Raw genomic sequence first — 110,713 nt, forward strand, 5'->3', positions numbered from 1 at the left:
AGATAAATTGATAGATGATAGCTCCAAAGCGCTGGAAAAGTCCTCGTTTAAAGCCTCACAGAGACGATATTTTTCCTGTAATTTATGTTTTAATAAAATATGTATATATTAGATTTTTTTAAATTATTGATTAATAATGATAATGATTTTATTTCATTATGATAATTTTCATTCAAAATCACAACCGAAAAATAATCTAAAGAAATAAATGAATCAGGCGGATTTGAACTTTCATAAATATCAGTTATCATTTCAGATGTCATTTTGATTAACTGTAAAAAGTATATGAAAGATAACAACCGGAGAAGAGAAATGTCTGCGTGGATTACTGACCGAGGAGAGAAGAAAATGACACACACACACACACACACACACACACACACACACACTCACACGCTCATGCACAATTAGACACGCGTGTACGCGCGCACAAATGCATAGCGCATTTGCATGTTGTATCCCACGGTGAAAATTACAATGGAGAGCAATTAATATGCGCATAAATTAAAAGTGAGAGGGGTTTCTGAATTCCAGGAACAGGCGGTCATCCAAAGAGGAGGAGAGAGGAGAGAAAAGAGCCTCTGTTCACACGGGACAGCGGCAGGATGAGGAAGAGGAGGAGGAGGAAAAGAGGAGAGGGAAGATGGAGGGACAGAGGAAGAAGGAAAAACGATGATGGAGAGGAGAAAGACCAGGAGAGGGAAACGGTGGGGGTGGAGGGAACGAGAGAGGGCAACTGAGAGAGATGGAGAACAAGAGGGAGAAAGTGGAGGGAGGCCAAAGGAGGAGAGGAGGATGCAAGAGACAAATGAAGAAGAAATGGTGGGAAAATGATGAAGAGTAAGAAAGCAGAAGGATAAAAGATGACAATGCAGTAGTTCTCAATAATGATTGTATGAAACAAATACAAAGCTCAATGCTGACATATGTTCTTTTATGTTTTTTTTTTTAAAAGAATGTCAATTCCAATGTTTAAAAAAATATTTGGGTGACTGTTCTCTTTCATTTAGATTGAAAAATGCCATAATATCATTTATTCCGTATGTTGGGACCATGCAGTTCTACATGGATAAATGATGCTGTAACACACCTGCAAGCACTCTCATCTTCTGCATCAGCACCAGTAATTACACACAGAAGAAAACTGGTCTGCCCATAACCAGCAGAGATACAATGTGACCAGAATGTGTATAGTCTGAATTTCCCCATATTTAATCTTCTTTAATCTAGTTGGTCAAATATGATTATTATTTGAGAGAATATTTAGATTTATTGCTGAATAATCATTTTTACAGTTATAGATGTTTTCTGTAATTTCTTGAATCTCCCATTAACACAGCCTTCAAGCACAGCATTATTATTTTTATGATATTAGATGAAACAGATTACATATAACACCAAAGACATTGATGCATGTGTGAAATACCTGCAACATTACATTGATAACTGCATTAAGCTTGCTATCTCAGTGTTACTATGATATGTACATATGACAGATATGATGTTGCATGAACTCTCAAATGAACTCTCAAATGATCATATATCAATTTATGGTTGTGCTTGACATTTTTGAATAGCATCAAACCAAACTCAAAGCATTAGAAAGTTGGGCTGGTTGGAAAATGGGCCTTGTTGGCTCAGTGTCAGCAGTTGATGGAAACTGAGTTGTATTTAATAAAAGTGGTTTTCCTTAAATGAAGTTAAAATATCTGGAGTGAAAATTATCTGCGGAGATACAAAAAAATAAAGAAACATTTATTCAAATTCCTTTGAGGTTTGGAGTCAGTGAGCAGCTGTTTCTCCTGTTATTTGTGTATTATTGAAACACAATTTGACTTTCAAACTTGTAAATGAAAGAATACCCTCCACTTAACTCTTCCTGATTGCAATCACTTGCTCCAGTCAGACCATCTGAGCTCTGCTGTTCCCTACGGGTCCAACTGTTTGGTGTCTTCATGAGCCACTTTATCATTATCAATGTATCAGAGGACCCATCTGAGTAATGTGATCAGTAGCAAACACATCTTGAATAAACACTTAAAGATACAAAGAGGAAACTTGAGGAACCTTTTATGATAAAAAAGTAAGTTCTTTTGAAAACAGATTCTGAATAAAGAAAATGTAACTTAATGTAACTTAAGAGTATCTTAAATTATCCTTTTAATTAACTGTTGAGGGTCTGCTTTTTTTTTCAACTGTTTGCACTAAAAAAAAAAGTTCTTTCTTTTTTTTGTTGGCACCATCCAGCCATCAATGAACAGCAAAACAGCAACCAGGACTCAGAAAGTCAGAGGCAACTTTGACTCCATCACTTTACATACAAAGTTTGATTAAAGGAAACAAAACTAAGAAAGGTGAAACAATCTTATGTCAAGCTTTTTTTTTTAAAATTTTGTTTCAGTAACAAAATTCCCATATCATTCTGGATGAGATGTTCTCCACTGATCTGACCCTGTAGAGACCGCAGCAGGGATATACTGCCTTCTACAGGACAGGCAATGCAGCTGTCACTTCAGCCCATTTTTAGATTCATGCCCCCCTCTAGTGGCTATTTGTTCTTACTACATTATATCTGATTAGAGGCCCGCTTGGCAGTAGTAAACCACTATATGCTATACAACCAGCAATGCTGGAAGCACCAGTTTTTGTAATTTCACTGTCATTACAATACAGTTATGTCAAATGGGCATTCATTCTTAATTAAGCCTGGAGTGAGACATGAGCTGACTAAGAAACAAAAAATGTTCATATTTCTGTGCTCCTCTGGCACTTATCAAGTTAAAAAGAGGTTCACTAGTTGTGTTAACTTTGTAACAATGGTTATCAGTGACAAAGAGGCTTTCACCAAGTGATTTATGAACTGACTTGCAGTATTTGCATAGATATGTAAATTGTCTTAAAAAATAAGTATTGTAGAATACATAATATAACAAAAAATGATAAAAGGGTGAAAATTCTGATCCAGTTCAGAAAAATAGTCATACTAGAGACTAATTCAGTTCTAACATATATATTATATCTTAACTTTAGCAAAGATCACATAAACTACAGTGTAGGTGAAAGATGTTCGGCTCAGAACCTTTGATAAAAAAGAGGAAAAAAAGTTAGATCGGTTTGCTTTTAACAGCTTTATAATATTTTCCTTCCTCAGACCATCAAATCAAATGAAGAAAAACTTCCACAAAGACATATTTCCCACCATGAAGACCTGAAAAAAAGATAAACTACAGTAGGCCAAAAGGACAGAAGCTCAGCTTAAGCTCAGCATCAGCACATAGCACAGAAAAGAAACACATTTGTGTACATGAGAAATAAGCTCAGTGTCCTCTAGTACAAAGCTCCAGATCCAAAACACCAACAGCCAGAACACAAAGACTCTCATATACAGTCCCTTAGATAGTACCATTATGCAATATACTGTGATTCTGATCTGCACCTCAGACTCTGCATTGATGAGCCATTGATATTTTTCACTCTAAAAAGCCAACATGTTGTGAAGATGTCGCCCATCTAGCGAATGTTGTTGATGTAATGCAACTGACCACAATTTACAGTTTTTGCCTGTAGTTTGAAATGTATGATTCAACTATTTAGTGAATAATTACATTATTGTTGACCAAATAAAGAGCTTTTCTGTATTTTCTTGTATCTAAACCAATGTCAGACTTATTCAGTGGTCCTCTCCGGCAATGCATGTTTTTGTTTTTCATCTAGCTGCGAAACCTTCAGTTATGCTGTGCAAAGAGTAAATCATTCAATTAGTGGATTCTGTCTTCAGTCACAAAACTATTTGAGTTGTTGCATTAGATTTTACTGCACTATGTTTATAATTGTGAGCTAATAGAAATGAGGATAAGTATTATATTTACAGTCACTTTTTCTCTTGTATAGGAGCCAGAGGGACAGCATTCCATCTTTGTGTTAAAATCCTGATAGATGTCAAAACTGCTGATATTGAGCCACAATACAGGAAAGAGGGTCACATATGTTATAAATGGCCATGGACAATTGTCGGTATGACTATCCAATGAAGTGTGTGTGTGACTGATTGTTTAAAAGTCCCTGATTCTTTATTACTGCATTACTACATGTTCTTGGAGAACAAATTTATTCCAGGGTATAAGTTCCCAGCAGCCCAAGCTTACATGTCCTGAAATGGTAGCTATCAAACAGCTGTAGTTGATCTGACTTAAAACAGAAAGCGTTATAATTATAAATCATCAGTAAACTGTGTAGTATGATTCCACTTATTGAAACTGATTATGGCACTTGGATAAGAAAGCCAGAGCACATGTGGAGCAGCAGCCACAGCACTGTCACTACTTGAATTAATAAGTGAATTGAAGTGAAATTTGCACTGAATTATTTTTCTTGCCCATAAAATGTTCAAGTGTGTCCATTATATTTCATCACAAAGTAGCCTTTTCTGTAACTTCCCCCAGAATGAAGAAGCTGTCTCTACTAGAAACAAAGCAAAAAGGGTCTTCGGCAACTCGATGTTCCGCAGCTGTTCCTGTCCACCAAGGTGGACCCGTAGAGGCTGTTTTCAGTTTTAACCCATTTCTCTATTTCTTAGCTGTCTTGCGCCTAAATTGGCACATTCTCAATGAAAGCACTGACATTAGTTTGGGCTGACTGAATGTTTGGCTCAAACCTGCACACCCTGTCTTCCTGGACCTCTCAGTTAATCTGCTATGTGACTCTTCCCTCCTGATTTCCACACTTTAGCCCTAATTGAGGGGTGTGGGCAGAAGAGGTGTGGGGGCGTTTGGTGGCTCCGTTGCCATGGACACTGACTGTTGCTAGGTAGCTGGTGGGATGCTGAGGAAGCAGAGCAAGGGGTCACTTTGGGGTGCGTGAAGGATATGCACCCACACACCCCTCACGCACAGACACACAAGGAAGGGGGGAGACAAATCAGACAGAACACAAAGCAGTAAATGAGAAGGAATGGGATAGACTGAATGAAAACCGCTTTAGCAGGAAATGAGTGTTTCATGTGAACTTCAACAGCCAATGCAAAGGCAATTCAGTACATAAAATCAGACTTTCCTATTGTAATTGGCAGGGATGCTTGATACACGCATGTAAGAGACACAACCCAAATTCCAAAAAAGTTGGCATACTATGTAAAATGTAAATACTGACAGAATGCAATGAAATTTCATAAACCAACATTTTATTTGCAGTAGAATATAGAAAACATATCAAATGTTAAAAGTGAAACATTTGATGATGAAAAATACCAGGACATCTTGAATTTAATGACAGTTACATGCCTCAAAAACTGTGGCAGGGCCATTATGACTGTGTAATGTCTGGGAACTGAGGAGAACGGCTGCTGGACCTTTGGGAGACGAATGTCATCCCATTCTTGCTCAACGTTCCTGGGTCTTCTTTGTTGCATTTTAGATTTCATGATGCATCAAACATTTTCAGTAGGTGAAATGTTTACACAGCAGGCAGGCCAGTCCGGCACCTGGACTCTTTTATGCAAGACCTTCTCTGAGTAAGATGCAATCTAAATGGGAGCACATGTTGCTGTAAAACCTTTCTGCACTGATGGTTCCTCTCAAGATGGTCCATAAGCACTCAGGCACTCCTGAGCACTGATAAAAAAGCTGGATGTTCCCTCTCTTCTTTTTTCCAGAAGACATGGCGTCCATGATTTCTAAAAGGAATTTCACATTTTTAGTCTTCTGGCCACACAACACAGTTTCTCTCCCTCAGTCCATTTTCAAAGACCCATAGCCCAGTTAAGACATTTCTGGATAATGTTCACACACAGCTACATTTAACCTACAATTGTGGATGGCATATAAACTGCGTTCATGGTCAATGAGTTCCATGACAGAATCGTGTCTGTTTTAATGCAGTGCCGCCTGAAGGCCAGATGATCGCATTGATTTTTGGCCACGTCTCTTGATTCTTGGAATCTTTTAATGATATAGTGCATAGATGAGGGAATACTAAAAGTCTTCACAGCATTACATTAATGAACATTTTGTGAACAATGCAGAGTTTTTTGCACACTGCTAAACCCATCTTGACTTCTGAGAGACTCTGCCTCTTTGAGGTTTTCTTTTTATATCCATTCAGGTGACTGACTTGCTGACAGCTGTTTTTTTCTTTGATCATTCCACCATTTTGTTATCCCCTGTCAGTTTTTATTTACATTTTACACCTTGTCACAACTTTTTTGGAAATGGGGTTATACTTACATCTATCACTCATCTAAAACTAAACTGGCATCTCTGTTGTCACTGATATGAAACACTCCAGCTATTCCATAACAACACTCAGGGAAAAGAGTGAGATTCATATCCACTGAGAATGCAAGAAAGAATTTTCTCTTATATGTTTCTGGTCTCCTTCAACTTGAAATGAAGTTATGTCCTCTGATGAGCCCTCTTCACAAGAAGCTTCTCCAAAAATCATACAAAACAATCAAACGTTATAGAAAAATCACCAAAGAAATGTATCTTTGGTGATTTTTGTTGTAGTAAGTCCATTTCTTCTAACTGTGAAGACTAGTTCTACAGCTTGCATCAGGTTATCTTCAGATGAACTCATGTTAATGTCCACTAAATTAATGCATGTCATGTTCACTCTGCTTTCTGTTCTGATTTAGCCTCAACCAGGAATATCTCTTATCACTGATATTTTTACTTTGTAGCAGCAAATTTTTTCACTGCTTCATTTACCAGCTTTTTCTAACTTAATCTACCTGCAATTTGGCAGTGGACAGGTAGTGTCTGAGTCTGCCTGTTTAACCTTACAGTAAATGTGCTGTAAAAACAAAAGTATGACCAATTTGCTTCAAACAACAGAAGTTAAGATAGAATCATCTGAGAAATGAGCCTTGTGATCACATGTCAGACCAACCATCAAGTGCAGATGTTGAGTAAAGCAGAACATTTGATTCTTTGCAGGACTGTCAAACTAGACATAAACTTTGACTACCACAGTCAGCACATCTCAAACTAATACCCATTCAGTATTTTGTGTTTGCATCTTTGTTTGGATACAGACATTTATGGTATTTTTTTTTTTTTACTTTTAAAGAAGAAACTGTGACCAAAATAAGAATATATGGCCTATGATCAAATGCCTCAAAGAAAAATAAGAAATCTGGCTGAAAGGTTCACAGGCATTTCATGCCGAGTGGTTAAAAAAATACCCACAAAGAAGAGTAAAACCTCCAAAGCTCATCATCTGGCAATTGAGACAATAGGTACAGAGTAAGGAGAAAAATAAACAAGGAGGGGAGAGGATTAGGCCAGGCAGATAAGAAAGAGACCTGGAGAGGAAGGGGGACATGTGAGAGGTGAAACTCGTGAAAGATAAAGAATGACAGAGAGAGGAACGAAGATAAGAGCTAGAGAAGAAACAGAAGGGATGTGAAGGTGGAGAGACAGACTGAGAACAGGTTGCAGAAGTAGGACAAGTCTACATTTTTGTTATTTCTAATCTAAATTGAATTTAGTAGTCTGGTTTGGCAAAATCTCTAAATATGCAGCTTCTTTGGTTTGCTGTAACAGAAGAAGAGTTGCAATTGGGCATAAACAACAACACTTGCTGGGGGGCAGAAGAAAATTAGATGTCGGCTATTCAGAGATTACAGTCTCACAGCTGACATAATTCTGGATTTATATTTTAAGTCAACTTGAGATCCCCTCCTTTAAATCTCCTCAGTTCTTTTCTTACCTCTGGTGAAGGAAAATCATACCTTCTTCAATATGAATCAAGGTAAATGACAATGCCTTAATCCTACAGTATTGAGTCAGAATGTATATGAATCAAAGAAGTGTTTTTCAGTTTTGTTTTCAGCATTTTGGGGCTTGTTTTATGAATGTAAACTTGTCCCCATGTTGCAATCACTGTGCATCATAGGTCGTGTTACTAAGTGAAAATAAAAAAACACAAGAAGAGCATTGTATAAGATGCAACACACACTCAGGAAGGGAAAATAAAGTGAAAATAAGCTGTCCACTAAGTAAAATAAAATGCTCATCTTAGATGAATCAAATGCTGGATGACTTTTTGCACTCTTGCTCTTAAGAGGTCATTTTGTTGCAAAGACTTAAAGTGTAATGTTTTTGGCCAGGCGGTAGATACAGCTAGCAAGCCCCCATAGTGTTCAGATGAAAACACTTATCTACCAGCTGGACGCACACAAAGCGAGTCTGAAATGGTAAGATCACAGCCATCTTGTGACCCTTCAACACAGAATCCTGGCTTACAGCTTAAGTCTCATTTTGGGTAAGGACATGTACTTAAGATCTGTGCTTCGACAGACTGGTAGCAAATGGCACATGTGATTTGCTGCTGATTTAGACCACTTGGAGTGCTGTATTGCATCACTTTTAAAATGCATCATGATTAAAATGCAAGATTCACAGCATTAGGTGACATGTTTCAGTGTATGTGTTCATTAAAGTGGACAAAATGTTATTAAGTTTATTGTCACGTCCCTACAGCCTTTAATATTTCTTGAAACATCAAATGTGTATCAATCCTCTGCTGACAAGTGTCCCCTACAAAATCATCGTTAACATCTGTTTAAGTGATGCCTGCTTAAGAGTGGTGTGCCCAGATGTTATAGGACATTACCGAGGCTTTTTAAAATAAAACATCGTTCTCTCATGAACCTGTGAAACACACACAATGTGTAAAAATACACTGTTGGTTCTGGTCTTCTGAGAATCGAGAGACGTCCCTTATCCATCCATCCATCCATACTAGCCCTCATCCATCCATTCATCCATAACTCGCACCCTCCTGAGATGGAACCGCCACTGAGTCTCCTCCTCCAAAGGCACCAATCATATAAGACCCCAGGGAAGCCTAAAAAGAGGACTTTTACCTTCATCCATACCCTCACTTCCACTTCTCCTATGTTCTATCTAATTCTTTGACTCGTCTTTAAACTAGTAGACTTACAATGTTGTGGTACTCACAAACAAAAGAAAAAAAGGCAAAGATGACACAAAGAATTTTATTGATGTGTGATGAGTAATAAATCAACAGGAAGGACAGCACCAGTTGTCAAGACAAAAAAAAAAAAACATAAGGTAATTTAACGAGGTATCATTTACTATTTTTCATCCATCCATCCATTTTCTATACCGTCAATCCGTTAATCGGGTAACGGGTGGGCTGGCCTATCCCAGCTGTCATCGGGCGAAAGGCGGGGTACACCCTGGACAGGTCGCCAGTCCATCACAGGGCCACATAGAGACAAACGAGACAAACAACCATGCATGTTCACACTCACTCCTACGGACAATTTGGAGTCACCAATTAAGACATGCATGTTTTTGGATGGTGGGAGGAAGCCGGAGTACCCGGAGAGAACCCATGCATACATGGGGAGAATACTATTTTTCAATTCCATTTAATTTTCAGGAAAACAGCTGAAAAAACAAACAAATACATCAACAACATTTAAAAAAGACAGTATACCAGTACGGTGGAAAACTCTTGAATAACATCATGACCTCTCCCCATGGTTCCAGCACAAACATTCTAGTATATGTGTCCCGGACAAAGATTCAGTGTAGAAAGAAAGGAAGCTAAGCTATATTTGTGTAGACAGGAAAATCAGTGTCCATCAGTTTTATGCGAGTCAATAACATTAATTGAAAGTCAAGCTGCTTCCATATTACCTGTAATAAAAGCATGGATTTCATCTCTGAAAACCAAAAGATTTGAAGCAATCTAAGTTGATTTCTTCGTATTTGTAGCCGAGGGACCTTACACTTATCAATCAGAAATCTTGTTAAGGATGAAGATGTTAGGGTCATATTTTAAGGGACTTCATTAATATGTGACCGGACATTTTGATTACAACTAAAAATGCAAAATCTCTATCTTTACTCTAAAGGAAAGACATACAGATCTAAATTGAAATATATTCATTGAGAACCGTGAATGTTGTATACAAATTTTATGAAGAAACATCCCATCACAATTCCAGTAGCATGGTTTAATCAGTGCTCATTATTGGCCAATTTCCCTCTTTTCTTAATATTTTGTCATCTTACTTTATATGTTATAATTGGAATCAGCATTCTAAGTAGAGGATTTATTATGCAGGCATAACAGTACCAAAAGTACTGAAGAGATCATTCATCACTCTGTCAAGGTTAGCAGCTTGGGGCTTCTGCACAAAAATGGAGCACATCTCTGTATTCTTCATGCAAGCAATTTATTCAAAATGTATCTTTCCTTGATTTTAAAACATCTAAGCTTTGCATTTTTCTCCAGCAATTGTGATCTCATGCCCTTCCGAAACATTAACAATCTTGTAGTTTGTGAGTTGAATATGAATAATCAGGCTGATGGACAGTACTAAGGCTGCTGAGTTCTTGTTTGTATGTGAGCTTTCTCTTTTGAACAAGACCATCAAAGCCTACTGGTTTTCACAGAGCTGCATGTTTGCAAATATGAGCTCAAGCAACAAAAATGCAATGGATTCAAATATTTTTGACAAAATTACATTGATATCAAAATAATGAACATACTGGTAATATTAGAAGACTGCAGTTTTCCAGATATTGTTCCACTACAAAAAATAACCCCATGATCTTGAGAATTTGATACTTTCCATGGGATGCATTTACTTTTTCATGATGACTTGATAATGAAAAGGAACACAAACATCGTATACCTTCTCAGTCAGTAGATTATATTTAGAAATAATTCTTGATCAAAGGAATGGAAACACTTAAACAGGATTGTCTGTACAGGAATACGTTGATGGTGCAGTAAAACCATTTTCACATCGCTATTCTGCACCTCATTCTGCTTGATATGCGCTGGAAGAACAAGCCAACTGTATGAAATAACTTTTAATCCATGTGTCCTGTAACACAGGAACAAACCTTGGCTGGATATACAAACAATATCAAGTATCAAATATATCACAAATAGCACAAGTGTCAGGTAATGCTAAATCAGATCTCCTTAAAAATGCTCCAAATATCCAATTTGTCTGAAAAGGCCAACTCAATCAGTTCTCTTGGTCTAGGTTTGACTTTACATTTGAATAAACAAAAACTATTAAACATGTCATATACAGTGCCATTGGGCAGTATCTGGCCTCATTTGCTTATTCAGCTTGGAGAGGTAATTATGACCTGAAGTGATATTATCATCAACTGCTGTTAACTAAACCACAAGAGACACCTCTCTTTCAACAGGGGGCGCCAAATTGTAGTTATTGACTGGGCCAAAGGAAACGTTTATATGGCTAACATTACTTTTTATATCTGTCTGAAACAGAAATGAGTGATTGTTTTACTTTTCTCTCAGTAATTTGAGTGTCAGCAGGACCAGTTACTTTTGTTATAGTACTGGCGCTGTCATCAACAGGAGCTGTGTTTCCTGTTGTTACTTCCTTCTTTCAAACTGCAGCCTGGCTTAGATTATTTGCTGTCATTTTTCCCGTGGCATTTGCCTGACCTCGGGTTGAGTGCCTGACCCCTTGACAACCCAGCTGTATGAGCAGAGAACAGCAGGACGTCCATCTGACTGCTGCAATTCTTCACAGAAAAACCCTATCATATAAGCTTCTTATGTAAAGCAGAAAACACTGTGTAATCTCTCTCTGTCACCCCCGCTCTCAGTCCCTGTGTTTGAGCTGTTGTTACTATCATCATTACTACGACTACTACTACTACTACTTAATTCATTACTTTGGCTTTTAGTTCTTTTCCTACTTCATCAGAAAATCAGTTAAGACTTGCACTGTTTAGAGACAGGAAATCAGATTTACTTCCTAAGTGCAGTTTTAACCCCTAACAGCAGGAAATATAATGCCTTGCCCTCCTCTCTCCCAGTCTACTTCTTACACCAGAGACACTCAACTTGTCACATGTACATTATTGCAAAACATGACAGTACAGTTCAACTCTTTTGGCACATTACTTCTATTTCAGACTTGTTAAAAACACACTCACACACGACATTTTTCTTGTATTTGAACATGAGCAAGCAGATGATATATTTGTGATATGTCTTTTTTTTGCCCCTTTTCATTAAACACATTCTGTTTTTTTATTGTCTTTCCACACCCTGTTATATATTTTATGGGGATTTATGAACCACCTGCAAACATCTATATTAGAAATGATATAGAAGTGGACATTTTTAGTACATACATCATATTCCTGATGCTGTTTTTGTTGTCTTTCAGTTTCCTCTTAGGTGTGACCCCAGGTCATCTTCTGTAAAAGGCCCAGAACAGTTGAGGCTGGCACTGCACATATCTCTTTTGTCAGACAGGAATATTGCCTTAAACCAAAATTTTAATTGTGCCCTTTTTTCCCCTGCATGTACACAACATTCAGAAGGAAATACTTGAAGATGGAGTAACTTTGTACATTTGTCTTAAAAAATATGATGCTTGAAAAAGAAAAAAAGATGACATATCATTTGTGTTGAGCTGCAACATGGTGTGTTGAATTTAGAGCAACAATTATCTGATCATTTTTAGATGTTTTTTTTTATTTTCATTGAAGTGAATGATCTAACAAGTTGGATGTCATTTTCATTCAAAAGGGGAAGCTAAGTCATTGCATTGCACTGCATTGGGAATGCAGATGTAAAATTAAAGTAATATAGTATATTTTAATCTCTGTTTGCACCGAACACACTCACACATCATGAAAACAGCATTGAGGAGCTGTGACTTTGGTACATCTGGTTGAACAAATGCAGCCCAAAAAGTCATATTTACATGATCTTTTTTAGTCTTTGTTTTACTGCTTAAACAAACAAACAAACAACAAACAAACAACAAAAATGAGAAATCACATGCTTGTTTATTTTGAAGGCTGCAGTTTGGGTTGCAGCTGAACTCAATAACCTTTAACCAGAAGATATTTTCTGTTATTTAGCTTTCCCATGGTGATAAAAAATGGTTGGACTAAATAACAGACACACCACGAAGTAATTTAACAGCACAAACTGCTGCAAATCGTGAGTTTTATTCTTGTCTTTAACTTTCACGCTGTTATCACTTTATGTTTATATAATTTAAGATTCACATACATTTCTTCTATTGTGTATTTCATTTGCTACAAAAATGTCAAATAAAACATATTTGTTTTCTAAACTCTTTGTACTGTGACTGTCTGAAGTAATTCCATCTCTTACACTACACTTACTACTTTAAATCTCACAGCCAAACCATTTGCACCTCACTGACGTAACATGACGTAGTCCACCGCACATTCCTCCGTAAATGGAAGGAGTAATACATTTAAACTAGATAGGTACGTCCACTGAGTGTAACAATCAGACAACTAAGGCTTGTGAGAGTAATTTTAGCACAAGTCTAGTTACTCGGTTGCTCTGTACACGCGCCTGTCACCTTAACGTCACCATTACCCCCCACTGTAAACATCGTGTTCCTCCGCTATGGACACATAAAGTAGGACAGCGGATACTTTCTCGTTTACGCTTACTTAACACCAAGTAAAAGACAGTTGTGACTCGGTGAATTAAATATTGATTTTGTTTCGTTTAATTAGAACACGCAGCATCTGAAGAAAAAAAGTTAAACCAAATTAAGCGCAACGCAGAGGTTAATACCTGAAAGGAAACCAAACTGAGACACTTTTGTCACTATATATGCTCAGCTGGGTAAACTTGCAACTTGAATATATATGCCGAAACCGCAATTTAGCATTCACATCTGTACTGATGTTAAACAAAGAAGTAGGTTATTAAAAAACTGCATTGCCACGACTGTTGAGTGTTTTTGTAGGGAAAATAACACGTGAAAACCGCGCTGAAAAGGAGTGTTAAGTAATACTAATCTCTAATGTACAGCTGGTTCTCATAAAAAAAGAAGCGAAAAGGGAAAAAAGCGGTGAGAGTGAAGTCCTTGCTCTCAAAACATGACAAGCGGAGGGATATAAATCCTTAACACATGATGTCGCCAACAGCCCTTCCTACTTCTCGGCTCACCTTCCACCAACTACACGCTGACAATTTGATTGGTCGAAGAAGCGTTGACAGCTGGCGCCCATTGGCTGCACCTCTGTCAGTCACAAAGCAATGCCACTCAGGATAGATTAGGCACCATTTGCCATAACTAAATAGTTACATTGTACATCAAGTAGGAAGAAATATTTTGATTGGTGGTCACTGCGCTCGGCGGAGAGTTACAGTCTGTCTTCGTTTAAACCTTCTCTACGTTTTGAATGCACCAAAGTGTTACGTTTGAATCTCCAGTCTGATCAAACAGATGTGGATACACTGCTCGGGTAAGTCACTCCTCAGCTTGTGTTCGCATTTCATGTTTGTTTCATTTTTTGCCTCTTCCTGTGTTTGGGCAGTTCTGACAACTGCGTGTCCAGGCGCTGTGGTTGTGTTGAGACATTTGTGTGTTTGTATTGGAGTTTCTAACCGGCACTGAGGAGCTTATGCAGAAAGCTCGTTGGAAAGCCCGAAGACAGCGTGAAACAGTAAGAATGCAGTGCTTCATGCAGTTTGCTGAGTTAACATCAGTGTCAGAGTCCCGGCTCTTTCCTCACTGTTTGCAAGCACCTCTCAGTCCTTCAGACCTTTTATAAATAACGTCTCGTGGCCGACGGGTTCCGGCGTTGTGCCCCGCAGTAATAGCACTCCATTAGGAGCTGTCAGAAACGATTTACGACAAGTGTCAGCCAGGTTTTGACGTGATTTCTCTTCATTTCAGCAAATGGATTTCATCTCAGAGAAAAGCACGTTCACTTTATTGGAAACTTTTATCGCGCCATCAATTTCGTTTAAATGACATGTTTACACTGTGGAGAAAGTGGGCAGAAAAAAACGAGAGATATAAACTGTTTTGGCCTCAGGAAAACAGTACAGTGATTGGTGAAATTGTTATTCTTTATCAAAACCATATTGGATGCTTTTGCTCATATCCTTTAAGCTACTGCGTCCGTTGAATTATTTTATGTCTCTTTCATGAGCCCATTTCCGACAATTGTGCTCTCATTGCTGTGCGTAATTGCTTCTCTCCAGGGAGAGAGTGCCATCAAACTTCTAATTTCCTCCTCAAACCCGGAAACCATTTTACTCGTGGAAGCAGCCTATAATGATGGCATCAATAAACCCAAATAAAGCTCCTGTCAACTCAGCATCGAGTTTTCTCTGGAAAGAGGAATGCCTGTTCTGTCCATTTATTTTCTGTCTCCAGCATCCCAGGCAAGACAGGTGACTGGGATTAGAGGGCAAGCAAGACAATGAGAATATGCCCCTAGAGAGAAGTCTGGCACACCAGGAGGCAGAAGGAGCGGTTATCTATTACATCATTATCAAGTGCAGCAGAGGGATGTGCTGCAACACCCACAGATTAGAGTTTCAGTTACACCTGCAGGCAAAGTCCAGGTTGCCAAAAAGGTGTCACAGGATCCCAAGGTAGACAGACTAGATCAGGTGCTGAGTTGTGCGGATGAGCGCCCCTGCAGTTTGACAATGCAGATTAGTTGTTCATTGTGAGCCTTTGTCAGTAGGATGTGTTCACCCCGGATGCTCAGGATAACCACAGACAAGTGTTTGCCATGATAAGACAGGTGGATATGGAAATGCAGAGGAGAACTAACAGATGGCTTACACATTAAATACATGATGTTAGATTTTAGTCCATAGAATATATCAACAAGGACAATGCAGCTATGAAATATCAGGTCAAGCAGCATCAAATGTTAACGAAAAATACCAAATATTGTTAATATTCACCTTAGAATTAGTGATTAAGATTGATGATTTTTATGTAAAGATGAGTCTGATTTATCTTATCAGGCTGCATCCTACGATGTAACAAATTTAAGCTCTAAAGGGAAAACTTCATGATAGAGTCAGAACTTAGTCCAGGAAAAGTGGATGTGCCAAATCAGATCTTCTGCCATCCTTCTGCTCATCTTTGGCCTAAAGTTCAAACTCATAAAAGGGTTACATGTTGGGCACTTTGCCCCTGTTTGAAACGGCTGGCATTTTAAAGTTGCTCAGTGCAGGTCTTCTGTACAGTTTAAACCCCACCAAACACACAGGGACCTGCAGGGGGCAGTGGGTTCGGCTGACGACCACAGTGCCCATTTGGTAATGTGTGTTGCATGTCATAACCACAGTTTCTCTGACTGAATTTATGTTCTATCTCATGAAGGCATGAACTCTTTTTATTTTACTTGTCCTTTATTCATCCAGGTGTCCTTTTGAGATCATGAGTCTCCTCATGATCTCATGACAAGGGAGATGCAGCCAAGATGGCAGCCATACAAACATGTTATGTGGCAAGTTAAAAGGATTATTGAAAATGTTATATTCAGCTCACAGAAATGAATAGATAGAAATGTCCAAAAGATACTCAGAAAGCAGGGAAAGGGAAGTTTAAGTCATCCTCTTCATGCCCTTCTTTTGTCTGAGGTGTGAGCACAATCTGGAGTTTGGCTGATAAACAGAAACGCTCTGCTGTTTCTGACATTGTCAAGATGTGAGCGCTAATGGGAGACCCCCCCCCTGCACACACACACACACACACACACACACACAGTGCTACTTTATCTCATCTTTTCTTTCCATGGAAGATTGTGAGATGTGACTGTGCTTACGCTCCTGTATGCTGACCCAATTCTGGCATTAATAAAGGCCTGCATGGCCATCATTATCTCCTTCAGATTCCACTTTTCTACTCTGGTGCATCCTGAAAGGACGGCAGCAAAGCTGATCTTGCACTTTGGTGGGAAACATGATACCTACCTTTACTTTACATTCATGCAGCAGAGTGTCTGAATCTCCAGAGCACTTTCCCCTTCACGCATACTCACACAGTGTCACAATCCATATATTGAGCAAAATATTGTAGCTGGACTTGTTCAGTGAAAGGGGCTTAAGCTCAAGATAACTTACGGGCTCAGCTCAAGTAATGGGCTTTTGTGTCCCTGAGAACCGTGACTGCAGGCAAAGCTTTCCTCTTCTCCCACTAAGAGTGAAGCTCCCTTCCAGGACTAAACGGTTTGCTTTTTCTTGCGCAAATAATCTTCAAATTAAATTTTCCAAATGTCCAACCAAATTCACAGAATCGAGGTTTAATGAAGAAACTGGGCTTTGGTTTGTCAGTGCTGAAGCTCAGCCATGTGACTGCAGTCAAAACAGTAACTTAAGGAAGTACAACGACTCTCTTCTGGTGCTGCTTCCTGATGAATTTCAAACACAGGCCCTCAGCCGTTACGCACTCCAGACATTAGACAACGTCAGGGTCTGTCAGGGGCAAGATGAAGTGACTGAGCGTATCTAAATGCACAGCTGGGTGGAATCCTGCGTGTATCGGCACACGATAATTAACTTTGAGGTCCTGGTGGCCTGTGTTTCTGGATGCATTAAGACCTGTAATTGCACAAATGTTTTAAGCAGCATCTGAGGATTATTTTCATCGGTGATTAACATGCTGATGTTTTTCTTTTTATCTTATTCTAACTTTCTCATTTTTAACCCTTTAGCTTTTTGTCAGTAAGGTGCCAGGGGATTGGGAATTATGAACTAAAGGTGGAATTGTCAAATGTCTTGTTTGTCCAGCAAGGAAAATCCATCCTTTTAATTGGACTTATCACTTGACTTTTTCACAGAGAAAAGCTGCATATCCTGTCACTGGAGATATTGTAATAAGCACATTGTTGACTCTTTCCTGAGAAATTACTTAAATGGATGCTTCATAAATGTCTAAACTGGTTAGTCAATAGTTGCTCATTCATTTTCATGTAATACTACCCACCCAACCTGTCTTGAAACACAGGTTTTAATTCATAATTTTTATCCCTGATTTTGGATTTTATCATTACAGCGATGGGGTCAGGTTCTGTTATCGCTGTTAATGTCTGAAGTGTCGGTGAACATCTGTCTCTTTTGTTGTTTTGGGTTGTAACTCATCATCTGCACTGAACATCGATGTTTTTTTTCAGCCAAATCAGCACAAAGACTCAGTTTAGCGAACATTATTATTGGCTGGTCAGGCGAAGCTGGAAAATCCGTTCTTTTACCCACTAACACTGGAGTCCTGAATTGTTTGAGAGATGCTCTGGAGAGTTGGAATGTTAGAACGCTAATGTCTGTAACATTTGCTCCAGACTTCTTGTGTAGACTTTCCTCACAGTCCCCGAGTAGAATCTCTGGAACATCAGCGAGGGAGGCAGGTTACGAATGTAAATATTTTGGAGTCCTCGCAGCCGCAGTGCAAGTAAGTGTGTTTGTGTGCTAGTGAGGGTTTATTATGACTGCTGACACTACGCTCCCCACTATTGTGGATATGCACAGACACATGCAGAACTCCCATCAACACAACGAGGAGCCTCATCTGCTATTCTAATTATGATGTAAAGAAAACTGTGGTTTCCACAGCGTAATTTCGGCATCACGTCCAGCAGAAAGCCTTCTGCCTTGATTTGCTTGTGTGAGCCGCAACTCTGGAAAAAGGCTTGCCTGACTGTCCTCACATTCTCCTGAACATCTCCGGTGTCCACGTGTGGTTTTTCCTTTTATTTTGCCTTTGCCTTTTTCATTTTTCTTCCACAGCAAACAGGCTAAGCGTTGCCAAAAACGCTGCTGCAACAAAGGTCTCAATAGCCATAACCTCAAACTGCAATTAGACTTCTGTGGTAAGATAACCAACAGTTATAGCCTTCTCTCAATCTCAGCTCAAGGTCTAAAAACTGTGTTTAATCATAGTATTTGAGCTTCTATCAGCAGATGGAACTTGTCTGTACAGTATTATGTGAAAATGTTGAAGTTCAAATTACCTTTTTTTTTTTTCTTCTTGAGGTGCAATATATAACAAAATGGCGTCTAAATCGTAAGCAAAATCTCAACTTGGAACCCTTTAACAGCTTTTAGAACTTGACAAAGCCAGAGTGATGCTGACTTTAATTCTAGTCCCATCTGTCTCTTTGTAAAGAGACAGATGAAGAATGTAGGTTATCCAGTCAGCCAGTTTGGAAATCCACAACACGGAGGCACATGTGTGAGAGTACACAGAGTTGACCCGGCTGCTGCAACACAAAAAAAGAGACGAGTGAAGTTGGAATGATGTACAGATAATATAAGTAAATATAATAAATAATTGGAGCCCTAGATTGACCAAATCCCACTAAATACTTGCATTAATATCACTCAGATACTCTAGCACGATTTAGAAGAAGCTAATGAGCTAGTGAGCCCTCTGTGAATTTGATTTTCAGAGCTTTCCATTAGTCAAGACTGTCCCTGCTTGTATTGTAGAACTCAGGACTTTAGTGTTTACCAAGCAAGCTTCAATTTTCATTAATCAATTAGTTTGTCGGTCAGGGTGAGTATTGATGTGCTGTAACCTTTATTGCAAACTGTGGAAGTAGAAAATGTTTCTGTGCCAAAGACACTTGACAAAAATGAAAAACGAAAGCTGGTGAGTTTCAGCTTTGAATAGAGGCAAGCTGTTCTACTGTAGGTACCATGTTATGACGGCCGAGTTACCTATCACCTCATCGATAGTTTAACTTTTCAGCTCACTCTTGGTATTACCCATTAGAGTGGCACCGGTGTTGGATGTGTGTTTTGTGTGTGTTCACCTGGAGCTGAACCATGCTCTCACCCTGCAATGGCAGAAAAATCTATCTTGTACACTAGGCTAGACAAGCGTGCCCCCTGCACTGCCGTCAAACTGAAAGCCGCACACCACGAGCCATGCTCCTTTTTAAATGGATGGAAAGGAAAAGTGGCTGAAAGGAGCAATTACTACCTGCTCTGCTCGTGTTGCTTTCATGGCCTCTTTTATGTGCTGATTCCAGGACAGATTTTGTTCACGGTTGTTCCCACGCTGAGTGAGGAGAACAGGAAGAACTCAGCTGCACAGCAGGCCTTTGCCTTCTGCTATTATGGCTATGATTCAATCATTGCAGGGCAACATTTTACCCCAGCACATTGGAAGAGGGAAAGAAATGTCCTCACTCCCTTTCTGTTAATGCAGTTTAAAGCCAAAGGTGTTTCTGGACAAATAAGACACCACCTGCCACTTAACGCGAGAAGTAGCAGCAGCAGGCTTCACCTCACAATCCATTCTCCCCCTGCTGTGATTTCAAAATGGCCTCCCTTCTGTGCTTGCTGCCAGAGAAGCTTTGTGCAGGGTGCAGGGACCAGACCAGGCAAGATTTTGCTTCTCCTGGTGCTGCCTGAGCCGGAGTGGAAAAGTTCAGAGTGCTACATTCTTGGATTTGATTCACTATCAGTTTAAACTGCCCAAACAAAACAAAGCTTTTTACATGTTTTCTTTTGGCCAAAAGTTACATGCAGTGTTGCACTGTTATCGGCAACATGGGTGTACTTTAAAATAGATTTGCAAACGGCTGGTAGTAGTTGCTGCTGCAGCTGTGGATACGTACATTTAAATGTCAACTTAATTGATGCTTCAACAAAAAATGCAGTTTTTATTGAAACTGTACAAACTTCACAAGTTACATTTATTTTGTTTTCTTTTTCTAGATAAACTGACACTTGCAAGGTTAAGGGAAAAAGTTAGAAAAACAGAAGATTCTGGTACGAGGCCTTTATTGAATTAAAAATACCAAACATTTGTAACTTCTGTCCTCTAGCTATTTCCTATAAGTTAAAATTACTCTGTTTTTTAAAAAAAAATTATATTTGAACTCATAGAAAATGTATTTCAAAGATGACATGGACTGCATTTTTGCTTTCTAACATTTTCGACACTACACTGTAAGTTGATGAGAAAGGTAGTAAAAGTTATAATGAAAATAATCTTCACATTGTTGGAAATAAATTTAGTGTTCAGCCATGGACAAAAACATTTTTAACTAAATGTCTTCTACTTGGACACACTTTTTATGAAGTGTTGTCTCTCCAGGCTAGAACTGTCAGCAATTTAAGAACTCACACAGTCAAACTGTATCTGGATCTTGTATTTTTTGGCACAACATGAACCCGCTCTACTGTGAGCTCTGCTGTAATTTACCAGCTTTTATTTTCATACCAGCTGGGAACACTTGCAGAGGAAAGGAAGAAGAAAAGAAAAGAAAAGCAGAGTCCGAGCATCTATCCTGCCTCTTTTCAGCTTTCAGTCCATTTTCTCATGCTAGATGTTCAAAGCATCACAGCCTGCTTTAATACATGTCTCTATCTGTTAGTGGGGAAACAGTGTTGGATACGTTTCATTATTCAGTGACATTTTGTTGACCTTTTCTTAATGGTTGGAAAAACGGTCAGTTAATTGATAATGAAAGCAGTTTCCAATCATACCCAGGCTTACATCTGTGGTGTTATGTTTTCCTCACATATTCTGTTTTGAGCATGGGCCAATGGGGCTTCTCTGGTTTGACCCTCAGGGCAAAAAGTGAAGGATTAGGGCCCAGAGAAGCTGCGGCTGCAAGAACCGCCTTACTTACACAGGAATAATCCCTGTCCTCCAGCAAGCTCTTAATTGAGCCATCATCAGCTGCTGATCTACGGGTTAAACATCAATTAAGGTAATGAGCAGATAGAGAGGAGGCAAGAAGCGGGTATGGGGGATGGTGGAAGGGGGGTCTTCATTTGAAAGGGCAGAGAGGTGATGCTGAGGAGGACTGAGTCATGTGTGTGTTTCTGTGAAGTGTTAGCTTGATGAGCTGAGTGATTTTTGAGCCATGAAGTGGAGTGTTGATTATGGTTGTGGATGATGGTGGCAGCTTCAGATGGCTTGATTGTGTTTTTTCTTTTGTTTTTGTTGTTTTAGCTGTGTTTGTGTTGGACCCGCTGCAGTCTGGGTGAGCCCCTCAGCTGTTGTTGGACAGTCAGGAAGCAAGTTGGGTGATTTGTGAAAATCAGATAAATCAGCTACTTTGCTGAGGTTAAACTTGTGCAAGTATGCCCTTGTATATACCCTTTCAGATGGGTATATAAATTAGTGTAACCTGTGATATTTACATCTAGATCTATCTGTGTGATGTTGATACCATCACAAGTTGTTATGTCAGTAAAACCGCAGAAAAAAGGTCACTGAGGTTTTTTTTTAGATATATCTTAAGATTTCTTCTCAAACTTCAGACAATATGGAAGCAGAGAATATTTTTAAAAATGCTAAATCACTGTGGCTGCAACTATATTGTTTCAGCACTGACATTGCAATTAGCTCTTGTGCAGTGGTGGCAAAATAAAAATTCCAAGTATTGGAAATGAATGTCACGTGACTCTCTTTGTGTTTGATTAAAAAGAAAGCTTCGAATGGTTGAGTTCCTACTTTTAAAACTAAAACTACATTTTCTGTAATAACTTAAGTTGGCACCAAAAAGTTATTTTTGACAAATGCAAAACCAAACCTTAGTTGCTTAAAAGCATGAAAATATCATGACATATTATGCATGGACTGATAGTATCATATGGATACAAAGTATGTATTACATGCATTTTTCTGTGATTCTGAGTCACTTTAGACATCACAATTATTTTTCTGAGAAATAAAATATTGCATTGTCAGACTTTTTTTTATCCCCCTTAATTTTATACAGCCCAGTAAATCATATCTAAGCTGGTTGCTCTGGCAGTTGTGATGATTCTTCTGGGAAAAGTTCTGAAGTATTTTTGCTTTTTAACTAGACAAATGGATTCACAGTCTTTTGAAGTCATTTCAATGCAATCAGTATGCATTTGTAATTGAATAGAAACTTAAAGAAGCCAAATTTTCACGTAAATATTGTGATCTACAAGAGTTTAGTTTATTTAAAAGATACTTCTTTTTTTTTTTTACATTGAACTGTGATGAGATTCATAAATCAGAAACATTGTTCGAAAACATGTAAATCAGGTTAATTGAATTGAGCCTAAGAGTGAGTGTGCATGGTTGTTCGTCTTGTATGTCTCAGCATTGACCCTGCAATAGACTGACGAACAGCTCAGGGTGTGCCTTGCCTCCCTCCCAATGGCAGCTGTGATGGGCTTCAGCCTCTCTGCAACCCTGAGTTGGATAAAGCAGTTATAGAAAATGGATGGGAGGCTTTACATGTTCAGTTGCTGGTGATATTTGTCTGGTTTATTTAACAAAAACAGAAAAAAAGATTATTAAAAAGTCAAAGCAAGATTTCACCAGTTACAGAAGCAGCATCCACCACAGAAGAGACATCCTTCCCACCCACAGTGTTGGACTGACAGACGGTGTCTTGAAGTGCCGAGTCATAGCAGTGAGTGCTGAGCAACAACGATGGAGACAAAGCCTTGAAAATTACCTCTTAAAATGTAATAGTTCATCATTTTTATTTTTGCCAAAAGCTTTGGAATTACTAAACCTCAGATGTGATTTGTTTTTTCTTTTATCTGTAAGGAGGGATGTGTTTTAAGAACGTTGTCTGTCTCCTGGGAGTATAACTAAGTTGGTTTAGCTAAATAAAAGTCCGTAAATGTCAGAAAGGGAGTGATCAGACAGCCTCTGGCATGTTTATGTTGCTATAGCATAAGCCACCATTTTATAACATCAAACCTTTATAAATCCTTACATTTGAAGTGATTATCAGAGGAACCTTTTTGGGGTTTTTATGCTGCATTGTACTATTTGTCTGTCTGCTTGTATTCATTTGACTGAATTCTGAGACGTTGTATCTGAGGGGTCCATAAAATGTGAAACATGTCAGCAAATATCATTTAATGTTTAACAAACACAGATGATTCACTCATAGATGATTCAGTGATGGGTAACTGTTTTATAAGCAGAGCTCTAAAGATGACTCTCAGATTTATTTGGAATCCCAAAATGGTGCCTCACTCTGATGTCTCTTTTATATTGCTTCTCATCAACTCGTTCAAACATCAGACATGTCTCCCCTTTGGAATGAAACTGTCAAGTTGTTGTTACAAATGCAAAACTGCACATCAATCAGACATGGATGTAACTGCCTCCAGAACCACATGTGAGGCATCAGTGTGAGTTTTATTTTTCAATTTTCAAAACTGAGCAAAAAGGTTGCTCTAAAAGCCAGAAATTTCTAGATGCTTGTCTTGGTGATGACTGAGCTTTGTATGACACTCTGTCACTTTGTGCTCTATTGGACTTGTAGCTTGGAAAATCAAGGCTGAGCTGTATTTGTCTTTGCTATAGGACATTGGAAAATGTCAGTGACCCTCAGAAGGTCACTTTTCAGACTTTTCATTGCCCTCAGAACTGTCACGGTGCCCTGAATGTTAGACTGATTAAAGGGAAGCCCAAAGGCTGCTCTGGTATGTAGATGGATTCATTGGTTGTCAGGAGACATTAACTGCTTAAGTAGTTTTAAAGTTTATATACTGGTTAAGAAATTCTTCTTTGCATTAATTGGTGTGGGGAAATTTAGCAATTTCTCTGTAATCCCTTTAGCTTCATGTGCATCAACGACATCATCTCATTGGTCCAGCGCTTTCTGTAACTTTGGTTTTCAGATGTCCTCGTTTGAAGCTTCAGCAGAGGAATCCTGTCACTAACAAGTACAAAAAAACCCAAAAAAAACAAGTACATTCGGGGTCTATATTTCAATAATGCAGAGACATTGTCACACATATATAAATGCTCACAACAGTGTAGGTCACATGTGCAGGCTCTAAGTCGCTCTAAAATAGAAGCACAAACCAAACTTTTGTTGGAATATTGTTTGAACACAAACAGCCACACAAGAATTTGATACTCTGCTGCTATTGGTGCATTGCGGTTGGCGCCAGCTGCGACATTCGACCTTAGAGCTTTGAACAGAGAATAATGGCATGTGACAGACAAGCATTCATAGTGACATTGCTTTTTGATCCTTGCATAGTCATTATTATATTTATTTCCTATCTTAGAACCTTTGGAAGTTACACAGCTATGAAAAAAAGAAACTGTTATCTTGTGGCTTTCTGGATGAGTGGCCTCAGTTTTCAACACGAGTGCCACACACAGCCTCCAACCTTTAGGAAAAAGTGGGAATGCCAAATTCACATTTTCTCTTTGTCATTCTAGCCTAAATTGGAATCAGCCGTTTACGGTTTACCACAGACTTGCTATTCGTTTCCCATAGAAACGGAGAACATGCAGAAAATCCCTTTACTTTTCCCTTAAGAATGGTTTCTGGGTATGCTGGGTACAAGGGTGGCCTGAACTTCAAAGAGACCGTTCTGTAATCTGAAATGTCCCAGCACAGTGGCTTGCCAGCATGCCCTTGAGTTAGATGATGGCCTACCTGCTCAATCACACTACTAAAAAGAATACTTGTCTGATTTCAGTCATGACTTAAATGTGGTTTAATTTTCACTTGTTGTTGAACAACACTGAGCCCACTAAATCTATCCATTCTCTGTGCCTGGCATTCTATGAATATCTGTTACATAAATACTAAGCAGATATAGAGAAAAAAAACAGAGCGGTAAATCCCTCAGTTGTATTTTTTTTTTCTATTTATTTTTTGCTAAAAATATCTTGTTGAGAGCTCTAAATATATCCATTTGGCATCAGAAGAAATTGCTGGAAAAACCAGCTTTGGGGCGGAAATGGAAATCTGTGCTGACCCTGTTTTGACTATGATGTGGAAACAGATGAGCGTGTGTGAAAGAACCGAGTATACATAACATTTATTTTGATCAGGGTTCATAAAATCTCCAGGAATCTCTTCCTCTTATTACATTTCACCTCCGGCTTTCTGTAGAGTTTTGTGATCCCTCTCTGCTCCCTTGTGCAGTTGGTGCACTTTGCTGCTGCATTTCATCTAGATTAAGCTGTATTTGTCTTCTTTTAATAAATCTTTGCAAACCAAAGAGGTCACCCGATGAAAGGCTAGCCAAATGGACATTGTATCGGGATCAAAAACCAGTGGTCCTCGATCAAGATGCAGTTATGTAAGTTAAATGCAAGTTAAACTCAACACAATTTGCAGGATTTAGCCTTTAATAACAGGAGTTTGAGCAACGAGTCACAGCACTCTCAGGGATGCTGCCCAATACAAAACCAAGTCTGGTTTGACCTTGGTAGGGCTATAGTATCAAAAATCCACTTACATTCAGTTTGAATCCATTTAGTTCAGCTTCTGACAACCTTCAGCAATCCTTTTTTTTATTTTATTATTATCTTTTATTATCTAAATGTACAGCTTTTTAAAATAAAAGTCAAAATATACTGGACTTTATGTGTATTTCTCAAATATAAAAAAACATTTCTGATCTGTCATTAATGCTTAAAACATTACATCCCCTTGATTGAAACACAAAATGTGCATTATGTCTAATGTGTGATACTATTTATCTGCAAGAGGAGACTTCCCTTTCTAAGGATCCATAAACTATGGAGGATTAGTATTTTGGATTAGCGTCTTGTTCAGGAGCCACAGAGACGTGAACACGCTTGTCAGCTTGACGCTTGAATACAGGACTTGTGGTTAAAGCTTTCATACTCTCTGCAGTGCCCTGTTGAATTTGAATAGAAATACAGAACCTGTCCTACTTTTGATATGTGTCATAGCAATGACCTTGTTGCCACGGCATCATGTATATGAATCATTTCATAACTCCAAACTTCATGTTTTGTAACGCAGCAGGATTCTGAGGTTACTGACATTGGCGGAAATCCAGTAGGAGCCACGGATACCAGGAGGATTACTGATAAATCAGAATCGGCAGCATTATATTCAGCTGAGATTAGGGCTCCTCTGCTCAATGACTCAAGCTGCAGTCTACACTCTGCACACTGAAGGTTTCACAGGAGGTCTATCTTGTATTGTTGCCAGAGAGCTCTGAGAACACTACCTCGCAAAGATTTAAAAAGAAACGAGCAGAAAAAAAGAAGAAGTTGGGACACGGATCAAGGAGTGCTGTACACCTACAAGACCGCAGGAGGCTTCAAGAGAAAAGAGATGTATAAGAGAAGTTTTTTGCTTCAAATGCCATGCATCTGTTTTTGAAAAGTGTACTAGCTCTGATGCATCGTTCGGTGTTCAGAACGCATTTTTCTGCCTCCAGGAGCAGAAATGTTTCATAATCAGAAGTCCTTTGCTGACTAAAAACCTGAATCTTAACTTGCACAGTAAGTTTCTTCTGACAGAAATTGTTTTGTTACAGCAAAAAACAAAAATTTCTGTCCTTTTGCTAAGCAGAAAAGCAAAAGAAAAAATAGTGTTGTCTTGGATTTCATGGTCAATAAAACTTTATTTACTACAACTTTTAACACTTACATTTTTATGCTTTAATGCTGAAAAAATGGACAGGCTGGCATGAGTAAAGGATGCCAACATGGGAACCTTTTTCTGTAGTAGCTTCACATTCCTTCAGATTTTGTTGTCCTTGAGGTATCTCCCTAATTACTGACTCATTGTTTTGGCTGTCATTCTTGTCTTGTTTTCTCTGTCTTTACGTTGGCTCAGCTATGCTGCTTGGTGCCAAGATTTATGACGATCATCTCAGATAAATGATCTAAGATTAAGTTGGTCACCTGCTGTTTGAGCATTCAAACAGGACTGTAACAAACAGAGGCTGCATATGTGTGTGGTCTAGTTTAGGTTTACAGGGAAACGGTGACTGCTGTCAATATTGTTTTTTTTGTTTGTTTGTTTTCTTTTGTTTTTTTGCCAGCGACCCTAATGGAGGAATAAATGTGACCATTTTGAGAGGGAGTAAATAAGAACTGGGAGACTTTCAGTTGTCAGCCAAAGTACCGTGCCACCATTCTAGCGGGGTTATGATGGCGTGAGAGCAGGGGCTGCTGGCAGGCACTCTGGCACAGCTGAAATAGCAAGCAGCAGAGCCAGGAGCTGAAATGTTATACCCAGGCTTCTCACACTCCTCCTGTTTTTCACTTTATCTCTCTTCCCTGTCTTTCTTTTGCCTTCTCACCTCTCTTACACCCGCTACCTTTCTTTAATCTGAAATCCTTGTATTTGCTCTTCATCATTATCATGTAGTCTTTGTCAGTCTCCTTACCCTCTCCAGTCCAGCCTTCCCTTGTTGAATTCCTCCCACACCTGTCATCCACTTCCAGTAAAGCATGTCGAGGGGTTCGGGCTTCATTTGAATATTTGAATGTATATGAACCTCCTCCTCACTGGGATGTGGCATTGTTTTACAGCTGGGCAGCTGTGGTGGTGTAATGGGACCATCTGCTCAGAACTCACAAGCTAATGTGTAGAAAGAGTATTTAGAGTTGAGGGGAGGGCATTATACAAAGGAGGCTGCTTATTCATCTTTGTTCCTCTTCTGTTGTACAATAGCAATAACTCAGAGTTGGGAACGGTTCCAAGGAGAGAAGAAGTACTAAGAGGAGGTGGAAAATTCCCCTTTCCACCCCTCCAAAGTTTCACAATTTCTGATGCTTGTGTTTTTCCTAGTGTTGTTGCAGGCTTGTGTGTGTGTGTGTGTGTGTGTGTGTGTGTGTGTGTGCGTGTGCACACGTGTGTATATACATTTCTTTGCTTGTCTTTGAAGAAATATTTCAGCAAATCACCTTTAAAATTGAAATGAAATGGCTTGGTTGCTGCTTGGTTATATATAATGTTTCCTGCAAAAACAGAAGTTGGAGAAGCTGTCCCCTCTGCTCTGACAGCTGAGCCTCAGTAGTCTGAGCAGGCGCTACCGCCATTCGGAAAAAGTGTTTCACTGGACGCAAAATAGATTAATGTCCATATGCGGAATGAGTCAACAAAGAGTTTTTGTTTTCCACAAGTCATCATCAGTAAAATACCATTTAAAAATATCATACAAACATTTAAACATCAAATTTGATTTTGAGGGAGTTTTCCTAAAGAAATGCAAATTCCTGCCAAAGAAATGGTAGTTCTACAGGAATATTTTGCTGGCATAGTTTTTGGCTTCTTGGGCTTCTTCTGGCGTGGAGTCTTTCTAGATTCGTGACATCACAGTTGTGAAAAGATCCATTTTGGAAGGCTCCAAGCCATGTGTTTGCGGCCCTGGTGGGTTATTTCTGACCTTTTCTAGGTGTGGAGATGGCCACCATCTGCAGCTATTGACCATACGATTTAGTTGGAACTCCTCTAGAGAATAATTAATATATTTTGGTCAAATGGTCCCATTATTGTTATTATTATTTTAAAAACTGATTATCGAATGGGAGCATTGAACATTTATCTTGCTTTAATCACTGTTGACAACAGAGGAATGGGTTCAAAGTGTCTTTGTTACAGACATTTTACCCAAGGAAACTGCATATTTATTTCGTTTTGCGCTCTTAAAAGGTCTTAGAAGTCACAAAAAATGTGCTCAGAGAGTGTTCAGACACCCTGATGGCTCTTTAAAGTGCAGCTGAAATCCATTTCTCTGCTCTGATGTACACACCAGCTCACAGCATCAATAAGGAGTGTTTTTCGCGGGCAAAAACACAGCCGTTCTTTCAGTCGATGGAGAGTGTACTTATTTTCTGGAGGGCAGTGTGAGTGCAGGCATTAGATAACGGTTTATTTGATGGTGTTCAATGGCTGACTCGTCCTCACCTCTCGCCCAGGCCTCTCCTGCTCTCCAGCCCACACGCGCTCCCATGTAAAACCAAACGCACACAGACATCCACCCACTGGCTCACATACACACACTCACAAACACACACTCCCGCTCTCTGCATCCTTCCTCTGGAGGATTCTGGCAGTTGTTTATGTTATTGAACTGGTTATCACATTACAGCTGGAACACTACCAGGCTAAGAGAGAAAGAGTCCTGCCGCTCTCTCAAGAAAGGAAAGAAAGGCATTGCAAAGGAAAAGCAAGAGCAGAGGGAGGACTAGCTAAGAATATGTTAAAATGTACATTATATTACATTTTTACTGAACAGTTTTTAACCACATTCATCGTCACTTTGACAACTGCAGCTGTATAACAAAAAAATGGTGTTGCCCAATTCTTTATCAAATACATCATCTGATCTGGTTTGCTATTTCCCAAAAGAAATATTTCAAAACTGCAGTTACTGTTGTATAAAGTCTTTATGTTATCATATTCCATGATTTCATTTCAATATTTTTTTTATCAATACAATTAGCCACCCTTTAAATCTGTCTGTGGGTTTTTCAAGTATTTAATCAATCAAACAAGAGCTTGTGACCTATTGTTGTCACTTTATTGGGTGCTCAAAGTGGCTGAATGTAATCAGCAGCTGGACTTCCATTGTCTTTTGGATGATTATTTAGATGGTGTGAATATGGAGATGTGAGCGCAAACAGTACAAATTTTCCCTAAAAAACTTTATTCTTGCATGAGGTGGTATTTTCATGTTTTGAAAAATGCTTGATGCACTGAAGAGGGAATGGAAGCCACTTGATAAATGGGGAGGACAACTATTTCTTGTACTGAATTACCAGCAGCAACGTAGTGTATATCTCCACCTTTTGGTCACAATTTGCAGCTTAGCTTTTTAAAAGATTGCTTCATATTTACTTCACTAGTGAATAAAAACCTGGATAGTGAGGATTTAATCTGAATTACTTCACCAATCTATTGGGGTTCTTTTGCCTCTGAACTTATCAGTTACTTTTTTCTATACCTGATCTACACCTCATCTTCTTCTGACAGCTGCACATTACAAACTCAAGTATTAATGCTGCATGGAATTAGCAACAGAATGGCATAGAATGGCATAATAACCGAGCCTGGTTTCATATCACAAATAGATAACAACTCTGTTAGTTGCTGAAATATATGCCAAAACATCTTTCAGAATATCAGTAGCATTATGGTAAGCAAATTTAATTTTCCTTGACCAAAAACTTAAATGAAAGAGAAGAATGCTGTAGATTGTCCACGTTGCTACAAGTGTGTCTCAGGCTGAAGCCGGCTCAGTGGACACTGTTTTCAGACTTTCAGAGATAATAAAATGGTTTCGTATACACTGCAAACCTGTGCAGTCTTTTTTTCTCTGCCAGCCACCCAGTCTCTTCTGTAAGAATATTTCCATGGATGAATCCAATGTAGTAAAATCAGCCACAGAATATCAATGAAAATGACATGATAAAGAACAGTTTTATTAAACTTCCACTGAAGAGAAGAATGAAGGTGCCACTCCCTGCTATCTGCCACTGACTGCATAGTTTGTTCAAAATAAGTTGTTAGATGCTTCTGAAAAAGAAATAAATCAGTGCTTAGAGGGTATTCACACATTTTAGGGGAAATTAAGTCCAAAAAAGTGAAAATACTGATGACCCTAATATCAGAATAGAAGACTATTTGGACCTATCCTTCTGGATATGATGGTGTAGTGGTTTGATATACCATTTGGAATCTGGACAGGAGTTAAATTGTAAAAATGTATTTGATGCTGCATTCATCGCAGTGTCCAACTTATCGCTCAATTGCCCTGCTTGGTGCAGCTTGACGCAGCTTTGGTAGAAAGTAGCTTTGGCACACAGTTTTAGTGGAGCGAAGGTTAATTTCTTGGTTTCTAAAATGCGCTCCAACACACAGGATCCTCCAAAGCCGCTTGGTGGTAGCATGGGTGTAATAAAGGAACAGAAAAAAGACAGATGTGGTTAAAAACTCTTCACAAGTTCTGGAAACTTCTTTTTTGTACTGTTTTGCTCACCCAGGAAAAAATAGATAATCCAGTGATGTGTTTTTTATTCTCCCTTTCACCCCATGGTTCTGCTCATCCAATCAAAGGAAGTGCTGTGCTTTCAAATCCCCTCTCTTCTTCCCAGCTCTACTCCTTTATACAAACAGATACTCCTCGTCCTAAATAACTTGCATTTCACCAGAACTCACTTTGCTGAAAACTTTGTCTGACAAAAGAATTAGAAGAATGTTCATGACTGTTGCTCATATCTCCAAATTCTTGAATAACACTTCTTTGATGAAGCCTTTCTGTCTCCATCAAAGAACAAATCTCATTGTGCAGCTGCAGTGTCTGAATGGCAAAAAAGGGAAAAAGGTCTCTCAACAATGCAGGGGGCCTTAAAACCATGTGATAATGAAAAGAAGTTGACTCGGAGATCGATTATTGTTGGCATAGGCGTGACCTAAGGATTATAAGATCCACATACGGTCAAACTGTGATTATGATTGTACACAGCGGTGATTGAAGTGAAAACCTGGGTATTGTAGGTTAAAATGATTGTGGATTAAAATGACAGCGTGGTTTTTTGCCTGCTGTAATGCCAGCAACGGCTCCACTGAAGCTAAGCAAAGAAGCTTAGTGCTTTTAGCAAGTAGCTCTGGTCTATGTTAGCATCTGTTGTTACAGTGGATCGCAGCATACGCACGCTTCAGCCACTCAAACACATGTGCGAGTATCATAAAGCCTTGCTTTAATGCACGGAAGGGGAGCCAGAGTATATGTGTGAGTTGTCGGGTGATGCAGTATGAAGGAAAGCTTTTAACAGAGGACAATTCCTCTAGAGTCACAACAGGTGTGTGTGCGTGTTTGTGTGTGTGGATTGCAGAGAGGAATTATTAGCTGGGCACTAAAAGGAGGAGGCGAGCTGGAGGGCTTATGAAGGGTCCCCTCTGCCCCACCTGTAGCCTGTCAGCTGTTGTAAGCCTGTTAAAACGTCAGCTGTTTCTGAGGAGAAGTGTGTGTGTGTGTGTGTGTGTTAGTCAAAGTCAGGGAGCTTCTAGAAGTTGGAGGGGAGGGCTGGTTCTGTGTGGCCCTCATTGCCCCATTGCACATCAAACGCCTTGTTGCCTTTGGGGATTTGTTTGTGCACAACACAGCTCCTCATGCCCGCATCCAGCAACATGATGGTCTGGTCTTGCTTCTGCCTCTTTTCTGCTCATCAGAGTCGAATCAACAACTCTGTTCTCTGAAGCTGAAACCAACACACTAAGAGCTTGAAAAGTAAACGGATAGAACATAGAAAATGTCTAGAATAGAATAGAATGCTGTTACATGCTTTACATGCTTTTAATTTTCTTTCCAAGTAGCAAGTTTAATGTATTTGTGATCAAGGTTGAGTGCCGTTTAAAATGTTTCACTGTCAATGCTGGAGTCTCTCTGTCTCAAAAATATAATACTACATTGTGCCTCTCACTCTGGACACGAACCCACTAACTCTCAATAACATCCGGCTTTCATCCACAGTGGGAAAGGGTACAATCTGCATTTATGTCCTGCTCAAATTACTCTGCACACTTTATGAGCTCCAACACAAGTGATGGAATAATTTTTGTCCCTATTTTGGTGCAATGCTCAACAAGGATTGTTCCTCATGTAGATACCTTTGTGTCTTTATCATGTCCTCCTCGACTGCCATCTTTATTCATTTGAACATTGTTCAGTCAGTATTTATTAGGCAAAGATGTGATGAAATAACTGCTTAAACTTTGGCATAGAGTGCACTGACCTCCAGGTCAATTATTACAGTTTACTAACCCTTTATTTTGGTGCCTTTGTAAGGTAGAATGTGATTAATTGGAATGATCAAAATACCTGTTTTAATCAGGAAATATATGAGTGTTAGAATCAGTACAACCAAACTTGCAATCAATAATTGGTACTAAGGTCATTTCTGGTCATTTTTTCCATTTGATTAGACACCATCATCAGGACGAGTAAACTGTGATTCAACTAAAAAAAAAACAACATATGATGTGAAATCAAATGTGTTTCATAATTTACTGTCAGTTGACTGTCAATTATTTGATTGGAATTGTCAGGTCAGTATTTTCTATCATGTTTAAAAAAACTTTTTTCCCTGTTAACTTTTTTTTGTGTATTTGAATAATATCACAGACTGGGTCACAGTTTTTGTTTCGTTTTACTTTGATTTCTTTGTGGTTATGACACTGTCAAACCACAGAGCTGTTTTTGACTAAAAAGGTTTTAGAAGAGTGGAGAGGTGAAAATACACTGTAGATAAGAAAAATGTTAAAATATATTAAAAAAAAAGAAAAGTCTATTGTTTCTAATCTCTTTAGTTATCTTATGAGCTCTCTTGTTTTATCTTAAGACCCCACTGTGAGGTTCCTAACAGTTTTAAAATAGCTGTTACAACGGGACAAGTAGTAATGATTTACAAACATTTAAAAATGTGTGTATTAAACTACAAGTAACCATAGCAACACAGTATCTATTTTCCATACTTACTGTTCATAGCCATTAAATTCTACTCATAATGTCCCGCTGTAAAGTCCCTTCAAGTAGCATAAATAAAATAAAACTTATACAAGCCTTTCCACATCAAAGCCGACGTCATCGTCAGGAATCAACGGTTAACAAGCCACAAAGTCCGTGTGAAGTGACGGGTGGTTGAATGGAGCATTTAAATGCTACGCTTTAAGCCGTGGTACTTGTGAGATGTACCGTGTGAAGTTAAGTGTTCCTCCAGTCTACTTCAAACAGGCGTTTTGCTGGGTACCCAAATTAGCTTAGTATTGAGTTTGAGAACATTCTGATCAGGGGTGGCCTCATTTTGGGGGCTGAACCCTGCTCTGTTAATCAGGGTTAGGGTTCCAGTGATGCCTCAGTTGGCCCTGTAGTAAAGCAGTAACTTCAAAGGCTCTTGTGCTTTATTTGTGACCTCACAGATGATGGCGTCAGTTCAGATCACATGCCTGTTACGGTTGGCACACGCACTGCTCCTTTTAAAGTGGTTGCAGCTTGAAAACAGCTTCTTCTTTGGCTGTGATAGGTAGCTTCGCCTCTTTTTTAAAAACACTTTAATTATCTTTTCATAACAATTATGAAACCACTACTGAGGATTCTTGGATCAGTTCATTTTGGAGAAATATTGTATGTGCTCTTGTGCAACTTTTTTTATCATTGTTAGAGCTGAATGTCGCATTTAGGAAGTTATATTGTCAGTCCTTATTCCTCCCGCTAAGTTCTGATTGTTTGTTTCCGCAGCTGCTGGGGCCAAAGAGCACATCTCCGTGTTCGGCCGGCATATTGGCAAAGGTTAGCGTATTTTCAGTCTTGCATAAAACAGTCCTCTGTATTTTGGCAAACAGCTAGGCGAAACTTTAGACACCTCCAACAGTTTATTTGCAGGTTATTTTAACAAGATGAATTTGTCTTGTTTTCTATTCTAGTGTCTGTGTCCAACAAGCTGGCATCGGTTTGGGCCCTAAGTAGAGTTTTCCCTAAGTGTTTCAAACAAACATGTTCACTCAGCTGATGCTTGTATCCACAACAACACAGTGATTGCAGAAATATAATAAGTGTAAAGTCCCAAATCACAGAGCAGTCACTTGTATTGATCACCAGGTTTGAGACTGGGAGCTTTAGATTTAATAAAGACGTCGTGTCACATAAAATGATTATTTAAAGGATGATTTTCCTCCTTAGAAATTCTGTCGATGGCTATAAGAAATGAACATTTGATGAACATTTAATTCCAGACATCTGCTCTTATTTTTCAGGGTGTAAGTGTAATGTGTACCGTCTCTCAACTCTCCAGCCAATCGTGCTGGCGTGGGAGTCACAGGTGTTGAGTGATTTATAGCTTTAATTTGCTTGATAAATTAAAATATGATGTAGGACTAAGCACAGAGGATTAATTAATAGAACTCAGCAAGCCCCTGTTTTACTTTACCTCTCTTGGCAATGAGACAGAAAGGCTTACTACTAAACTTTCACATTGAAAAGGTATACTATACACAGGAGGACATCCGTTCAGTCTAAAGTGATTGGGTTTGTTTATGAAGCCAGTGTTGCTTTATTTACTTCACCTTAATCACACTTAAATCATAAAGTTTTGGAATCAACGAATTTAGCGTTTTGGTACATGAGAGAAGGACGAGCAGCCAGGACAGCCTGGAAAAGCAGAAGCCTTGGAGCTCTTTGGTGGACAGGAGCTGGAGCCTTTGTGGTGCCAGCTGAGTGAAGCAGACAGTTGAAGGGAACAGGTTGCTGCGTCTGTTAGGGCTCGTCTTGCTGCTCTTGACCTTTAGCCTTTAGTTGTGACAGCTTTAGGGGCTGGGAGATACCAAATTTCATAAGACTAGACAAGACAGAGACGAGCACAATGCCCCTCGGTACTTTGGTTTAAAACATGGTGGAAGGATATTCATGACGATTATATTGATTTAAGTCATTTGGGTGAGATGATTTTAATGGTTTCAAGTTATTATTATGTCAAAGAAAAAAAAGATGCAAGTCATTTGATATTGTTAGAAAACCGTAAACACCATATATATATATCATATGATATGTATATATTCTTTGATTTTCAATATGAATAAGGAAAACAATAAAAAACATATCAAGGAAATCAGATGCAGAATTGTTATTCAGAAAATATATTTTTCAGAAAAATATTTTCATTTTCTTTATAGTTGACCATGATGGTAGTTCAGACATAATGAATTCACTGGGTGAAAATCAGCTTGCAAATTGTTTTTTATCAGGAAAGTCACTCTGGAACAATTCATTAGATTTGTAACATGAAGTGAAGTAAAACAGAGATACTCTTTTGATGCTGGGACAGACACTGTGGCGTAATGAAGCACCCTTGTTGTGTGTGGATGTATTTTCTATGTGACATGTTTGTCTCTTTAACATTTTCATGCTGTCAGGTTTGTTAAGAGACAGACAAAAAATCATGTGGAGAATTCCTATATAATGTAGGTCACACTCAAGAGAAAAGCTCACTGAGGTACCTCAGCAGAGAAAAGCTTTGTCATTTTTTCTTTTTAATTTACTCCATCCTAGGCAGGGAGGCAGATTTACATAATCACTATATTCACTGTCAATTCCTTGAAAGCATATCATGTTTATTCACTAAGTTATTAGTCATTTGGTACAAAGACAATGTACTAAATAAGCTTGTCTTCAACAAAACCTCTTGAGTTTGTCTTTGTCATGGCACATCTCTGAGGTGGCACACCTTTCACATGGATTTGTACACAAAAATAATCCTTTTGCCTGTTCTGTTCTTAAGGATTTGCAGTTACACGAATGGATGTTTATCACTGCAAGAGCTGTAGCTTATATGCTTTTGTGATTCCTTTCAACATAAATACACTTGCCTGTGGGCAAAGGAGCTGCTTCCTCTCACAGCTCTGTTAAGAAGAGAGAATAGATATCCTTTTGCTCAGTGTTTGTGCCTCCCCCACCTCTCCTCAGTGCCGGATCCCCACCACATGTAGCTAACGCAACACAGTCTTGGCCAACGCTTGCGTTTGTGTCAGGAAGAGCGGAGGTAGCCTCATAGATCCCCATTTTAGGCTTCTGGCCAAGACCGTGTGTTCAACATAGTGGGCCCCAGGCAGTCGAGCGCATGGATGACAAATGTGGATGGCAAGCAGGGGGGGGGGGGGGACCTGGAGAAGGGGTAGAGAGATAAGACCGTTTTAGCACTCTTGTTTTCAGTGGAAGTAATTTTGTCCTCAATTCTCTGACCATTGGATTTAATGGAGTTGTATATTTTTTACATCCAAGGGCAGATTTTCTGCTTCGGACAGATGAAAAGTTTTTTCCTGCTCTACCCTCACTGATTTGTCCTTATAAGTTTATACTTTAGAATGAAATTAGCCTTTGGAATTTTCTCACTATGTTTAACCAGCAAGGCTCTGGGCACATACGTGTCTGCACCCATACATTCATTCGCTGTGTTGTGTGGAAACTAAATGACACAACTGTTTAACAGACTCCTGGCCTCCCATTTCCCACACCCTCCAGGCCCCCTCAGAGATTTCAAGGTCATGAAAGGGCTCAGGCTGAGATTCATTTCTTGGGAAGCAGAGCTGCAGTTGCAAACGGTCACATAGAGCCAGTCTCTCCTTTTAAAGTCCTATCTGCGGTCATCTAATGGTATCTCAAAAAGTTCAGATCCATCAGGGTTACTTTTGATCTCCACAGCTTTGGACATTTCATCAGATCAGAAGTGTCAGCAGGCGACTTCATTGGAGCTGACAGGGAGGTGGAAATGGAGTAGTGTAGCTGTTGAAGTTTGACATCAGTGTGGTCATTTTAAAATTGAATGTTGAAAATCTTTGGCTGAATGGCACGAGACATTGCCAGTGTGTTGAACTCTCCGACAGCTGAGCATGTGAGTAAACGTGTGTGTGTGTGTGTGTGGGGGGGGGGTTAAGGGTCCAGTGGAACAAAAGGTATGTAAGCAGCTGCCATCCTGCTACCAGCAGCTTATGATCCAAATGGAAGATGTATACGCACACATGTACATGGGGGACAGATTGCTGTGGAGTGAGGATATGACACACTCAGCGAGGCAGATAGTGGCTCCCTCATTCTCGTCCCACACAGAAATGCATACACGTTTCTTCAAAGTTCCTGTTTCTGTCTAACCAACAGTCCAAAACCAAAACAAACAGAGAAACAAACAGAGAAACAAATAGTTTCAATGTGAAAAGCTACATCTTCCTTGGAAAAAATAGTTTAAATCAGTCATCAATTATCATCATTACTAAATTACCATTTGATTAGTCACCTGATCCCAATTTGAAAAATGTCTGCCTTATTGTTTTTTGTAGTTTCTTATATAAAACATACATAATATCATATATATATATATTATTTTGAATTGTGAAATAAGTTTCTTTAGGTTGTGGGAACTGATAGATTTAAAAAGTCTGAAATATTTGTTCATAATGGAAAGTATTATAATTTTCAGCACTAAAGAATACATGACTTGAAATAAATGGGTGGAATACTCCTTTAAAGAGTTGGCTCCTCAGTAGCCAACATGGACACTGATGAATTGGTAGCAGTTGCTGAAGGCATATTAGGGCAAAGGGTGACCTGGGAGGGGTTTACAGATGAGGAGGGAGGAGATGAATGTACTGTGTGACTCTGAGGAGTGGTAGGGAGGGGGGTGACAAGAAGCAGCAACAGCAAAGGGGGGGGGGCTGGATGGTGGCATGGGGTGTGCTGTTAGAGGGGCAATTTGGGGCGTCTAGAGTGAGGCGTTCCACCAGCAGTTGTCACCTCAGTAGTCGACGGTAGAGTGGCACATGTGCTGCTCTTAGTCGTACCCTCTTTCTTTTCAGGACCTGCTGTTATCTTTGACTTGGACTATCTCATATTGGAGTTTTTTTTCTTTTTCTTTTTTTAAATGAACTGTTTTCAGTCCAGAAACCAGACTACTTTTTGCTCTGATCTGTCACAGCTCCTCCAATCTCTGACGGTAAGAGTGAGCGATTGGGACATTGCAGCTCTCAGCATGTGTGTGTTTCCACTGATGTAATTGTTTTGAACTGACACGAACTCTTGAGTCATTTAAAATCATTTAAGCAATGCAGTTACTTGAAAGGAAAATGTCACAACTGGTGGAGGTTTTAACCAAGACAGGCAATGAGAACACTGACAACAATCGTTGAACTGGAATCAACTTCCTGCTTGAATTTAGCTAATGTTTTCAAGGAACAGTGATATATATATATATATATATAAAGCATTACTACATCTCTATTTGGTCCAGGAAGCCATCATTGGGGTGAACTGCTGGCGCTGCTGACGACTTTATGAGGTAGATAGCGAGGTGACTTACTGTGTGGCCTGTTGTACGTCGTCAGCCGCTGAGCTGACACCTTCCTCTACCCCAAATCCATGGAGAGAGGATCAAGAGCAAAGAGGTTGTGTTGATTTATGGTGACTTATGGTGACTTGTGTTCCTGTGCAGCTCATAACACGCCACCTGTTCCTTTTCTTTCCTGAATTGAAAGCTTATCTGACCATTAGTGTGTCGAGTGGCTGTAATGACGCTTATGCCCTTGACACCTGTTGAAACTACCATGGATTCTTAAATTGTGCACAAATACGTCATTTTGAAGATGCATAGTAGATGATATTCTTTGACCTTTGATGATAAATGACAGGAAGTTGTTTATTCAGGTACAGTCTCCAAGAAATATTCCATTCGCACTCAGCAGATAACGGGTTTACTTTCTTTTGAAATAGAAATTATTCATCTGCCTCTGTGTTGTTGATTATCTTGACTTCTGTGTCCTGCAGTAATGTTGGCTGCTACTTTGAAACCAGCTTTTTTAGTCAGGGTGATGGCAGATAACAACTTTTCTTTTCTGACATGCTTTTGTTTCTTGCTTTGTTTCCTGCTGCATTTTTAAACCTCTCTGAAGTAGAATGGACAGACTTGTAGATCTCCAAGTAGCTGCTTGATCCTTGTTTTGAATCTTGACAACAAAGCCTCTCCGACTGGGTTCTCTGTGGTCATACTGAAAGATGTCTCTCTGTTAGACCTCATGCTGCCTAATGATCACATATATACAGTCACAGTTTGGCACATGCACACACTCACACAACTGCAATATTTTGTGTGAAAGTTTATTAATGTTAAATGCCTTCAACATACTTGCAGTGCCCGTAATTAATTGTTAATCATGGATATAGTGCACAAAGCGTTTTTGGTGGACACATTTTTTTGATAATTTTTTAGGTTACACGCAGTTGAAGCTGGAACAACAGAATTTCTCCTCTCACTCACCTGCATTCATGATAGCACTTGAGATAAACGGCTCTATTTAAGTTTCTGTCCACTGTCCACATGCCTGTCTGGCTTTTGTTGGAAGGCTCTCTGATAGAACTTGTTTGGTTGGTGAAGGCAAATCTGACGCGTACGGGTGTCCACACCCTTTTCCTCAAGTGTCACATTGATGTCATTAGCTTTTTGTCTAGAGGGCATTTCTGTTTGTCACAGACCTTTTGTTGTCGATTTAAAATGATGGGAAAAACCGTGAGGGAGGAAACCTGTTAACCATCAGCAGCACCGCGTCGTTTGTCTTAGAGAAAAGGATCACTGAGGTTATTAATGATACCATCTGAGATAAACAACAGACAAGCATTAAGTTGTACTCAAAAGTATTTCAACTTCATCAGATACTGTCTTTGTCAGAGCAACCCGTCATTTTTAAATGACGCATGTGATTGTGTCATAATTTTTTTAGTTATTATTATTATAATTTTCATTATTTACTTGTCATTACTCATCTTTATTTGTTTATAACAAAGAAGTCATAAAACAGTAAAGACAGAGCCGGAGGGAGCATTCTTTGGTTGAAGATATTGAATGTACAGTCAATAAAACTGAAAAAAAAGGAAAAATGTCCACATCAAGGTGGTGTTATCCATCTGGAAAATTACACGTTTACTACATTTGACATACTTGATCTAAAAAGTCTAATCAATATTCAGATCATTACTGAAATAATCACTTGTTGCAACTCAACAAACGGCTCTTAAACTGGGATGATGTGTCAGAACACACGTCTACCTCCGAGCATTAACTGCCTCATGAATAGTTAAAAACATCAACCTGTTCTCATTTGGACCCATCTTTTTCTGCTTACGATGGTCCTGAAGAGTTAACTTAATCTCCTGAAAATGAAACTATAAAAACCTGATGCAACAGAATTTGTGTATTATTCGTTCATTCCATACACAGATTCATCATATGTAGGTCTACATGTTCCCACAATTAGAGGGTGCCTCAGATCTTGAACTGTTTACTGATTATTTTATGTCAGCACTTTGAATTATCAAACTGCTTTATCCAAAGTGACTTTCAAGTGAGACACACCTTGAGAGTCAATGTGGGGTTCGGTGTCTTGCCCAAGGACACTTCGACATGTAAATTGGAACAGTTGGTGATCGAACTGGTGACCTCCTGCTCGAAAAATGACCTCTCGTCCTCTTGAGATATAGCTGCCCCATTGTGAATGTGTTCATATTATAGTTAATTGACTATGTTTTTGACAATGTGCTGAACCAAAAAAAAAAGAAAAGAAAAAACTAAACAATTAGTACTCTGAATTGATGTGTAATCAAATGATGTGGTTTCAGTCCTCATGGGCTTGTCTTTTTTATATATTAAATGCACAAGTTTCCTGTGAAATCTTTTACCTCTCATTGTTCCACTTGCTCCTCCCATCAGCTCCCACCTTTCAGGGATGGGTGTGACTTTGAACGTGTTATGTGCGTTCACTTTTGGCTGTGATGTAACCTGACAGGTCAAACCACATAGTCAATGCTAGTAAAGCAGTGACAAGTCTCAGAGACAAACAACTAGCCGCATTAAAAGTACCATGTGGCCAGCCAACAAGTCTTCTTTGCTCCACATGTTTTCTAAACCTCTGGACAAAAGGCACGCTTGTGTTTGTGCATATCGCATCCATGGGTGTACTGTGGTTATTATCAAAGTATTATTTCTGTATTCATGCCTGAGGCAATGAGCGCAAACAGTAGATCAGTGACAGTAAGGGCACCCCGTGCTATGTGCGTAGGTGTGTGTTTTTCTTTGTGCGTGTGTGCCGTTGTTTGTCTTTATGTTTGGAAGTGTGTGTGTGTACGTGCTCAGGCAGACTGTAGTATTGATAGCGCCCCAGCAGCGCGGGCGTGATTCATGAGCCAAGAGGCACAGATCTCGTTACCACCCCTCCCATCCCATCTCATCCCTCCCCCCAAACCACCACCACCTCTGAAGTGCTGCCCTTGCAGTGCATCAGCGCTCCTTTCTCCCCCACCTCCCCGAAGTCTTACTCGTGATTGGTCAGAAACAAAGGGGGAAGGGAGGGAATCGTGTTTCTTTGCCAGGGTTGGCAACCTGGATGCACAGGCACCACCATAATCATAAGCTAGGCCTTAGATATAAGGCCAGCAGCTCTTTCCTCCACTATTTGTTACAGTGCCCTCCCTTCGGTCCACCTGCTGAGGCTCCTTCCACATATTCAGCCAAAGGGTTTTGTTGATATTGCAAAGATGCCTGCTTGGTGACCTGAAGCTTCAGAATGGTGGGTGCTGTGTCCAATGGTTGCCCGGGAACATGAGGCAACAGGCTGTAAATATCACACAGCTGGTGCTGGCAGAACACCCTCAAGGTTGGGCTGCAAACCGAGCCTCCCTGGGTCAGATGAGGGATTTTCAGCGACCCAGTTACACACCAACCTCCCCCCTACCCTTTAACCTCAACCTGAGCGGTGGTTCTTTCTGTGTCCCATTCAGGTGCAAAGTCCTTACACTTCTCCTCTCTCTCCTAGTCTCAAAATTTGATTCATGATATCATGTTGAAGCTGGGGAGCTGTGTATGAATTATTAAAAATACTAATATTAATGTGTGTATATATCCACAGAAAGGGCATTCAGGAAACTTGTTGAAACACGCTGTAAAAGTTGGAAGACCTTTTGAGGAACAGGGAAAAAGAAATGTCAAAAAGTAGATTCATGACGGTCACTCCTCTGGTTTTCTTCATCTTTTCTGTTTCTGGTCAAATGAAACTTGGAACATACAGAAGCATCCGACACCTGCTGATTTGATTTAGTGTGAAGTTGTGTGGAGCATCTGATGGCATCATTTGTCATCTTGTGTTTTGTCCATCATGTCAGGTCTGTTTGATTTAACAGTGAGTGATGAATAAATGTTGGTGAAATATTGATCTTTTCGACTTCAAACTGAGGGAGAGATCAGTCATTTTCACAACCTGCTGCAGAGGTCATGACTCCAGCAGCTCCATCCAGGCTCTCTGCCCTCTTCTTTAAACTTTAAGCTCTGAACTCCTGATCGTGAGGCGGCTTCTTTGATATTTTTCCAAGCAGGGCCAGCAAACTGATATGAAAATGTTTCATATATTTCATTGACAGCTATCATGATTGTTTATATCTGTATTGTGTCATACAATCTCTTTAACTAATTGGTGACTTTTGCCCACCTTACGTTAGAATGCCATGTACATTTTTAACAGACATTTTTGAATAATCCGTCATGCCTTGTAGAAGAAAATGTTGCCACTACGTGTTACTCACTGGTGACAGAGTAAGCAATTGTTAGAAACAAAATGGAACATAGCTATCATGTTTCAGTATGTCTTTAGATACAGTCTATCTCATCCAGAAATTATTCACATGGAGGATGCATCATTTGATCCCTCACAAGTTCAAAATTAAATTATATGAGATTGTAATAGTTTTTTGGTTTACAATTCTCATGACATGAATAAAGAAATATGAATGATTATTCGCAGTTTTTGAATATTTATGTAGTAAATTCGCCAAAAGCCACATCACCATTAATCAATGTTTCACGGCAAACCGTATCAGGGACATTAAACTTTGAACGTTATTACCAGCTATATTGTTTTTAAATCTTCTTTTTAGGACTGAATTTTACTGGAATGTAGTTTATGTAGTTTTGTGTCATGTGCCATGACACTGGCAGGGTTTGTTTTGATTAAGAAGTAGAGAACCAGATTCATCTAGGTCAGTTTAGGGCACCATGCAGTGGTGTTGGTTGTGGTCAGCTTTGGCAGATGTTGATGCTCACTGCTGAGGGGGTAAAAGTGATTCCTTCTCAGTAGTCCTCTGGCATGGCTCCAGCATCCCTGAACCACCAGTACCACCACCACCCTACCTCCCCTCGACTTCATCCCCCTTCTACTGACTCTTATCTCTGTGCTCCAGGTTTGCTCCACTCACACATGGCACGCCAGAGCATCAAGGGATGGACATGCAGGAAGATGCGGACAAATTGATCAGACGGGCTGAGATCTGACTTATAAACTGATGCTTCAGTGTTTTATTAGAGTCATCATATGGTCATACTAATAACGCTCCCTTTAAAATGGAGCAATTCAATGAGAGTTGTCTGTCCATTGCAAAATAAAACCACCAAGAGCAAATTTCTGCAAATTTTGAAACATCTTCTTCTAATTTCAATTAAAATTGTATCCTGTCTTGCATTTTGCTCTTCTTTGATTATCACTCATTTCAATCTCAAATATTGCATTTTACCTGCCAGATTTTAGTGTTTTACACACATGGCTTTTAACACCTGGTTTCCCCACTGTATTTTGAGCCATTTAAGTGACTTGTTTTTTGTGTGTCATGACTCAGTCACAGCCCTGCGCTCCATGCCTGCAGGTTCTGACACATTCAGCCTGTAGCAGAAACATTGGTGGCAATGTATCGGTAATATTGAGGGCAGCTTCAGCCTGGGGGACAGCCAAGCAGGTTGTCAGTGGGAAGGTCAGTAGTTCACAAACCACGACTGGCTGGGAAAAACTGTCTGACATGCCCTTTGGCAAATCACTTAACCCCTGATGTTCCTGTCGCTTGGAAGAAACTTCTTTATGTTCAACTGTAGATGACAGTGGTTACATGAGGAAGTCCAGATGCAACTATGCATAACTCTGGAGCATGTTATACAAAACTTCCTACTTTTTCCTCATGCATACATGTTAAATGTTGCCATTCCAGCTCATGGCTTTCTACCCACATAATAGAAAGTGAAGCTTTGAAATGTTTAAAAATCCCTTGGCACAGTATCAGATGTCAGGGATAAACATGTGATTCAACATTTGCTAACTGATCTTGTATGCATTAATCTCAATTGCAGGCTGTTCCTAGGCCATGGCCCAATATGGCCTCTCGGATCACAAGCTTAATGTACTTTTGGTAGATTCAACCATTATTTGCACTGTTAGGTGCTGTAAACAATATTGGATGTCTACAGAGAATGGAGCCAGCCCTTTTTTGAATTTTTTTTTTTTTAAAGAAACAGTTTCTGCTGTTTCGATACAAATGTGTATGAAAACATCATGCATGAGATGGAAAAGTGGCTTCACAGAGCTTTATGAACTTCCAATTTACACGGTTTATCTATCAAGATGTTTAATTTTTTTATTAAGTTTTGACAGCCCAAAATTTTCAAGGCCCTGTACTGTTTAAGTGTAGTGCATGTAGGAGTTGTATTTTTGTGTCTCTGCAAATTTCTCCAAGGCTCTGCTTTCCTTCTCTTGTTTTTTCAAAAAACTCTAACTTTCTAGAAATAAATAGCTAAATAAAATACTTTTCAACACCTCTTGTGAAAAAACATTTCTTAATGCACTTGGGTGTTCCCCAGGGTGTTAATTTGGTTCCATTGTAGATTCCTAATAATCAATGTTTAACTTTTCAATGTTCAGAGCCTCGCTATCGCTCTTGCCTGTTCAGTAAGGCAGCAGACACACTCCAGGCCCTCTGCTTCTCATGTGAGAACAGAAATTCTGCCTGACATCAGACATGGGAAGCAAACTGCAGCAGCATGAAGGGTAAAAGGTCGAGACTTGACCACCCCAGGCAGATAAAGCAGCCTTTTCATGTGTGATCAGCCCACAGCCTAAAGACAAATCCCTCAGTTTGCTGCTTTTGAACTTCACCACAACTGGAGCAAGTCCTTCACCCTCTCTGTGGCTAACAAAGGCTGTGAGATGAACACACACACCTTGTTATTATTATGTTAGAATATGTCGCACATTTATGCCCTGTCATTTGAAGTTGAAGGGAAAAAAAGAAAGACGGCACAGCATGTTAGAAATACCTGCTCTTTCTTTAGTGACACTAATGAGGTGATCCAGGGAGAGTTCATGACCCTTTATTGAATTATCCTAATAAATCTGTGCCCATCATAACAGAAACATAGAAATGAACAGAAGCAGAGAAGTTAAAGGTGGATATTTGGAAAAAAAATGTAGCTGAAGGGGCTGGAAGCTTATTTTTGACAAATGTTGGTAATACAGCACATTCAGCTCACTGTAGATGCTCCCTGTAAGAATCAGTCTTGGCCAGCCTCCAGTTCTCCATCAAGCCTTTTTACAAAGCAATTATGACACTCATAACACCCTCTTCCTTCAACCCCCCTCCATGCTTTCCCATCAGTGCATAATTTATAAGCAACTCATTGCCATAGCCAAGCCAATTGCATCTTCTCAAAACGAGCATGCCATGCAGCGCCCACAGCAGCACAAAAGGAATGTCAGCCACATGACAGACAGTTTCAAGCTCTTTGTTTTATAAGAATGGATGTAAATAGAGGGCGTTCTTCTTCTGCTGCTCCCCCAGGTAGAGGGAATTCAAACAAATCTGAGAAGCTGGTGTTTTGTCTGTACTCAAGGCTTTCCAGATGCTTTAGCTCTGTAATGCTGCCATTTGGCTACCACTGTATCTGTGTGTGTGAGTGTATGTGTGTGTATGTGAGTGTGGTGTGTACACCTAGTCTGTATGTATATATAGAGACAGCTATTTTTATAGCTGAACCATGAATAGCAGTAACGGGACCTAAAACAGTCCTAACCTCTGTTGTCATTCCCAGGTTTCTGGCATCTCATTCATTCATGAGTTTTCGTGAGTTTGAAGAAACTGTGTTCCTTTGAGAAGTTTTTTTTTTTTTTACATTTTTCATAACATACTCCTCCTTTGTTTTTGATCAGACTCAAAGAGGCATCTCAGACCACTATAATTTCATGGTTAGTTACATGGATAGCACACATTTTTAAGGAAATAGGTCACCACTCAGTTAAGTTAAAAAGCATAATAATATTGTCCAGCCTCGATTTGAATAGTGGAAATAATGGAAATTTGCCCACTCATCCTGCTTTACAGACATGTCCGATATCTATCCTGGGAGTCTGGAAAATCAACTCGGCATAGTTCAAAGGATAAAATTCCCATCCTTACAGTGTTGACTGTTATACTGGTGCACATTACGCTAAACACAGACTCAGTCTCATTGAGAGAAATTATCGTACATCAAGACAGTGTTTTGAAAATGGAAAATATGTAGAATCCATAAACTCAGTGGCTCATTTTTGTTTTGCCTCTTGTTTGGGAATCACATTCGGCGTGTCAGGCGGCCCAGGCTGGGCAGCCGGTTGCCGTGGGCGACCAGCAGATCAGTGATGTGGCGGTGATGCCTCTAATGAAGCTGACACAGCACAGCCTCCCTCCTCGCAGACGCCTAAGGCCTTTTGCTCTGCATGTAGCGATCACCCCCCACCCCCCCACCCCGATCTCCTGTTAGTTTTTAGCCAAATGTGCCTCTGATTTGATGGCACTTCAAATGCATTGCTGCGTCATTTATTCGCTCATATATGTTGGGCCAAGCCAAATACAGCATTTGCAGTAGCTAAACTGGGTCACAGTATACAAACAGAGCCTCTCTCTGCCCTTTTCAGTCTCCCTCCCTGTCTGATGAATGCCTCTGTGCTTGTTTTCCAGGAGCTGCCCAGCTGAGGTGAAGGGGAGGGCAGAAGATCTTAGTGGAGCCTGATTGTGGTTGACCCGCCCCTCTGAAACAGGACCATGATCTGAAGAGGGTGCTGCACTCAAAACCCCATTTTTCCTCTCCTCCTTCTCCCACTTTTTTTTATTTTTAATTTTTTTTTCAGTCATTGTGGTAAAAGCTTTTCTGCTCAGGTGCTTCAAACCGAGTCAGTGTGCAGGGCGAAGTGAAGGCAACTAAACATTTAAAGAGGAAGAAATACAGCAACCGCCATCCGTGACCTCAGACATTGCCACTCCCACACTGCTCCTCCCACTGCAACACCAGAACCATGGGGAGGAAAAAGATCCAGATTCAGAGGATCACAGACGAACGCAACAGACAGGTCAGTCCCAGTGAAATGGGCTAACATTATCCAAATATGTCAAAACTTCTAACTAAACTCATTAGCTAACAGCTGCATCATAATATCACTATATGAAGCAACTTAGTAGAGATAATGAAGCTTTCAGGGCAGGAATTGTGGAATTGAAGTCACAAATAACAGGTGTGGGTAACTGTAGAACCTCAGCTTCTGTAGTGGGGCGGGTTGCTGTTAATTATGGGATTTGTGGCTCAGTTTCATGCCACTTTTGTTTGTGTACCGATACGTCCTTTAGAAAGACAATTTAAACCCATATTGCCCCTGATGGTTTTGTATGCATGGGGAAAATCCAAGCTACTTTAGAGAAAAGCATCTGCCATATGGATGCCATGTATTCTTCAGTGTTAATGAACGCACTCTCCATAAATAAGACTAATCTTCAATTGTGTCATGTCTAAATTCAGTTGAAATACTCAGTAAAAGTATGTTTTTAATGTTTCTAGACTGCTGAAAGTTGCTACAGTAGAATATGATCTTTTGTAATTTGTAACTGTTTGATATTTGAAATATTGATTTAAAACCTGTTTTAATATTTTGAAATATTTCAATCAAAGATATTGTCCAACAGCAGAATGTACTGTTGTTGAGTGAAATTGTGCACTGCTTGAACAATCTCTTTACTTATTCGTTGCCTCTGGTTATGGCTGTGAATGTAGTTTTGTGTAAGCCATAGTTGACAAGATTTAAAATGTGAAGATGGAGAGCTGTCCAGTTTTAACCAGATAACAGTCACATGACTTTTTTATCCAATCCAATGCAACTTTATTTATAAAGCACATTTAAAACAACAGAGTTGACCCAAAGTGCTATACAATCAAATATGCATTTAGAAACTTGCATAAAACACAGATATAAAAGATAAATGCAAACATAAGTATCACGGGCAGAGTAAATGAAACAACAACTAGAAATAAGAGTTCAACAACTCACACTGTGGTAAAGGCGAAAGAAAACAAATGTGATTTTAAGATATTTAGAAATGAGAAGAGAAAGAAGCCTGCTTAAAATCTAAAGGCAACTTGTTCCAAAGTTTAAACCTCTATGAAGGAAAGAGAGAGAAACCTGAAAAACTGACATCATACTGACATAATTATATCCCAAACAGCGATGCTTCTGTCACTGTAATAGTGAAATACGGCCACAAATCCCCTTTATTACCATGTAGTTGCCAAAATGTACATCATAATAACACATAAGCTAATGTCTTTTCAAAGTTTGTGACATACTGCCTACACACTGACACCACTGGCAAAGATGTGTTGTTGCTAATATGAGGTTAAGTGTGGTTTGAATCGTGTGTTAAACAGTCAGTGTGCATGCTCTAATTTAGGAGATGAAATGAAAATCTTTTTGCAGATGCATCATGCATGCCATGCTGCTGGTATGAAGCCAACGTCAAGCTGGATTTATATGCAACACAGGAGATTAATAACAATAGATGTGTTTTGCATGGGTTTTGATTTGTATAATATAGAAGGATTTCTTCAACCTGATCCCCAACTCGTCATATGTAGATGCTTCGTTAGAAGCACAGGGTGTCACTTTGGGATATGAAATTGTTCTCTACATGGTAGCGTAAATGTCACCAGACATGTCGCTATGGTAACATGGATAATGTCAACCAATCTTTCTGCAGTAATATGCTTTTTACTGTGTAATTTGAAGGTGTGATATTATGTCAATTTGAATATTTTCACTCAATTTTCTTATTGAGATGTATGAGGCAGGCTTTAGTCAAAATACCCGTTGGTTTGAGCAGAGTGCATCTAGTCCTATTTTGAGCCCTTATTTTTAACACTATGTTTTTGGGGCAGACTTTTGAAAGTGACTGTCTCTGACAAAACCGTGGAATCGCATTAAATCCCGATGTTTAGCAGAAGAGGTGGAGTGATGTACTTTTGAGATTAAATTTGAATTGGCTTGTGAAATTATAAACTTTCAAACAAATTGGAACTAAAAAATGTCTTGTGTTTTTGGGAAGTTTTACTCTTGTTGGTGACTTCAGACAAAAAAACCCTGCCTTTTCTCGCCTGAACCAAGTACTTACTTTAACCAGCTGCTTTAAAGTGTGATATTTACTCATCATTACTGTCATCATTTACTGTCTGTGCAGTTGACGCGTTGCAAGCTCCACTTGTCTTCACCAGCCATCTCCATGTGGTTTATCTGTAGTTTTGACTCCAAGTTACTATACATCCTTTTAGAAAATGCACATTAATTGTGCTGTTACTAAATACCCACATGCAGCTGAAGGCAAGACTTAATTAAGATACACCAATAAATTGTTTTCAGCTTGAACGTCTACTGGCCAAACTGTTTGATTCAGTGTAGGTTACATTTCCACACATGAATGGCAACTACACAGAACACATTGTTTATGTGGAAGTTTGTCGCTGTAAGTAAAGATAATGGAAAAAGAAGCAATCTTTGATATCTTTCATTTTAGATTGTAAGATTGTAAGTTCTGGTCTTGGTGCATTTTAGAAAAGTTACTAATTAGCATTTCATCATAAATATCATCAGGGTTTTCCATGTTTATGGTGCCAGTGATAATGAAGACATAAAATTTGATTTGTTAAGTCAGACTTAGAAAGAGGTAATCGGCCAAAAAACTTAAAAAATTTCATCTCTGAAATTTACACACACAAATATCTGGAATTTTTTTGTGCTAAAACCAAGCTTTTGCAAAGAACATTCAGAACCATTAAATGGCTCAAAATTGACCAATTTCTTGGATGGTTTAACTGGCTTGAATACTCAATATTCCTGTCATGCATCCTACTCAGATCTGAGAAAGAAACGGCCATTTTTTTTCTTTTCTCCGGGACTGAATTCCACTGCATTTAAAAATCTTTTAACTCACGTGACAACAAACTCCCACAGGGATCCTTTGTGTTTTCACATGCACTGTGTAGTGTGAGTAAGTTGGAAGGTGCTCTCTTAGCAGTGCCAGAATAGAACATTTTAATGGGATTGTGTTGCATGAGGCCTATATGACTCCGCAAAGCTGTTGTGGGATTTCTCAGGCACCCCACTGCCTTCAGTGATAAGGAACAAAAAAGTATGATTTAACCCCCCCCCCAAAAGAAAAAAAAATTAAAAAAGCCTCAATCCCTCTGGTTACGTCAGTGGCATTGTCAGACTGGATGAAAGGGTAAATGATCCATCTAAAATGAGTCAACTGGTAAATGGGCTTCGCTCCATTGAGCAGATTGAGTAATGGATTTGACATGCCCACCTTCAAAAGCAAAGAGAGACACAGACAAGGAAAACAAGATGGAGAAAGAGAGAGAAACAAGATGCCTCGCTGAATAAGACTTAAGAGCGAGGTAGCTGTAGGGTCGGGAAAATCATCCTCAGTTTTCTACTCATCGATCTTAGCCGGTTGCATTTCTATAAATGAGAGGAAATGGCTCCTGCAGGGGGGCAGTGAAGTATCATGGCTTGTTATTCATCAATACACACAATTGGACATAAAGGAGGTGGGGGTGTTGTTGTGTTTTAGTAGGGGCAGGCTCTGGTTAATGGAGCCTGCATCTGTATCAGGTGGCAAGCAGTTAGTCAATAAGGTGATGGCCTCTCTGGTAATAATATACGTGGTCTCAATGTTGGAATCAAAGATTACTCATTGGCTGTGATCAGGAGATTAACCAGTAGAAAATTATTTCTTAATCACTTCAGCTAACAAGTAGGTGTGATGACATTTTCAGGCCTGTAGGGAGCCAAAACTGCACTCAGCACCTGCATTTGTCTTTTCTAACCCACAGTAAAACCATGTACTCAGTAAAACCAGATTCAGTTCTGCTATCATTCTTTTGTTTTGAAGTGGAACTAAGTATAAAGCTAGTAAAGAAAATAAGTGCTTTTTACATGCTTTCTCTGTTTTGCTTCAGCTAATGAACAGTGCAGCCTTTGAAAGGAAATCTAATGAATTTGGAGTACATGCAGCCCGTCACCCTCCTACATGTTGATTCAGAGATGCTGCCATAAGCTCCACAAAATAAACAGCGTTCAGAGTGTGGGCCCCAGCTGGAAACATGACAGCATCTCAAATACCACATTTCTTATTGAGACAAAGACGCACAAGAAAGAACAGAGAACAGGACTGGAAATGTTGGAATGCTCTGATGGCTTCTTTTTTTCATATTTATGAATAGCAGTTGTCACATCAAAGATAACACAAAAAGAGTTGACTTTTCATTAACACTGTGACCCATTTTAACAGGGAGATCTGAGAGATTTGCTACCAAAAATGAAAGACTCTTGAAACAGTTATCATATTTATACCAATACCAGCTATAGAGCGCCTAAAACATGCCAAGAAGTACATTACATATATGTTTTTTTGGAAAAAAACAAAAAGAAATTGATTTATTGGACCAGATTTACAAAGCCAGGCAAAAAAGCATGAGGCTGCATCCCAGAAAAAAAATCGTGATGGCCAGTTCTTCTGGTGATCCTCTAACTATGCATTGATATATTGACTCAGACACAGTCAGATCATTTCAATAATGACCAAAGCAGCCCACCTAGAGCAGTGCAAATTAACATGTGGTTGCAAACATGCAGGACTGATGATGAGCATGTGCAGGTGATTTATGAACAACAAAAGCTTGTTTTATTTATTTAAGGGTATACGTGCAAAGGGTGACCGTCCTTATTATATGCAGCTGATTTGAAAATATGCTGGGCTGTTTTGCTCTGATCAAAGAAATGCCTTCTTACTTTCACATAACTTTTGCAAGACTTCCATCTTTAGTTTAATTATCTTTGCATAGGTCATTTGGAATTGAGCACATTTGATAAATCTACAGTCGCAGAAAACCCAGTTAGAATTTTTTGGAGAAGCCCGTGGTGAATTTGAAAAGTAATTTACTTCTGTACTCTCGGCATTCCTGACTTCAGCACCAGCAACACAGTAGATTAAGAAGTGGACTGTGAAATTTCAGCCATAGAAGCCATCTTACTGAAGAAGTAGAGAATAAATCTTTGTTTTCTGGTTTGGAGCACCGTATAGAAAAATGCCACATACATACAATACTGATATTTTTGTTAATAAAAAAAAATTAACTGAAAGGATATCTAAGGGAAATACAGTATAAGGCCAGCCACAAAAATCTCCTCATCCAAGCCCCCCAGAAGCAAACGTATCACTGCGCCCCTGTAATAAATTGTACGGTAGTGTTGTAATGTCAAAGTAGGGACAGCACTATGGATTCTGGGGAACATTTCAGTACATCATTTCCAATAGCACAGTTTAAAATAGCACTGTTTAGCTGAGGATTTTGAGAATTTTAGAGCCATTAAATGTGTTCAAATGACCTGATTTCACCAAAACAGTCTGAATTTTAAGATAACCATTATCCTCTAATGCCAAGGCTATGCCATTACAGTAAGAATTAAAACATGGAATTGTGGCTTAAATGGTTGATCAGACTTTAATTGTAAACTGAGTTAAGTTTGATATTATTTTACCAGTTTCAAGTTGAGTCGGTGTTTCTCAATTTTTAGCGTATCATGTATCCGTATGGATCAATCATTCAGAGAGGTTTGGTGCCATTCTAATCCATAGCAGTGCAACTCCATGTCATGAAACATAGTCTATAGGAGAAAATGAATGAGATTTTTTTTTTTTCAAAACAAGGTATGCCTCTGCTTTGCAACTCTGTTGTGACTGCATTTCTTTGGAATTGACCCACAGTTTAACCGACTGAACTGATTAAATCCCCAGATTGTAAAATCTGTTCTCTTCAAAGTGAAGTGTGTCGTTCCTGCCTGCCAGTCATGCACAGAGAATCTTTTTATTCTTCTGATGGGACAGTGTCTCTTACTGAAATGCATTTTTTAAGTTGCACTTAGCTTAGCTTAATTCTGTCTTTATGTCTTGAGGCCGATAGCTTTAACTTTTTTTAAAGATGATTTTTAACACTTTTCCTCATTTTCTGTGTTGATTACACCATCAGAGTTTTCATGACCACCTAACCTTAGAATACTAGTATGTTAAGTTGACTTTTCTAAGCCTGGGTGTTTGAAATATATATTTTCATCCCACCTCCTGCTATGTTGACATTTCAGTTTTGTTATAGAAAAAGGGTCGACATGGCGGACACTTCTGAAAAGTTATTGATTTGACAAATCAAAGCAGCTCCATAAAACTCTGCATCTTCTTTTAATTGTTTAGACCTGATTATGTGAGCTATAAGCTAGCAAATGAAATGGAGGTTCTGGCTACAGGAAACAGCAAGAGGAGGTTGCGGTTGTCAGTGGTGGTTTCCTCATCCATCTGCCACATAACCACAAGCTCGCCAAGACACACACACTCAAATGCGCACTCACACACACTCAAATAAAACCTTTCTTTCTTTCTTTCTTTCTTTCTTTCTTTCTTTCTTTCTTTCTTTCTTTCTTTCTTTCTTTCTTTCTTTCTTTCTTTCTTTCTTTCTTTCTTTCTTTCTTTCTTTCTTTCTTTCTTTCTTTCCCTCCCTCCCTCCCTCCCTCCCTCCCTCCCTCCCTCCCTCCCTCCCTCCCTCCCTCCCTCCCTCCCTCCCTCCCTCCCTCCCTCCCTCCCTCCCTCCCTCCCTCCCTCCCTTCCTTCCTTCCTTCCTTCCTTCCTTCCTTCCTTCCTTCCTTCCTTCCTTCCTTCCTTCCTTCCTTCCTTCCTTCCTTCCTTCCTTCCTTCCCTCCCTCCCTCCCTCACTGAGTATGTCTTATTCTTCAGTTGCCATTGGTTACCTTGCATTTCTGCTCTTAATGCCAATTACCTCTAGCTTGTTTATTCTTTGTGGTAAACGTCTGAATGGAAGCTCAGGTCCAAAGTCAGCACCCTGCTGCCTACTTTTTCTTAAAAGAGAAGGAAAAAGGGAATTAAGGGTTTGTTGGGATGTTTGGACTAATTTTGTTTGTTTTCTGCACTGGTGGATGACCTTATGATTTGTCAGGGGAGCAGTTGTTGTTTGCAGTGGCTTGTCTCTTCATCACCAACCACTCTTGTCATCCTGCGCTGCCGTAATTTCCTCTCTTTCCAGCATCGCCACATAATTTATCTGCTCATTCTGTGTGTGTGTGTGTGAGAGAGAGAGAGAGAGAGAGAAAGAGAGAGGAAAAGGAAGAGGGGGGTATGTAGATGGGCAGAGAGATAAAGATGATGCGGTGGGGGGGCGAGAGAGGTAAGATGATGGTAGCAATGTGTGATGAGGTGGGAAATAGGGGGCAGGGGGAAGGAGGGGAGTCGGTTGCCCATGGATACGACCCCGATATAATTTGATTTGTGGCAGCAGGAAGCAATGAGTGAGCGAGTGCGAAAGGAGGGAGGGGGAGGGCGGAGGGGAGAGGATGTGGAAAAAAAGCGACAGAAGAGAGGAAGAGACAACGAGGGTGAGGAAATGAGAGGAGCAAAAGAGACGAGTGCTGGGAGACGCTCAAACATGTCAGGTGCCGAAGCAGAAAGGAGCAAGAGATGGAGAAAGATGGAGAGACTGAAGGTCTCGCATGGCTGCTCCTCTGCTTTCATCCTCAATGTCTCTATCATCTCTCTACCTCTATCTTTTCTTCTCCTTCTTTTCTCCTTCAGTATATTTCAATTACAGTTTCAGTTCAAAATTGTGCTGCCAGCAGAGCAGCTTACAGCCAGAGAATGCAGAATATATCAGAGCAGGTAAACTGATGGAAACATTTATACATTCATTACTTGATTATAGTGTGCAATTATCATAAATAAAAAAATATCTCATTGGCCTCTTATTTTCCTCAACTTTGTCAACATGACAGTATTCTTTTGCATTCTTTAACTTGATTTTGTTATACTTAAAGATGAGTCTAATGCAGCTTCTCGTTCTCTTTGCTAAATATTACAGCACGACGGAATTTGGTTGTTTGTATCTCATCAAACTCAGAATTGTTGACCAAAATCTCTACAAAATGTAGCACAGCAAATGTTTTGTAATGGTCGAAAGCCAAAATTAAATAATAAGAAATAAAAAAATTTTAAAGCATTGCATAGCCCAAATTATGCAGTTCACATTATTGGACTTAGTGTTGGTTTTAGTTACTTTAGTTAGTGTTCATCTTTGCAAGCAGCGATGTGAGGGTGTACAAAACCCAGAGGTGCTTTAGCCACTTGTTAATATGACAATTCTGACATTTATCAGTTTTAATATCTTAATTTGGTGAATTAGCCTGTCAGCATTTTCAAATAAGCACAATATAGTTTACTGGTACGTATATTTGATAAGTGTTTACACTTGCTTTATAACTGATTGATATGATGATATATTGGAGGGTGGGCCTACCTCATGGGTCCAGGTCAGAAGCGAACAGCCCCCATCACCCACCAGCACCGCCTCAGCTTTCCCAGCTCTTTTCTGCCCACACAGCAACCAGGCTCTCGCTGCTCGCAACCTTTTTCGATTAATTAGTTGAATAACCAGGAGCATCTCAAGCTAAAGTTGTTTTATCGAAAGGTGCCTATACACATATTATCATTTTCACACCCTGTCACTTCACTATCACTATTTTGTAAACTGAAGAACATCCATGTTGTTCCACATCATTGCATGCATGTGGCTGCTCAAGGTATCAGCTCGGTTTGTCAGGAGTTGTGTCAGGCTTGTTACAAAGATTTAAAAGATGGTGAATGTGCTTTTCCAAGCTCACCACTCATTTTTACTATTTTGTAGTTGGTATTATGGTATTAGACCAACAGAACTGTCTGTCACAGCTGATCATAGGCAAGTCATATTGCCCAGTCAACTATGCAATGACGTTAATACCCTTTGTAGTGAAAATGGTGAAAAAGTAAACAACTCTGATAAAAAAAAAAATTGACATGATGTAATCAATCACCATATAGCACTTGTTCAAACAGATATGAATCTTTTAGAGGGATTTTCTCCCTGATTTCCCCAAACTTAAAGCTCTCTCATTGCTGTTTACTGCAGGTGAAAGACTGACTACTCATAAGTAATACACAGAGCCCCCACTTAAAGAATGAACAAATATCTGTTCAAGTCAAACAGGTTTTTGGATTACAAAAGGATTTGCAAAAAAAAAAAAGAAAGTCTGAAAACTTCTAAACACACTGCTTTTTCTGTCACAACTCTCATCTGTGGTGTCAAAGTAGGTTTTTGGAAAATGTGATGTCACTGTGGGATGTGGCCTAAAGTGCAGAATGGTTGGAACCTTCCTGCTTTTTCTACACCAACTGCGTACAAATTTACCCTTAGTCTGATTTCTCCCACATCAAATGACAAAAAGAAAATTGTAGCGGTACCTGAAGCCTTTTCTTCTTGTCCCTCTGCTAATCTTTTTTCTCCGTGTGTGTTACGTGTTTGTGTTTGTGCAATCCTGTGTGTTTAATCCAAACAAAGCCAAATCTCCTTGGGTTGTAAATACCAGTTGGTTAAAGCAGAGAAGCGCTTCTAAAGCCAATCAGCAGACAACAAGGGACGCTGTGCTACAGCAACACTCCCAGTTCTGTTCTGCATGTTCACAGCTGAGGGGGCTTGTACAAGAGTGTGAGTGTGTGTGTGCGTGTGCGTGTGTATGGCAAAGAGAGAAATAATGTGTCACAGAAGGAGAGTGCAGAAAAGAGAGCATGAGAGCAAGTGTGACATAGAAAGAGAGCATGAGAGCAAGTGTGACATAGAAAGAGAGCATGGAAAAGAGCATAACAGAGTGTGAAAATGACAGAGAGGGTGAATGTGACGGCGAGGAGATGATGTAGAGGGAAGTGAAAGTCAATGTGGACGCAAAAATACTCTTAAAGATCATGTTTAGCTTAAAGTCCTTTTCTCTAGAAGAAAATGTCTGTATCATGTATGTATAACTCAGTTTTGCTTTGTGTCAAACTGCCAGTTCATGAACGTGCATGATGATAAAACAGTAAATAGTGATGAGTCCTAAAATGATAAATGTGTTAAGATGCTAAAAGCTCAGCTGTTTAAGTGAGGATGAGCTGGTGTTGAATGGCTCTGGTTTAGGAAGATATGAAGTTGAGGCTCAGGGGAGTAGCACAGCGTTTTGGGAAACATGCCTCATAGTTTCCTGCCAAAGCTGAGGGTCACCGTGAGGTCAAACAACCGAAAACTGCAACTTGTCACTTTTACGCGTTTCGGTTTGATAGAACAAATAACAGAACATGACAATTAGGTGTGTCTTTCTTCTTTCAGGTCAATGCTTAAAAGTGGTAGGAATTTTCCTAACAGCACTAAGTGAGCAAGTAATTTTCTCCTTTAAGTTAGAATTGAACTTTCATAATTTTATCGATTTCTAACTAAATTAAAAACACATATTCTATCAAAGGAGCGACATTTTTTCACATCTTTTGTGCTCACACAACTATTTTTTTTGTGTCAAGCTAGATATTTGCTTATTTTTTTAATGTTGTGCAGTAAAGATTAAACTATATATATGCGTGTGTTAACTTATCCAATTTGCAATTGTCTTTTTTCTTTCCTTTTCTCCACCTTTCCTCTCTCCACAAGGTGACATTTACCAAGCGGAAGTTTGGTTTGATGAAGAAGGCATACGAGCTGAGCGTCCTGTGCGACTGCGAGATTGCTCTCATCATCTTCAACCACTCCAACAAGCTGTTTCAGTATGCCAGCACTGACATGGACAAGGTCCTGCTCAAGTACACCGAGTACAACGAGCCCCACGAGAGCCGGACTAACGCAGATATAATTGAGGTAAAGCGTGGAGAATGGAGGGAGGGACAGCAGGTATAAGGGCAGGGAACAAATGTTTCTTTTTACACCAACAGTAGATTTGACATTTTTCTAAACGAGATCTTTGTCTATTGTCTTTAAGAGGACTAATCATTAGCTTTACTTGTTCATATCCTTTTTTGTTATTTAGCGAGTTAAAAAAACAAGAATATGCTGAGCATTCATGTATTTCCTGGAGTGTAAGGAAGTCTTTTCTTTTCATAACCTGTTGGTTAGTTGCTGATTGCTTTGCAGTCCCCACGTCACACATATAACATCATCCAGATGTTCCAACTATGTTCCACCGTGCTCTTTTATGCTGTAGTCAATTAGGATCAGCTTAGCGGGGCTTTCACATAGGATTCGGTATGCGCTGCATTTACTGCAGGGGTAGCGTGCAGAGCAAGGGTAAAATGTGCAAATCATGTCAAAGTTCTGCGTCAGCTGCGAGGTGACTGAAAAGATAAGCAGGATGTACAGTAGCCTCATTTTCCAGGTACAGACTTGGATGCAGGATGTATCAGCCTAGCTGTCAGACGAAAGCCCTGTCATTACTTTTACTGAGGAGGAGGAGACAATCACCAGCCAACAGGGTGTGAGTTCATAATATCCTCAAGGCAAGACGGGAGTTCAGAGAGCTCAGCCTCATCCATGATCTGCACCTGTACAGTGACCGCTTCCAGGTCTAATTCTGGCTGCGTATGGAACAGGTTGTTTCGGAGAGTCACATGGAGACTCACAAAAATGTCCAGTATTTTAAAGGCAGAGACAAGTCTGTTTAACGGTTTTTACTGTCTTTGGTAAGGAGTGGTATGATCTGAATCCCTCTCCAGGCTCTTGACTGAGGGTTCTGAATATTAATTCAGGATAATCACTGCAAACAGGAGGTAATCATTAGTGTTGTTTTGAACAAAGTTTGTTTAATCAGCACAAAAGGCAGCAAAAGTGCAACAAAAAGAATACAGACACATTCTTATGTTGTTTTATACTTTCATGTGTTGTTCAATGTTTTTAGGTCCAGATCAGTGTGTTCCAGTCTTGGTCAGTTCAGTTCTCATAGCTTTATTTGAGCTCTGTTTCCAGCTCTTAAACTCAGTCTATCACTGTGTTGTTGAAGGCTGTATTCTGGCATAGTGCCCGCTGTCTTACAGGGAGAGCAGAGGTAGGGACAGCTGGGCCTCCCCCCTCCTTTGGCATCGACCGTATTGTTACCCAGAGACCTCTCCACCAACAACAACATCGGCAATAAGCCAAAGGACAACACTTGGAAAAGCAATTGGAAACCACCTAAGCACAAAATGGCCACCACACAAAGAAAGAATCTGTCAAGAACAGTTGGCAGATCATGTTGATTCACTTCAATACTGATTAGAAAAGGGGTCATAGATTAGGTGACATTTACCAAGCGGAAGTTTTGGTAAATGGTATATCAAATGGCACACATATATTTGGTATATGTGTGACATGGGGACTGCAAAGCAATCAGCAACTTACCAACAGGTTAAGAAAACAAGGTCTTGGAGTTCCAAAGAAAGAATCAGTCAAGAACAGTTGGCAGATCATGTTGATTCACTTCAATACTGATTAGAAAAGGGGTCATAGATTAGGTTTGTGTTATTAGTTTCAAATTTTTCTAAATATTGGAATTGATTTGTTTCTCTACCTCTTCCTTATATATTGGCCCTCTCATGAATTGAACATGAGATGGTTAGGTATGATTCAGCGAGCCGTGTACACTGCAGTACAGCACTTATGCTTCCTATGCAGAGATAACTTAAAGCTGGATCTGGCTTGCCGCTGAATATTTTTCTCATTTGCTTTTATGCATATTGTTGCAGGGACACTGTGATCAGTCAATTGGAAACAGTGTCAACATAAAGTCACCACATTTTTTACTGTCATGTTGACTGCTCAGAATATTCTACAATATAGTTGTTACAACAAAAATGCACACATCAGAGTGGAGAGTTTAGCTTCCAAAAAAACAATAAAAAAAAAACAAGATTACCTGCTCGGAAATGGATTTGAGCTCATTTGGTTTGGCTCTGAAACAACTTGAGATGTTTGTGCTTCAGCTTTCCAACCTGAAATGTAGTCAAATTGGCCTTGTAATTTTGTAATGAAACCTTGTTTTGGCAATGATTTAGAGTATGAACAGAAATTAAAATCACTATGACTGCTTTAAACAACTGATGGTGCTAAAAACTGCTGAATGACAACCTATATAAAACTTAAAATTCAGAATAATCCTACCAAATATAAGTTGCAACCTTTCATTCTGCTTTACTTTCTGATCCATAGCATTTACGGAACAAGCTGTACCAACATGTGTCTTGGGAGAAGTAACCATTGCCAGTAAATTATGAATTTTGGCTCCTTCTTTTAGGCTTTCTTATCAAATATGTTATTGGAGGAGTCCCAGAGGCTTCAAACATTGTTGGACTCATCATATGAACCCCTGGGAAGCTCATATGACCTCTGACTGCTGCTTTAAGGCATCACTCTGTTCCAATATATTTTATGCTTTTCACAAACATGAACATAAATGAGTTGCTAGCTTTATTTATGTGCTGGAGGAGTTTCCAAAGCAGACAAAACATTACAGCCATTTTTCACTACAAGATGTTTTGAAGGAACCCAGGAACTCACCTGTTTAGATTTAGTTTGTACCCTTAAGAAGTCTGTACTTTGGATGTGTATAGAGCTGGATCTAATGGAACTCTGTGTAGACCCTGATGATAAACAATTTGTGTCCATGGGATCCATGGGACATGCCTGTCAATCATTTATCATTCAATCTGTAGCAGTACTCTCATCAAGAATCCAGTGCTGCGGCGATGGGGCAGCCGTTAATGTCCAAAAATGCCCTGAGGACTATTAAAGCTAAGGAAACTTTCAGACTGGTGCTGTTGTTTTCTGAATCTTTTTACTTGTATAAATGAAGCAAATACTGTACTTAGAATAAAGCAGCATGTAAATTTCACATTCAGATCTGGGAGCTGCTCTCAACTTGTTTTTCTGTTGAGCAATTTCTTAACCTCTCATCAGAAATGCTCATTTGGAGCCAAGGTAACACTGTGAGGTCTAATTGACTTTGCTAATGGTCTTTGCTTGTCCTGCTACTTCAAGGCTACACAAACAATGTTAATGCATGAGTTAAAGCGTATTTCCCTAAATGAGTATGCGAAACCTAGTTTGGAATTTCAAAAATACTTTTACTACAAACTTTACTGCATGGAGATTGATTGTTATCTCTTAGAATTTAAAGGAAAACAAAGACATGAGGTGTTCAGGACCAAAGCAGAATGCATCCATGGGGAATGCCATCCAATCAAAGCTTTAGTACAGTAATTGCTGAAATCTCTGTGAAAGTGTTGGTGAAGCAGTTTTGGCTTTGTGTGGGCTGAAGGTAAAACTAATGTGCCAAAGTTCAAGGCTGTATTTTTCCCTTCACCTCTCTCTGTCACTTTTTCTCCTTCCTTTACCCTTCTTCTTTTCTTCCCCTCCTCCTAATCTCTGATACACTTGGTCACGACAGTTTCCCCCTTTTTTCCCATCCTCCTCTTGCCGGCTGTCTCAGAGTGTCAGCAGTAAAGCCTTTCTGTGGGCTGTATCTCCAACTGCAGATGGCTCTTAAGTGTATGCAGGCGTGTCTGTGTGTGTGTGTGTTTTTGTCATGGCAGGGCGTTGGGCAGCTCCGGGCCACATCAGCTCAAGCTCCACTGGCTCTGTTTGTGTGCGTACATGTGTTTGCGTTTTCAAGTGTGTCGCTCTGTCTCTTTCTCTCTCTTTATGTGTGTTCATTAGTGTGTGTGTATGTGTGTGTACATGCGCACATAAGTCCACCTTTTACTCTCTGCTTGCATGCTCTTCAGTGGCCCATGAGCACACCTCATACAATATTCAGTCTTGGTGAGCCTCTCGCTTGTGCTTGTGTGTGGGTGTGTGTGTCCTACATGGAAGCCTTCCTCCTCTACCAGCCTTTATTCTCCCCTCCCACCCACCACACCATCTCACCCTTTCTCTCTGTAGGCCAGGAGGCATTTTAAAACATTTGTCCTCGACTGTCCCCTTCACCAGATGTGCTGCAGCACACACCTCCTTGTTATGTGAGTGTTGGTGTGATCCACCTTGCCATTTTTCATTAATCTTTGTTACTTTTTTTTATTTGCCTCTGACATAGAAAAATGGGAGGAGTTCTGCAGAACTTTATGTAAAGAAAAAAAAGGATGAGTTGTTACTTTAAGTGTTTTTTTACTGCCTCTCAGCTTCATCTCCACTGGTTGAAGATTTACATTTCTAACAGTTAAAGGTAGTACATACTGTATGTATGAACTATTTGAAATGAATATTTCCCAGGAGGAAATGGCTTTTTTCAGTGGCAGATTAATTTACTGTACATTTGATGCTTGAGTCAGGATTGTCTGCTTTGGTGGATTTAGTCAAAATATTCGTATAGTGTGTCACTGTGTTCATGGTAATGAAGGAAGGTGTCACCCAGTGCAACTGTGTGGCTCACTGATGTGTTATTAATAGGTTTTGGACAACAGTGGAGCTCTGTGGCACAGAGGAAGAGGATATATCAGGTTTGGATGCCCACATAATAATGTTAGTATGATGTTCTCAGTGGTGGCATGACACTGTACATCAGATTAGTTTCTCCTCCTTTTTTTTGGACTCTAAGGAAAATATGGCCACACTTATCTTTTGATACAGCACTTGTATGACGCATGTACAATATTGCTTTTATTTAGCTTAGCTGAAAACCGTACCCAGCCTTTACATTTAAATTACCTCTTCATCTTACATATTTCTTTATTTAGCAATGGGTTTTTTCCAGAGTGACTTAAATGTGAGGAGTTGACCTAAATCAACTTTCATCCGGGGTCCAGCACCTTTCCCATGGACACTTTGACATGTGAACTGGCAAACCACCAACCAACCTCCTGAATGACGGAAGACTCTACTTTCTGAGCCGCTCCCATTGTTTGAGTCTTGACCAGACATTTCCTAGTAAAAATTAAGTGCTAAAGTTTTAGGACAGCAGAATATCCTCCCCTCCCTGGAAGGCTTTACAGTGAAACACAGACATGATGTGCCGTTTCACTATCTGCTTAATAACACTAAGAGCAACTTAAGTCAGAATCAGAACTACTTAATTCCATGTTTTGCCAGCTAGTTTCTTAAACCAGCTTCAATCTAATTAAACAGATCATCTTAGTTAAAATCAGAAGGTTATTTAGGCTAGACACTTCCACCTGTAGTTATTAATGACGATAACTCATTTTTGGAAGGTAGAACTACCCTGTTTGAACTACCCTGTGCATTTGAAGGCTGTGACCACAGCGGGTTATGAAAACACTTGACATGCAGTGTTTGGGCTGTCAGTGGAACCTATTAGACTAGAACAGCCAGCGTGACAGAATGGATGAACTATACAATAATTATTAAAGATTATCTGCACTTGGTTTAACATCACAGGCCGAGGACTGAGCTAAGACATACCAAGTGACAGGGAAAAGAGGAAGAGGGAGAAGATGGAGGGGATAATTGGATAGTCACAAAATGTGCCCATTTGCTTCTCTGCCTCTGTAAGTCTCTCGGAGCAAGTGCTTTCGACTATAAATTATGAAGTGTGGATGTAGTCACGCAGGAACACACATGCACTCATATGTGCACGTACTTATACACTCATGTTATGTTTAGTGTATGTCACACTGCCTGTCCCTGAATGCTTAGAAGCACTTTAGTTCACAGTGAGGTTTGTGTGCGTGTGTAAGGATAGGCTCAGTATTCATCACACAGTTGGACATTCCTTCACTTCAGTGCGAGTTTGAGAGGCAATACATATGCACACACAGCCTCTCCCTGAGATGCACGTGCTGCTTTGAAAGTGTGTTTGTGTGTGTGTGGGCAGCCTGCCTCTCCTGTCAGAATGTGTTAATCCGCTTGACTGCAGATCCCAATCAGGGCAAAGAAAGGAAGAGAGCTAGAAACAGAGGGAACACGAGCGAGCGAAATGCTGAAAGAGTGGCAATGAATAGCTGAGGAGAGAAAGCAAGATGGGCGGAGAAGGGGGATGCCCCTTTTTTTTTCTCTTTTTTTTCTCTTAAGCGGCTCAAGCAGTGCAGATTTCACCGACGAGATGCACTGCTGGAGCTTAAAGACTTTGGGCGCTGCCCTGATTCTCCTGAGTGGCAGCCAGGGGAGCCTCACGTATCTTGAAACAACACTTTGCCATATTCACTCAGTAAACAACCGATTATGTTAGCTGCCATAATTGTTTCAAACCATACTAAATAGAATATTGGAACATCATCCCTCTCCAGACATGTGCGCCCACCTGTCACCTGACCCCTCCTCCCCCCAGGCCATACGGATTGAAGGTGATGCCCTGGAGATGCTCTTCCTTGGATAATCCTTCTTTGCTATCTGAATTCTGGGGACTTCCAGCTAAGAGCTGTCATATCCTGACGTCCTAATCTGGTCAAGTTGAGGTCACCGAGAGGCCTGTGCACATGAAGGGTCAGCACAAGCCAGCTTGTTTATCGTAAAACTTTTCTTAAAGTACTTCATAAAACAAGCACTATTATCATATTAAGTCATGTTTTTGGTTAGATTTCAAGGAATTTACGCTAGTTGCATTGCATGACACTGTGTTCATGCTAGGTTTGGACTGTCACATGTTGCGCTTTTTAAAGGACATTTTTTTATGTTAAGTAGAAAACCAGAGTACAATTTTTTTTTGGTTTGCAATTCTCAATTGGGGACATTAAACAAGACTATGATGTAAAGGTACACAGTTTAGCCATATTTCAGTGCTAAAATAGATTCAGAGTAAATATAAAAGGTAATATAATAAGGTAACATAAGAAAGTTTAGACTCGTGACACCAGTAACTGTCCACCACCAACCTTTAAAGAAAAGCAAAGAAAATACTTGGATTGGACATGAGAAAGAAGACATTATTTTTTCTCTAATATGAATCTTACCTCTATTATCGTATTTTGATTTTCAAGAAGGATACAAATGAGATGACTGATTATTTCACTACAACATCTGCTGCATGTCAGCGTTAAGGAACAGACTAAGATGTCTTCTGCGGTGGCTGTTGTTATGCCACATTTTAAGTGTATTCTGCTTAGAACTGGATTTTCTTCCTCAAAAAAACAATTACCAGCATATAATAAAAAGTGAACACGACTCCTTTTGAAGGATATTGAGTAGTAAAATTCCTTGACTGATAAGTGACTCATTTCCAGACTGAGTTTTGTTGTAGAGCTACTGATTTGTTAACCTCTTTTTTTACCAAGCAAGAAACAACCAGAAGCCTCCTGAGGGCCAGTGGCAGCAGAGACCCGTTAGTGTCATGGATAAATAATTCCTGTCAGAACTCACAGGATAAAGGATGTTTAAGTGGTGATGGGTTACAAAAAAAAAAAAAAAACGTTATCTGGATGTTTAGATGGTAAACAAATTAGTCTGAAATCTTGTATTATTATTTCTTCTTTTTACAAAATATGCAATGGCACCAAGTTAGAGCTTTACAAGCTAAGAGGGGGCAAAGCTGGTTTTGTATGGTGGACTTTTTTCGGTGAAGTTCAGTTTTACAGCTGTAATTCTGCCTTTGTCTCTGAATTGAGTTTATCACTGATTGCTCAAGCCTGAGAATGCTGGAAGCACTGAGTGTGTGTAATCATATTGGAAAAACTGACAGGGAGCATGACTTGGCAGGTACATTTATTTTGTTTGTCCTTTGTAATTTTTCAGATTAACAACAGATGACCAGAACATCTTTACAGTAATGACTTTGTTTTTAGTTGGTAGCAATAACACAGGTTCCTTATGTTTCAGAGTTTGGTAGGTTAGCGACATCAGAAACATGGACTGCTGATCTATAATAGAACATCTGAGTGGCTGTCAGCTTGTGCTGTGCTGAGACTGTGGACATGATGTCCCATATGACTGAATGGAGGGGGCTGTCTGTGGATGTAACTTGCTTCTGTAGTTCTGTATGTGACATGCCACAATGGGTGGTGACATTATATTGTAGTTTGCACTGACCTGAGAAAGACTGCAGGGAATCTGCCTGGGCACCAGGCAGACTATGTCATGGATGAGAAAAGAACATAATCGATGAACAAAGAAATTTGCAAAAGTTTTAAATGTTAAAACGGAGATTGATTTAAAAAATAAGGTCATATCATTTTTCTTAAAGATAAGATGGAAGTACCTTCATGGACACTAGAACTTTTACTCGCTGTAATCCCCAAATTTGCCAATGGGTTTCCATTGAAATTTGAAAAATTCACAGTGCCACATCCATGAAAAAACATTTTCCTCAATTTACCTTAATGACATGAAGCTTAAGCCATCTGAGTATCTCTAGTCACCTTGTCATCTTCCAACGTTACAGTCTTTAATGGCAAAACAAAATCCGTGTTTCTCTGAACAGTCTTTCCTTGAACAAATGCAATTAAGCACTAACGATGACGTTATAACAGAATTCCATCAGAAATTGCATAAAACGTGAAAAGACTTATCACTTAATAAAAGTCAAAAGGCAATTCATGTGCACAAGTCAAACAGTGTCACACAGATCACGATACACCACACAAATGCACATGATCACAGGTTTGCAGGTGCAGATGAAAACAGCTTTTGTGTCAGAAAGTCAAAAGGGGAAACGAAAAGGGGAGAGCTAATTAAAACAACAGAACAAGGGATAAAATGGGCTGTGCATGTTTTCTATGTCGTGTACTGATAAATATAAAGCTATTTTCTCATATGTTAAATGTTGCCTGAATGCAAGCAGTGTCCCCATATTCATTTTTCATGAATAAGTCAGCAGACCTGTTGTGTATTTATATCATTGCCAAGCAAATTTAAAGCTAACTTCTGAAATGTTGTGAAAAATAAAAAGTGAGGGATGCATGTTGGAATGAATAAATAAGGCTTTGTTGTGTTGTCAGATGATGATGGTATAGGGTGGCTTATACATACTGTAAGTAGAAGGGGTAGTAGAAAGTAGTAGTTAGATTGGCATCGCCTGCTCATACACTGCCATTGTGATGCTTTGAGTTTATTGGTTTGGCCATTTCCATCTTTGCTTTTTGAAACCTAATACTGTGAGCGATGGGTTGACTTAACAAATGGAAACTGCGCAGATCAATATGTAAGGGATTTGTCTATCATGTTTTTCACATGCTTAAACTTATCCTTCGCTTTTATTTTGTTTGTTTGTTTACTGTAATTGAGACTATAAAAGTTACAGCACCATGCATTAAAGAAGATTTGGAACAATACATTGAGGCCATTAACTTGCTGGTCATTAAAATTGATACAGTTTTAGGGAATAACTTCATATGAATAACTTCCTTCTTTCTCAAAACACCTCTACCTGTTCCAAAGAAAAAGAAAGAAAATGCACACAACAAAAAAAAAAGAAAGGAAACTGCTCAAGTTGACCCCCAAGTTGAAATTGTATGAAGTTTCATACCCATTTCTCGAGGGAAATTAGGAATGAATGGCAAGAGAAAATAGGAATGGAAAGAGTGATGGGAAAGCTGTGGGAACAAGAGACAGAGAAGGGCAAAAGAGGACAGAGCGACAGAGAAGAAGGAAAGAAACTGACACGGATGAGAGACACAGAAGATGCATGAGAGGATATGAGCGATCAGGGAGGTTCACATATTGAGTGATTACATGAGATGTTGAGGGCAGAAAAGCACAGAAGGACAACTATAAGACTGCACACTTTTCTGCTAGAGCTATGTTAAAGCTGTGCTGAAAGATGTGAAGGCGAAAGAAAGATTAAAAAAACAGAAAGGAGAGAGCAGCAGCAGCAGCGTTTCATGAAGAGCTGGAAACAGAGGGCGGACGGGCGGGCACACGGGTGGGCGAGAGAGCGAGCCAGAGGGGACGGAAGGGAGGGAGGTGGGGGGCGGGGCTTGTGAGCAGCCACAGCCAGTTAGAGGCTGGCGTGGTGCTCTGCAGGGTGAATCTTACCCTGGCAACACAATGGAGAGGGGGGAGAGGGGGGAACGGTGGACAGGTGAACAGATGGCTGACTGACTGAGGGACAAGCTGATCAGTGCACTACAGAGTGTGTGAGAGACATGGAGGATATGCACGTACTGTACAGTGAATGAGAGAGTGGGAAGAGAAACACAGAAAGTTGCCCATGTTTGTAATATTCACAGAATATTAGTTGAGTTTACATGAGAGAAAGACAGAGAAACAAGACTATCATGCCCCCCCCCCCCCCCCCCCCCCCCTTAAAAAAAAAAGTATGTGTGAGTAGTAACAGTAGAAACTGTATGAGAGGGAAGCACACTGTATGTCTCTGTATGTGAGTGTGTGTGTAGTTTGAGAGTGAAATTTTATGTGAAATTCAAATTATTAAAAAATTGAAACACTCTTCCTTAGTGACCACCTCTAGTTTAAAATTCATGGGTCTTACTTACTTGTGGTAGATATTCGTGATATTACTCTGATCTAATGGGATATTAAAGAATGAATAAATTATATTGTTTCAAGATTTCTGTGTATAACATTTAGGGCAAAACCTGAGTAGAAATGTATCTGTTTTCATAGAATCACTTGAAAATGGTCATTGTGTCTTCCTTATCATAGAACAAGTGATATGTATCCCTGTATTGTATTCATCTTTTTGTGCTTTGCAGATGATGGTAAACATACACAGGGATTTAGCTTCAGTTGACACTGTGATCATGGCAGATGGTTTAAATTTAGTCATCATCAAACTCATTTAAAGTGTATGTTTAACTGTTTGTTTCTATGTTTCACAGTTTACCTATCCACCAGTATCAGGCCCAAAATTGTTTTTGACTATATTTTAGTACTTGCAATTTTCTGCAAAACAGATAAATAAAGGTTGAATGATCCTGCACAGGGGCCATATACTAACGTTGTGTCCATTGAAATACTGGCAGAGCTTAGTGGGCTCAGGACACTAAGGCTGACCACTCAGAGCACACTGAGCTTTATTAGACAGCTCTTTTTTTAAAGTGGTCGTACACTAGCCATTTCGTTAGAACGTAAAACTATTATTTGTCATGTCATCAAGAATGAGCCTAAAAAGTATTTCTTTGATTGACCTGGATGACTCCGGTTAGTTTCTTGTACACATACTCAAAAGTAACCCAAAGTTTGTTGGGCTTAAGGTAGAAATTCCTGAAATATTCATGGTTTGAGAGATTTTTTCTTTTTCTTTGTTAATCATTATGAACCCTATGGTCTCTTTCTTTGGTGAGGTCAAAGTAGTCATTATCAACAGAAGTGCTGACCAAACATATGAAAGTAGATCTAATTTTGAATGAATATGTGCTATCCTATAGAGATTCAGTTTGTTGTTGGGCATAGGCATGTATTTCTTGCACAGCCTTTGGAAATACTAATGCCAGGATTATGGGTGTATTGGTCCACAAGTATACAAGTACATGCATCATTACATATAAGCAGCGCATCAACATGGCTCCTGTGTCATCACAGTTTTGTTAGCATGCTCTGTGTTTCTTTGTGTCCTGACAGTTGGGGCAGGAGGTCCATGCCTCGATCACGTTTTCCACACAGCTCTCTGTCACATGCCATCTTTGTCATGTCGAAAAATGCTCTATTTATTTTATTTATCCAATGGTTCTTTTGTTCCCTCAATTTTTAGGTCAGAGCACGCACTTATCTGCACAAAAACTGCCACCATGGCGTGTGCTTTCCACAAATTGTGGACAACAAAGTGTGTGGTGACAGCTCCTGCGCATTAAATTTGCATTAAGCTGCAGATCAGAGCACCGACTTGTTCTGCTGAGAGTGAACAGCTGAATCAGGAGACTGTCTCTGTGTTGGAACAAATCTTTCTAATAATGCGTTTCTGTGGGTAGATAAAACACAGCTTTGACACAGCAATGATAATAATGGCTTTGAGTTTTAATGAGACTCATATCAAAGAGCACCATTGTTATTAACACTGAATGTCTCTTTACCCTTACATCCAAATGGCATCATTACCCTCCTGCCCTCACCTGTTTTCAGGATTTGAGGCTAATTCATCAGAAATGAAAAGAATCTCTGTCTCCGCCTCCTCAGGGTTTAATCTGGAGCTGTTGCAGGTTTGCGTTTCTGCCAGCTCCACTTCCGAGGCAGAATTGCATGCAGTTGAGTCATTCCCACTTAGCAGTGATTGTGCGCAGCGGGAGTCACGGAACATGTGTTCATGTTTTAATCAAACTGCCACTAGACTGCAGTCACACCTGACACAGCAGGCGAATGTTGATTAAAGAAAATATAGGGTGTGTAAAATATTGAATATGATCTTGAAATAGTTTTTTCTACAGATAATCTATTTGATGATTCACACAGTTGTGTCTGTAGTTAGGTCTCAAATGATAATATTGGAGGTTTTATGTGGTTTAGCTGAATACTTAAATGCTTAAATGGGTTAAATGCTTTGTCATGTATGCCATCACAGTCATCATCAGCTTAAAAGTGCAAATATATATATTTCTATATATAATATAATAATAATATAATATAATAATATATAATATATTTCTTTTAGCTCATTCCGAGTGTTTGCAGCAGGCAGCTTTTTTCATCGAAAATACTCTCGGAACCTTGACACAACCCGCAGAGCATTAAACCCCCAGACAGACAGAGTTAGCAGCTCGTTGATGAAGAAGGGGCAACAACAAGCAGCTGAACTGATTAAGATGGATCAACTTGACATCTCTTGTTTTAAAGACATTGATGATCATCTGTGTAAAATCTTAAAAGCAGCTGACGATGGAAATCACTTGATAGGATGAATGAGATTTTTATTTTTGTATTTGTGATTTGTTTTTTGCAGGGAACTAAAGTCTTCTTTTTTTCCCCCTTGTCCTGTCCAGCATTATGGCAGAAGAATTGTAATCTGAATACTTTTTATGCCAAACAGATTTGCTTTGCCAAGGGAAGCTTTATGAATGTAAAGCTCCCCTTGATGCCCATCAACTGCTTATTTATTTATTTTTGTTACAATATTTAACATGTAATAGTGCCGTACCGGACCGGGGGGCAGGGAAAGAGGAAGAGCAAAGAAGAAGAAACAGAACAAGAATAGAAAGAAAGATAACCAGCTGCTACACCTGTGAAAACAAAACAGACTATTTTCTTAATAGATTTCATACTTTGGGGTTCTTAGTTTTGGCACCACTCTGAGTTAAAGCTCATATTTGGACCAAAGAAGGTTCTCCCGTTCCAGTTTAAGATCCATTTTGCTGTGAGGATATATCTTCCTGGCTCTGTGGTCAAGGGCCCACCAGGCAAAGCTACTTAACAGCAAATCTTGTTTAGCAGAATCCTCTCAAAATAAGAGTCTCTATCCATCTCTCCACAGCGTCCCTCTTTCTGTTCTCGCCATTTTCAATGTGTGTCGACACCGTCGCAACCTTTCTGCTTTAAGATGCGTTGCTAACACCACTGCATGCTTCTTGGCTCACCATTTACCCTTTAGCTTTGCCCAACCCCTTTCTTCAGTGCAAAGCTTCACACTTATTACCAGCACTGTTGATTAGGGGGCGTATGCAGAGGTGTGATGGCTCACCGTGTCTGCTGACATGCAGCTCAGGTTTAAACAGAGTTTATTATCTTGTACAACTGCCTCATTTTGTCTGCTTTGTAAAAATGGGGCATCCGTTGCAGCTTCCTTGGTTTGGAGTTGGAATCTGTAGTTTCTTCACCTTTTTAAACCATGATCTCCACAGAGCACCTGTTTGATGAACAAGTGCAGATTCAGTTTTAATGACTTGCTTTCATGTGGGCAGCAGACGTTACGAATGCTGACCAGAGAAATCGATTGAGGATTATCAGAGGCCACTTTTCTACTTGTAAAAAATGCCTGGAGAAATAAATAAAATCCTCTGTTCTATGCCATCATCTGGGTCAAACTGTTCATCTGACCTTAACTACTTCATTTTTAATTCAATGAACAGCGTAGGAGTCAGCGCATAAGCAGCAATCAGGATGTCCATTTGTGTTTGAGAAATTAAAATGGTGTTGTTTAGTGAATCTAAAAACTGGTGGTGGAAAAGTGTTCATCAAAAGTGTGCATGAAAAATTAAATGTAAAAACACCTCCTTTTCCTCCTCTACCCCTCTCTGACCACCTCAGACGTTGCGAAAGAAAGGCTTTAATGGCTGCAACAGCCCCGAGCCCGATGGCGACGACTCCATCGACCAAAGTCCGCTAAATGACCGCAAGACTGAAGACCTGGACAGCCTCTTCAAACGCTACGGCGTGAGTACCATCACACTTTTATCACTTTATCTAACCTGCTCTTTCTGTTCTTCTTCTTTTCTTTCTTTGTCTACCTTCTTCTCTCTCTCTCTCTCTCTCTCTCTCTCTCTCTCTCTCTGTCTATGTGCCCTCTTTTTCTTTTGTTTGGGGAACGAAGGCTCTGAACAAGAAAGAGCACCGGGACTCTGAGAGCCCAGACCCTGAGGAGCCCTTCTCTCTCACCCCCCGCACTGAAGAGAAATACAAAAAAATTGACGAGGAGTTTGATAAAATGATGCAGAACTATAGGCTGTCAGTGAGTACCTCCCACCACTCTGTGTAACCCTGCCCCCTCCTCGTGTTGGTACCTTGCTGCTGCTGCTGCTGCTGATGCGTGGACAAGGTTTCCGGCTGCTGATGGCGGTCTGACTACTCACAGAGCACTCGCCCTCACCATTCCCTCACCCTTTTACCTTCTTCACCTCACCTCTTACCAACAGCACCTATCTCCACCCATAAAATCACCACCTGCAAACGCAAGGCAGAGCAGCCAAGTTGTCAAAGGAAATATAAAACCAGAGGTGCAGCTATTAAGTTATGAATGTTTTATTCACAACAAGCCAAAGTCTAGAGATAAGATGAGCCACAAATTGGTCATTTATCTTGCTTCCACAACAAATAAAAAAAGAAATTGAAGCAGTTTACCTTATCTTGAGTCATGTGGACTGAGAATGCTGCAAAATAATTAAATATATTCCGATTTTCTCTTGAATGAATGAAATGTAAATTTTTTGCAGTGCCACAGATATGTAAAATTGCCTGTAAGACTGATAGAAGTCATAAAACAAACAGCGTAACACCAAATATGGCATGCTTTAATGGAATTATTCATCTGAAGTTACAGTCGCCACAGTGAAGAGCAACCCCAGGAGTGTTAATGCTATTATAAACTGTTTCTGATGCTTCTGCAAGTTCACTAAACTACAAGAATATACAACAGAGGGAGAGGAGTGTTAACTAGGTCCCTAGTTTTCATAAAAAGTTGGCATAGCAACCAGCATTGCAGGGGGAAATCATGTTTTATGGTAATAATCAACACTTTGGGAGCGTGCCTTTGAGCTGTCGGATTGCTTGGCTGAAAATACCAACTGTGTAAGACTTAGCAATAATATAGAAAGAATCTAGCAATTGCCGACACATAGTGCGCACCATGGCTTAGAAACCCAGGGATGCAGTTATTAATTGTGTGATATTAACAGCATTGCTGAGGTCAGTTTAGTCTCAGTGTAGTCCCTGCTGGATGTGCTCCTGACATTATCCAAGTTCTGCCTCCTGACTGGCACTCTGCCAGACCCCTTTTACCACTCTGCTCCTTTGCCAATTTCTCAGTGATTCATTTTTTTTTCCTCTGTGCTCAGTAATGGCATTAATGTCACTTTAATGAGTAGCACTTAATTTACAGCCCCTCTCCCTGTCTGCCTGCCTGTCTCATTGGTCACTTGGGATGAGACGCAGTCACATTTAGGTGCTGCACAAGAGTCAGGCTGCAGAATACGTATCTGGTGTTACACCTTTAATGAAAAAGGGATTTTTTTCCTTCTCTACTATGTTCATAACTTTGTCATAATTATACTGTGGTGTCGGTGTAGTACAGTCGGGTAAAGAAGCAGGTTTTAAACCAAACCTGTGTTTGACCTTTTTCTAACAACTGCTTTGCCTGTGGGAGTAGCACTTTGTAGAACATTCGTAAACTGCTCATATTATGAAAAGGAACATGAGTATGAATGTATAATTCATGCACTGATTTTTAAGTCACTAGTTTTTGGGCCATTTTCAAAAAGTAAGAACAGTATATTGTGAAAGCGTTCCAGCAGTTTGTGCACTTGTCATATGAGAGCAGACTTAACAGAAAAATATTTCTCAGTTTAATCGTTTAATCAGTTCAATTCATTTTACTCCTCGTGAGCTTGACCCAGCCTCTCTGTGCTGTGTGAGCAGAAAGGGCTCTTAAAAGCTTTCCTCTGAAAAGAAAGCCATGGCAGAAGAAGAATAGAATTCAATCTACCTCCCCTAGAGACATGCAGCTCGTGGTGCACATCGATTAGATCCTAGCTGAATGCCACTGGCGAGCAGCATTCCCACCACCATGCTGCCTCACGTCTCCACCAGGCTGCCAACCTCCCTGGTTCGCCCAGTACACCTTTCGATGGCAACGAGCGAGCGGATGCATACAGCACCACCTACCACTCCACCCCTCTTCATCATAATCCCCTGCATGACAGCTAGGGGCTGGGATATACAAGCTTAATCCTGCTTGTACTAAAATGCCTCTTGAGGCAGGGAGAGACTGGTGAGGCAGAACGGGCACTTCGCTCGATGAGCCCTGAGCTCACATATCTGTTCCCGGTACTCTGGAACTTGTGTAAGCAAGAAGAAAGGGAGCATCTTTTCTTACCGACGGGTGTCTGGTTTGGTCCGTTTCTGGCCCTGAGATTCAGGGTTTAGAAATTGATTAAGAAAAAAGCTTCTTCCTTTTAACAACCATCTCCATGGTGCCCTTGAGCAAGAAGCTGAGTGTTTTCTTTCAAATGCAGTCACAGTGTGAATGTCAAGTAAAACATGGTATTACCGAAACTGCTGCATAGTCATTCACATGGAATTTAGTTTTCAGATAATTGGCTTCATCAATCAAATGTTCTTTTTAATTATTCTCTAAGATGTGAATAAATCTTAAGTACCATTTTTATAAGTTCTCTGTAAATCCAGTTTGAAAAAAATTAAATTAGTGTAATTCATAATGATTATTTTTACAGGCAAGAAATAGTCATATTAGTAGCTTCTAACTGGATGTGCAGATACAATTATTGTATTAAACCATTTGGAGTAGTCTTTATTAAGCTCATAGGAAAGTTAAAAGGTAATCAAATGATCACTCATTTACTGGTCAAGTGTGTTCTAATGATCACTCAAACACTTTTCTGATGTCACATGTGTGCTCAGATCCACAGTTGTTTGCAAAGAAAATACAACAATGCTGAAGGTGAAAAAGAAAATAGAAAAAAAACTTTCAAAGTCTTCCAGGACAAGAGGGAAGCAAAGGAAAACTAGGCAATGCGTTGTATTCATTCTGATTTATCAGGAAACATTTTAGTTTAGAGAGCTTCTGTGATGGAAAATAGGTTAAAAATGTTTCTCACAGAAAAGGCTTTGAGTTTACAGGAGCTTCCGGACAAGCTTGAGGTCAATTATTTACCCAACATGCTTTTTTTTTTTCCTCCTCTTTGTTCTCATCCTTAGTGCCAAATCTGCAGGATGATGGACGGTACTCAGTAACCCATTCCCTTAGAGTGGGAAGATGTAAATTCACTTATTATATGCAAAGGACACAGATTAACTCTCTGTGTAATAGCTCATTACAAGCAGAGGACAAAGCTGAAATTAATGTTAGAAGAGCATTTGAAGAGATTTTGGAGCTATGGCACCAATATCTTCGCAAGCAGAAGCTGGCAGATTCAGTGAGGTCCTGCAGACAATTAAACCGAGAAAAATGTATTACTGTAAATAGGCAACAAAAACACAACTAACCCGAAGAACGTTGTTGTGGTGTGATGCAAATTTGGTCAAATTAGACCTTTAATCCAAAATGCTATAAAGATTAGCTTTTCCAAAAGTTAGAGTCAGCCTGAAGAAAAGTTTGAAGACCAAGCTGTCAAACTTACTGTTTTAAAGATAATGAGATATTTCATGTATTTCTTCAAGTGATTGAATTGCATACAAACATTTAAATTTAGATTTTAAAAAGATGGAAGTGGCTCTAGAAACGAGTTCTGTTTGTAATTGTTAAGAAATTGAATGATCATTATGACAACTTTACCTGTGAACTTTCTCTTGCTTCACTGTTCAGCTACTGTAGACATTTATCATTCATTTATTCATTCTTTCATAATTTCAAGTGAATTTCATATCTGCAGGCACATGCCAAATATTGAAAAAAATGTGATTTTCTCTAACTTTTGAATAAAAAATAGACAGTTTGAAATAAAATAAAAGTTTTCTGTTGATCATTTTCTATGAATAAGAGCTAATGAAGGTGAAATGCTTCACACACACACACAAAAAAAGATGCCCCCTGATCAACCAATCCCTGGGTAGATGAATCCGTTCCAGTCTCGCCTCTGCGTTTACTCATCTCCATTTCCTTTGCATTAACTCCACCTCCCAACCACCCACTTAATTTCTCCATCCTCTCCCTTTACCTTCAGCTTGGCCAGTGTGCTGTGGTGCAGCGCTCTTAGCCACTCTCCACCATCACAGGTCACCACTTACAGCTCTGGCTGCACACTCTCCTTCCTCAAACTTCTTTTTTGCTGTCAAATGGGTACATTTTAAAGCTTTCTTTGGTTAGTGGACGTGTTAATCTTTTTTATCAGTTTACCACACAAGGTAGGATGGTGCTTCATTTTACACTGTTAAAATGTTGCTATAAGATGTCACTTGAAGGATATTTGTGGTGGCAAGAACTATCATTTGGGGCCAATTTTTAGGGAAATATAGACAGTGTTCTTTTTGTTTCATATTTGTGAAATGAAAGAAATTGTGCGAAATACAATTGCATCACCTGTAGTTTTAGCACAGAAACCCAGATCTCCATTTCTTTTTTCTGTTCTCTTTTTCTTATTGCCCCAAAATGAAATAATTTTTTTTTCAAACATTGCAGATGGAAACGAGGTGGAGATCAAGGGCAGAATGGTGCCCTTGTGCTTCTCTGCATTAAACTGGGTCCCAGGCAGTCTGAGCACAGTACAGAGCAGCACTGGCCCATATTCCATATATAGAAGTCCTTATTTCAGATTGAGTTGGAACAGGATGAAATGGGTTGGCTGGCTGGACAACCTCAGATCCTTAGCCTTGATTTTTAACACCCTGTGCTGTGCGGTCATTTAGTTTCACCAACTTATATGTCAAAATAGATGGTTTTAGAAAGGTTTAAATGAAAGTGAAATATGTCTTCTTTAATCTAGATAATTTAGACGGCATACTGTTATATTGGGTTGAGAGTTGTTCTCCAAACTTCTGCGGGATAATTCTTCAAACTGCCAGAGTTGAGCTCATGCAGATGGGGTTGGGGGATGTTGCTGCCATGTGACACGCACGCAATGAAATGTCACCAATAACTCGATGCAATAACCTGCTGCTGCGATAAGAGTTTAACCCGGCATGAAAGGCGACACAGCTTTTTTTGCCTTCCACCAAGTCACCTTGCATGCTAAAACTGAGCGAGTGAGTGTGTTCACAGAAGGATTTAATAAGTGTGTCTGACTGTTTGAAGAGTTAAATTCCAAAATGTTTTACTTCTAAGGACGGTTCCCAGAGTTTATACATTTTAATCTAACGGAGTACAAATTCTGACTGTTTTTCACACATTTTCCGATACCGTTTGATTTATTTCCTGTTACATTAGCAAACTTTAATACAAAAAGAATGAACAAGTTGCTCAGCAATTGCAGACTCTTCTAAAGGTTCATTTTTACATCTTATGGAATTTAAATTAAGTATTTTTCAGAAACGAGTAAAATGTCAAATGTTTCGTGTTCAGACTGTAGAAGGGAAATTAAGATAGTGGTTTGACCAATTTAGTCAGTTAGGTCCTTAAAAGTTGTCTTGACTTTTCAAAGTTCTTTTGCCTGTGTTTGAGTCCTTAAAATTTGACTTCATCAGTGCAGGATAAGAGTCTGTTTATCATGGAAATCAGCTTGTTTCTATACACAATTTTTGCCATTTTGCTTTGTTCCTTGTGGCAGAAAAACAGACAAAGCGGTAAAGTTTTTCAGTGAAAAAAGTTAGAAAATCAGTGTCATCGTTTTAAACAATAAGCAGATCCTTGCACTAGAAAGTCTTTTATTGTGCAGCCGATAGTTTTTCAACAAAAGAAAAATAACCAGAGAAGTTGGAGATTTTACATTATATGTGTTTTTCTTTTATACTGATCAGTCTCAGTTAGCATTATAGAGCATTAAAGCTGGACATTTTTTTATTTTTTTATTAAAATATAACTGTGTAAAGTTTAATTTTGTTTTGGAAAAACTCTTCTTGTTGTAAGTGGTTGAGTTGTTGCGAGTGTGTATGCATCACCTTCAGGCTTGTATGCACTGCCGCTGATTACTAACTGATCACATGTATTATAACTGTATATCAATAAATATGAGTGTGTGATGGGAGGTTAACATAGCCACTCACCACCCTCTTCCTGTCTCTCCACCAGTCCACAGTCCCACAGCCCACCTTCTCCATGCCAGTCACCGTGCCAGTATCCAATCAGAACGCAGCCCTCCAGTTCAGTAACAACCCAGCCGGCGCCCTGGTCACCACCACCTCCTTCGTCACCTCCACCCTCACAGATCCTCGCCTCCTGTCGCCACAGCAACCGGCTCTGCAGAGGAACACCGTGTCACCAGGGTTACCACAGCGACCAGCCAGCGCAGGTAAGAGACCATGTGGACCACAGCTGGAATACTTTGGTTTCTGTATGCATTCACAGCATCTTTGCAGTTGTGTAAATCAATAACATGAGTCATTTTCAGATTCCATTTCAATACTCGCTGCTGATTGATTCGGCCAATGGACTGCTGCTTTTTTATTAGGAGTACTTAACACCAAGAGATTTGTTCCTCTCAGTGAAAGATCTTCTAATCCATAGCAACTGATGAGTTTTGGACTTCTGAAAACAGCAATAGCAGTTTAAGATTACCTGAGAAAAAAAGCAGCCACACTGACAAAATCTCTAAACATCCGTAGAAGAAAATAAATGGAAAACAACTTAAGACCCTTTCAAAACTGTTTGTTTGTTTGGTAAGGATTGGCGACTTTAAGAAAAATAAAAATAAATTCAGATTTGTTTATTTAAATTAATTGTTTAAATCAGATGTTTGGTATTTTTTACCAAGTGTAACTATCTCACTTATGATTTGATTAAATAAAATCCTTTTCAAACATGAAAATTAAGACTTTTAAGTAGCTGGAGGACCTCTGCATTGTGCTGGGTCGTACTGTGTTGAACACAAGTTAGTGGCATCTGTTAAAACCATTTTCCATAAATGCCAGTGTATGCCAGTCAAATCCCCCTTTTAAACTTGTGACTGCTGTTTCTCTGTCAAAACAGTTTCTTTGTGTTCTGCCTACTTTTTTTGTTTGTACTTTTTGTTATTATTTTCTAAATGGTTCCTTTTAACACTTTCTGTCAAACCAGTAGGTTTGCAGACCAGTCATTGACACATGTCAAAGTCCTTATTGCCAAATTATTCTTGTAATTGAAATGATTTGAGCCACCTTTACAGAGATGGTTGTCATGGTGATGTAGTTACTGAAAGTCCTTTTTCATAAACTGCACCCTCTGTGGAAGTACAGTTGGTGTAACAGCAGGGTTCTTTTTTCTGAAAATTTTCTGAGTCAACAAGCAGTAAAATGACCAAAGAAGTAGGTCTGTGTCTGTGTACTGATGTTCTGTCCAGCCTGCATGTTCAGTCAGTCTGGGTATTTCCCTCTCGCTTAAATAAGTGCATACTGCTCATAATGACAGAAATCCATCATTTATTTTGACTGAAGCTGGTTCACTTCTGAATGCATTCCCTGCCTCTGTGTGGCAAACCAATCCTTCACCCTCTGACTAAAAGGATTTGTGCCCCATTTTTGCGTCTCAGACAAGGTTACTTATCAAGCTTTGTTCCGACCAGCATAATCTCATTGTAAGTCAGAATTAGGTGATGTAACTTGCAACAAATGCATTACAGCATCTTTCATAACATGCCTTTCTCTGAGGCAAGTGAGTTTCACATAGCAGTAATGGATGCCCCTGCCCCCCACTACTGTTCCTCATAACCTCGGCATTGCAAATACTCTGCTGTGCCCTGCTATGCATCCCTCATTACCAGAGATGTATTGGGCTCATCATTTTGCTTATTGGTGTTTTTCCATGCGACTGTCCAGCCAGATATATTCAGTCACCCCTAATGACCCAGAGTATCTGCCTTTCTAAAGTGTAGCTTAATCACAACGCCAAATCTGAACCAAAGTAGGGAAAATAAGAGCTGAAAAAATGCTGTCTTCCAGACGAGGAAAAAGTGAGCATAACATCTCCTAGAATGAAAATAAAAGTAAATTATCATAGGGCTGCATTATGTCATATGTTTTCTGTGTTTGGGGATACAGCACCTCAATCTCTAACTACATTTTAGAGCATTAGTATTTTCTAGCTTGCTTTCATGGGCTGTTTGGGGAAGCAGAGCATATTGTAAACACGTTATAAAGTTCATATGAGAAATGTTGCTGTTAAGCAGTTGCCTGTTTAAACATCTGGCAGACAGAGGATTTTTAGCAGTATTCCCTGAGTGAGACTGACTCAAAACAAAAAAAGGTTGAGGACCATTAAACTAAAAGTAGAAAGCTGAAACAGAATTAACCAGCAGAACAGGTCTAGTTCACATTTGCAAACATAATCCCAGATATTTTAGCCAAAGGTAGTCTGGTTCAGAATTTAAAACATATGTCCTCTGGCAGAAGAGGATGCCGGTTGGATAATTATTAAAATGGCTGTCATTGTTATGATTGGGGATGTTCTAAACCTGAGAAAACAAGCTATCAAAATGGAGAGCAGCGATTCCTAGCCTTCCAGAGTAACCCCAGAATAGTGATGTAGTAGTTAGCACCATCACCTCACAGCAAGAACGTTCTGGGTTTGATTCTGCTGGCTGGCTGCAGCCTTTTAGGGTGGAGTTTACATGTTCTTCCTATGCTTACAGGAGTTTTCTCAAGGTGTTTTTTTTAGTTTCCACCAACACTTCAAAGGCTTGTATCCTGGGTTAATTGGTGAGTCTAGATTGGTCTCTACCTCCCAGCGCTCCCAGTTACCATCATGGACTGGAAGACTGTCCAGACTATATCCCGCTTCCATCACAATGTCATCTGAACAGAATGAAGAGGTCATAGAGGATGGGCTACCTCTGAGATTCAAAACAGAAAATTGTATGGAGAATTTGGTGCTAAAAGCATTGTTTCGTTACAGGATGATTGGCTCTGTTGTTCCTTATCAGAGAAATGATGCACAAATAAGATGCTAAAGTTCTCTTCTGGCTATGTAGAATTTCCACTGAATTTATCATCTAATAAGTTAGTTTCATCTGTGCTCAGGATCACTGTTTTAATAATGCTCTATTGCCTTCAAGCTGACTAACAGCATCCAGTCAAATTTATATAATCATACTGGGCTGCCTCTATAAATGTTCAGTTATGATTATGATTATGATAATTCCAGCACTACTTGTGTTGTGTATTGTGGGGTCATTAATTCTCCCAGCAGAATTGCTGTTCTTCTTCTTCTGAGGCTTTTTCTAATGGTACATATCTGTGTCTATTTTAACTGTAAAACCATTTGTATGATTATGATACTCCATACACAGTTAAACCCGAACATCTCTTAGTGGTAAAATAGACCATTTACATCCATTAAAGATCATTTGTTTTTACCAACCTTGTATTTTCAAATGATTTTGGCATTTTTTTTTATTTAAATTGAGTCTGACAGTTTTCCCCTTTTAAAATTTAACTAAGTACTATGGAGACTATGGACACTAAAATATTAAGTGGAAATGCAAAATTGAAACCAATTATGGTTCTCCTGAGAGTAAAATTAGTGTCGATGGCAGAAGCACTTTTTTAATGACATACTTGATTTAATGACCTTTTTCAGGAGGGGATTTGCATCATTCTTTTAGATCAGTGCTTTTCAGATTAACCGTCTTATATGAGATCATTTTAATGGTTTCATGTCTTTATAATTTCCTATTCTAGGTGCTCTGTTAGGGGGAGATTTGGGGAACTCAAATGGAGCATGTCCAAGTCCAGTCCGTAAGTAAATCTTTTCCTTTCTCATGCTTCAAATTTTTTAAAACAGGCTTGTGCTTAAGTAAACACACACACATACATTCTACACTATAATACCCACCCTGTTCCTCTCTGCTTTTCGTATTTCAGAGGTGCTTTCTACAAGTTTTTTTTTTTAATTATTATTATTATTTTTTATCAGTCCTATGGACAGAGCAGTACAGAAAATGTGTGCATGGCAACAGGCTCACAGTCACGCACACATACTTATACCGAAGCACAAAAACACTGTTGACTGGTGACAGCTGAGGGTCACAGCACAAGCTGCTTGTAAACAGTCCAAAGAACAGGAGAGGTTTCGGGCTGTGAGAGAGAAACACAATCGAGAGTTCAAAAAGAGGACATGAAAGCGACAAAATTGCAGAGCCACGTTTAGGAGACTCCTTGGCTGGTTTTATGTTGCTGCTCCTTCCATATTTGTGACTTGGAATCTGTACAGCAACTTAATTTAGAATGTTTTGAAACTCTGACCATAATACTAACAGGTGGAGTCTGCCGGGCAGATGTGAGGTCAGCATTTTGTTTCTGGCACCGGTTTTGTCAACTATTGAAAGTCAGTTCAGGACTGGTTAATGTGTGTGACACAAATCAGACTTTACTCTTGGATTCAGAGCAACTCCCACATTATGGCCATTAGAAAATCGAATTTATTACTGAATTCTGTTATTGTTGATCCAACAAAGTAGTACCGGTACTTCAATTTGGAAATGTTTTTCCGAAACATTTTTTCTGAAAAATCAGCCACTGACTGGGAGAAGCTTGATGTTGATGTTTTGTTAGACAAAATACGACCTGGCTGAAGTTTAATGTAAAATAAAAAGACGACTGAAGGAAGCGAAAGAGCCTGCTACTTACACTTAAGGACACTTTTGTTTTGTGTCCTTCATTCATTCTAAAATAATGTTTATGTCAGGACAGTCCTGTTTTGAAAGGTTGTTTAGCTTTGTTTTGCTCTGAGCAATTATTATTGAGTGGCTGTCACAAGTACTGTGGAACATTGAGCACTGAGTTTGGAAGTTTTCTTTGTAAATATAGCACAAGTACCATTGAAAATGGGTGAGACTGACAGAGAAAATAACAGAGAATGCAGAAGTAAAACTGAAGAATCTCATGTTTTTGGGTGTGTTTTGGTTTTACATCAGTTTGTGGAGTTGCTATTTTTAAGTCAAGTTCCATTAGCCAGCCAGCTGTCTATGTAGGAAAATTCCCATTTTTATTTGATTTGCCGAATAAATGCACACATACAAGGAATGTGACTGACTGATGTAAAGGGTTAAAGAAATACTTTATGGTGCAAGCGTACAGAGTGCAGACAGTTCATCTGAAAATGTTGGTCATGTAACAAAATAAGTTCCATTCAAGCATAATGACATTAATCATAAACTGATGAATACTTGCCGTTCATTTATCAATGAAAAAAAAAAGGATATTGGGAAAATCACATCTTGAACTTAAGACCAGATGATTTAAAAGTGAATTTTATGGTCTCTCCAAAGTGTATGCCAGATGCTCAGATAGATCTGAAATCACACATATCCAGTAATATGTCATAAGGGATTTCTGTTTGTCCCATAACTTCCCAAAACCAACACTCTCACTCCGTAATTTTACCTCAACACTGGTGCTAAATTTAAAACCGCCTGATCCGTTTACTTAACTTTCCTCACTTCGGCTGCTTCCAATCGACTACTCCTCCCCCCTCATCCCTTAATCTATGCGCCCCCCCCATCTTGTCTCTCTCAGCTGTTACCCCTCATCTTCTCTCTGGAATAACCTACAGCCCTGCACCTCCTCCCCACCTTCACACCCCACCATCCAACTGTCCCTTGTCTTGGCACAGGGCTCTCCTCAGAGGTGACTTTGACACTGGCCAGAGCTCTCCCCTTAAATCCCATTAGGTGGGATAGATACTGCCAGCTCGCCCATAGTAATAGATATAGTGGGAAGGCTTTGTTTTTTTTTTCTTTTTATATTCAATTGATAAATATATCGTCACACAGTAAGGTGAGCCAAAATGAATCAATACATTCATATTCAGTGCCCTGCCGTGTATGAGAGGATTCACCAAAGCCAAGTTTCAATATTGCTATTAGTTTTTCAAGACCATCATTGAAAGAATATACACTTTCTTTAGAGCCATATTCATAAAAGTAAACATCAGTCAGTGAAAGTGGGTAGTTTAAAGTCATATACTGTTTTTTGTTGTACATCGGAACTGATTTTAGAGTTTTTATCATTGATCTCTAATGACAGAGTCGTTATGAACTTAGAAGTACAGTGGCTTTTTATGTTGTTATTGGATGTAGTTGTGATTGGTTGTATGGAAATATTCAGGTGAATGTCTGTGTTATAGTCAGAATATTGCCAACAGGATTTATCCGACTCGACTAAACAGAATCACGACTCCTTAATGTGTCCTTAACATAAAACTTTGTCAATCCTCGACTCAGCTTGCATAACCTGATCCACCCAGATGGCTGATCCCCTTCTCCCTCAACTCTCCCCCTATTGTCTTTGCCCATTCTCTCATGTTTTCCATTTATATTTTATTTTATCTCTTCTTTACCTTCCCCGCACTCTCACTTTTCTTCTACCTTTTTCCTAATGCAACTCATCCATTTTTTCTACCAATATATTCCAGTCTCCACTTCCCTCTTCACTGTCTTCTTCCATCTCTCCCTCTTGATTTCTCTCAGTCTTTTCTCCCATCTTCTCCTCTTTTCTGCTCCCTTCACCCTCCTCCTCTCTTGGATCTGCCGGTCTCAGCTGTTGTCCAGGGAGTAAGGGCTCCGGGAATGTCACCATTGACGTCACATGGCATTCCACACATTCCCACGCCCAGCCTCGCGTAATGGGAGACATCACACGCATACTCACACACTGAGGGTACTAACACATATTCACTCATACACTGAGAGGAACACATGTTAAGGGTACAAGAAAATACGTCCAAACAAGCAATTTACATAAATAAAGCCACAGATATTTGAAAGTGTTTCCCTGACTCACTCAGCAAACCTCACTGTGAACGGAACACACACACACACACACACACACATTATAAAAGTTACCGCACAATTAGACATGAACTTTAATAAAATATTTTTAACTAAGTTGAACAAAAACAAACAGAGTTTTGGTCATGCTTCCCCTCTTTTTTAACAAGAACTTGTGTCATTTTAGACATTTTCAGGGGAGCAGATTTACTTAGAATATATTTTTTTTCAAGAGGTTGATAGGAAACATAAGAGGGAGAAGGAGGTTTATGACAAGCAACATGGGTCAGTGGTTCACTTGAAACCAGGGGCGTTGCAGTACTGTGGCATGTGCTGTTACCATCTGGGACCAAAGATACCACTGGTGCCATCTGTCAGAGCAAATATTTGTCTTTTATGTTATATTTATCCTCAAATTTCTGCCCCCATGTCAATACAGTGCAAGTGAATTGGATTGTAGTTGTGGGGTTATCCATCAGTCAACAGGAAGGTGTGGATATTTTCACAGCTAACCCCTTGGATGCTTGGAACACATAGTCTGTGTTTGCAGATCAGAGGTGCAGCAGAATGAATCTATTTACTGGTTACACCTGCAGCACATGCACAACAGGCAAAACAAGAATATGAGCTTTTGTGTGGGATTGTGCCTTTAGTTTTAGATCCAGTGCAGAGCTGTGAGACTTGTGCTTTTTTACTGTATTAGTATTATGGGCAAATGACTGTGAACAAAATTAAATTACTAAGCAACCATCTGCTTTGGTTGGCTAAATAGATGCTAATATACACAATATATGAAATATATGCAAAGTCCCTTTGCATAAGGTTTTTTACTGAACCATTTCTGTGTGGCAGTACACAGTGCAAAACTAAAAACAGAAGGTTTTTGATGTTTTCAGAACAGATGTCTGTGGCGTGTGTGCAAATTTCTTTTTTTTTTTTTCTGTCTATCTTGCCAGTTACCTGCCTTACTCTGCTTTTGGCCTCGCTTGATGTTTTTACCAGGACCTTTACTTGGATCGATGATAATTGATGAGTTTTTCCCAGCTACTTTGCTAAAAGAAAATCCTGTCGCCCCCGCTGGAACACTCCTCATCCAGTGGATCACATGCTTAATGTAGCCATTCTTCAAATCTTCACTGCTCCACTCACTCAGACATCAAATCAAATCTTTTCTTTTTTTTTTTTTCTTTGCATGAACATGTTTTTTCCAGCTGTAGGTTGTGAAAAGTTTTAGACAACAGCTGAGATCTATCTGGTTCAGTGGTACTAGATGCAATGCCAGAAAAAATACTAATTTGTTGCTAGAATGTATCCGTCAACAATGTGTGCTGTGTCTTTATATAATTTTCCACAATTTATTGTGCACACACTTATTTTTGAAAAGGAATGCATCTATGGTCTAATAAAAATTCTTAAGTGAGCAGTGAAACACAAAAATGCTTAAACAATCTGCAGCTGTGAATTCAAGCAAAACAAAAAATACTATGTACAATGTAGTGTCAAGACACACATGCACAAAAATGACTCACCGTGGGCTGCGTTCTCTGAGAGGATTGTAATTGGCCAGAGAGCACCTGTAAAACATGTTGGCTCCTCATACTCGCACAGAGGTGTGTGTATGTGTGCAGCCGATAGAACTTAGGTCACCAGTAAGCCGCTACCATCTTCCTTTACCCACAAACATGAACACAATGCAACCACTAACAGATTCCCATCAGTCAGTGACGCACACGTGTTCAGTTCACAAACGCACCGAGGAAAGCAGAATTTCCCAGCAGGGCACGATAGAAGCAGAGTTTGGTGTGCGTCAATGGGACACAGATAATCTCATTGGTCAGGTGCCTGCTGGGAGGCAAATTCCTCTCTACTTTCTCTCTTTGCCACCTCCAATAACTCCCTATGTTTTTTGTAGTCCCAACATTAGCATCCTTTTTCATTTTTTTTCTAATTTCAGCTTTCTCTTGTTCCTTAACATTTTGACAATCACATGTGGTTCTCCTCCATCCCTGCATTTTTCTGCCTCTTCCTCTCCACCCGTTTACTTCCCTCCATTTATACCTACCGACTTCCTTTCTTGCTTTTCCCTTTCATACTTTTCATCTCCTCACCTCTACTTCCATCTTTCACCTATCCATTTTTCTGTTTTTGTCTTCTCACCATCTTTGTGCTTTCTCTCCGTTCTTAGCCTCCCTCTTCTCTACCTTTCCAGGATGAATCTACTTGCCCTCTCTTGCTTCCTCTAAGGGTCCTGTTTGCACTTGTCTTCTGCCCTTCTTGATTTCTTTTTCCTACCTCCAAATTGTGCTGTCTCCCCCCCTTACCTCCACTTATGCTTCCCCTACCCTCCTTACGTCATTTTTCTATTGTCCTTTTTTCCTTTTGCACAGTGCCATTTTCTAACATCTTTAACTTCTTTATTCATCCCATACCTGTTTTCAACCATCACTACCTTGTTTCCTCCCTCTTTTTTATGTTTCATTCTCAACCTCTCTTATATCCTTTTACCCTCTAACTCATGTCTTTGTTTCCTTTTCTCTCTTACATGCCTGCTTCCTCTGTTGCTCCCTCTTTTCTTTTACCAACCTGCTCCCATCCGCTCCTCTTTCTGTCACTGCCTACCCTCTGTCTCGCTTCAGTTTCTTCATCCTTTTTCCCTTCTGTCCTGATTTTGTTTGCCATTTGACTCATGTGATCTCTCCTTCCCTAAATATATTGTGATGACTACTGCTTATTTGTTTTCCATTAGTGTGGTAGCTTGTTTTTGCAGTTAATTTAATAAAACTAAACAGTAACTTTACACCTTATCTCTTCTCTCTTTTCATTATTTGCCTAAATCCTCCCATTGAATGATTCTAGGCCAAAATACTGATCTAATCCACTGAGCTGTTTGGAGCCATCTAGACCTCTCAGATCATTGGGAACAGGTCTGCACAGAAACCTCAATGCTCAAACTAAACACACAAAAGCTGAGAAGCTTCTTTTTTCCATTTACTTGGAAAGAATTCTGAGAAAACTTGAGGTCTGTGTCACAGGCCTTAGAGTGTTTTTGTTGCTGCTGCTTTTAATTACACTGCATCCATTTCTCTTCTTTTTACTCTCCTGTTAAAATTGTCTTATTTTATTCTTTAGTTTTCTCTCTTAAAATAGCTGTCAAAAGTTTTCAAAATGATTATCGTTTCTTTAAACTGTTCATAAATTCAAACTGTGTACATAAAACATAAAAACATTATCTAAAACATTCAGTTAAATGTAGTTAAATAGTTTGAAGTGCCTTGCGCTGAATTGAAGCGATTTAAAAAAAGTAACATATTTCCCTCTGATATGTAGTGAAGAATTGGAAGGTTACATAATTTGAGAAAACTGAAGTTAAACAGAAATACCTCAAAACTTTTACACGAGTACAGTACTAATGTAAATAGTTACTTTTATGTATAATGTCAGCTCCTTTGTGCTGTTTTATTGTTAAAATGTGAATAAACCAGGCACTACATCCTTAAACTTTTTCTTACTTCTTCCTCCCCTTTGACTTGCTCCTTTACTCTCACTGTTTTTAGCCTGCCTCACCTCTTTCTGTCCGGTTTCCCTCCCACTTAGCTGATAACAGAGATAGTGTTCTTGTTGTTGTTGTTGTCAAGTTGCATTTATGGGATGTGTGTGTGTGTGCGTGTGTGTGTGTGAGAGGGTGTGTGAGACTGAGATGAAGCAGAATCACATGCCACTGTCATCTTGAGGCAGCGTCATGGAGAACTGCTATCTGCTATCACACACACACACCCTCTTTCCTCATATCCAAGGGGAATACTGTATCTGCATTTGTATGTGTGTGTGTGTGTGTGTGTCTGGGCTGGGAAAGTCCCTGCTGTCCCCCTTTTATTCACTCTGCAATTGAGTCTCTGTTTGAATCGACTTGTCTTTTAGCCTCAGCAACACGGACAGGCTGCTGTCTGCTGGAGTCTTGTTGTCATGACACCCAGACACCCCCCTCCCCTCATTTTTCACGCCCTCACAACTTGTTTTACAATGAACAAGCAACACATGAAAACATACCAGTCAAGTATGCCATGCAGTTTATCACATAGAAAATCAAAAATTGCTTTTAAGTGTGAAAAAAGAAACTGATAAAACTTTAAAAAATATGTAAGCCATGCTGTTCTGCAACTTGAGAATACTGTGTCAGTTATTGTAGTTTCTGAGGTTGTTGCTGTGTAAGAGATTGGAATGTGACAGTTGTTCAGTTTCAAAGGAGGCTATGTTCAACTGTAAAATTCTGTCATGTTACTGTAATGCCTTTTTCAAACATACAAGTTACTTGTGTATAATAAGTCTAGGTTTTTATTGTTTTAACAAATGCCATGAAGAGACTTGAAAAAACATCTATCCAAATGTAATATGCATACTTTTGGTTGAAAAGTATTATATGAATACAGATGATGTTGATTGACCTCATTTGTTTAGACACAGTGTTGCACAGGGTGACATGTTCCTTCAGATGCACACTGTAATGTATTAAGACTCAACCCAATGAAAGCACCAAATATGTATTAATTCACCACTGAAAGTAGTTCCTAACAAACTCACTTTTTGAATCTATTTAATATCATTTGCAACTATTTGAAACTACATGTTTTTAAGATGCTTTTATCTTGCAAAAATATGCATCTCCAGTGGGACATTGATACTGTAACTTGACACCAAGATCCAAAGAACTAAAATATCATTATAGATTTCTTAATAGATTTCCACTTAAGATTTCCACTTAATACGTTATCTTTCTTCAAAATTAAATTTTTAATGCATTTCTAAATGATTGAAATTGTGTCTCTCACTGAAAACCTATTTTTTGAATCCAAGCATTATGATTCAAGAAGGCCAAAAACTTATGAAGAAATTCTGTTTACCCTTTTTATCATATGCAGCTATATAGAAAAATCTTTGTCTTACAGACTGTAAACATTAATCAGGACAAATTCAAATCTCGGCCAAATAATGAAGTGTTTTTACAATTAAGTTAACACTTATACAAATACATTTGAGTTCCAATTAGTATGTGTAAGGTATTGGAAGCACAATGCATGTATTTACACTGTATCAGAGGATTTTACACAGATTTATCATTGTTTCAAAGACAAGTACACATGGGAAATACAACTAACAACAATGCAAATATATTTGAACTCCAATTATTATTATGTGTGTGGTATTGGAAACACAGTGCAGTAATTACACTGCATTAGAGGACTTTTCTTTGTTTCATAGAAAATAGTTCTTCCAGAGCTCTCCGACTGGGAAACTGACTTGATTAGGAGGACATTTTTTACAGTGTGAGATGGAAAGTGCCAAAAGACATTTGTGTGTTTTTGTTTACACCAAGTCGAGACAAGTGAAACAAAAGAGACGTAGAGAGAGGAAGCGAGAGCAGAAATAAAATATTTCTGGAGAGAGCATGACGCGGTTTTGATGTGAAGGAACAGCAGAGAATCATAGTAGTGCCAAAAAAATCTTTTGTTTGAGCTGCAGAAAGATGAGGAGCATGTGGTGTGGCAGAGCGATCCAACTCACTAATGAGAACACACAAATAAACACAATAACAATGGCAGACAAGTGCAGACAGTTCACAGGTAGATACAGAAACTGAAAACATCAGAGCAGACACAAAACCCCCTCCTACCTTTCCTGTTCACTAAACCTCACTCTCTTTATATGTGTCTCTCCAGCTAATGGCTACATCAGTGCCAGGGCCTCCCCAGGCCTCCTCTCTGTATCCAATGGCAACAGCCTGGGGAAAGTAGTCCCGGCTAAGTCTCCACCTCCACCCAGCCCTCAGATGGTCAACAGCCGCAAGCCGGACCTGAGGGTCATCACTTCACAGAGTGGCAAAAGCCTCATGCAGCTGGTGAGGAGAAGGCAACTAACTGGGAACAACACTCAAGTTTAACTAAAAAAAAAAGTTTTAAAGTCATACATTAATGGTTTCTGGCACATTTCCTTGGTTGCGTGGGCTTAAAAAGAAGTGCATTCAGGCATCCTAACAAGTCATAGTTGTTCTGGTATCGCTACTCCAATTATGCTTTGAAAAGTGAAAATCATTTTGTTCTTAGGTAACCAGCGTTAATCTTTCTTTTTCCTTCTACATGTCATTTTACCTTTGGCACTGAATATCTATATAGAAGGCCTCAAGCAAGAAACACTCATTGAAACATATTTTTCAATATGTAGTTTGAGTCTGCAAGAGGGAAGAAAACACAATGAACTCACAGCTTAACTGTCTGTCTACGATATATTTAGTCAAAAGATAGTTCAGCATTAACTGCTATGCTTGGGTGCTTTTGTGTTCATCTTCGTTCCAAACCAATTCATTTTACAGTACATTTCTATGAGGACACATCATTTACAGCTGAAGAAGAATTACACCTGTCGGAAGTCCTTTTATACAACGTTTTTGTGTGTTTAGCTCTGACAGCAGGATTTAGAAGTATTAAAAGATTATGTGAATTTTGTTCACTGGGAAAAGCAATATGTTTAAGAAAAAAATTTAGAACAGTTTTTGTACGAGTTTTCCTCTGTATTGGATGCATTTATTTATTTCTCATATTTCCCTTTGACAGTAAGTTTTATTCATTTTATGTCCACAAACTTAAATAGTTTATGTAATAATGTAATTTACATTTATATAATCAACCCAAAGTTTAAGAATGACAGATTCACATCCATATAATTACTCAGCATTATGTAAATGTATTGATGATGAAAGTAAGCATAATTTCTTTTCTTAGTCTTTTAACCACAATTACTTAGAGAAACTTAACGGTCCTCTGTTTTTTACCCTCCCCTCCACCTACTCTTGCACCGGCCGTGCAGACAGACGAAGAGCTGGAGTTGGTGAGTGAGGTGAATAGACTTTTAGAGTTTCAGCCTCATGGATGTGGCATCAAACTGTGTGATCTCACTGAGCATGAGGGTGATACCATCAGTAAACGCATCCCACCAGCGTTAACTCAGCTATGATGAGAAATGAAGTACAGCTGCTAGAGCATCAGAGCAATGTACAAACAGTGGACAAATCAGCTGGTTGCTTCTGTTCCTGTAAGAATTTTCAGTTTAGGGATCAGGATTCACTAAAGGCTCATTCCTCAAGTCTGTGGTCCCAACAGAGCTGTAGGCTGGGGGTCAAGCTGTCAAAAATGTATTTTTCAAAATTGACTTGACTTGAAATTTGTCTCCAAAAAGACTGTCTGGAAAAGTTTGATATTCCTTGTCAAGATATGATATAAAGCTACTTTGTTACCATAGCATAAAGATAGGTGACAATATCTCACATGGACCTCTCTCACCATGTACAATGGTTAAATAAATCTTTTTTACACATTTTACAGCTCACTAATAATGTATCTAGCTTATCAAATTTCTAAAAAGTAAACAAAAGACAGATTTAGAAGTTACTTGCAGAAGTTACTTGCAGAAGTTACTTCATGCTTAGTGAACATGAGTGTAGGTATCAATATTCTCAATTTACTCACTAAAAGAGCAAATTAGTATATTTTTCAAAACATTTTTCAAAACATATTTTTCCTTAAGTTGGACTTTATCTAAAAGACATGTAGCTATATTTTAGAATAGAGTTTATAACCATACACCCAAATCCTTGTAGTGTTACTTGTATAAGTGGTATTTGCATCCTTTTAATCTGTGTAAAGCAGTTAACATGTTTAAGTCTGACACACCAAGGCTAAAAAGTTATGGCCAAGGATATCAGATTGTGTTTTAAATAATCCCTCATTCCTACAAATGATCAACCAGGCAAAGAAAGTTATGTTGTTTTAACCCCCCAAAAGACGGCTGTGGGATAAGTTACCCGCTATAATAAACTAAGGCAATTTACAACCAGACGTCTGCAGAATGAAGGCCAGGCATTTTAATTATTGCCATAACTTTTTTGTCTGTCACCATATTTAGGTGTTTTTTGAACCAGAAGTAACCTTATTTGGTCCATAGGGAGAAGTGCCAAAATATTACTAAATGCAAGTGCTGGATCTTAATTAATTTCACCTGTGATAGCCGGCACAATGTTTTCCTCTCTTGTCAAAAAATATTAGAAACACCATCATGGGTGTATTGTACACAATCTAATTAAAGCTAAAATTGCCTACAGGGGGCCTTCAAATTGATAAGAAGGCCTTTTAGTCCAATTAGCTAAAGAACAAGTCAAAATTATTACAGCAAATTGTTTATCTGCAATATCTGACCAAGCAAAAATGTCAGCACTAAAATGTATTGGCTACTCCACCAACAAATGACAACAAAATAACTGCCTTGAATCAAAACAATTAGTATTCAGTTCATTTTTATTGTATGAACCGCATAACTGGTCTACACAAACAAACATGTTAATCAAGTCAGTCAAGCCTCAAACATTCCTGTCTTTGAGGACTGATGCGTTCTTAATTGTGTAATTATTGTCAGGACTACGAGCACTTTGATCCAAAAGAGTAAAATTTCTTATGGCATCATAATGTGTGGAAAACACGCAGGAAGTATTTCCCTAAGACACCTTTCATTAGAACCAAATATTTTAAGCCGGTACCTAGTGGTCATTTTTGATGCTGCACTTTAAGCATATCAGTATTTGCTTTTCTTTTGATACCAATCCCATAGTTTTTATATGCTCCATAAACTGCACTGTGTCACTGGGCCATGGTTTCTGACATGTCCAAAAAAATCCAGAAAACATGAAGTGATGTCACTCTGACAGCCTAAATACACAATCCACAAGCAGAAATACATATACGTATAATATGTTTGGAAGTAAATCTTTGAATTTGCTTTACATATACATATACCTTAAACTAAAATAGATACTAGTTAAAAAATTGAAAAAATAATAAATTTTTAACAGCTGCCTTTTAAAAAATGTCTGCCCTACTCTCATTTCTATTCCTTACAAATTACTTGTGTTTTAGTGGCAAAACTGTGTTACAATTTGTGATGTCAAAAATATATATATCACAAGTAGTTTGTTATTTTAAAGCAAAATTAATAAAAAAAATCCTCAAAATGTTCAAGATACTGTACAACTCAACCTAAAGTGACATTTGTGCAACACAAATAGACTATAGAGATGAAAAATTGAGGGAACTGGAGCAACCAGCTGACACTCTGCTGTGTGTGAAAGCTGCTCAGCATGTGCATGTTTGGTTTCATCTGAGTGTTAATGCTCTGAGGATCAGAGAGAGGAAAGCTCACAAAGTCTCCAACCTGGAACACAGATGGGCATGTTAGTCTGAGATACGCTGACCCCTTCAGTCCTCCACACACAAATGCATGTATATTCCTTGCGTAAATAGACACACCTCAGACCAAAACACACACCTCGCATTGTATTTTCATTCCTGGTGTACTTGTCTGCTCGCATTCTTTTTTTCAATAAAACACGTTCTTGCGCACACAGACAGACTCATTCCCACTCATTCCCCTTCTATCAGCCTTGCCAATGCATGCGTTCCTGTCAGCATGATTCTCCAGCACGGCGCTACCTCTTATAGCACCTTCCACCGTGACTCTACGTAACACGAGCACTGGGCCCTGGCGACAGCGTTGCCGTGCCAACGCCACCTTGAGACGCGAGAAATTTCTCATCTTGCGCACTGATGTTAAAGTGTCACAGTAAAGTTAAACACCTCAGAAAGAGGTGAGCCAGCTACATTTTCTTGCAGGCAGTGAGATGCTTCTGTGTGTGGCACGATGCATAAATCATCTACCATTGTCCTGCACAGGCAAATGAGGTGATCTCTGTGTGAGGATACTTGGTTGGGATTGTTCCGTAATATTTTATTTTGGTCTGTCGAATAAAATTTTAAAGTAACAGGAAAACTGAGGGTTTAAGGTTGATCATAGTTCCTGCACTTATGCGTAGTGAAGCAGTGTCCACTGTGTTTGTTTTTATATTTCAACTACAAGTAGAACAAGCTGTGTTCAAAGAGAAATTTCTCAGTAGTAGCTGAATTGTTCTTGGTCACATTGCAGTGTCTCTGCATCCACTCTGCTGCAGTGGAAGGCACATGCTAGCCATTATCATTATTACTGTTGAAAATGGATGAAGTCATGTGCCGTGAACTTCTACACTCAGTCCATATAAGGAGAAAAGGCTTGATTTGTTCTGGAACCAGACCAGGTTCTCTCACGACATGGAGTCACAGCTCTGGATTTAGGGGTCCAAGAAAGAAAGAGTTTGGTTGTAAATGTCAGATGAGCGTGTAAGACAGAAAAAAAATCAGATCCTGTGCATGTTACATATTCTCTAACCTCTCAGAATTACATCAGTGCCAGATTGCCACAGGACATAATATTTTTGCATGAATTAACCACCCTGCACAGTGAAGAGATGCTGAGAAATGCACTTAGTCAATTTTATGCTTCCTTTATGTATTCAGTTCTTTTGAAAGCCAACTTAACTTCAGTAGCTGACCAACTGTACATCTGGTTATAGAACCACTGTAGCAGTAAATACTTCTTGCACTCTCAGTTACCTAATGTTCAGTTTCCTCTGTCTGTCTCTCTGTCTTTTAGAATGCTCAGCGGCTAGGAGGCTCACAGGTGGCACAACCGCTCACCACCCCGGTGGTCTCTGTGGCAACACCCAGTCTTCTTGCACCATTCTCCAGCATGCAGACGGCCTACAACACTGGTAAGACATGGACAACAGCACTGACACACTCGGCAAGGCAGAACGATTTAGCACCTTATATTGAATCTGTCTGTTTGAATCAGTGCAGAAAAGACAGCGCTGCCACGAGACAGAATTTAAAGAAAAAGAAAAGATGAAAATTCAAAGATATGGTGTTTATTTTGTCATGAAAAAAATGGGTGCTATGTAAAAACACTTCAAAACCTTGCAGTGTGATGCCACAAACCACCATGAATATTCACTTTGTTCATTGTGTGAGGACTTCTGGAATGATTCCACTTCAAAGGTCTCCATTAATATGGATTAGCAGTGATTAATATTGATGCACCAGAAAGTTGTATGATGTAAAACAATCCCCCTCACCCCCCTCTCTGTCTCCTTTCTCTTCCTTTTCCCTCTGTCTCCCTCTCCATCTCTTAATCCCAGAGTACCAGCTGACGAGTGCAGATCTCACAGCGCTCCAGACGTTCACACCACCAGGGCTGGTGCCTGGTAACATGGCTGCCTGGCAACAGCAACCAGCAGTCTCCCAGCAACAACAACAACAGCAGCAGCAACAGCAGCTGACTTTGGCATCACTCAGTAACTTGGTGTAAGTTCCCTTTTCTTGACTTGACATACTTGTGAGATTGATTCTCTAACTTCTTTACAGTTGACCTTTCCTCTCAAACAACTGATCAGTCAACCTTTTCGAAGAAGCACACACGTCACCTGGTTCAGTACAACCACTACACACGTGCATAGAAAACACTTAAAACAGCTCTCTTGTACAAAGCTGCAACATCAACTCCACTGCAGTTGATTCATCCTCGTGGTGACCTAGATATCCCCCCTAGCCCTGACTCCCACTGCAGTCCCTCTCTCATTTAGCTCCCTGTAGCGAGGATAGGCTGTTAGGCGTATTATCTGGCACACTACAAAAGCTTGAGTGGCTTACAATAACAGCAAAAATAAATATTTTCTGCTGGACTTTTATTTTGCCAGATAATAGTATATTCAGTCTGTTGGTGATTAAAGTTGCATTTGCTTTGCTAACTTTTTGTGTTTTATCTTAATTCAGAATTACCCTACCACATGACTTTACCTTCAGTATGGCCCACTCCCAAAACTGTTTTTAGTTCATCCTTCTTTAGAGCTTTGTTGACCATCCCCTTATTTCTGAGACACTTTTGGAAAGGCCGACCTACTTTGTAAGAATACCTTTATTAATACAAGTAAGACCAGGTCATAAAAGTGGAAAAGACCATAGGAACTAAAAATACCTGTGATCCACACAAGTGAAGCTACCACAGATCAAACTCGGGCCATTTTTAACTCAATCACTTTAAAAAAAAAAAAAGTATATGACACGAAAAGCTATTATTTGTGCATCTTTTGTGTCCTAACTCCAAACTTAGCTTTGCAAACACAACTAGAAAGGTGTGACATTTTTTCCAATTCTATTTATTATTTTTATGTTCTATCTCATGTCACTTTAAAACTCACATTGCCAAGTGTTTGAATGTAGAACTCCATTTTTGTGATAAAGTTATTTAATAGTTTTAAGTGTACTCTCTGATAGCAAATTGTAGGTGGATTGGAGCTTGGACTGCACAGTGTTAGAAAAACATGATACTTTTTGTTATGATATAAATTGCAAGATGTGAAGTATTTATATGTATGGTGTTAAATGGATAGTTTAGACCTTTTGAAATGGGCTTATGTGAAGTAATTTTGAGCAGTTAGAACCTTACCTGCAAAAGGCAGTGGTGAGAACGTAGCAGGAAGAAGTTCTAACAGATACTGAAAGCAGGTACAAAAGAAGGGCGAACTGCATCTTTGCCTACTGCAGTTTAGGTACTAACAGCTACAAAGTACTTTACTCAAGTCTAAAAAACTCAAACTATTCCTTTAAGGCCAGGTGTATTACCAATGGCTGTATTCCACTTCTGCTCCTGTACATGACGTTTGGTTGTACAAAAGCAGACCTTTCTCTAAGTGGTGAATGCAGCCCTCATCAATACACCTGTGCTTCGACAGCTGTTTCAAGTCAAGTCTGCCAGGAAAAAGGTCTATAGAATGCCATTTATTGGACTCCAAGTAGTCCTCTGCAATATTGATTCTACACATGTTGATATTGCAATAATGGTAAAACTTCAATATATTTCTCTGCCCTAATTGAATTTGCCTTTTCTTTTAATATTGAAAATTAAAAAGTAAAATATTGCCCTTTCTGAGCTACAGTACAAAGCTAACCTTTGGTTAGTAATACAATTTGTATATAAGAGTTTTGTTTGAAGAACTGAATCTTTGTGTGAGCAGTCTGGCTATGCCTGGCTAACCTGTGGATCTGGGAGCAGCTTGTAACTGCTTCTTGTTTTTTCCTCCCTTTTTCTCCACAGCATGTGGGGTGCAGAGAAACAGAATGCGGAGATGGTTAACTGCATCTCCAATTTTGCTGCTAACCTGAGGTGAATCACTTGATAACATCCAGTGCTATGCAGCTCTGCCTTCCTGTTTATCTGTCAACTTTTTATATTCCTCACACACACTTAGGGTGTATAACAACCTGGCAGTGTGCGACCAAAATAACACAAAATAAATTACAGAAGAGATGCAAATACATGACAAACATGATATCAAAGCATCTTTTCTTTTCATTTGTATGTTGGATGTGCTGCTTGTTGCTTTGCTGTGTCTGTGCTCTCTAAGTTCTGTTGACGGAAAAGCACGTTTTCCCCCTTTGAGATTATCAGATAGCTAGTTTAGCTAGTTTTTCTGCCACCTAAAGTGTAGATCAGAAGCTTTTTGGATGTGTTGGTAAGAAAGAAGATGTAGCTTTAGTGTGACAGCAGAAACACCTTGCTTGGTCTCAAATGAAAAGAGTCTTTGGGTGGTGCTTCAGTCCTCGACACAAAACCAATGCACAGCTATGTGCTACTGACAGGCTTGCTGCCATTTAGCTGTCACTTTCAGCTGACAGACATACGACTCAGATACATGTGGGTCTGGAATTCCTGTGGAAGCATGAATAAAAGCATAATTCAGCTTAGCTGTCAAAGTTAGTTGAGGAAATAGAGAGAATTTATGAATTGGCTGTTTGGAATTTGATGTAGTTTTCTAATCATTTGATAATCTGTAACAGTCTTGGGAGGGAGCTTTTTTAAGTGCACACAGAAAATTATTTGACATTTTAAAACACTATTAATGCTGAAAGTATTTGTTCAGAACAATCCAAGTTAAAGAAGTATCCCAGATTTCAGTTAATTTTGAGAAATGGCCCATAATCTTGATCATAGTACAATAAACGATAACAGAAAAGTGTTTAAAAAGGAAAAAGATTTGGTGCTGTCTGTCAGCAGAGAGAGTTATTTGTTCCTCTGTCTGACAGGCTGAAAACTGTCCCTGAAAATATGATAATTGGTTATTTGTTATTGTATACAACAGCTGTGTCTTCAGGGGGTTGAACATCTTTGAAAAAGCAGTAGATAGCTAACAGTCACCGCCAGCTCATACACAGCAGAACTCTTCATATCGCCTTGTAAATGTTAACAAATGGCAGTCCAGATTGTATGAAATCCTTTTGCAACCAGAACAGTTGAACCTCTCAGATTGTAGAAAAAGAAAGCCAGCAGTCCTTTCTCTGAGTGTTTGCTCTAATAATCCAATGAAGGATTCAGCATCTACAATGATGGCAATTTTAAATATTTTTCATATCAAGTCTGTACTTAATTTCTTAGGCACCACTGACAACTTAAAAAAAAGTGTGAATTATTCATTTTCAGAGCCAGAGGCATTTCTGCTTGAAGAGCTTTTGGGATATTATTAAAATATTGGATCAACTTACTGCACACTACTCCTCTCTTTATTGAATTAAGACCACTAGAGAACACAAAATAGTAAATAACTGGTTTCTGTATTTTCCTGACTGTGTGAAGCAAGTAGAACTCAAACTTTAGTGATTTCAAGTTTGAGATGTTCCGCTGCTCCCGCCTATATCATTTGAAGTGGGTCTGCTCAGCAGCCTGTTCTCAAGTTTTGCACTAGCCTGGTAATGACCCTTTAACTTGACACATAAAATAAATAAATATAGCCATTGTTACGTGACCCATTGGATTGGTGAGTCACATCTGGAGACTTCCAAAAGTCACAGAGTTATTAATGAGCAAAGGGCTCAGCAAGCTAAGCTTTATTATCTATTTTATTGTAAATATGACCAGAATTCACAAAATTATTTTCATGTTGCATTAAATATGACATGAAATCAGAAATGCAAGACAATAAAGGTCATATTTACTGAAAATATATGCTGTAGTTACAAATAATAAGAGAACTTTGGTAATTTTCTAAAGAACTTCTTCACAAACTGCCCTCTTGTTTGGCAAACCCCTCTCCCTGCAGACTTTAGATAAAACATGGGTCTAGGTCACGTGTTTGTTTAATTTTTTAAACTGCTGGCTATGTCCGTTCTGTGGCAGAAACAATAAATCATTTGATCAAAAGATAGCTTGTATGCCAAAAGCTTTCCAGGCACTAATGTGACTTTTCAAGAATATATTCAAGGGTGAATGTTTTTTCTACACTGAATCTGCCTCATTTTTGGACTCAACAAGAAATATATACAACTCACATCATAGGCTCTAGGATCTTTTCACATCTGGCTAACATTTTATAGTGTGAATGAACAATTGTAAGAATAATCTAGATAATCAGAATTCTAAAAATAAAATTAATAATGTAGGATCCTGACCTCTTAGAAGTGAACTTTTTCCGTCAGAGTCTCTGATGTGCTTTGATTTAGCCAAGACATTCTTTTTAACACTGACAACAATAATAATTCTCCTGAATAAACAGGACACAGATTTTGTCCATGATCATGCAGCCCAGATGCTGAACATGGCGGCGTTTCAGCTCCCGCACGTTTAACACAAGAATCAGCACCAGGCAGGTTTGCGGCGTTGTGTGCTGGATCAGAAAAACATAATCGTTGTCACTGAAAACAAACGAGCACCACAGAAATGTTGGAAGCTTTCCCAGCACACCAAACTGTTCTCACAGCACAATGGAAAACCGTGCTGTCCTAGGACAGCATGGGCAGACGTGGGCACTTCTGCAGCCCAGACTGCTCTGCTTTGTTTTGATTTCATCACAGCGCGGCCTCACAGCGACCAAACAACCCCTTCCAATCAAATGGTGATTGACTGCTTGGCTGCGAGCCTCGCCTTTGCTGTCGTCTACACTTTTCCTCGCCCCAGGCTCCACAAGGAAATTATTTCTGTCATCTTACTCTCTCCCATCCCCCCTTTTAATCATCCTTCTTCCACTACTTCCGTCTTTCCGCTTATTTCCTGCTCCTTTTGTCAGGCTCAGTTAATTTGGTGTACACCTGTTGACTCTCATCTTCCCCTGACTCCCCAATCTAAATGTTAATGACACAACTGGCCCCTTCAACAACATCCCTGCAGAGCTGCGCTCTCAGCCTGTTTGTGTGTTTATGTGCAAGTGCTCACCGGATACTGCTTGTTCCAGGACATGTTGTCATTGTTTGTTTCCTCACTGAGTCGATGTGTTATCAGCAGACGGGGCCTCTATTTGGGACACTTGAGCAGGAAATAAACAGAACTACTTAGGCAGATGGTATTTATAAGTGCATTAGGATTGTTATGTCTGCTTGATTCATCCATGTACATCCATGGCTACAATGTGGAGCATAGAGAATGGATAAAATGTCATTTTAGTGGCTAATGTTTTTTAATCCTCATCTCACATTGTTCTTGTCTTTAGCCCATAAATTCATACTTTGTCTTACTCCATCGGTTTTTCCCATCTCACTTTCAGTTTATTTCCCCAAATGTGTTTTCAGTGAAAAACATTTGCAGGCAGTGCCAAGTTGCTTACATTATTTCTCAACTATCAAAGGTGGATAAAGAAAATCACCCCAGAAAGCTCTTTTTACAGCTGATTTTTAGCCAGAGCTTAGTGCATTGTTATGATCGGGCCATATAAGGTATTCAAATGCCAGGACAACGTTTAGGATCTGTACCGTTCCAATAAAAGCATTCATCAGTTTACTAGCAAACAGAAGAAATAGAAGTTAAACCTAAATGAAACTGAAAAGTAAAAAAGTATCAGATAGCCTTTGTGTTATATCCCAGCCTACACTGCAGATTCCTACCAGCCTCATCACATTTTCAGAAAAGCTAACTGTGTACATTTATTGAAAGTGCATGTGAATAACATGAATAACAATAATTTGTGTCAGCACAGCCTTTCACATTTCCTGCTGTACACAACTCTGCCTACAACAACATCTCAGCGTGACTGAAGCAGCTGTTGAGCCTTTTTTTATTTATTTTTTTGTAACCATGTCTGGACTGACCATGACTGGCCTCCTTCTCAGTGTTTCCCTGCTGTTTCAGCTTTTTAAACTTGCTTGTCTTCTTTTTCTTTCCACCTCCGTTCACAGCTTGGCTTCTCAGTCCAACTTGCTCTTTGGCAGAGAGGAGGGCCTCTGCTGGTACTGTACTCTTTACACTTAAGACACACAGCTACAGTACGCTGCTTTCCCAAAATATTTGCTGCATGAAGGGTCCTCAGAAAAAGATTTGACACTTTAACAGCAAAATTATTGCGGAGATTAAGATATTGTTATGATGTAAAGAAAGCAACAAAGATCAACAATATGAGTCCATTACAGCACAACACTGATGATTAGCTGGAAGACAGAGAAATCAGTTTTAAATAAGTACATGGAAAGAATATAACAAACTATTTACAAATATCTCGGTTAATAATGCAGACCTCACACTCAGAAATACCACAAAATAAAAATTTTAAAGCAGCTGGCCATACAAGCTAGCTTATAAATGTCTTCAGGCCTTTTGTAGAATTTTATGTCATGTAGTTTAAAAAAATACTAAGTTAAGTAGTATTTAGAGCCCCCTGCTCGTTTTTACCTAATTTTTCTGTAAAACTGCTGTAGAACGCTTTATATTCTCAATATTTGTAATATTGTACAGCATACACTGTTAAAGTCTATAAAACCATTGGATGAACCTTATTGGGAAACCTGATAGTAGTTAATATCACATCACTTCCTGAGAGCCTTGTTGTTAGCTGGAGGTGCAAAATGTGACAAAACTTTTTGAAAAGATGCATCACTGTACGCTTCTCCACAGTAATCATTAAATTTAGACTCATCACTGAGAAGCTATTGATGTTGGAGCTGAACCAGTTTTTGGTTGTCACCATTGCATTGCAGTTAATTTCTGATGGCTTAATGTCCAGCATTTGCATAGTCTAATATGAAAATTTTAGGCTCTTCACAAAACAAATCTCAGTGTTGGCAAAGGTCTTCCAAAACAGCAACAGAAGGCACAAAAGGCCAGTTCATGCTTTTGTGTATCTGCAAAGAGTATCCATTAATCAATGACTTTATCCAGACCCTCAACTGCTGCTGCAAGGAGGGCTTGGCCATAAAATCTCTAATTCTACAAGTCCATTTTATCTAGTTATTTTCCCTTCCACAATGCAAGGCTTTTAATAGACCAACAGGGATATAGTTGGCTTTTTGCACATCAGTAATGCAGATTATTGACAGCAGCAATGTTCGCTGTGCTTATGTGTTTGAGGATGAGAGGGCAGGAGACGGTGGAGTGGTAAACTTAAAGAAAATGTGAAGCTTTGTCACAGCAAGTTGTATGTTAGGAGGGTAGTGGCATTTTCTTGCTGTTATGTGCACCTGCCATCAATGTAGCCTGACTACCTTTGTGTAGTTTGGCTAAAGAGTTTATCAAAATATAAATTTTTAGTGGAGATGGAGAAGGGAAAATGGAGAACAAAATTGATTTTTACAGAGAGAAAATTAATTGTACTGCCACGAAACAAGATAAGTAACAGGGATTCTTACACTGGACTGGATAACTGCAGTTAGCAAATTCTCTACTGGTTGTATTTTGCATGAGTTTTTGGTCCAAATAAGCTCACAAATAGCTATGCCAAGACTGTATGTAAGATCTGCAAATTAACAAGTCTGTGCTGTGCCAAAATCTGATTCCCTGCAAGTATTGCAACGCCACGTCTTTTATGTTTGTTTCTTTGTTTTTTCCTTTTTGGTCCATCCAATAAGATAAACCAATTATCACCCTTCAGTTGTGTGTTAAGTTTATAGAGTTGTAGTCAGTAGGGTTTAAATGGTGCTGTATTGTAAATAAAGATTTGTGAAAATCTTGAAACTTCTTCAGAATTAGTGTTTTTGGTTTTTTTTTTTATTTGGAATATGTCACAAAATGTAGCCTTGGTGCAAGTGGAATCTTTACAATATGTGGCATAAACAATATTTATCACCAAAAATTCAACCCTGCGTGACATCGACAGTCTAACCGCTCTTTATTTATCACACCAGTTTTGTTAAGTTAGTGATAACTTCATTAGAATGCTGCCTTTTCACTTTATTAGATGAAAACAGCTCTATGATTGTGTGCGTAGCATGTTTGTTGTAGAGGCTCTTTGACGAGCTGCTATCCATACCTCCATACCAGGATGGTGACGTAAAATAGATGTTGGTTTTTTTTTAATATAGTTTTTTCTCCATCATTTTTTCTTGCTGGAGTGAAGTTACCATTTTCCTTTTTAATGCACGTGTCTGGAATGAAACTTCGCAAGAGAACATAGAGGGGACTCTCTGAATGGTACAACATGCATTCAAAGTCTACATAAGTCTACAGACACAGAAATTATGAATTGGCTTTTATACACCCCAGGACAAGTCTGTCTTTTCATGAGTTTGTGTGTAACATTAGGCCAAAAGATCTCATTTACTTAAATTACAGTGTTATTTGTCAAATATAATAACAAACTTGATTATAAGACGCTGCTGTTTGATTTTATTTAAAGAACTATTATATAGCAGTTTGTTCATCCTGAGAGAAGCAAAGTATTCTGTGATCACCGTGTTGTTAGTGTTCAGGGGGCAGCCTGCCGCTCTCACCTTCATCACTGTCACTGGCCTGCTGACTCAACCGTTTTTATTCGCCATAGCAACGGCACCCTAGTGGCAGCTCCATCCATCTACCTGCGCTAGCCTGAACCACTGCACGCAGGTTTGATGAAGTGGGCACAGGAAGAACCTGTGAGCCTTGCTGCCACTATGCAATGTGTATGTGTGTGTGTGTGTGTGTGTGTGTGTGTGTGTGTGTGTGCGCACAGAGGAGAGAGGGAGCGTTTGTATGTAAGACAGCACAAAAAAAAGTGCACAACCCTAAGTGCATATGTGTGTGTCAGACCGAGGACGACAGGGAGCACATTCGAGTGCCACAGACTCAGATCGCCTGGAGGAGTGCTATCTTATATTCCCTTCTCAGTCTGCCAGTAATTGAGCGAATATTAGAGATTCAGTGCTGCAGATGGCTCATGATATGACATATTAGAACACACCCGAGGGGCCAAACGCAGTAATTGGGAGCTTCAAATTCAGATCTACTATGTCACGCTGGGGGAGAGAAAGAGATGGAACGAGCCCAATCCGAAAAATCATGTTGACGCCGTCAAAGAAGCGAGCGACACTGCAGCGTCATCAACCGGTGTCAGCCCCTGTGACAGGTTCGATTCAGCCTCCAGCCAGCGGAGGAGGTGAAGGCTGAGTGTGAGCATGGAGGGGTGATCAAAGAGCTGTGGCAGGTAGAAGCGCAGACAGTTACACAGATGAAAGCTTTTTGCATGCCATTTTGGTCCTAAGCATCTTAGGGAAAGTGCACTGAAATTATTATTAGAGTAGCTCAATCAAAAGAGCAGGAGTGTGTTCTCCTTCAGGCGGGAATCCCAGATCCAAATTGAACATTTCACATATGTCAGCCGGTCAACCGGTTAGTGCTGTTTTTTCCTAATCAGCAAACATTGATAGAAAAACTATAGAATATCAACATGGATATGACAAAGGCAAGACTTCTCCATTGAATTTACTGTAGGCCTGTTAAGATCAGAGATGGAAATTTAACTTGAAGTCTGCAGACTGTTGATGGACACCTGGGGTAATGCATGAATTGTTAACAAGGCAGCAGAAGTTTAACTGTAGTGTTCAGTTAATTTTGTGATCGTGTTCACCCTTTAGTTTTGTGACAGGGCGGTTGACATGTTTTAGAGTAGTTTTGCCAACTTTTCATTGTGAAATACTTTTTCCAGGTATTATGAACCCCCTTTTGTTGTGTTTTTGCACCTAAGCCTTTTAGCTCATGGAGTAACTGCTTGAACTGTGCTGTTTGGAGTATATTTATCTGCATCTAAAATCACAAACTTGCACAAATGTAATTTATTTATGTTTTCTAGAGCAGTGGTGTTAGTAATCAGAACCGCCCCTGAACAAACCTCTCATTAAATCATCCAGAACGTCTTTTGAGGTCTCCTTGTAAAGAGTAGAGTCCAATAATAACTAGTTAAGGGAACAGTTTTTTATATATTTTGTGTCAACAAGGCCCCTAAATAGAAGCCAAGTGGAACTTGTTTCCAGAGGACATAATGGAACACAACCAAAATTAAGTCAACATTGATGCTCCTATTCAGTCAATAGAATCTCAGATGCAACAATGTTTGGGCTGCATGGCTTATGGATTGTGCTTTTGTGGCCTCAAATGTGGTCTTAGGTGTCCTGTGTGTCTTTGCTCTTCGTGTGCTAAGGTTTGCCAAGTCAAAATTTGCCTGGTTTATCACATTGCCTGGATGTCTTGGGTTTTTGTATTTGCAACTGGTTAGCTTTTCCTTTTACACATCCAGTATATGTTTATCTAAACATTGCAGTGAATTTTTTTTACCAGACTTTGAATTTTTTTTACAGTGATGGCTGAACTCTTTGTTTCATCACTGCAAATGTTTGTCTAATGAGGCTTTGCTCCCACGTTATGTTCAAAGATAATACACAAAGTTTTGCCGCTACATGTTGTCACACCTCCTTTTCTCACCTCTTCTGTCTCTCCAGGCCAGTGGGCCCAGTGCCTCAGAGCGCCGCACTGACAGTCAACACAAACCCCAATGTCAACATCAAGTCCGAGCCTGTCTCACCAAACCGTGATCGCAACACTCCCAGCTCCATCGGTGGTATAGGAGGGGGTGGAGTGGGTCAAGTCCAAGGACAAGGTCTGGTGTCAGTTGCCTACCCAGGTACCCTGCGTTTAGAAGCAGGAGGCCAAGGCCGCTCGCCCGTCGACAGCCTCAGCAGCAACGGCAGCTCATATGAAGGCAGCGACCGGGACGAGGGTCGAGGCGGTGGTCCGGACTTCCACCACCAGGTTGGCGCTGGAGCCCAACAGCCCACCATGGTTCTCCTGCGGCCCTCTTCAGCTGAGCCTCAAGAACAGGACGGGACAAACGTCAAAAGAATGAGATTAGATACCTGGGTCACATAAAGAGATAAATGAGAAGAGAGGGATGGACAGATGGAGGACGGAGATGTGTACTTGTGGCTTGTGTACATGCTCCCTCCCGCCCCGACACCCCAGATCTCCCTCTTGCACACACACACACACACACACACACACATATAATATAATCACCGTCAAACCAGTTACCTACTGTCCACACAGGAAACACATTCGTACACAACACAAGCATGCAAACACACTCATGTGGCACGTGTGGACACTGACGCTCACTTGTATGGCAATGTGCATTCACATTTGAACTCAAACTCACACATATGAAACTCCCAATGGGTTCAGCTACCAAACCAGGGATTACTCATCAAAATAATTATTATGTTGGACTTTATTCAGAATAGAAGTGATTGAGTTTTTATTCAGGCCAAAATCTGGCCCCCGTGGACTTCTACCTGACACGCTGACAGTTGCAGCATCTGTTGGCAGAACACAGACTTGGTTTCTTAGCATGCCTCGCTTTTGGTTTGTGGTTGGTGGTGATCACCCACCCTCATGTCCTCACTGTCTGTAAATCCTCTGAAGGTTTTGATCAAAAATGACAGCACTGTATTAAAACAGTGCTACTAAATGAGTCCACATTTTTGTACACATCGGCCCGTCCACAGTTGTATTGGTATCTCTCTAGATTCTTGTTTCTTCTCTAAGAGCCTGGGCGGTTTTTCTCTCTCTAAAGTGTAGAATTTTGTCTTTCTGTGTTGACTGTTTAGAGTTTGGAATCATTTCGGTTTTGAATATGAAGACACTAAAAGAAAAAACTGGCTCCCTCTAGAGCCGAGCCGGCGGCTCCATCAACAGGTCTATGCTTTGGCCCTGTACAAGAGTGATGACCCCCGGGTCGTCATTTAGTCAGAACCATGCAGACTAGCTGTAAAACGAGGGACATGATTTGTTGTCGAGATAAAAGACTGCTTTTCTTTGAATCAGGGATGAGCTGCAATAGCTCAACGACACATGACAGATACTCCTCGATTCACCCATATCGTGTCGACTGCAGACGCTGAGAAAGACGTGTGTGTTTGGTTTGTGTGTGTGTGTGTGTGTGTGTGTGTGTGTGTGTGTGTGTGTATACGGGTTTGTTACCTCAACTGATTGTTGTTGGGGTTTTTTTCGTTTGTTTGTTTTCTTTTATTTTCTTTGTCTTTTTTCCAGTAAGTGATTTGGACAAATGCTCGCTCTCGATTTCATCCTTAAACACACACCTGCATTGCATACAGCTAAAATTATTTTTGTGATAGCTGATGTTCAAAGGGGGAGGGGGGTTGTGGGGTACCATGTATATAAGCAATCTGTAACCTTTGTGGCTTTTGTGTGACAAGGATAAGGTGTTTTGAAGGTTGAAAAATAGGTCATATACAAGTATATATTTACACAGCTTCAGGCAGTTGCAAGAGCAGCTCTGCATCTGGGGCAACAGACTACAAGTGACGACAGGGATTGTATATATATATAAACTCTATATTCGGCAGGATGTCCCTTAACGAAACAGGAAAAAGCAAACGTTGATTCTCAGTGGATCGTCTGTTTTTTAAAATGTTATTTATGCGTGTATATAAAGTGTAATGTGTGGACGAGCCAAGAGAGGGTGCTGTTGATGCAGAAAGGGAAGCCATGGTGACTCAGACTGTTGTTGAGTGAAAAATGGTTAGGACTCTGTCACTGATGGAGCGCACTTTACCTAAACTGCCACCTCTGACACCTTCACACACCTGACCCACAGACAAACACGAACACACATCGAACATACTCACAAGGGTCAGACTGATACACCCGGGTTGGTAGAAAATTGTCTGATAATCAGATACAAATAAGATTTTAACTTTATATTTAATCCGGTTTTGTTTTAGTTTAATTAAGTTAATTTGTTACTCTGCATCAACAGCTTTTTTGAAAATGAATTTAGTTTGTTGATGGAAAAAAACACACACATTTTAAACATTTAGGCAAAAAGAATAAATAATTTTAAGATACAATCTAACTATTGTTCACCTAAATTCTAAACTTTGTTTAAGTAATTAAGACAGTAATGTGGAAATTTGGAAAATTTAAGCTTGAGCCTCAAATGGGCTCATTCTTTTTTTCAGTAGCACCAAAATATAATTGATTGATAATTAGATAAATTACTGATTATTGATTATTGTGTTTTTTATTTATTTTTATTATTATAAAACAGTCACCCAAATTTATAATCTTCATCCTTTACATTCAGCACCAGCTCCACCGAAAAAATGATTAAAAGTGAAAGATCATTTAAGAGGTGGAGACCCTGATTTAGCTTGCCAGTTCAGCATCACATGGTCATGACCACGACTCCTCACTGGGTGTTTTTAGGGAATATCATAGTGTTGAGTATTTGCAGTTTAATTTAAAAACTGTGACAAACCTAGTAATCAAACTCTTGAGCGCACACACACATACACACACCTACATA

At 39.4% G+C, this 110,713-nt stretch overlaps 1 protein-coding gene across 9 annotated transcripts; it reads left to right on the top strand.

Moving 5' to 3' along the window:
• Positions 1–14,015: 14,015 nt before the first annotated feature.
• mef2d (myocyte enhancer factor 2d) lies at positions 14,016–108,717 on the top strand. Of its 9 annotated transcripts, none has more exons than XM_072393756.1 (13): positions 14,016–14,276; positions 47,866–48,254; positions 58,775–58,978; positions 73,446–73,583; positions 79,530–79,749; positions 83,111–83,167; positions 91,914–92,092; positions 93,058–93,087; positions 96,763–96,880; positions 97,307–97,472; positions 99,262–99,330; positions 103,326–103,376; positions 107,829–108,717. In XM_072393756.1, the coding sequence occupies exons 2-13, from the start codon at positions 48,201–48,203 to the stop codon at positions 108,253–108,255; spliced, it is 1,713 nt and encodes a 570-aa protein (XP_072249857.1). In that variant the 5' UTR covers positions 14,016–14,276; positions 47,866–48,200; the 3' UTR covers positions 108,256–108,717. The 9 variants fall into 9 exon arrangements, with proteins under 9 accessions (XP_072249857.1, XP_072249859.1, XP_072249861.1 ...); XM_072393758.1 differs by having other exon boundaries at positions 93,058–93,078; XM_072393759.1 differs by lacking the exon at positions 73,446–73,583 and adding an exon at positions 73,163–73,288 and having other exon boundaries at positions 14,021–14,276.
• Positions 108,718–110,713: the final 1,996 nt, after the last annotated feature.

The sequence above is a fragment of the Leuresthes tenuis genome, unplaced genomic scaffold, assembly GCF_036924035.1.
Source record: "Leuresthes tenuis unplaced genomic scaffold, fLeuTen1.0.hap1 SCAF_10, whole genome shotgun sequence".
In the NCBI taxonomy this organism is placed as follows: domain Eukaryota; kingdom Metazoa; phylum Chordata; class Actinopteri; order Atheriniformes; family Atherinopsidae; genus Leuresthes; species Leuresthes tenuis.

Bases quoted from the DNA above. Each gene is read 5' to 3' on its own strand.
- mef2d (XM_072393756.1), top strand. From the start codon at position 48,201: ATGGGGAGGAAAAAGATCCAGATTCAGAGGATCACAGACGAACGCAAC. The intron at 48,255-58,774 runs GTCAGTCCCAGT...TCTCTCCACAAG, and splicing joins CAGACGAACGCAACAGACAG to GTGACATTTACCAAGCGGAA. The intron at 93,088-96,762 runs GTGAATAGACTT...TCTGTCTTTTAG, and splicing joins AGCTGGAGTTGGTGAGTGAG to AATGCTCAGCGGCTAGGAGG.